Source organism: Strix uralensis, chromosome 2 (genome assembly GCF_047716275.1).
Source record: "Strix uralensis isolate ZFMK-TIS-50842 chromosome 2, bStrUra1, whole genome shotgun sequence".
In the NCBI taxonomy this organism is placed as follows: Eukaryota; Metazoa; Chordata; class Aves; order Strigiformes; family Strigidae; genus Strix; species Strix uralensis.
The window spans coordinates 49,365,111-49,509,289 of NC_133973.1; the positions used below are offsets into that span (position 1 = coordinate 49,365,111).

Here is a 144,179-nt window from a genome sequence, read left to right on the forward strand (position 1 = left end):
ATTGTTTAAGTAGACTGCTGTCCAAAGAAACTTCTAGCTCCATGGATCCTGGTCTGTGGAGCTGCCTTTTTCATTAGGTATCTCAGACTAGAGGAGGGATTTACAGTTTATGCCTACACTGCTGACATTGCAAGTAATCAAACTCTGGCCTCAGGATTAAGGGGCACAAACTGCCTTGCATCCATACTGTTTAAGGCAAGCTTCTTCGAGAGCAAACTGGCTGCATTTACACTGCACAGCCTCTGGCCTTCAGGTGAGCCTGCAGCCTTAAACTATTGGTGTTACTCCATGTGATTCATTTCAAAGTGACTGAGATCTGATCTCTGTAAGGTTTGTGCTGCAGGCCAGCTGAGCAGTGCATGAAGGCACGTGGTGGTCCCTGTAGGTGTAAAGCCTGCTGAAAGCTTGTCAAGCTGATGCTAATGTAGTCTTGTTCACACTCCCTTTGGGACAAGTCCTTGGCAGAGGCATCTGCAGTACCTTTCCCAGGCATGGTGGTAGGAGCTAGCTGAAAAGCATCACACAAGCTCAGAAGGGTTCAATGCTTAAGCTCTGGTCCTCTTCTGCGTAGGGTAAACATGTGCAGTGTAGGCATTGCTAGTGTTTTAGACACTCCCAACCATCCACTGTGATTTCTTCTCCCAGATAATTATTTCTGTCAGTGCTGGAGGGCCAACACCAGAGTGGGAATGGGATATGAGCAAACACCAGCCTGAGCCCCCTGTGCACAGCTGGGAAAGCCAGTACTCTAGAGCCTCTGTGTTAAGAGATAGTTTTGAAATACTTTTTGTGATAACAACATAACTTTATGATTTTTGTTTCTTACCCTGAATATAAGGGTTGATGTTTTTTCTTTTTTTTAGGGGAGGAGGGGGGTTAAATACTGCGGTGTACCCACTGCCTGCCCAAGCCCTGTATTGAACAAAAACTTGTGTAGGCTCACTTGAAATCCTCATTGCATTCATTGTGGAAAATTAGATTATTCTCATATCAGTGAGTTTCAGCTGCAGATTTCTATTTAGTTCATTAACTTGCCTTGAAGTTGGATGGAATCAGGAATATATTTCTCACTTTGATTGAGCAGTTAGGGTTGATACTTTCTTGCTTTCATGCTATTCCTTTTAAAAGTCTTTCAGTTGTGTTTTTGAAAATAAAGTGAGTGAATTTATCATATTTAGACATCAGCAAGCACCACATGGCAGAGACAGTTACTCTGGAATCCTAACGGGCTCTCAAGAATTATCCTCTGTGATTATCTCCACGTCTGAAGGACCATATGTCACAGGCTCTGCAAATGGCATCTGGTTATATCACACAAAGAGGTTTCTTCTATCTATTTTGAAAGCAGCTCAACCCAAACTGGTGAACAAATTCCCGAATATATTGAAAGGAGCTGGATTCCTTTGAAGTGTGTTATTGAAACTGATGTATTCTGTGAGCTGGATGCCTGTTTTCCCTAAAGACAATCTAACCCTCTTATTACTTCATGTTGTGTCAGAAAGGACACGTGATAAATCAAATGACTAGTTAAGCCAGTATACCAGAAAAATAATTATGAATGACCTTTTTCTCTGCTAGCTACAAATGTTATCCAGAAAGGGTACAACCCTTTCAGCTCCAAGATAGACCAGAGTACCTCTAATCTATCAGGGCAGAAATCTTGTAATGGGAAATGAATGCCACCTCAGCAAATAATACCATAATTACTCAAACAATTACTATATTGATCTGAAATTTCATAGGTCAAGTGAATGGCCTGTTTTTGGATGATAGGGGATGGTGATGTTTTTTTGTAAGCTCCTTCTTGACTCAGTCCAGGTGACTCCACAGACCTTCCTGAGATGCTTTGTGGCACAGAGGGCTGCATGTGTGTTCCCTGCCAGGTCTGTGCTCTGACCTATGACCCTGCCTACATGTAATCTCAGGTGAAAACTCTGGTATCTAATCACAAAACTCAAGTGAATTGAAAATCCCCTCAAACCCACATCAGGAAATACCTTATTTCATATTCTCGCTGATGAAAGCAGCACATGCAGCACTTCCTCATTTCCTATCTATATAGCTTTTCTGCAGGCTTCCAGTCATTGTAGCAGAGTTATGCCAGTAAGACCCAAGATTTTAGCCTGCACAGAAGCACGTTCACTGTTTTTCAGATGAAAGTGATCAGCAGAGTGGGTCTGACTCACCTCTCATGCTCAGGTACATTAGTAGGAACTCAGTGCAGAATCAGTGGGAGGATGCCAGTATCCTACATACGCATTTAAAGGTAGAGAGGATGCAATGTTGTAAATCTCTATCTAAAACGAATGGTTCTTCAGGAAAAGATGCCAGAAGGGCACTGAAAAGAAAACTGTCACTGTGTTAAATTTGTGGTATGGCTTCTTTCTTTGGTGGCCCTCTGAAACTGAGGTTGGGGGCCACACCCATCAGTCCTATCTTACCACACTTCTTGTTTTCTATTGTCCAGGTAAAATTGGAGATCTGGAGACTTCCAGCAGGAAACATTAGGTGCCCCGATGGCATGGACAGGCTCTGCCATGTCCTCTCCAACCCTGGTGGTTTGGCTGCTGTGCACGAGGCCACCTCTGATACTGGGTGACCATGCAGTCTGGGGTCTCACTGCTGGGAAAGCTGTGACATGGCCAGAAGAAGTTGTGGGAAGGCTCATCCCTGGGCTTGGGGGTCACATTTCAGCTCCATCCCTCATGCTGTGTCCTGCCTGAGCTATGCTGCAGCTGTACTCGTCCCTATTAATCTCTCTTGCTGATCCCACACTTACCTCCCTGACTTGGCCCTAGAGATGCCCTGTCCCCATGGTCATACCCAGCCTGGCTCTGCTGGTCACTTCTGGGTGTAGGGGGTGGGGATGCTGGAGTAGGTCCCTGCTCCAGGCTGCTCCACTGCCCTGTCGCTGCCCCCCAGCCTCACTGTGCCCTGACAACAGGTATTTAGGGGTAATTGAAGCAAGACGAAATTAGGTTGAAACAGTGAATGAAAACCCAAACAAACTGTGTAAATCCAAAGGCTGAACACTGGCTCTTAAGACCTATAGTGTCTGTGTAAGGCAACAGCTATGGGGTTTTAAATAAACTTACAGTCCCAGTAGAGAGATTTTGAAATGATGAAGATTATTGTAGCATTTAAAATGATGTATTCATAGAGATTTATATATTTCCACAGCTCTTTCCTACTAGCAATATATGTGTATATATGTACATACTGCAGGGTGGAAATGTTTATTTTCCTCATTATTGTGAACACCTCACTGGTCTTTTATCTGTCACTGTATCTAGCAGAATGCTGTATTTAACAGTAATTGTTATTTTAATTAATATTAATCTGTACGATGCCTCTTACATTTAACGTTAGGCTTCTGTGACTCACTGGTACTGCTATGTGATCTGCAGTTGCATAAATAGCCTATGTAATATATGGCCTGTCATCTCTAATACATTTTGATGCATTTTCCTGTGTTTTGCTATTTTGGGGATTATATCTGGTTTTACAGACAAATGGCCTAATTCTCAGTGCTTTGTCATTTATTTGTATTTCATGCCAATGTTTTGCACAGATCTAAATTAAAGAAAGGAAAAAATATGCCACAGAACCTCAGTGTCTCATAATAAAAGGCTGAATCCAGCCCTCATAACTCTCATTTCAATCAGTCACAAAGGGAAAGTTTCAGACTGTTCGTTTAAAAATATTTGTATTTTTCTTCCTCCTGGTAATTTTCTAGTGATTTCTTATTGTCATGAGGAAATTTCTAATGTGTGTGTATGTGCGTGTATATATATATATATACACACACACTCCAGTATACACAGACCCTTTTGTACAAGAGGTTGAAATCTATTGGTGTTTAGCAATAACTGGTCAAGCCCAGCATGTGTCCACCCTCTGAAGGGAACTTGGGAACTTCTGACCTTGCAGTATGATCACCTTTTAGTATAAGGAGCTTAAAGAGTCCATTCAGAAGTTATCTCAGAGGGGTCAGAAAATAAGATTAAACAGCTTTCAAGCTTCAGAGAAGTGCCTTGTGTGCTGGGCCTAGGCTCAGACTGGGGGGGATGTATGTAATAAATTATGTGGATAATTTTTTGAATTGAAATATTCAGAAGAGCTATGTGGAAAATAAGGAGTATTGTATGGTAATGAGAGTTTTTATTTTAGGGTTTAAACAGTTTTAGTCATACCTGGGAATTATTTTTTTGCTCCTTGTCCCCTACTAGTAATTGATTATGGATCTTGAGATTAGCTGCGTGCACGTGTGTGGGTGCATTTGCAAGAATATATAATATTTATATATGTGCATGTATGTTTGTACAAGAATTGTGATGCCATGATGGGCAGAAAGTAAGTAAGAAAGGATGGCCCTTAGGTTTATTTGGCCCCTGAGAATCATGTGGTAACTCTGCTTGATACCCTTCACATGCAAACTTTGTTCCCTCACACATTCCCCTTCACTACCATGTTGGTAACTTCCAATTCCCGACACTGCTGTGAGAAAATACCTAGTGTGAGTGTGCTGGGCTCCTGCCACTGGGCTTCGTCAGTCCCCAGTATCCCTCAGCCAGCTGCTGCTGGGCCATGGTCTGCCCTCTCTCACATCTGTGGGCCGAAAATCAGTTCCTTGAAATCTTGGCTGGGATAAAGGGTAGGATGTGTAGAGGAATGACAGCCACTGGATATCAATTTCTGACAGGTATTTGTTGTGCTGTTGTCACTGGACACTAGTTGAAAACATCAATACACCTTAAAATGTCTTCCATTTTCAAAGCTGCTTCTTGATAGAGCCGATAAAACAAAAGTCTTCAATTAAAATTCATGTTGCAACATGCCATTGAGAGATGAACACAGTACTAAAGACTCTGCAACCCATGAGTCCTTCTAGAAAGCCTTTATGGAGAGGAGAATTTAGCCCAAAAAGTATCAACTGTGAAAACCAGTTAGGATATGGCTGGGAATTCTGATGCATTCAGTATATCGGTAATGTATGGGTAACGTAGCTGATAAATTCAATGTATCAGGTAGTTACACACACACACACACACACACACACACATGCTTTGGGAAAAATAAAATTGCCAGTTCAAATGTAGACTTGAAGGCCCCTCAAATGTTGCATTACCCATTTCCTCAAGTCTGCATTCCTCCAGTAATCAGCCAACAAGTTCAGCTGGATGAAGACTGATGAAGATGATCTGCAGGGGTCATAAGTCCGGATAACAGACCCTGAGACATTCAGCCAAGCACTCCTGTAAATACAGCCTTTGAAGACGAGTTCAAGAGCTTGGCTGCCTCAGGACCAAATTGTACAAGCAGCAGAGCTTCTGTGGGCATTTGCAGCAACAACAAGGAGATTACCAATAGTGTGCTCTGTAGGATCATCGCTGTTTGCTCTGTCAAGGGCCAAGACTTGATAGCGCACACTGAGGGACTCAACACTAAATCCAGAGCACATGAGCAGAAACCTTCTGTGTCACTCCATGTACCAGCAGTCTGTTGCCATCAGCCTAATCTGATGCTTACAGCTTCGTTGGGAAGCAAAAATCCTGTGAGGTGTTGGGTGGGGCTGAGCCTATTTAAGGTCAGTCTTTTCTGTCTTCAGCTCAAATCACCTCTGCTGGGGGTCTCCCTTTCTGCTTCTTTCTTCTTTCAGAGAGGTGTACCAGTGCCAGAGTGACTCTAAGGCAGGATGGGAATGATATATTCCTGGACAATGTGGAATTTTTCCTAATTCATAACAGATCAATATTTTGATCAAGTCCAAAAAGATAGTTAAAATATATATAAAATATAAGAGGTGGCAGAGTTATGACTGGTTCTGAAGAGTTCATATTTAGAGAGATAGGAGACCAAAAATGGTTTGTTTTTGCATTAAGTGATAAATACAGCAACACTGGGAAGGGTGATTTAGTCTTATCTGTGTTCTCTGTCTTTTAAGCTGATTATGCATTATCTCTGGAGAAGACTGATGAAAACTTTCGGCTAAGAGTCTGTAATGTCAACAAAGCCATCCAGAAACAATTGTTTCAGACTAAGCTCCCCATTTTCTAGAAAGATTTCTAATTAAATAAGGATAGAAAAGTCACTTTCTCAGAAACGTCATGGGAAGGGCAAGCCAGTGAAACAGCCATTCAAGACTCCACAATATGGCATGATTGGGCAATCCAGATGTATAATTAAAAAAAATTTAGAAAAATCTGTAGTTCAGATATTAATAGTGGATGTCTCTATTTGCACTAAGCAGACCTGTTTTTAATGGCTCAGTAGGAAACAGCTATTCTTTTTTTAACTCACCCACTGCCTGGCATTTAGCTTGAAGAAATTCAGGCTGTGCATCTTGGCCTATGAATATGACATCGCTTTAAGAGGTTTATTTGTGAGTCAAGCCTCTTGTTCAGACACACTCCCAAGCTCCCTGGTAAAATCATGACTACCATCAAGCTATGGCATTAGTCATTGAAAATCTCTTGCTTGGTCATGATGGGTTGCTCTGTTTTTTCCAATATACTTTTAATCTTTAGATTTCTATGCAGTTTTTATTCAAACCTTTCTCTCTAAGAACTTCTCACTAAATTATTTCTGAGTGAAACAGACATCTCTGCAGTACATTCCTTTACTTTTCTGCCAAAGTAAATTGAGATTACCTCCACAGAATCTGGTGAAATTGCTATGTCTTTAGGAAGGAATGGAAACTCAAAATCCAGGTAGTGACTGTAGTATATGGTATATTGTTGTATGATCCATTTTCAGCTGATGTAGGAATATACACATTGGTGTGTGATGCTCATGATATGTTTTGAATGTTGCAGCTGAAATGGAATGACTTATAATTGACACTTGGGCCAGTGGTGCTAGCTTGCTTGCTTACTTGCTATTTTTGTTAACCAGTCTTTCCCTGTTTTTTCTCTTCCTAAGGAGAAGATTGATGCTTCCTTGGAAAAAAAATTGTGAACCTAGCCCAGTCTTTGTGCATTGAATTATGCATGGAGCCACCGTAATTGCACGTATCAGTCAATGCCTGCAGAAAAATGCAAGGCTAGGCAAGTAACAGCTGTAGGTAAACACACATTTAGTCATAAGATGGTTACGGTAACTGAGTGTGCATTTTGTATGCACAGTTGGATGAATGTTGTTATGACAGCTTTCACAGCTGAGTTTGGTGCAGTACTGTGTAGCACAAGAATATTGCTTTTCTTCTGGGATTGGCCAAAAAGGAAGACTGCTCTTCTATTTTGGACTAATACTTCAAGACATATTTTGTCTCAGAGAATCACAAACAACCAGAACCTTGAGAAGCTGCCCTTAGTCTGTCCCCTCCCGACATACTTACACTATTCTTGGCAATTGTTTACCCACTTCTCCAAAATCTCCAGCAAGAGAGGGTCCACAGTCTCCTGAATTACCATTGCAGTGACTTACGAGCTCTACTGTTAGAACAGTTTTCCCACTATTATCCAGTCCAAATCTTTCTTGCTGTAATTTGGGTTTATGAGACTGCCTAGGCATTATGACTCTGGAGAACAGGTGAATTCACTCTCTTCACAACAAAGTGAACTGCTAGTTAGTGTGGCAGAAGTGGTGGGAAGCTCTGAAGTCAGCAGAATCACACTCCCAACTTTAAAAGAAAAGTGTAAATATTGTTAGCTAAGATACCACTTTGTCAGGACATGGTGGTCCTTTCCAATGTCTAAGCTTTTAGGATTTTAAATTGTCACTCTAGAAGTGTAGCAGGTAAAAACATATAGATAGAGCTTCTTTCTGCAAAGTGTGTAACTACACAACTCAAGGCCTTACCAGAGGCTTCCTGGATGCTAGCATATATCCATTTTGAAAAAGTTTTCATATATATTTCATATATTTATGTCAAAGGGCAGCCAGAGAGAAGGATTGTTCCTTCACTGTAATAGCTTCTAGGGATTTCAGTTTAGCAATTCCCTTTGTGGGCACCAAATTTGGAAGCTTGATGTGTGATATCCCTGGCTATGTTTAGACTACTAATTGAGATAAGAGATGGAGGGATGTCACGCACAAACATCTCTCCACTGAGGAGTGCCACACGTGTTTAGTGCCTTTTGAAACATGCTTATTAGAAGATTGCTAAGAGGTAAGGAGTGCCTCAGCGGTGTTCCCTATGTGCCGAATGTGTCAGCACGCTGCTTGCGGATGGCACTGTCAGAAGGTTACTGGCTTGGTTCAGAGCAGTGTGGTGGCAAAAGAAGATGAACTGGAGTTTGTCTGATCTCAGGGTGGGTTGAAGGAGCCTGGCAGGAGTGGAAGAAGGGAGGTGCCACGGAGGAGAGCTTGGTTCAGACAATACTGTTGTGGGGTGAGAGAGAGATGTGCTTTGACTGGCTGCGCAACAGGAACCTGGCAGAGCAGGATCAAAATCCCTCTTAGTAAATAGCTCTAAGACTGCAATAAGGGATCACTGAATGCTTATCGAGAATGGGTAAAGGTGTACCAAGAATGGAAGGAACAGATGCAAGTCTGTGGGCAAAGAGCCAAGAAGGACAAAACGTAAGACTGCAGTCCGCAAAAATTCATGAAACGGGATATATGATTGCTCATGAACCTGTTTTCAAGGAGAAAGATTTTTAAAAATTTATTGCTGCTTGAGGCATTATGTTATGCTTTTCATAGCTAGTATGAATACAAATATCAGATGAAGGACATTTACGGTCATTCTTATTACTGAATACACTAGGAGGATGGGGGTTACCTAATTTCACACTTGTGGCCTCTGCTCATTCAGACAACTTTTGCAAATCCTACCCTCAAGTGATTTGTTGCATGCCGTATGTCAAGTCACTCACAGAGGTGGGAACAGCAGCCTTGCTCCCAGATGTGTTTCTTTAATCATTGGAGTGTATTTCTTCCCAGAGCAATGAGTTCCCACTTCGTATATTTGTTGCTATATGGAATATTAATATTGTAATCATGTCTGTCTCCTTAGGGGACTTGTATTTTATGGCAGCAATTCAATACTGTTCGCTATTTGGAGTTAAAAGAAATAGAAGAGTTGAAGATTTTTGAAGGCCTCTTCTAAAAACCAGGCAAAAAGCACACCAGAAATCACCTCCTTAGTTCAGAAAAAAACAGAAAGAAAAATATTGTTCATGACCAACAAAAATGTGAACTATTGTTCATGATCACTGCTTTTTTTTTAAACACCCAGGAAAAAGTGCCTTCTAAAATATATAAAATATGATTTTCTGATAGGGTCCTGAATAAACTGCACAACCCAAAAGGGTTTTGAGATATGTGCCCAAGGCTGGTGGGGCAGGGTGCAGCAGAGTAACCCTGCCCAAGCTCAGGGGCAGAGCTGTGTGAGAAAGGGTCTTCAGGAAACCTTGTTTGGGCAGGGATGCCTCCATGGGCTCGAGCTGCGTTTCAGCTCCAGCCCTTGCCCCTGGTCCCTGCCCAAGATATGCTGCAGCTCTGCCCACACCTGACCACATCATTTGCCAATCCTGACTCACAGCTTGGCCTCGGAGCTGCTCCATCCCCATGGCTGTGGTCACAGCCCCCAGCCTGGCTCTGCTTGCCACCTCTGGGTCGGTGGGATGGGGCCACGGGGAGAGGCCCCTGCCCCGATCTGCCTCGCTGCCTCTCTACCGCCCGCCCCGCCAACGCTGCGTACCGACTGTTCTCCCTATAGCTAAGGCACTGCTCGCATGAAGAGACATTCACAACAGCTGTATAAAAATAGCTTGCAATAATACATTTTATTCCCTTTTTCACTGTAAAAATAATTCTCAGTCAGAGAGCAAGAGAAAAAACATATTTGTAACCATTAGTTTAATCACTGGCATGGCAGCAGTTCTATGGGTCTGTGGTATGTTTAAGGCTTGATTCTGTAAATACTTACACATCTGCATATCATACAAGTGATTCAACTGCATGGATGTAAGAATATCTGTATGTGTATATATGTAAATATATGTGTGTGTGTGTGTATATATATATATGCCTATCTTTGCAGGGAGTGGACCTTGTTCCATGGAGAATATATTGCCTAAATGGTCCCAGGCTAATCTATGCAGATATTTTAAGCTCATTTTGCTTGATGGCAGATGGAGACAAACAGTCTATAACATTAATTTTCTTATTGGATCTCATCTGACAAAATCCCCAGTTACTTTAGTCTCGCATGAACGATTATTCTTTTGTAGATATGTGCCTAATAAGCTTAAATTCTGAAAATGAATATTTGCACTTACTAATATCAAAGGAGAGTTAAAATCAAACATGCTGCAGAGTCTTCTGGGAAAGTCAGCAGTAAAGCACTGTTTTCAATAATCAATAAGTCAACCAAGCAAATCTCTAGACTGTTGTTACAAGGGATCTGTCATCACGCAAAGTGAAGATTTGTCTGAGAAACCGCTAAGTAAATGCTTCTGCCACTTAGTAGTGGTTGGGGTTTTTTTGTATTGTGAGTTGCAGATTAAAGTGCAGGCACGCACAGATTTGTTTTGCATTCCAAACAGAGACAGCGTCTGGACCAAAGCACTCATACGTAGTGCTCACCAACTTCAGTCAGTTTAAGGATGAGAAGATACCCTCTATATTCCCTGTCTCAAACTCTTCTTGTACGGCTCCCTCTCCTTTTTCCTTGTGTCTTCTGCATTTCGTATCTCTCACCATTAAAATACAGGAGAAATTTACTTGATGCTTTTACAGGCTATCAAACAAATAAATGGTCTTATACCTCACTGATCTGTATCCACCTGTGACAATTAATACCTCCCAAAAGGGACTTCACTCCCCAATAAATGTCCAAATGCATAGCAAGAACGTGAGCTATCTACTTGCAACTGTATCATCATTTCCTTACAAAACGTATCAGAAAACACTTACCAGAAAATAATAAAGTCTCAATATAATATGAAACTGAGCTTCATTGCTGCAAACAAAATGCATTCTGTGCTGCACTGTTTTTAGCTCTTACAGCTGTGCTTGCTCATTTCTTAATTTTGTTTGACTATGAGCTTAAGGGTTGGGACCTAAAATCCTTAGGAGCCAGGTAACTGCCTCAAAGGGTCATGTTTGGAGGCTCAAACATGCATGTTACAGTTCCCTCCAATCCCCCTCCATTGGCATTTATGTTCCTTTCTACTGCTGCTGAGATTTGCCTCTATCTCGGAGGGAATATGAATGACTCATTGTTTATTGACAAAAAAAATCCTTTTCCATTCTGAAAATCATGTCTCTCTTTTTGGACATCCTTTCCAGAAAATGTGTCAGGCACTGTGGTGAGAGAATGGGGATGCGGACAGGCTGCTAACATGAGGGTGCCCTTTCGAGGGCTGCTTCCACTTCTTGGACACATCCTCAAAATGATCAGATGAACAGGGTGGACCCCAGCAGTAAACACATACTCTAGGATGAAAACTGTATTTTTATGTAGCTGGGTTGGACCTGTGAGTATTTGAAAACAGAACTGCTTGTAGTTGTGACAAATACTGTACATAGGGCAGTAGTATAAGCACATAGGGTCTGTGGATATTGCGGCACAAAAGCAACAGATTCAAAGATGTAGGCAGTCTCTCCCTTCCCAGGAGATACAGGGGATCCAAGTCTGGGCAGCAGCAGCCCCATCACTACCAGAGCCCATGGACATGTAGCAGTGTAACGCTTCTTGTGACAGTGATGGCCTGAAATGTTTTTGCTTGATCTTGGAGCCTATCTTTTTCCCACCTACCATCTAGACTTACCTGATGGCTTTGTACTGTTGGCATTTATCAGTATCTACTTGTTCTCCCTTTCCATTCTGCTTTATCTAATCTTTGTATGGGAGACATAAGTCCTTCTTTCCATGACCTTTGCCTTTCCCTCATCTTATACCCATTAACAGCTAACTACCCTGATCAGAAAAGGCTAATTCCTTTATATTGGCAAGGCCAGGACCTCATGAAATCAAGGGTGAAACTCCCATTGACTTCATCTGGAACAAAAGTGGCTCAGTTAAATCAAAGAATTTGAGGAGAAAAGCAAAACAGAAGGCAGGGACAGTAAGTTCAGCCTATGACAAACTCCAAAATGATCGAAAGCTTACAAAGAGCTCAAACCTTTGTAGATATTCATGCAATATTCAGGATGACATGGCTATTCTCAGGACTGAGTGTTACAGCTACTGCCCACCTCAATAAATACCGATCATCTACTTATAACACTTCCTTCAAACCTGGAGTGTGTGGGCACTGGGCTAGTTAGCCACTGGTTGTAATATTATTTTTATTTTCAGTGACTGGTATTCACTGGTTGCTGCATGAATTTCCTTCTAAAGTCATAATTTCTGAAATGTGTCACTTTTCATTAAGATGACAAATGCTGGCATTTGGTGGGATGTGGTATTGATCACATCAAGCTCTGCAACGACAGCAGGCACCAGAAGAACAACACAGAGCTGGCCATGCCCAGCTGGATCAGGCGACTTCCTTAGGGTTTGTTTTCATCCAACAGTATAGTTCTGACTTAGTGTGAATAAAGTAACTTAAGAGGTAACATGCTGATTTGCTGAACTATCTATCTAGTGAACTGTTCAAAGCAGAGATAGGGGTGAACTGACATAAATAAGAAGTGTACTGCTCTGAATGGCAGATGTAATTCTCCACCTCAGTTTTATTGCCTACTGCTGTACAAGAGGGTTCAAGTGCTGAGCAGTTTCCACTGGATGAATGAAAGAGTTTGGGGACCTTTTTGTGAGCACACGCTACAGGGAAACATCACATCTTACAGTAGCAACTTTTCTTCTTGCTAGTGAATCTGGACATTATTTTTTAATTACTCATCATTCTTTTGAACATACTATAATATCAGGCCCTGGTGAGGGATTCAAATAGCCTGTAATCCTCTGGTATACTCATCCCTGCAAAAACGTTATGTTAGAGTCCACTATTATATGGAAGAAATGAGAGATCACTTTCTATGCTCTAAGATATTTAACATCACGGAAGACATGACCAATTAGACGGCCTTCTACTCACGACTGCTAGAACAGTCAAAGAAGAGAAATAGTTGTGCTCCTCATATGAGGCCAGTAGCCAATTTGTTTCCTTGCCTAACTGTTTTTCATGCAACTTTTCCTTGCTGCTTCCTAATAAATGAGTGTGAAGTGGGTATATATATATGTGTCTGTGTGTGTGTGTATGGGCTCAAAAGGCAGGAAACACTGCTAGAAAAAAATCCATTACTGTTCTTCATTAACAAAGTTGTTATTTTTAGTAAAAGCTTTCTACAGTGCTGTAGAGATTTCAGAAAATAAGTTCTTTTAGGGGAGATGTATCACTTTCTAGATTGAGCTTCTAAATGTTATTTTTTATACTGTTGAAAATAACTGGTCTTTGTTCTCATCTAATGAGAGTGACCTCCTATACAAAGCTCTTTGAGAGCTATTTATGAAGAATGTCACATAAGAAACTGATATTGATTTTTATTTATTAACTTTCTTTATGTATTTCTGGTAGTTACATCTCTTTTATTACCTTTAGATTGAATGACTAGGCCTCTTAATATATTGCTATAGGACATGTTTTCCAAACGTCTCTTACTTTTGTTGCTCTCTTCTGATTTTTTGTAATTTTTCTTTTTTCCTTTCTTTTTCTTTTAAACCATGTAGTGCTCTGAGACTTAAAAAGGTCTTCTGTAGAATAAGGTAATGGTCTTTCCTAGAAGGAGATAAACACAAAGTTTGAGAATGAAAATTCAAGGAAAATAAAATGTGAACACCACAAAAACATTCACAACTCTGAAACTGTGGACCTGCCCTTTACCAAGCTCCTAACTAATTCTTGTCAACTGATGATTTACTTCTCTATAATTTCCACTTGTGCTGTTACTGATTAAAATAGTATCAGGAGAGCTTGTGGAGGGAAATGCTAATGCTTTAAGCATCATAAACCACATCTAAGAAAGGATGGAGAGAGGGATGTGCCTCTGTGAGAGAGCCCCTATGCTTAGTACAGTGCCCTCCCAGCATAGCCAGTAACTTTTCCCAGGAGGATTTGTTTGGCTCTTTTTCCCTTCTCTAAGTTTTGATGGCTGAGGCAGGTGGCCATGGAGGTACATGGCACTCCAGGGAGCCCAAAGCCCTGGCACCGTCCCTAGCAGGAAAGGCACTCGCAGTGGGTGGCAGAGGGGAAGAATCTCTGTGCGGTTCTGCTCTTGGTCGCAGCTGGAACCACTCTGAACTGGGGAAAGGACTAGTGAAGTGAACCAATTACAGGACAAAAAAACCCTGCCAAAACACAGTCCGTAAGCTGTGATAATACTCAGTCACTCTATGTCATTCAAGGATGAAAAAAAGAGGGGGAAAGGAGGGGAAATTTCCTTTTGAGATATGTATTTAGTGAAAAATTTCAAACCAGCAAGACTTATTTTCAAACTCTGAAATGGAAAAACTTTCAAAATATTTAATTGATCTGAGTCTTTGTTCAGCTAATTACTTATTTAGAAAACAAATCTGTGAATTCAGCAACTGGGAATACCCATATGAAAATATGGCCGTTTTGACTTTTGTGTTGCATACCGCTCAGTGAACAGGTGTTGCATAGCCATTTCTACCCCTTTCCCTTTATGTCTCCGCAGGAACAAAAGACAGTGGTAAGGAGGTACAGACCTACTTTTCAGTTGATCTAGACTGGCTTTCCAGGGCCATAAATGATGGGCCAGTGTCTGTATCCCAGTCTGGACACAGATGTGCTCTCCACACATGCCTGGGTCCCCAACCCTGTGCATTGCATTGTTGATGGAGATATTTGCATGGGCCAGCTGGTTTCAAAACATCAAATATTAACTTTTTGCCACCTCAAATGTGTGGGAAATATTAATACCAATGTTCTTTTCATCCCTGCTTAAAAGCTACACCCTAATGACAAGCCCTGTGCAGACTCTGCATGGCACACTGACCAGCCCTGTGCTGAGAGTTGTTACAGCTCTGCTCTCAAGAACCGGTTACCGTTCCTACTTTGAGCAGTGACAGACCCCTGCTTAATTTCAGGCCGATTCTGGAGACTCGGCTACCGAGCTACAGTGAGAGTCTTGTGTAAAGACAACAGTTTTCCATTGAAATAGGTCAGTTCTCCAACATGATCAGCAGCCTGCTTAATTCCCAGACATTTTGTTAATTGGATTGTCCAGATACAAGATACAACAATCTTTTGTATTCTTAGAAATAATTGTGGAATTACAACTTTCCCATATATTTAGCAGTACTCTCCACCCTCTCCCTCCATTAAAAGAATTCAATCCTATTTCAGAAGATAACCTTGAGAGAATAAGGAAGGTATATGCTTTGCCTCTATCTTAATAAAAGTCTGATAGGAAGGCTTAATTAAGAGAGAGAAAATAACCAGTAATAAGCACAGGATTTAAAGCAAAATAGACCTCATATAAGTGTAGCAAGAATCACAAATGTGATTCAAAAGGTCCCCCTGCAGAGACAGAGCAGAGTTTCTCACTGAAACTTGAGATAAGATCTGCCATAGCTGTTTTCCTTTTTCTAGCTGTGATGGCAATTCTTATAAACACTTTTCCCTTCTTTTGCCTTGGCTTATAAGACCAAAAGAAATTTTTTTGCAGTTTCTCTCTTCTTTGGACTTAGTGCATTTTCTTTCTTTTCTTGTGGTGTTGTGGTGCTAAGGTTTTGCTGTTCAGTATTTTTTGTAAGAGTTTTAAACACCTGCCATTCCACTAGTCCACCCCATAGACCTGTCGTTGAATTAGAGTAAGTGAAGGAGAAGCTGCTACATCTGCTGTATTATCCTTCTATGTTCTGCTAGGGACACAAATAATTTCTGTGAAGTGTCATACCAAAGCAAAAAGTGGAGGGAAGCTAAGAATAGAGAAACTTAAGTTTCCTGGTCTGACAATATATGTCTTCTGTGATGACTTTGGAGTGTGCTTGTTTCTTTATGCATGCATGTATTAAAACTCTCCCACCCCAATAAGTTTAACTGTACAAATCTCTAAAAAAATAAAAGTTTTAGTACGTATATTATGCCTAAGGGATTTCAGAGCCCAGAAAGCGAAATCCAGCTATCTTGTTTATTCATAGATGCATCCTTCCCTTGAGCTTCTCAGGTTTTGGCAGTAGGGCTCACTGAAGGAGTCCTAGGAAACAATTCTGCCTCACTTCATGTGGCAGGTGCGACATGGAAAATACGCTGATTTTCATGGAGATGGTCTTGAAGGTATACATATATAATTGTATGCTTAGTCAACCATTAGTTCTTCTTTCCAGAGTTTTAGATTCAGGCTTATAAAATCTCATGTTGTTAGAATACGTTTATACTTTAATTTGAGTCTAACAGCATCATAGTCACGTCTTTGTCTGTACAGCACTGAAGATAATGAGAAGCTATTATTGGGACTCCTACATGCTGCTACAGTAATGTGAATATATTGTTGGGTTTCCTAGATGTTGCTGCAATAGAAATAAATGCTAAAAAAAATATTTCAAATTTATCTTTGGCTGACAGACTAGTTTGAAAATGTGGTTGGCCACTGAAGGGGATGTTTTTTCCAAGCTAGATTTATCTGTTTTAAGGGAGAAGTTTTAAAAGCCAGAAAAATATTCTCAGGATAATTCACACACAGCTGACTGAATAATTCATCATTAATAATGTATTTAGATTTTGCCTCTCTCTTTATAAGGAGATTAGGATATTCTCAGATACATTCATTATTCAAACTAATACTGGGTTTTCTCCTTCCCTCCCATAGGCTTGATTCTGTCACCTTTACTCAAGTTGAGTAGCGTTTTCTGTGGGGAATCATGCTGATTTTAGTGGCAGTTCCTGCACAGCATGGTACGGGAGAGAGCATCTGGACGCAAGTGAATAGGTTACAAGCAGTTGTGAATATTTGATGGCTGTACTTTGAAGTTCCTCCTGTACAGGATTGCTATGCAAATCCTAGGAGGTACTTTTGTTAGCTCTTGTAATTAACCATCGCAACCCCAATTTATTAAACATACAATTCAAATTTTGATTGCAGCTGAGAGGCAAGCTAACATCTTGCTTTCCATGAGCAGTGGAGCTTAGCTTTGAACACTTTGCTGTTTACAAAAAGTGAACATAAAAGATCAAGAGTGAAGGCTAAAAGAAATGTGCTCAAGTGTGCAGTCATTCAGAATTTCTCCTGTTACCCGCGTTGTTTCTGGAGACTGCCCACGGGCATTTTTTCAGCATTGAGAAAATGCTTTAATTACCTCTGTGCCTTCCTGTTCCCTGCAACTGAAATTCTTTCTGGCAAATATTTTTAATATAGACATGGCCTTCAACTGGGCAGATGAAGCTTCCTTCTCAACTTCCATCAGCAGTGCCTAAAGGTAGAGCTACAAGTGCAGGTCGGGGTACACCTCCACTGCAGTACACCCTCCTGGATGCTCTGTGGCTACTAGTGACACCCTGCTTTGCAGAAGAAAATTCAGCCTGGTGGCTCTGTAGGCTGGTGTTTCCCTCTCCCTGGCTAGCTGTGCCCCCAGGTCACCTCCTGTTCCTCCCACCCAGCTAAGAGTTGAAAATGCTCTCAGCATCCATGTTTTGGTTGACAGTTTTGTGTTTTATAGCTAACTGTGGTGGGCTGAACTGAATATTTTGTCTTTGCAAAAGAAAAGGATGACTTTTTCCTAAAAAACATACCGTCTCTTCCAATGATTGGGTCAGAAAATCTCTCTTTCAACACTGTCAAGATTTCTCATTCTTCTTGGGTCAAAAACAAGAGCTACCTCAGAGGGTAAGATTTTGGACTAAAAATATATTCAGTATTTTTACATAAACATGTAAGATGTTTTATGTAAGAAGATTGTCCAATATTTTATACACCTATATTTTCTCTATGTGGGGAAAATGAGCTACCTGAAATGTTCTGCCAATGTGAAGTATAAACCCTGCAACAAAGCCTTTGGAGAAAAGTGCCGTGCCTCCAACATGGGGATTGCAGTCTTCTATATGAAGACAAAAGGGCACCTTATCAATACACCTATTTGCAACAGATATGCTTTCAGTGTCTGCACTAGAAAGTGGTTGCCTAGTTCTATTAAAGTTCAAGCCAGCCTGGAGTTGGCTGGTTTAGAGTACTTTGAAGCCAGTCCAACACTTAATTTGATGGACAGGGTTGGAATAGGGCAGTTTTAGTCTGTGACAGTAAAACAAATACAAATAGTCTCTTGGCTCTCTGATGGTGTTTACAAGAGCATTAAAATGATTTCCCACTAATGATACACAGTTGTAGGGATTGCAGCACTATATCATGAGGGTAATGTTGCTGCCACTGTGGTGTGCATCTAGAGAGATCCAAAACAAAATGCCAGAAGAGGAACTGGACAATGTACAAAACCAGGAATGACAATCTAGCAAAACAGAGTCAAAATGTTGCTGCTGTACTTTTAAAAAGAGAGAAGATGAATGAAGGAAGTGTGCCTTCACGCTAGCTTTGCATGATGCTTTAGTGATGTATTTGTTAGTATTTACCTGGTATAGACAGACCTGGTTTTAAATGCATCTCCTCTTTGCATGGTCTAAGGACCTTACTCCAAGTGAAGTTCCTCACTTCTTGTGTTAATTCATATCATGCTTTCTGTATAAGACATCTTACAACACTCATTTAGGTTCAGGAGGACATTACAGAGCACTTGCAGATTTACTAATTTAAGCTCGATACTATAATTTTAAAGAAAGTTTGAAGCTTGCTTTTCTGTAATCACTACATTATTTCTTAAATGAAAGGCAATAAAACAGTGTTCAGGAAGTACTTTTACATATATATATTTTGCATAAATACTGCCTCAGAAATCAGGGAGTTTTATATTTACCCTTTGCGCCTTTTCTCTGATATAATGCAGGTTCTTGCGTGACAGCAGTGCCCTTTCTCTTTTCAAACACCAGCACTCTTCTGGTTCAGTGGGAACACAGAAGCCCCGATTTCTCTTAGTTCAAGACAGAAGTTGTGTTGACCTTGCAAACGCAGTGAATGTCAAATCGGTAAACTGCTGACTTGCTTAGCATCTGTCTTTTCAGCCTATTTATGCCATAGCTGTATATTAAAGAGCACTGTAAACCACTTATGATTTGACCCATTCTGTGCAAACAAAGCAAAATCTGCAGATAACACAAACCATAATTCCAGGTGTCAGTAGGTTGCAGATCACTCCCTTAGTATTTTTAATGAAAGATGAATAATAAAGACTCTTTTATCTCATTAATAATCTACATATTATTCATATTAATAGAACTGGGCCCTGCAAACTCATAAATATCAGTAGATGTTGTGATACTGGACTTGCTGTGAGTGCTTTACGGGTTATAAATTATTTCAAATTATCATTAGACACAGGTTTCAGTGAAGCTGCACTGAAAAGCCCTCCCTCCCTCCTAGTTTTTAAAGGCATCATGAGGCTATACTGATGCTAAAAACTGGTTATCAGCTGTAAAATTGGAATTAATGTGTGACTTGGAAGTTCGGATTTTGTGATGTTTCCTCTTGTGCCTTGGCAGAAATTCACTGGTTTTCTTGTTTCAGATTTTTAATGTGATTTTAGGGGTTTACTCTTCCCTGAAGACTGAATTTTTGAGAACCTTTGCATACATGGTTGCTATGGAGGCTGTGGAGAGGAGGTATGGAGTAGGGAAGACATTTCAACTGCAGTTACGAGAGCTCTTTTGTGTACCCGATCCATACACTTCCCAAAACAGCTGATTTGATCACTGATGTCCCTATGACAAACCAGCAAGGCAAAGATTAAACTATTACACGGTTATAAAGTTAAGGCATTCATAGGGCTTAGAAGAAAATAAAAGTCAGATCGGCCAGGAATATGAGATTTCAGAGTTTAGGATTCCCTTTGTCCTTTCCTTCAGTGCTTCCGAGTTTGCAATGAGTGAGCTGAACATAACTTTACTTAGGTTCATCACCGGGGGGGAAAATGCTAACAGGCATGATTAGTCATACAGACAGTGGATTTACAGGAAATTTGGCAACCAAGCAAATAGGAAAAAAAGTAAGGTTTTAACAGATGAATTTCTCTTTGTGCTAATGTAAAGCTTATTTACAGTGATATCACCCATCAAGAGACTATTTCCCGCACTGCTTTTCTGTTAGGCAAACTGCCACGTGCCAGCACTTGGTGGCTTCACCAGGCTTTTCGTGCTGTTCTAATCATTGTCCCCTGTGGACAAGAGGAGGCAGCCAACATCCCATGATGACACCTGCTTTTTGGGGCCAGCAGCAGAAATGAGAATTAACTCTGCAACAACTTGGCTTTTCTTCTTTCAAAATCCCAGGTTTGGATGCATTAATTAAGTTTCCACCTGGAGGAAAAAAAAAAAAAGTCTGTATTATCTAGGAGTGTGATTTTGGGTTCTGTGCTTTCTCATTGCTTGTAATTGTCAGGATTAAGGACGGTTCACAGATTCCAGCTCCTCTGTCTAGTTCAGTTTGCTCCCAGGATTTACACTGCACTAGGTTGCTGCAGCCTGTATTCCCCTTGCTCTGTTTCCTCCCCATACATTAACTGATCACCAGGATTAATGCATTCCTGAAAGGTAAGGAACAGAAGCCTGTCTCCTTGACAGCAGGGGACAAATTCATAATAAATACATAAAAATAAACATAAATAGTTAGAGCCAGGAGCAGACTGTGATGGCAGTAAAGAAGGGTTTGCTTGATGTTTTATGGAAATGAAAGCTCTATCTTCTGCCTTCACTGCTGTCATTATGAGAGCCCTGTTAATCTGCTCTCTGAACATGATTATAATTTCTGTAAGCATAAAATATGCTGCTTTAACTCTAAGTCCCCTCCCTCAGCTTAGCATCATTGAAAGTAATTGCAATTAAAATAAGAGGCTGTCCAGGCAGCTACTGCAAGTGCAGATTCAGATAACAATAGAGCATAAGTTCAGCAGCTGGTATGACACAGGGAGGAATAGCGTTTCCAACAGCCTTTCTCCACATCAGTTGCTCTTCCCCTGGCTCCTGGCTGGTGAGGGAAGCTACACCACATGTGGCCATCCAGGGCAGAACATGATTTTGAATAGGTCTTGCAGGCCCTTGTATCCTAAGGGACTTGACAGAGGTGACTGATCTGAAACTGGCAGAGGCTCAGGGCAGCAGTATAACATAGTACATGAATTACTGCAATATGGATTAAGTGCTATATACAGATATAAAATGACTGACCAACTGTAATTTTTCAGCTAGGAATGAAGTAACTAGAATGCTGTGTGCTAAGTTTTATCTTACTCTCTTAAATTATACATCCACGTGTCATAGAAGCAAACCCAACATAAAGGTAATATTGTCCAATGGGCCATTCATCTCCAGGAACTTGCCGAACCTGATCACGGTAACGTCCAACTGTCTTCTGTGCTAGATAAAATTATCTTCTGATCCCAGGTAAGCTCCTGAGGGACTACTGGGAGCTTCTGACTTCTGTGAAGCAGAACATTTAGAAACTGTGAATAAAAGTTTTATGCTTGTAGACACTGCAGCTAGCCTTGCTCTTAGTTTGTAAGTGTCAGACCCAGTGCTCAGCTTTCCCATGAGCTCTTCATGCCTTTCTGACAGCAGGGAATGAGAGTAATGCTGGTGTAAACTGGCTGCATCCCAGTTTTTGCTCCATGGCAAAGTGGAATCCTGCTGACATGGGTCTGCAGGAGCAATTCTCTGTCCCCATGAAAGCAAGCTAGTCCAAGGAACATCATAGAAAGGAAGGGACTTCAATGGAATAATTTAGCTGTCCGTGCCTGCTAGGCCAGCTTCTTAACATGATAAGAAACCAGATAGCCTCTAGGATCTGACCACTTCTGGAATAAAAGCAGCTCAGAGCCTGAAGGAGGCAAAGTGAGGAATGAAATGACCTTTTCTTGACTTTTCCTACACCTTCACCTACCCTGGCAACAGCTAACAATTGACAGCAGTTTTAATTACAGATTTAGCTTTTTATTTATTTACAAACTGCTTAGCAGCTCTACAGATTGTTTCGAGTGCGGTGCTCTGTTATTTTACACCCATGGCCTGGAATAGAGCTTACGGTAGAGACTGCACTGAGTAACTGAACAGCTTTTCCCTTTTGCCATCTTAGGGGTTTGCTCCATGAACTGTGCTTTGTAGACAGATCATTTGTTTGAGAGAAGAGGCTGCAGGAGTTTACTCTTCTCTGATGGTCCAGTTTCACTGTTAAGTGGCCAAATAATTTTTAAAAAAGCCCTTGTTTATATGAAGACCAGATATTCAGACTACTTTTACCATAATTCAGGCCTGATGTTCACCCTAACTACGCTGGTACTTGAAGGACCTGCCCTCATGCTAAGCAATACAAAATATGATAGCCTGGCCTGTGACTGTCTTTAGAGAATGATGGTTAAGACAATGTCATAGGTGAACAAGGGGAAACATAAACTCACCTTCCCTTTCTCCTGTTTCAGGATGCCACATTTTTGGTCCTGCTTTTTGTTGTTGTTTCCCACCTCCCCACCCCAAAACTGGTGGAGTTGCAATAAAGAAACTTAAAGGTAAGGACACAAGTAGAAGTTTGCCTGAGTCTTTGCTAAAGCCACTAGCAGCATGAACAAGCTGGTGCAGGAGCGAACCTCCTGAGGTGGGCTGTAATAACTTTCTGCAAAGAGCAGGGAAGACTTGGTAAATACCTGGTCCTTTCTTTGCTCCAGGAATAGTGCAACTACATGCTGTCCCTTCCCTTGGGCAGATGGCGATTTGGATGATAATCTTGCAGTGAGTCCCTCCTGCTTAGCTTGTTCACACTGGAACTGGGAAGTATTTTCCATGTCCTTGTGCTGTGCTGATTTCTAAGGCTGTGGAAAGAAGGGCTGTATCAAGGTGAGCCATTCAAATTTCTTCTAAAAACTTAATAATAGCTCTGTGAAGATAAACCTGGAATAGCTCGATCTGTCTACCTTGTATTTTACTTAGCATTTCCCTTCACCCCACAGCCCAGCCCATCACTCCCATGTGGTGTTACCGTTGCCATAGCATATGTTAGTTACTGGACCAGTGCCATTGGTTTCCAGTGAAGTAGCACATAGTTTTTGCATATAGCCCTTCCGATAAAATTCTGCATGGTTTCTTTGCTGTGACTCAGTAAATTGAATCCTTCTCGTAGGAGAAAGACGAAAGAGTGCATGAGATAAATGATTAAAATATCTAAATCTTGTGATGTTCTGCAGGTATCTTGATTAAAAATACTTCAGACTTGGTGATTTTGTTGTATGTGAGCCAAAATGGCAGGTACAAATCTTTATTACTAGGTAATTTTATAAGGTCACCTGTCATCTGAATGCCAGACACAAAAAAATTAGCATCTTAAAAAAACTACCATTAATACTTTTCATACCCCTTTTAATCTTCATTTTACTCCTGGCCGTATACTGTGAGTTCATGCAAGGTGACAAACTGGGACCTTAAAAATGCACCATTTCTCTGGTGTTTCATGAACACCTCAAGTTTCATGAACTTTACAAGAGTCATGGTCAAAATTTTTTAGAAAAAATCCCCAAAGTTCCTCATGTCCTTTGTATTCTTCAGAATAAAGCTGTGTCAGGTATTTCTGCAAATAGACAGCATCTATTGCAATTTCACTGAACTAAGAGAAAACTTTAAGCTCTTTTTCCTTTTCCCCTGTGCCTTTCTTTAACCCTGTGAAGAAACAACAACTGGTAGTAAATTGCAAGAGAGAAGACAGGCAGTGTTATGTTCTGGAATGATAATCATGCCAACAGTATAAAAAGCTCCCCTCTTTAGCACAGTAACTCGAATGCTTGAAGGGGACAGGTTGCAACTGCCCCCAAGTTCAGTGAAAGACACTTCACTTTCTCAGGGGCACTTATTAAACTGAAGATTCATCTCATGCTGTATGTGAGAGAGGTGAAATAATTATGCAAAAAAGTGAGAGAAAAGGAATTACTGATAATTTGTCAGTGCACATGAAATACATAGCGTGTGTTTTTCTCATTCACAAGAGAGCTTTTAGTCCTGCTGAAACAAGGGAAAGATGTAAGAGCTTGCCTTGCAGGTCAGCATGCAGGGGGCCTGAAGATTTAATAGACTCTGAAAAATACTACCTGTGGCATATCTTGACTGCTTGCTGGAGCAAGCATGTAGCACATGTAATGAGTTCCCTATTCTTCAGCTGATGGCTTTGATGTTTTATGACAGTTTCTAATGCTGATGAGGCAAAACAACCTCAGAATGTGCAAAACCATAGCAACTGCTGCAGGAAAATATATCTGGAAACAAAATGTCCTTATGTCTTCTAATTTTACTGCATTTCTTCCCCTCCAAGCTAATGACAGTTGTCCTGCTACAAGCAGGTTTTGTGTCGGGATAGGCTCGGGCTAAACTTTCAGAAGAGGCTCGAGCCCAGTGATATGCAGGAGTGGGCAGACATGTTGAAACCCGAAGTGCTTTTGCTGGGATAGCGGAGTGCTACCCAGCATCTGTTGATTATTTATTGGATTAAAAGGTCTGTGGGGCAGAAACCGCTATTGCCCACACTCTGCTGGGTGCTCCCCAGTACTGTTGTCAGAAGGGCATAAGATAGTGATGCCTTCTCCGGGCCCCCAGCGTCAGGACAGTGGCCTATGTGGGGGCTGCGCAGGTCTCTCTCTCTTGAACAAACTCTCTGGACCCAAGCCTTAGGGGTCTCTCCAATGAAAATTCTCTGGGAAACTGGTGTGTTTCCGTGGAAACTTTCAGTTTGGCAGAGCTGGCCTTTCTGAGGGAGAAAAATATCTGCTCTGACATTTCACAGCTGCTTGAGTTGTAAGTGGTGTGAACAATGGTTTGTAAGTCATTATTGTCAGCACATCTTGATACATAGATTAAATAAGACCATACACATTTTTTGCTTACTAATACCTTCAAAATATATATGGTCATGCCTCATTTTTGCTTTTTGAAGCAGGAAATATACGAAACAACTTCAAACTTCTCCTTGGGTAGAAAAACTTAATTTCCAGTGTTTAAAAGAAAATTCATTGTAACAAATAAAATATGATCAGAAATTGTCAAATTAATTTTTATTTTTATTGTAAGTCACTATTTTAGTTTACAGCCTGATTACTACAGGATTTGAGAAGTAAAGCAGTCCCACACACATCCAGATGGAGAGATTCATCCTTTCTGCTGCAAACAAGCAGCAAACGAGAAAACTTCAAAGGCAGCCAGGACTGGCACAAGGGGATCAGTGTGAGGGCAAGAAGGTGCTGGCAAGCTCAGCTAGCCACACAGTTACTTTAACATAGATCCTTCATCAAATTCCTGGAATCGATTAGTTGATAACTCCAAGGAAAATAGTTGTGTAGCTAAAGGGAATGGAGACAACTCTTGAGTGGCAGCGTAATTTCTCCTGCGATCTTTCCCAGATGCTGGCGTGCCCTTATGCTACGATAGGAGAACTGCAGATGAACTAGTCAATACCATGCCACCGCTCACCCCTGCCTGCAAGCCTTTATTACCAAAGAAACTCCCTACAGAAGGGGAGGCCATGTTACCCATTTGTCCGGGTAAAATCTGCTCATGGTTTTTCCACCTGCTCTGCAGAGTCCTGCATAGCAGGGCCTGGATACAGCGCTCTTCCCGTGCAGTGTGGCCCGCAGGGGCTGGGAGCTCCTACCCAAATCACGATTATTCTTTTTGAAAGTCCCCAGCTTAATAAATGAGCGGGGTTTATTGTGCCCCAAACTGGGAGAAATCTGTCCAAAGCCCAACACCCCCCCCCCCCCAAAAGCTGCTTGTTAAATTTCCACCCCCCCCGCCCCGGCCCCGGGAACCGCAAGCACCGCCACCCCCACGGAGCCCTCACAGCCCTCCTCTCTGCCGCCGCCGCCCCCGGGGTCCCGCCGCGGGAGCGGAGCGGGCCGGGCTGCCGCCCGCCGCCCGCCGGGGAAGGCCGCGGCTGAGGAGACACCTGGGTTTCCCTGGCAACAGGTAGGCGCCCGCCACGGCGGCCGGGGGAGCCGGGGTTTCCCCGCCAGGCGCTCTGCCGCGCCGCTGGCGGGCCCCGCGCAGCGCCTCGCCGGCCGGGGACGGCCCGGCAGGGTCAGGCGGGTCCGGCCGCCGCCCGCGCCGCGGGGCAGCCCCCGGGCCGGGCCCGCCGCCCCCCTCGCCGGAGAAGCTGGGGGGGCCAGGCGAGGAGCGGCCCCCGCCCGTAGCGGGAAGGTAAGGGGGTCCTGCCGGTGGCGGGGGCCGGGGCGATGGAGGGGACCTGGGGCAGCGCTTGGGGTGAGGTGCAGGGGCTTACCCCGGGCCGTGGCCCGCCTCGCCTGCCCGTGGCCCGAGCACTCGCGGTTGGGGTGCTGCTCCTCAGCCCGGAGAAGGGCCCCATTTCCCCAGGGCCGGGGCTCGCAGGCTTCCCCCCTCACTGCCCCCGCCACCCTGCTCTGCCCGACCGGGGCTTCTCCCCTCCCAGCCTCCGCCATCCCGCTTGGCTTCGCCGCCAGCCTCCTCGTGCCCGGGCGGCTCTTTCCAGCAGGTGTGTGTGCCCGCCGCCGCCCACCACCGCCCCGCCGCCCGCCCCTGCCTCTGCCCTCACAGCCCGCTTCGCTTTGGCGTGGGCCTGGGCCCAGCGAGGCGGTGTCTCCCCTTCCATCCGCTTCAGTCACCAAAGGTTTGCCTGCTTCCCTCTTAATTTCCTTCTTGTTTACATTTACCCTCAGTGGAGGCAGGCAGGTCACCGGCCTCACCGGTGCCTTTTCCCCTCATCGTCAACACGGGAGCGCTCAGCACCCTGCCCGCCGGGGTGCCCGGTCCGCATGCTCCATCTTGGCGCCCGCCAGGCTTTCAGTCCAGGGCCCGTGCGTGTGGATGCCTGATGGTTAATCTCGTCTGCTTCTGCTGGGCACAGACGCATCAGGTTGGGCACGGGTTTGCTCTAACGAGGCTGTGCGGCTCCTGGACGGGAGCTGGCTCCTGCGCGGGCGGTGAGCTCATGTCTGTCTGCGCGTGCCCCCGTAGACAGACCTGCCCGCGGTCCAAAGCTCTGCTGCCTCAGCAGTCTGCGGGTCCCCTACCAGAGGGGATGCTTCTTCGGTCTCACCCCGGGATGCACGAGAGGAAACATCCTCTCAGCGCCAGGCATCCTGGTATTCACTGCTGGCTGAGGTCAGACGGAGATGGACAGCGCTGTAAGGCTTGCCATGTTGTGGCCAAGTAACTCCTCTTCCACTGCTTTATTTTCTTCTTTCCCTGAATCTCAAACCTAAAGCACAGGGAAGGGCAAAATAGAACAATGGATGTCCTGGTACAAATTCTAAAAAAAGCCTTTACAAAAACTAAAACCATAAAAAAATCTTTAAGAAAAGTTCTTTAAAAAAATTATCCCCACTTAAAATTTGCTTACTTGTTTTGTAACAGTAATGCTTTAGTAGTGCTTGCTGCTGAAGTTAAATGTCAAATAGTCTTCCCATAAAACTTACAAGAAAATGGGGCTGATTGGTGACCTCAGGCACTAATACAACAATAGCAAATAGGCCACAGCATCACAGACAAAGATACGAATTGACCTTGAATGTCAATTAACAGAAGGCTTTATCCACAGTTTTTTGTTGCGCGCAAGATCTCTGGACTCTGCTGTGTCCCTGTGTTTCCTTTGTGTTGTGTTAGCAGAAAAAGAAAAGGAGCACAAAGCTCCCTTTATTTTATTAAAACCAGAAGTTGTTTATAATTCTGTGGCCTGTGTGATATTTCCTGAAAATGTAAAAACTCAATTCAAAAAGGAAATAATATGTTGCCTTGCATTGTTCCCTGAAATAACTTAGAGGGAGATAACTTGATAAAAACATTTCTATCACACCCTCTGGTTAGTTTAGTTGTTATGTTTCCAAAAATAGATCGTCCCCGGGTGTGCCTGAAATCTGCATCATGGAGGTCAGTTCTGTGTCATGCATAGCCTTTTCTGCCACAGCCATTCTGCCTTAAAATTATCATGGACTTCTCCTCTGTCTGCTTCTTTAATTCACTCATAATTTTGCATCGTTCTACAAAGTAGATGCATGCTTGTAATCAGAGAGAGACAAGCTTGTAATCAGAAAGTAGCCATCAATAGTTGTTTGACGCCAGAAAAATAAAAAATGGTCAGAGATTTGAAATAAGGAAAATTATCACTTTTTATGGCTTCTGGCAAAACTCCATGACAAGCTTCTTTAAGAAATGTATAAACTAAATAATGAATAATGAACCAATATCTCTAAACTCTCCACAGAATCGCTTCTTTGTCTTATCTTTCAATGACTTATAATGTTTTCGCTTTCCCAGCATTATTGATATTAAATCAGGTTGCTAACTGCAGCGATGTCTTTGCAGAGAGTGGCCAGGAGTTGCACAGAGCCCAGGAGAAGCGTGCTGGGGTGGGAGCTGAGAGATTGGGGCCATTCCAGAAGGAGCAAGATGCTTTTCCTTGTATTTAGCCTCAGGCATAGACATGGCTTGCTCCTTCCCTCAGTCAAAAAAAGGAACTTCAGAAGCTTAAACATACACTCGGACGGCTGCTAATGAGACTGTTCTGTCTCTTCAAACATTTCAAAATCTACATGCCATATTTCAGTCTCGGGCCTTCTGGGTGTTTGTGTCTAATTAGGCTGGAGGGCCTCCAGTTTGAGATTACCTATGCTGCTCGGTGCCCAATTTCTTTATATGATTTTGGCAATAAAGCAGATTACTGTGGGTTTATGTACAAGCAAATTAGGGACAGATGTAAGCATTCTTGTAAACCCTATTCCTGCTTTCTTAGCATGAATTGATTCCACCATCATCTGGTTCTTTCTACATAAAATGACAAGTGTGCCAATTATAGCATATTTGTAACTACGGGTACTCTGTAAGATGTGAGGCTTTTAAATACTTCATCTCTTGCTCTCTTGCTTTTTTTTTTTTTTTTTTTTTTCCAAGGGAGAAACAATACTGCTTCAAGAAAAGCTTCCCAGTTGCACACAGAAATAATGAAAAAAAGGGACTCTGAGCAAAGCTATACATAACACAGCAACAAATGTTTCAAGTTTGTTTCTGTTTTCATAACTGCCTAGAGTAGAATGGAGAAAACACAATACATAGCACGTGAATTGATGTTTAGCACTGTGAAGTGATATTCCATTGTTTAGGACTGCTATTTACTAAAAAGTCCCTGTGCATTATAGGAGGAACATGGAAAGACTGCTATGCCTGTCTCCTGAATAAATAAACCAGACCTTAATTCTCCAGATTGTTGTCCGCTTTGTAAGTGCTAGATCCACTCTTAGGATGTTATCTCTGGTTTTGTTAAGCCAAAGTTTGAAGTGAAATCCCAATTCCAGTGAACTGAATGACAAAATTTACTGAACAGTTGTTTCATCTTGGATGTCAGAAGAGCTGGATACATATTCAAAGGCAGACACCACCTTAAATGAACCTTAAAAATATTTAGAAATATGTATTAAAATGTGATTTGTGAAATGCTAGGTAGCAGGGATGAAACCCCAATATTAAAATACTCTTCTAAATGAATAAATGAATTTTTCAGGATGATAGCAAATATCTACAAATATTCCAGTACTTGGCATCCTACAGTCTTACATAGCTGAATATAGACTTTAAGTGCCTAACTTCATACACTGGTAGGTGAATGTTTTAGATTAATAACTATAAAGATAATGCACTCCAGAAAACATCAGATTCTTTACAGTTATAATTTTGGAATCAGGAATACTGTGTTTGAAAACAAAATTCTTCATGACCTCATTAGGAAGACCTAAGAATAACTTGTCTCCTGACATCCAAACTCCTGCTTAATATAAATCTTGGGGATCTTTACCTCAGGCTCCCCTGTGACAGCTCTATGGAAATGTTGTGATGCTGAGATGGTGAGGAACAGTGCACCATGAAAAGGGAGTGTCTTGTGCCTGTCAGGCTCCCAGATTTTTGCTTGTGATTGTGCAGTTGATAGAGCCAATTTTATTTCTTTGAAGAAAAAAGATTACAGGTCAAAACCTGATACCCAGTTCTTAGATTTAAATCATATGACATTAATGAAGCAGTTCCACATTTTAGAATGCTCTAAAAAAACCAACACTTCATGTTTACAGGACTTAGAGCCACGGTAAACTCATTATTCCTAACATCGCATATATTACAAAAAAGAAAAATGGCTGCCTGAATGTCAAATAGTGACAAATGTGTACATCCAACAGAAATACCATGCAGCCACCCTTCTATAGGCAACTTTTATATTGAGGGAATTTCCTTCCTTTATGAAGTTCTGAGCCAGCTGGGACAGGCAATTACACCTGAAATGTCTCTGCTTTCATCTTTGGAACATGGAGGAGTGAGCAGCGAGGGGGCATTGCCTGGTGGCAAGAGCAGCCAGAGAGGCTTGGTCCTGAATGCTCAGAAGTGGGCACATCTGTCCTGTTGAAGGTCCCGTGCCCTGTCCCCTATCTCCCCAAACCATGATGAGGGGCAGCCTTGCAATGCCTTTGGAATCTCTGCCTGAGCTTTGTGGTGTGAGCCTCCATCTATTTAGGAATACAGTAGCGCACTTTGATGTATCGTGTGGTGAAAGCAAAATGCTCAATAATAGAAAGTGCCTTCAGAAGAAGCTGAGCTACTGTTCATGGGAAAACTAACACTTTAAACCCCTTTTTCATTCTGTAACATTCCATAGATCAGCGTAAATCTGCAAGGAAACTGACGTTCAGCCCTGAAGAAGGAAATGCGGGTGTTTTTGTGTCAGAAAGCAAACTTTGGAGATCTCAGAAACTACAAACCTGAGTCCACCTGGTCTTTGCCAATATAGTTTTATAGTGAAGGGCTTCAGAAATATTTTTAGGTATGTCAGATACTTGTTTCCCAGTGTTTCAAATGTAAAGGAGAGAATAAATGCCTTAATAGGTTAGGAAGGCAGTAGGCTCATTTATCAAAAAGATAAGAGGAACCCAGATGACAGAATTATCAATATTTTGCAGGGAAAAAAGCTTATGGTAGGATGAAGCAGTGTACTGCAGTGCGATAGTGGCTTTGCCTTTTGGTCTCAGAACACTAACCTGAACTCTGAAAAAGCATTTGGGAAAGAAATATGCTTAGAGACCCAGTCTGGACTTTGTGTGGTGGTACGAATGAAATGCAAGTGGCATTTGTTTTTATTTTTTTTGGTGTGTATAAAATTGGAGTAGGGCTCTGTGGCTTGGATAGTTCTACTTTTTTTCAGTGCTTTCTAAAGTCATTGTAGCTGCAACTTGGCTGTCATGTTCTTCCTTTAATTGGAAACTGGCCAAGGGGATGGTTGGCAAGCCTGTTTTTTGGAAGTCTGGACATTATCTTGCTGCTTTGGGGCCTCTGCAGTATTAATAAACCACGAATAAACTTCCTGGCATTTCTTTAACAACATTATGGTTAAAGAACAATCAGTTTAAGCCTTCAGAGAATAGCTATTGCAGAAGAACAGAAAACACAGTCCACTGACATCTAGCAAATGACTCTTTCCTTTGCTAAAGCAAAAAGGCTTGTTGGATTTTTGTATGGCAGAAAGAATAGTCCTGGGACATAGTATAAATGATGAGCTACCACTAATAAATATAGCCCTTCCACTGTAGAGTCTTATGCATACTGGTTAAGGATCTGTTTTCCTCACTGGATCTGCTTATGATATTGAATTTTGGGTCCTGATCTTGCATTTATGTTTTGGGATTTTATCCTGAAAATGCCATTCAAGTTGCTGTCTAGTGTGTATCTCCAGCTGGCCAGAGTCAAGAAAATATGCCTAGATTTAGTGGGGATCTACTTAACTTTCCTTGGACAGGGGGTTGCAGGCAGACTTGCTCTGCTGTATGTATGGAGGACCATTACAAAGCATGTTGTGTAGAAACCCGCCGTGCAGGGATGCTGCAGGGTGAGCCAGGAGTCCATATGGTCCGTGCTGCCACTCTTTGAGGAGCTGAGTGGTGTGGCCAGCAAGAAGCCCCCATCTGTGCCGTGTCAGCAGTGTCTTGCAGTTGAATTTTTCAACAGCAGAGAAGGGGACTCTGGAGGATGCACGTAAGGATTTTCCTTGGCGATGTAGTTCTGCATCGAGTGTTGTGGTAGCTGCAGTCAGCAATACCACAGCTTTTCCTCTCCTACAGTGTATCTCTGTGTGACAGGCAAATCACTAATGAGTAGCTAATTAGGCATAAGTGATCATGATTTTATTCTTTTTTTTGGTAATAAATACATTCAAGTCCCTATTCTCACTGGTTTATGAAAATGACCAATTTCATAGTGCTGAAAACAAGTTTCAAGACAAAAAAAAATGGTAAAACATTTTCTTTTTTCTGTCTGAGAATGTTAAACTTGATGACCAAAAAGACAAAGAAAACCCAACGAAGAAAAATTATTACTGTGGAAATCCCAAAGTGAGAAGGTAGGGATGTGAAGGTTTTATAAAAGTTAAGGGTTTCAGGAAATGGAAAAAGGCACACAAAAATCTCAAAGGCGAATAGAATTACGGATGAAATATCTTTTTCTTGCTTTTTTAAAATTTATTTTGAAGAAGCATAGTAAGAACAAGAGTAGTCTGAACAAAAGAATGGGCCATTGCTGGGTGAAAAATGTCCATTAGAATTAGAATGAAGTAGTCATTGAATTACTTCTCTTCATGCGTCAGCAAAGGACCGGCTGCTGCACCTCTGCTGATGGGGATCATGAAGTGTATAGCACCCTGCTCCACCTTTGCTGTGCTGCTGTGCTACTGTGTGAACTACTGTTGCACTGCTGTGTGAACTGTTACTATTAGGCTTATTTAAACATGTGGACCTGACAACTAATATCCAGAAGTTTTTACAGAATTCACTGGAGAGTTCTGTGGGTTCTGCAGTTTGAATTTTTCAATATGCTTTGAAACACGGAGAAATTACAGAGAACTTGGGAATTTGTCACCAATGTTTTAAAAAGGAATCTTCTAGATAATTGCAAGCCTATCAATTTGGCTCTGGTCCTGGAAGTAGCAAATGAAATTCTCCTACATTTAAACTTCCTATCATTTGTTAAGACCAGTCACCCATGATTTTTGGAAAATAGATTTTATCAACCTGACTCTTTATTCCTTTCTTTATTCTCTTATTTGAGAGATAACAAATACAGTTCCATCAATGCCATCATGTTGAAGTAATATGTAATATGCTTCTGTGAGGCATGATTTTTTGATCAAGTAACTAGACTGAAATGAAATCGATTCAATGCTTCTTAAATGGACTAAAAGCTGGCAGACAGGCTATGAAACATGACTGTAAATGGGGAATCCTCACTGAGTATGCGTCTTTCTGTTGGATCCTGTAAGAACTTGTTATTAGCAGTGACTATTTAGCACTTTATTGATGACCTAGATGGTAACAATATCAGTTTTCCACAGGGCTATGGGAAATTGAAGAAAAAGGATAGCTGTCTGATGCAAAGTGATCTGTCAGTGTTCGTAAAGTGGGTGCAAGCTGTAGTGTACCATGAGTGAGGTTTTAGTGACCTACTGACTCTTGGACGTGTGCTTGGCAGTGCTGAGTAAGGGTAGAGAAATATTTGCATATGCAAATGGTATTGATTTTAGGAAGGAGAAAAGGGATTCGATAGTGTCATGACAGTAAAGGACTCGGGAAAATTGAACCCCAAGGTCACTGTCTGCTGGATTTATCGAAGAAGGGTGGCTCAGAATCTCTTGCTCCGTTTATGTACTGATTCTGTTTCATCATATGGCAAGGCATTCTTCAGTGTAGCCAACAAAGGCATAACAAAATGCAGTGTTTGGAAAGCAAAACTGGACCCAAGCAAGGTTTGCCTTTATAACAGGGAGGTAAACTGACCATTGAAATATTAATATCAGTACGAACTTTATTTAAAGAGAAATTCTAGTTGAAAAGGGCTGTCATTCTGGGAAGACTTGTGTTTTTCAGATCTGAACTCTTAGAGGGCTCCTGTTATGTAAGAAAATATTACCTAAATTCAGTCTTTTTTCCCCTTTTTTTGAGAGGAGCATCTTTCTCCAAGGGTTTAATTGTTTAGAGAACTTCGAAGCTTTATTCAGACCTCTGAATGTGGGTGAAACTCAATTTAGTCTCTTGCTCTGCTCAGAATTTATATTAAAGAATTTGCTTTATGTTAAAGTTTTTATTGTCAAGAATGAAAGCAGAGAAAATCCCACGTGTATTTTAGAACCTAGGAGATGCCTATATGCTGCAGTCCTCTCTCCTGTTGCTCTCTTACCCTGTTACTTGAGACTTCTTAAATTGCCAGGACAAAGACACCGGGAATTTGATTTACGTATTCATTCTGTTCTCTATGCAGCTGGTTTTGGCCTGTAACTAGAGCAGCTGAAAGTAGTGCTCAACTCGGGCAACGTTTCTGAATTGGCTAAATGCAGTAAGGGGCTAAGATGAAATTTTTACTCTGGTCTGGATGAGATTCTGGACTGCTTTTAACAGCGGTTTTGCCAAAACCCTGGTAGAGAGTTTACCTGTGACTGTGTTTATATTATTGCCCTTTGAAAGAATTTTGTGGCACTCTGCAGGGCTGTGATTGCTTAAGATTATACTGAAATTTCTTAATGTTGAAATGGTGTGTGACAGAAAGCAAAAGCAGCTTCAGTATTAGACCTCATGGTTAGCCCAGGGGATCTCAGCTGTACAGAAACAGGTTCTGTTCCATGTTCTCAAGAATCAGTAAAATTTAGAAGTTTGATCTTTAGAAAGTCCATCACATTTTAAGTACAGCCCTGAGTATCTGTCCATTTTCTGCTTATGCTGTTCACTACTGACAGGGCTCTGGAAGTAAAGCATGAAAAAGTCTTGCATCTGGAACAGCTAATGTTTACCTGAATGTTTTTCACCTTTTTGCTAATTAAAACACAGCAATGAAAAATGCTATTCAATTGAATCCAGGTATTTCATATAAAATTAGTAAAATTAGTAATTACACGTACCTTTTGTCTATCACTTTTGTCCACTGGAAGAATTTATCCTTCCATCCTACTAAAATTAAAAATAATGAAGCTGGCTTGCTTTGCAGAGGACTTTGAAATGACATGCCCAGATCACCTAGAAGCAGAGCCAGGACTAGTATCTGTGAATCCCAAGCTGCTTTTGTATCCATTGGACCATGCTGATGACACCACTAAATACAGAATTTGGGAAGTACCCAAGTGCAAATTCATAACCAAATTTCAGGTCCTGCTTTAGGAATATACTAAGAATGTTTTTTAAAACTGTGATGATAAGTTCTTTTTCAAATAGAGTTTTGGTTTTTTTTTTTTTTTAATTTATAAAACTATAAACAAGAAAATGTGACCCTCCATGCTTGTTCTCAAGAACAGATTTACATTTTTTTCCAATGACCATAAAAATACTTGCATTTATTTTCGTATTCCAGTTACTGCATTGAAAGCCTACCCATTGTTCATGTTCAATTCCTGTCTTCAGTTCACCTGTGGTAGCAGCTTACAGGATGCATAGTCTATATTCTCCAGCAGTTACAGCAACACTTACATGTAGGAGGTGTTTGTAACATCAGTAGGAGTATCTATTTCTCCTCTTTCAAGTCATGCCTTAAAATGATCCTTTCTCCACAATTTTTGGCACGAATTGAATTTCTTGTAAGAGCTGATCATTTCCCAGAAGGTTTAAAAAGAACATCCAGTTGCTTTCTTTTGCGCCCCCCCCGCCCCCAGTTTGTGCTGAACTGTGCCCTCCTGTTTTACAGCTGGATTGGAGGTGCCTCTGATAAAGGGCTGTCTGTTGTTCAAATGGGACTTAGTGTAATAATCTCTTAGTCTTGTGCCCAGGTCTTTAAGTGTTACAGTCTACAAATTACCATCGTTATCTCTTTTTGTCTTCCTCTGGCTTGCTGAAAGAATGAGCATGGCTGTCTCAGTCGTAGCCAGGACTATCAGTTTCCCCACTGAGAAGACAAGAGGGTTCCTGCTGTACGTGTCTGTATTCCAGTGACCTGCCTGCTGGTAGATGTTGCAAACTCATCTGAGAGGACTTCTGTTCACCTGTCTGACATCTCTGCTCTGAAGATTCGGTTATTAAAGCATCTGTATGAAACATACTGGCTGCTGAATGACCAGCCTCAATGGAAAAGAAATACATGCCAATGGCATAGGCATACATGACCACCCATAGGTGCATGCATATTTTCTATGATGGTTAGCTATTTGTGGATGACTCCTAAATGCAAGCACTGAAAGGGTTAGCGAGATGCACAGTATGTGATAGTTTGCCCTTTCCACAAACATCAGGGACACAGCACTAAAGAACTGCAGTGAGGTCATAAAAATATTTTTTTTTGTTCCAAGCTTTAAAGATCAGCACTGTTTGTCATGGAGCAAAATGGCTTGGAAGTTGAACTTCTGTTCCCACAATTGTATTTAAGAAGTGCTCATGAATCTTGACAGACTTATGAGTGATTGTAAGCAGCTGAATGAAAACAATAGGCCTGCAATAGCCATGGGACATGGGTGGGCCCCACCGTAGTGTATCTGCACAGATGAGGTCTTGCATGGCAGGTAGGCTATGTCAGGGCAGAGCCCGGGGAGCTCAGGCAGTCACACTGTAGCACATTTGAGCTTCAGTTCCAGCTATTCCTTCAGCTGCTCAAACACTGTATCTGCAAATAGTGTTAAATAAAGTGTATTTTGCATGCTTTTTTAAAAGAGGCTTGAACTGTGTCTTCTCATGATGCAAGTTCACGTCTAAGAACGCACTGACTGTCATAGCTTTAACCCCAACCCACTCTCTTAGTTCGGGGAGACTTATGTTGCCAGCTCAAGGCTGGCTGAGAGAGAGGTAAATACAGATGGGTCCCTGGGTATGGGTGTTCATATATATGTTTATAGCTAAATGTTGTATTAACAGAATATAATTAACTGAGGAAAAGGTAATTCCTGGAGAAGTTGTCTAGGACTGAATGTCTTACATGGCCACGTGCAGAAAAGCTTACAAAGAGATGAACTTTCTTGATGCAAAGACCTTATTTCTTAAAAGATGAAGAGAAGATACAGAAAGGGAGAAGCAGGATATAAAAAAGTGGTGAGATTGTTGATTGTGGTAATTGAGGGTAGACTGATAAAGGGCAGAAGTTGCTTTTAATTTACAGCCCACTTAAAGATTTCAGAGGGAAAGAAATAGCTATTCTGCATGCCCTGATATGACAAAGACTCTTTTCTATCTGTAACTAACTAAAAATCTACTGCTGTTTTGTAATTCCACATCACTGAATCAGAATCAGTAAAACATTTTGGTTCTTTCTTTTAAATGCAATTGCCTTTGGATAGAAAATGTTTCCTAATGTCTCCTAAAGTCTTCTAAGTGGTGTTTGTGTGAGTATATGAAGATCTATTCTGCTCAAAGGAATACTGTAGTCTGAAATCTATATTTTGGTATCACATTGTCAGATAAATTTCTTTAAGACTTGACAAGCTAAATAGTTAAATGCATTGAAAAGGCTTTATGTTTAAATATTATTATCATATTAAATTACATATATATAATTTTAAAGGAAATAGCATATTGATCTGTAGAACATTAAGCAGATATTAGTTCTGTAAAAAAACATTTCTGGAAAAATATTACTTAGGGCTAAAAAGCTGTTTATATACAAAACATTTCCTATTCCATGTATATTAAATGCAGTGTACTCTGTCTATAAAGATCTTTTGTGGCTTACTGTTTGATCTGAACACCATGTAATGAAGAGTTCTGCATGTGATGAAATTGTGTAATTGAATGCCCAAATAAAGAAGATGCCTAGTAAGGAAGGAGTAAAATGCACAAGCTATAAATAAATGGACGCTCTGAAGTTAGTATATGAGGTGCTTTTTATTTCTACAACCTGGAATGCTAATTTCAAAGAATAAACTACAAAAGATTAAAAGAAATTGCAAACACTGTCGCACTCAAAAAACAGGTGAAGATCACAAAAGAAGTATTTTTGCAAGAAAAAAAGAGGCTCTTACCAGACTATAAACAAAACCAGAGTGCAGTGAAGAATTACTGGCCTTTAGAAACTAGGTACTTTAAATAGCAGAGGGAATCCCATAGTCCAACGGTACTGCACAGGTGGGAAAGACTGTATCCTATTTATTGCATTTTAATTTCTATATCAGTTGAGGTATGTCGTTTTCACAAAAAGAGGAGTGATCTGATTATCTGGTAATTTAGACAAGCCATTATGACATTTAATTTGCAAATGTTCATGTCCTAGAACATTTCACTAAGTAGCTGATAGTGTGAGGACAAGTTAAAGCTGTCGGTTCAGCCTCTTGCTGTGCAGGGAGCGTGTTGGTGGAAGTAGCTGCAAAAGAGTAAGACAGATCTGCAAGTCGAGCTCCTGCTATATCATCTTGGAATGAAATCAATATGTGGATGAGACGGGATTTTTGTCCTCCGTGTTCTTCAAGGAGATACACACATGGCAAGGATTTGATGAGTGAAATGGTTAGACTATATCTGAGCAGTACTACACAGGGACATAACACTTTGTATCCTCAAGTCTCCAGGGAGAACTACAAGACAACAGGATTAACTATCAGAGTGGATACAGATAGCTCTGTAGACAGAAACTCTTGTCTACATGTTTGGAATAGATAATTGATGCAAGAACTGATAGGGCAGACTTCTGGAGCAGATTAGTTTTGCACTTTTTCTCATTACAGTCTTTGTCATGAAAATTGATATACTTTATGCCATTTTCTGTTCTCCTTACAGTCATTACACTGGAAATGTTATCACTTTTGATTTTTCCAATTTTTCCATTCCTAAGGCCTGATATAATTATTTTCTCATAATATATTATCTGTTTCAGTGTCTTTATAAAAAAATCAGCATTGGTGGAGTTTGGTAGGAAATTATATTCTTCCCTGACAAGCTAAAGATGGCATTGTTTAAAGGAATAATTAATTATCTTAGGAAGCCATTTTCATTAAGACCTAGTTTTAATATCTGGTTAAGCATAAGAAAAAGTGGTGATGAGGACTTTCTGTAGACTCTAAGAAGAGAAGGTGCTGTATTGCTCTAATCTGACTTCCAGCTTGAAAGGAATGCAGGGATTCTTGCATTTGACTCTATATCACTAGAAAGTCATCCAGCTTTGATCTGCCAGTGGCAAATGATGGAGGATCTAATATAAGCTTTTGGAGAGCAATCCAATGACTACTTATTCCGGTGAAAAACCAATGAAATTGAAAATAACTGGAATAACTTTCAATTTGTGGGATGAATTGTCTGTCACAGGCATGGAACCTTAAAAAAATCTTTTAAAAAGTTTAAGTCTTTAGAAAGTGATACTTTGAAGCTTTGAAGAAGAATTAATTGACAGATATCCTTTGGCTTCTGCTATACTGGACTTCTTGTTTCATAAGCTCTCACTGTTCAAACCATATGCCTTATTTCTAGACTGAAACTATATCATGTTAGTTTCTAGATTTTACCATCTTTTTGTCTTTTATATTATTCAACATCAAAATAATGAGTAGGGATATCTGTTCTTGGTGTCTGCATGGTTTGTAGGAGGCACAGATTTGGTTCACTTAGGTCACTCAGCACCTTCATTTCCCACCCCAGTCAGGGTCAGAGGGATTAAAACACACACAGAATTCTTAATTGACAGTAATTGCTAAAGAATAAAGTTGTACATCAAAGATCAGCAACATTTGCTTCTCTTTTGTACTGCAGGTAGTTGATGATGTAAAATTCTAAAGAATGTGTCCTTATTGCCCTTGAAATGAAGCTAGACTGAGAAATACAGCAATATATATCTGATAGGAATGGTATTTCTTAAAATTGTGTTTTGGTACATGTATGTTGCTGGACCTTGCTGGTATCCCACTGATTAGATGTTGCTGAATTATGTAATATCTACATAAAATACATCTCCCAGTCTTATCGTAAGCTTTTCTGGACAACATGAGTTTTTACCTATGGTGACGTTACTTTCCCACATCAGTGTTCTAACAAACTGGTTTATACTTTCATTTTCGTGCCCATTAAAAAACAAGCCTTAAAATGGCTTACAATGGGCTGCCCCCTTTTGGAGACAATCAGACTTTGTTTCAATGGTTTTAAAAGCAATCCCGAGGGAGAAATACCAATAATCTAAACAGAGAATTCTGAGCAGAGCAAGCCACTGCAGTGCAGAACATAATTCATAGAAAGCATTTGACAATAGCATTTTTGATGATTCATTCTCCTGACTCAGATGACAGAGAGAACCAGGCATGGGAACAGTGTATCTTGCAATAAAAGAATGAGAGATGCAAGAGCACACTTGTTGTGATGACCCTGGAAATGATAGCAGGTTATTCTGGTGTCTGTTCTGGACCAGGTCGTAATGGGTGGAGGAGAAGGAGGGAGGGCACAATCAGTAAATGTATGATTACAATATAAGTTAGTGGGGAAAATGTCTAACTAAGTATAGCTGATGACTTATAAAAAAAGTTTGGCTTGTAAAGATAATTTCAGTTGCTGTAGGGCATGCAGTATTGTGTGACATCCTAATTTTTTTCATAAATTGTTCTGTGAGATGGGGGCAGTTCTGCATGAGATGGTTTTCATAGTATTGTGTCTTGTATTTGCATTACTCTGTGACTAACTAGTTCTTTACGCACTGCTGAGCTGCAATAAAATCTCTCTGTCCTGTGAGCACTCCAGTACCTGACATTGTGGTTGTTTTAATGGGATTATATTTTCTTGTACAGGAGCACTGATTTGGGCCTCCCTTGTCTGCCTGGCTGCATCTGTTGTGGAGCTTGTTGGATTTCGGTAGCTTGGTGACACCTGCCCCTTTTGTCAAATTTAGCTGAAACCAGCCTGCACATTTAAAAGCATGGGGACAAAAGTGCCAGTGTTCAGACAATCCTGTTTCTCAAGGAATCCAGCTTAAAATGAAGAGCACGCAATTGGTATAGGTCTTGGTAACTGGATTAAAACTACCTACCTTTGAAAGAATTGCCATGCAGTACAGTTTTCTCAGGGAGGCCCCTATTTGGGAATGTTTTGACTTGAATTGGAGTGGGAGGGAAAACCAGGTGCACTGTGCCTGCGGTTTGCAAATCTCACACCACATGTGGTCCAGCCAGATGTGCCTGACAGCCCTCGGCACACGAGAAGTACATACCTAGTGACATGCTGAGTCAGAGACTGTGAGTATCTCAGAAAGAGGAGGATCCATTTTGCATGGCAGTCATCGCCACATTTTTAATCCAGTCAGAAGTCTTTTCCCCATCTGCTGCTGAGGAGACCTTCAGTAAGAGGGTGGCTGGGTGTGGAGTGTACCAGTTGCTGTGGTAGCGGTGCTCAGGGCCTGGGCAAGAAATGGTCAGGGGTGCTGAGCGAGGCATTTTCCACTGAGCCCTGCCTTTCTCACACCCTTGGCCCTGCCATGAATGTACAGCGGCTCCTCTGTGCCTGGCTGCTGGCTGGGGCCGCTTGCAGCTTGACTGCGCTATGGCTGTTCCCAAGCTCTGGCTGAGCGGCCTGGTGACACAACGGCAGGTGTCCTGCCCTGCCACTGCAAGCAGGTGGGGGCTGGCCTGGCCCAGGAGGCTGTGGACAGACACTTCGGGTGCAGTGTGAAGTACTGATGTTTTTGCTGGCTACTGCCTCTTTGCGCTAGATTTTGGAGGATGGTTCAGGTTTATTTTTGACCAATGAAGCATAGGAGGGTCCTTGAAACCCAGGGAGAGTGTAGGGAGATGGGGCGATACAGGTTCCTCCCCATCTTTAATTTTGTTGCTTTCACTGCTGCCTCCACGCACTTATGCACACTAACTTCATAAATGCACGCAGTCTGTAAACTTTACATCGTCTTTCCTTCAAAGTTGGCTTATCCTGGCCAGGGAGTCTTCCGCAAGACTATATGAGTCACAAAAAGTAGCAATATGCTAAGTTAAATACAGTAAATGATTTATCTCCTCTCCCTCTGGTTTGTGTTTTGAAATGTACGCTGCACGGTTTGATAGCTTCCTACCACTGCTGCCAGGCCACCTGTCCCGCACCGCGTCCAAGTCTTTGTCTCCAAAAATACCACTGCAGCTCAGACAAACAGCTTGGCAGCCATGCCAGGGGAGACCTTTAAAATGATGATCTCGTATTGCCACAATGGGAGAGAAAGATACATTACACGTCTGACCCAACACTTCAGAACCACGGAGCTGGAAATACCACACCATGTCTAAAACACATATAGTGTGTTGATCAGCCTCTGGAAACAGGCATTGTCTGGCTTCAGAGTAGTTAATGTAGTACTACTGCTTTCTGTGATATAGTCTGATTTTTTTGTCTTTTTTTTTTTTTTTTAATCACTGACTCAAGCTATCAGCATTGGTAAATTAGGCTTTTATGCCTTGCCACAAACCCAGTGCTTTTTCTCTGTGTACTCTTTTTTTTTTTCCTGTTAATGAAGGTACTGTAAGTATGTAATGCCATGTGGTGGCTCTGGACAGACACTTGAAGTTTTTGAAGAGGTAGGTTAAATATAAACGGGCAATTAAGTGGATGACCCACTGAGGTTTAGGTCTCCAGAAGCAGTAGGGTTGCCTCTATGCTTTTGTTGCTGTTGGTTTGGTATAGGCTTGCCCATATGTTTCCATACCCAAGCTAGCTAGTGCCAGCCCAGAAGACATCAGGGAGCCCAGCACTGGGGGCACCCTCACTGCATGGGACTGTTAGTGCTGAGCCCTCGGCTGCCACAGCTGGACGTTGGAACCTAGGTGGTGGCCCTGACGCTGGCCTATGTGAGCTGGCACCGCAGTCGATATGACTGCAGACGGTCATCTTGTGCTGGACATCAAAGAGAGAGTGAGAGAATGGAGTTGAAGTTGCTTGGGATTTATTTGTTTTATAAATGGATGCAACTGAACTTTTTTCCGCAGAGTGGGGTGTAAAAACCCAAGCAGGATGCAGCTCCTGCAAAGCATCTTTGTCCCTGGCAGCAGCATTCTCTGGTACACAGTGGTGGGACTTCAGGAATGACACATCCTTGCTGCTGGGCTCTGCAGAAGGCTCTACTTTGCAAGCCATTACAATGGGCTAGCCACCCAATATCCTCTGGGTCAAGGCCAATATTGATTGTGAGAGAGATGTGGTGAAGTCACTTCGTAAGTGCACAGCATTCAAGGATGACGTGAGGGAGGCAACATGCCTCAAGTTTCTGCCTACGTGCAGATAGAATAAGGAAGCACGTCTGTTAAAACAAAAGGTCTGTGTTGCTTGTTTGGTTTTAAGAAACTTTCCATCCTCCCATTGAAAGAAGCCCTTGAGGTGAAAGGAGTGCAGTTGTGAGGGTTTAATATTGTTGGCATCTGTTTCTACTGAGGTTACATAATTGCTGTTTTCCTGGGAAATGAAATCATGGAACTGAAAAACTAAATCCACCAGGGCATAAGCAGGCACAACTTTGATTTCAGGCACCTGTCTGTGCCAGTATTTAATTTGGCACAGGAAATGTAGCATCAAAATGAATATAAACAAGTAGCACAGGAATAATGGCACAACTGGCATTCAGACACAGAGGTGTGAGAACAAACACATCCCTCCCCAGCATGGGAAACTTCCCAGTGTATAGTGTGTGTGTGGGACAAGGCTGATGTCAGGAGCAGGCAAGGAGAGTCCTGTGCAGCAGGAATGACAAGGAGGGTTTGGGAAATACACTTGCAGAAACCCAACAACCCACACCTTAAATGAATTGAAAGGAGAGAAGGTCAAGCTGTAACCAAAGAAGAGAAGCTGTAAGGCTGTAAGGCTTTTCCTCTGTCTCGCCTTAGTAATTATCTCTTGTTTGCAGAGCTTCCATTAATTGGAATGCATTTCCTAATGAAATTAGGCTGGCAGCCAGTATTCAAGTCTTTTTACTGCTAGGGAAAATTTGTTCTTTGAGCAACTCAGCCATTGATTTTTGTTTGTGTTTTCATTCATCATGCGACTGTTACATGCCAAAAATTCCACACTCCATCATATTGCCTTGGACAGTCTGAGTTATTTGATTTATTCCCTTGCTCCTGTGTCTTGAAAACTGAATTCTACAGCAGTACCCCATTTGTAATTACTTTGTTGTACGGTTTTCACAGCCCCCCCTTTTTTTAAAAAAATAGTTGGCCTTTCTTTTAACTACTTATCTGTTAGGACAGCATGAAATGCATGGCAATGCAAAAAGACACTAAGAATCCCAGGGAAAAAAATAATAAGGCTTCAAAAAATTGGTTGAAGTGACATTTGCATTGTGGGATTTCTAAATTTAAAAGGATTCTCAAACTTGCCTGGTTTATAGGGAGCACGGGAGCTGTACTGTATCAGTACAGAAGAGCACATTTTGAAGAGAGATCTTTGACAAAGCGAAACTAGGAACAGTTGAGCTGGAAGGGGTCAAAACCCTGTGCAGACTTCAGTCAGTCTTTGGACTGTGCTTTGCTTATCTCTTTGAAGAAAGGTGGGACTGGAGAGAGCAATTACAGCAGTATTTGGATGTGGTGTCTTCTTTGCTTCTTCAGCCAGCTCAGGACTTGGTATTGCTCATGGGTGTGCAAACAGCCTTGTCTATCTTACTCTGCAGGATACTGTTTGATATATTGGCTGTATCTACATACATACCTTATCCGTCAGGCTGAATTACTTCCAAGAATTAATCTTTCTGCTACATCCCCACTACACGATACATAGCTGTACTGACCATCCTCCATAACAAATATGAATCTTATAAAAGGCATGCAGGCATTTTACAACAGACTTTAAGTAATTGATCCGTCGGTCTCCTTTCTTATTCAGCACATAGGAAGGATAGTGAGCAAGGCTGAAGGTTAGACAAAGAGAGAATGATTTGAGTTACCTCCAGGTCAGAATGATCAAAAATATAAGACTGGCTTTAAAATTAGTTTTTGAAAAGCAGTATGTTTAAGGTTCCTCTTAGTTTCTTTGATGTTTGAGACTTAAATGAATGCACTCAATTCACCTTTACAGATTTGTCTCAACACATGCTAGCATAAACGGCTGTGAATTAAATCTTAGTCACCCACCATCTACAGCAACTGGAAGTATAGGGACAAAATCAGTATTATAGGACCTGTGACTGAAATCAGGAGAGAAAAAAGACAGTGGAATTCTCTGCTTTTTAGGACTTTACTGCAGTTTCTGGAACAGTGACATTCTTCAACTTACTAAGCTTCCCCCTAAATGTGTGTGTTAGACTATGTGTATGTGTGGAAACTCACACAATTGGTGCTACTTACTTAAAAATAATTTCCTTAGGTGTATTTTAATTATTTCTCCTTATGATTCGAGCAGGTTTATTTCCTATCCAGAAAACAAATGGTGCAGTAGTAGTCATTTTCAAGAGACAGGCTGTTACTGTGAGAAGTCACACTAAGAAATTATGCTGAGAACCCCCTAGTGCCATGAATGTTATGGATGATGTGAAGAATTTGGTGGTGCTGCCAACACATGCTTATGGTGAGAAAGAAAGTCAGCCAGCTACCCTTAGCTGCTGGACTGAGGCTGTGGGGTCTTTGTGCTTGTCCTGGTTTAGCCGGGATAGGGTTAAGTTTCCCCAGCAGTAGGGGGGGGAGCTCTAGCTGGGTTATTCAGATACCATGCGGACGTCACATCCTGGCGCCGAAGCGGACACTCGGTTACCGCGTGTACTATGGGATTTTCCTCTGTTCTCACTGCTGTATTGGTAGATATTTTGCTCTGTTCATTGCTATTACTGTTATTCTTATTGTTATTGTTGTTGTTTGCTGTGTTGCTGTTGCATTGTTGTATTAAACCTGTCCTTATCTCAGCCTCAGGGCTTTGTATTTCGCTCCCTTTGTGGGGGAGGGACAGCGGCCGCGTTGTCTCAGACCCCGGCAGGGGCTAAACCACTACAGTGCTGCTATGACAAAATTGTGTTTACAGAGGATATGTGCTTCAAGAAGGACTAATGGACTAGTTTAATGGGTTGTTCAATTGGAACAGGTCACAAAGAAAGGCAGCCCTCAGATCAAGATAAAGATGCTTCTGAGATTATTAAAATAAACAGAAGAGGCTTTAGGGATGTCTTTCACTGGAAAATTATAGGGGGAGGAAAAGGAGTGTTATAGGGGATGGTTTTGTAAAGGGAAAGAAAGAAGGGCAGGCATATTTGCATCAGGTTGTTGTAACTGTCCTCTGAAGACACATAATAGAAGTTTTCCCTCTCTAGCTGTACAGATAACTCCTGGTAATCACTTTTGAAGCAATGTGATTATCAGTTACCTAGAGTACAATATCAGAACTGCACCAGATATTACAGCAACTTGAATGGGCTTTTGGTCATACATTTACAAACAATGGGCAGCATTTTCCTCTAATGTCAGACTTGCTCAAACTCTCCATTGCAGTGCTCTTTAACAAGCCCTGTCACTTCTGTGAAATTTGCAAATAAATGTCTTAGTCAACCACTTCTTCAAGTTATTGATTACTGACCAGCAAATAGTACTCAGCACACTTCGCATCTATAATGAAGAAGATATTCTATATATTTTTTTGCATTATTCACTTCCTTCTGGTCTTGAGATGTTGTAGAAAATGTAGCAGGCTGCAGCGCATAGTTACAGTCTTTTCCTGCATGTTATAAAGCAAACAAACTGGCCACCTCCTCTTCCTAAAATTGCAGCAACAAGATCAGAAAGTGACACGAGGCTTTCATGGAATGTTTCCCTCTCAGTGTACAGCTGGTACTTGACTGTCTTTCCATTCACAATGAAATGGCTACAGAAAACAAGGTGTACAGATGCAGAAGAAAATAACTGTGGGAAGAATATGTAGTATCTTAGTGATGCTAGAAATACATTGCCACTGGGGAGTGTGATGGTTTATGGTATTGAAATGATCAACTCTCTCTTTAGGATCTGAAATTCCATGACTACTGATGTGTTTACAAGAGTGATTTCTGCTTTCTCCTGTGACTGCATTGTCCCTATCTTAAATATGTTATGCATAAATATGGAAGAAGAGAGAAATACAGATGCACACAACATGCAGGTGTCTGAGACCTCATTGTGAGACTCACCTAGTGTACAAATACAGTACCAGAATAAGATCATGTTTGACTGCAAAGCATTTATTTGCTTTTCATTATTCTTAATAAATGGAGAAAGGACATAGATTTGTGTTTTGCCTGCCTGCCTTTCTCAGGAGGTGTTTATCTTTTATAAATAAACCAACAAAATAAACAAAAAGACAAACAAAAAGACAGAGTGCCTGATTGTGAGAGCACAAAGTTGCAGCTAAGAGGACTCCTGTAGGATTTTCAACACCAGGCAGTCCTGGTGAGGAGCAGCTGCCACTTCCCTTTGCAGAGCAGGGCACAGGAATGCCCCCAGGCGTCGCAGGGAATGGCAGGGGTCCTGTGGGATCATCTACAGCAAAGGATTGGTCACGCAGGGCTTGGTGTCAAACTCAACTTTCTTTCAGGGGACTGTGTCCTGATGCCGTTATGGCAAGTGCCTCATCTCCTGATTCTCCCAGCCTGAGAGGCAGGTAGTTAATTTTTAAATAGTTGATAGTTCCCACACATCTTTCTTAATTTTTGTCTTAAATCGACTGCCTCTACTTGCGGCTCTTTTCCACTGACAGTAATTAAGCAGAGGGTGATGGTGGTGAGGTCTGTGGACCAGATGACCTCCTTTCCAATCTAAATTAGTCTACGTTTTCGGAAAGAATACTAGTACAGTCTTATCAGGGCAGTAGCAGACTTGTCTGTGCTGAGGAACAAAGTGTGACAACAGCGCTTGAAAGACAGTTCTGGGTTGAAGATGGGAACCTTGTTGAGTAGAAAATGGAAACTTGAGACCTATCCCAGGACACCTACAAAGTGTTAACACTGTCTCGGCTGTTGGTATTGATCAGTGTCACAGACAGTGGTTGCAAGGTATCTATCATTCATATGATCTCTCTAGGCTGACCGAAAAATGTGCTCTGCAACTGTGACCATGTATATCTTCACTTGTTAGCATGGTACCCAGCACAGCTGTGACTTGTACCAGGTAGCACTCTTCTAGACAGCTTGAGCGTCTTCTAGGAACCAGGAGAAAATATTTGAGAAATATATTTGTCAATAGATAGGCCGGGTCACACCTATGTTATAAACCTAAAATACTTGTTACTATGGGAATTCTTTCCACATTCTTCAGGCTGATGATGATATAATGGTGTTTTCGCTGGAGACAAGATATGATTTGCAGGAAATTTTTTTCCTTGAAGACAGTGATTGGCTCCAGACGTCTCCAAGTGGTGCTCACTGGAGAAAACAGCAGCTCTTTAGGTATTACTGAGATCTATAAGGTTGCTGCTGAACTGCTTCATGCTACAGCTCCGTGACCCCTATGAATGCTGCTTGTTTTCGTTGTGATTGCAGTCCCCCGAGCTGCAACACGTTCTCCCACATCTGTGTCTGAAACAGCCAGTGTGGCTCCCATACGGAGTGGCTTTTTGAAACTTTACTGATAGAGAAGTGGTGAAGGTTTTGAATGAACTGAAAGATGAGGCGAAGACTGAGTTGCATTTTGCACCGAGACCCTCCTTCCACTGCTGTGACCTTCGCATGCCTGGGGTTCAGGCCATCTAGACTGTGGCCCCTTTCCATTTTTTTTTTTTTGCTCCAACATTTTAAGTTGTAATAGTTTCAGAAATTTAAAGCCATGGGTTTTTATGCTTGCTCTGAGAAGGCAAAGTGTTTTGTAAGACCTCCAGAGAATATATGTATGGACTTGCAGATCTGGGCTAGACTCAAGAAGAATGCTGAGCAGCATAGAAATGTGGGAAGCCAAAAATATATTCAGACACACTTTTATGATTTGTCTGTGTGTCCCCTGTGGGACAGGATCCGAGGGTTTTCTAGGCTTACGCAGACACTGTTTTGATACTACAGCACAGAAGGGCTGGGTCTGCTGCGTGTCCTTGTGTGTGTGCATATTCTAGCTGAGCCAGGGCTTATAAGCACTGTCTTTTAAACCCTGCCATGAATAATGAAATACTCATTGAGGTTTTTCTGCAGTCCTGCAGCAGGGAATTGCTACTCCTGTAACCTTTGTTTCTCTTCCTGGAAGGAGTTGTGTGCAGCATCCAGTGTAATGCTCTGTCATCAGGATTACATGCTGATATTGCCTTGATAGCTTTCTCTTTTCTTTTTTTTTTTCCTTTTTCTTTTTTTCTTTTTAGCATATGGAAGCTTCAGCTTTTAGCAGTTGATGTATCCATATTTTCCACTGATTTACCACTTTCTCTATATCCTCCCCCCTTACCACTCAGTTTCTGCAGCATGGGAAGGTTAAGCCCTTCCAGAGTATAAGAGTCATGACAGAAGCTGTAGTCAGGCAGAAGCTTGTCCCTGGCATCTAGATGTTTTCTGCTGGTGTTTTTGAAGGTGTTTCCTCTGGGCTGCTGGGAAGGCTGGTTGCCTTGCTGGCAGGGTTTGTCCCACAGAGGGGTAAGGGGAGGTGGGGCAGGCACAGAACAGTACTGCACTGCACCTCTCTTTCCAAGCTGGGCAGCAAGGTTTTAGTACCTGTGGAGTAGTGAACAAGACAGCAGCATATAATTTTTCCTGTAATTCATTCATATGCAGGCCGCGGAGAGGTGGAGTTGTGTCTCTCAGGGATGTGCTGCGAACACGCCATGATAGGAGAGTGCAGTTTCACTGGTAATGAAGTTAATGTCAGAAGCGTCTCTGTCTTTCCCTGGGCTCAGATAAGTCATAGGGTAATAAAATTAATTCCTCTCAGTCCTTCTCCCCAGATAGCACATAGCTATGGGCAGTGATTGCTTTGTGTCCCACACCTCTCATCCTGAGTACTTTTCATCTCATACGCTTGGTCACACCTGAGCCTCTTTCTTTTTTCTTCACTTATTCTCCATGAAGTTCAAAGGTCCTGTCTTTTTCTGTAGCAGGAAGGAAAGCACTGCTGTCCCACAGACCCACTTGCTCATGGCTTTGACAAGCTGTGTGCAGAGGAGTTGGAAGGAGCTGCCCTCATTCCCTGTTCATCCTCTTCTCTCAGCTGTTGAGAAAAAGCTGCGCTCTTACTTGGGAGAATCATGCAGGGACTTGAGCAAGCTCCACAATACATACTACAGATCTCATCCTGGCATCGTGTCTGTTGCTGGCAGGAGACCTCCCTGTTCAGTGGTGTGAAATAGGAATAGGTAAATCTATCTTGAGCAATGCACAGCTAGGCATCATGGTAGCACAGTCAGTAGGTAAACTGCTTATTTGTGAATTATGTCGAGGAATGGTTAGTTGGAGGCATGACCCTGACACCAAAGTGTTTCTGTTTGGGAGTCTGGAGGAGGATGTGAGGAGTGGTTTCCTTCTGGGGAGAGATGAGCACCCTTGAGGAGAGTTGGACAATCTCTGCTGGTGCTTCTGAATTCTTGTATAATGCTAGTACACCCACTAACCGCTCTCTCATCAGTTCAAGCTGGTCATTCATTTTTTGTTAGACTAACTTAATGTTCTTGGGATCTGATTTTAGAAAATACAGAGTGCTTATGGCCATAACTACAGTGCATAAAGTTTTTGCTGTCAGCGCAATACCAGAGAGAATGCTAAGTATTGTCAAAAAATGAGGTGGGTGGTATCTCAACTAGGATATCCAGAATCAGGGTAAACTTTTGACCTTACATGTCCTGTGCTGTGTATGTAGGCTATGGTAATCCTATTCTGCCTGAAGTGTTCTTACTGCTGCAATGAGCTCTACTGGAAAGGATAAGGGCACTATTAGTATTATATTCCGGGCAACAGGATGTGGCAAATGGGAAACTGATCCCTATGTGAGATGGCAAGCATCAGGAAAGAAACTAGGAAATGCAGCATATACTTACACAGAAATTGAATTTTCACAGATGTGCTATTATTTCCTGTCATGACCTTTCACTATAATGTCTTTTACCATTACATTTTTATAAAATGTGTGTGAAAGTGTGCCTCAGAGAGAAATTTCATGTAGGGAAAAAGTAAATATTAGAAGTTAGTTTGCAGTCCCTTCCACGTCACAATAGCCTTTGGCCCTGGTCTTCCTGTTGATTAGGAGAGAGAAAAGAGAAATCTTATCTGAGAGTCTGTGGTCCCACCTGCCTTGAGCTCTTCTCAGTTTGGCTTCAGAGTGAAAGACTGAACAGGAAAAGATTGTTCACCTTCAATTGCTGCAAGAAACAAACCCATAATTGTTAAACTCATTGTGCCTTGGTTTGCAGTGCAGTCTTAAAGTGAAAACTATTGTAAATATAAAGGTATGTTTTCATACAAATAAAGGATTTTTCTTGTAATTGGTGTAACGTTAATGGCAGTTGAGATGCGTTGAAGAACAAACTGTTGAATGAGTTAGATCATAGATCATAGGATGGTTTGGGTTGGAAGGGACCTTAAAGATCATCTAGTTCCAACCCCCCTGCCATGGGCAGGGACACCTTCCACTAGATCAGGTTGCTCAAAGCCCCGTCCAACCTGGCCTTGAACAATTCCAGGGAGGGCACAGCCACAACTTCTATGGGCAACCTGTTCCAGTGCCTCACCAACCTCATGGTAAAGAATTTCTTCCTCTTATCTAATCTAAATCTACCCTCTTTCAGTTTAAAGCCATTACTCCTCATCCTATCACTACAGTCCCTGATAAAGAGTCCCTCCCCATCTTTCCTGTAGGCCCCCTTTAAGTACAGGAAGGAGACTATAAGGTCTCCCCAGAGCCTTCTTTTCTCTAGGCTGAACAACCCCAACTCTCTCAGCTTGTCCTCATAAGGGAGGTGCTCCAGCCCCCTGATCATCTTCGTGGCCTCCTCTGGAGTCACTCAAGCAGGTCCATGTGTTTCTTATACTGGGGGCCCCAGAGCTGAAGACAGTGCTCCAGGTGGGGTGTCAGGAGAGTGGAGTAAAGGGGGAGAATCATCTCCCTCGACCTGCTGGCCATACTTCTCTTGATGCAGCCCAGGATGCAGTTGGCTTTCCATCCACTACTACCCCCAAGTCCTTCGCTGCAGGGTGGCTCTTAATTCACTCATTGCCCAGCCTGTCTTTGTGCTTGGGATTGCCCTGATCCATGTGCAAGACCTTGCACTTGGCGTTGTTGAACTTCATGAGGTTTGCCACCTCTCAAGCCTGTCCCGGTCCCTCTGGATGCCATCCCTTCCCTCCAGCATGTTGACCGCACCACACAGCTTGGTGTCATTGGCAAACTTGCTGAGGGTCACTTGATCCTACTATCCATGTCTCCAACAAAGATGTTAAACAGCACCGGTCCCAACACTGAGCCCTGAGGAGCACCACTCATCACTGCTCTCTGCTTGGACTTTGAGCTGTTGGCCACAACTCTTTGAGTGTGACTATCCAGCCAATTCATTATGCTCTGAGTGGTCCATCCATCAAATCCGTGGCTCTGCAATTTAGAGGCAAAGATGTCATGTGGGACAGTGTTGAATGCTTTGCACAAGTCCACATAGATGATGTCAGGTGCTCTTCCCTTATCCACCAACGCTGTAAACCCATTAGTATGGCATGGAAATCACATGGGTTTTCCTGGAGTAGGGGAAGAACAAGGTCTTCTCAGATATGGAGTATAAAATTTGCCTTAGTACTAGTAAGAGACTGATCCCAGCAATCAGGGAAATGTCACCATGCTGGCCTTGTCTATTATGCTTTTATTGATGTATTGTCAGCTTTCTCTTCAGGTGTATTGAGCTGGTTTTAAACGACCATTTGAGATAATTGTGCCATTTCCTACAGCAGGGCTTCTTGCTGTCTGAGAACAGTGTACCTTTTCTGTACCTCCCTGCAGTCATCTCTTTGTTTCACTGGAGAGTGATGGACGTGGTCCTGGTGGACTGACTGCTGGGGACATGTGCCTCAGGGCTCTGTCATTGTGTAGGTGCAGGCAAGTGGTGGGACGTGACGATTTGACCCACCATAATGCTGTTCCTCAGTGCATGGTGCACCACTTCCTCTGCATGCTGGGTGGAGAAGACCAGCACCCCCTTGCTGCATGGCTCAGAGGGGGTCCCCAGGGACCAGCAGTTCGGGTTGCTTCCTGGGCTCCAAAAGCTGACCAGCTCTCACAGACTTCTGTAAAAGATCACAAATCTCAGCCTTTGTTCAAAACTCAGTCTAAAACAATAGCTGAATGTCTTCTAAAAGTCTTGAAACTGAGGGCAATTTGCATGAGCTCTCAGGACTGGTTTTGTAACAAACTCCTTTCTTTGTTAAGTGTAAGGGGAGGAAAAGAAAACCAAAGTTTGATTTAACTTCAGCAGTATACTAATACCTGTATTTTTTGGCTGATTGTACTGGCTGTATTTTGCACAATAGCCAAGCTGGAAACAAAATCAGCAGCACAACTGATTTCTATGTTTTTTTATGTGGATTTACAAAAGGCCCTGAAATCAAAAAAGTAAACCCGTTGCCTGAAATCTGTCTTGCTTGAATGTCTTATTGACCTGACTGTTAGTGATAATACTGAATCGTGCACAGTTTTGGTCAGAATTTGGCAAAGATTGTACTGATTAGTCTTTTCTGTTCTCCTACATATATGTCTCCGTTGTTTGGAATTGGAGGAATAGAGAATATTGTCTTCACTGAAATGAGTTTTTTCATCATTTGTCTGTGGAAAAAGTACTTTTTCTGTGAATTCCAACTTTTTACTTTCTTGGCAATAAAAATGCAATTTTCCCTTGCTGATGCTGTCTATGCAATATACTTTTACAGTTCTGCTGCCATCCTGTTCTGAATACTCTGGGGAAATTGTGACATACTTGTTCAGAAGCCTGTGGGACTTGAAAATCTGTTTTCTGTTTTGTTATGTTTTGTTTGTGTGTTTCCTCTTTTTAAATTTATGCTGAAGGTGGGTTGCAAGCCAAACTCTGTATCCAAACCAGTTACAAAGCAGGAAATTATCTTTTCTAGCCAAACCCCCTCATTCAGTGGGAATCTGAGGCTTTTGGTCAACTCTAATCCAGACACCTTTGAAGCATGGATCAAAAATCTGCATTTTGGTATTGCTACCTCCTTTGGCACATTAAAGCATAATTTTCAAGGTAGCCTAGATGTATATAATTTTTAATTTTTCACTGTCCCCTTGGCATTGCAGAACAGCCTTTTCTCTACTTCTGCTTAAAAACCAAAACATGTAATTTAATTGTATTGTCTGTTCCAGTTATACAGGTGTGTATCTATCTTCTAATTTGGTCCAAGTTGTTTGCTTTCTGGACTGTTTTCTTTTTGCTTTCCTCCCAGGGGTTTGTAGCTGCATTTCCTACAGAAGCAGAAGACTGGAAAACCCTTTAATCCAGAAAAGCTGTTTTCTTTTCTCATGTTGAAGTGGGATTTTAATGAAAGGTCTTCAATACAATGAGCTTTTGGTCCACTTTCCAACAACATGAAAAAAATTTCTACTTTGGTCTTTCATATAGTCTCCTATTTACCCTGTGGCTACTTTCCTCCCCACTTCTCCCCTGAAAAGCTGGGTTAAATTGTGTCCTAATACTTTTGAGTGAATTTCCAAGTCATGGAAGTGTATATTCTTGCTGAAAGAATCTATTTTTTAATTTTAAATCCGTGGCTTGGCATTGCCAGATTACCATATGGAACAAGTTCTAATAACCAGCCAAGATATAAATAAATTCAGTGAGAACATTAAGAGCAAAAAAACAAAGAAATCCCTAATCTTCCAAACAGCCTGTCAGGCACCACTTTCATTCCAATGGGGAAAAGAAAAGTAGCTAGGAAGAACAAATGTCTGCAGTTAAAATGACAGCTTTCAAAGTTATCTATGTGAGATGGACTCTGACAAAAGATGTTTCCCCCCCATGTGTCTGAAATTGTGTCCTGTGCTCTCTTACCTTGGCTGTCCCACTGTTCATCAGACCAGTGGGACAAGAGTTTAAGCAGCACTTTGAAAATTCAGCCTACTTGGGTGGCATTGCTTGCATTTTCAGTGCACTGGGCTGTGGTTCCTCAATTCATACATCACTGGCAAACTGCAGTGGGTCCAGAAAGCCACATCATATCATATCTAAGCATGCATGCATGTAGAGACAAATCTTCCATTGATGTTCAAAATTTTGGAAACATGGGGTTCATATGGTGATACACACAGGTGCTTGTTTATTTTTGACTATCTCTCCAGAGCAGAAGAGTGAATAATGCTTGATAATACAGTCCAGTGACTACCCTATGTTATCTGTGTGTAATATGCAAGGATTTTCTTCAAAGATAGCAGAATTAGAGCTGGAAATCCATCTTTGATTTAAAACCAAAATTCTTCAGACTTCTGCTACATCTTGACCCAATTCTAGCTCTATTGTTTGAAGGTCTGTGTGAGCTGGCTCTGTCTGTGCTACAGCAGTAACGTGGTGAAAGACACTTCTTGTGCTCCTTTGAGTGCGTGTGTGAGATTCCACAGCAGAGTTACACCATCCTAAACCACCTCTGAATCATCACTATTATGAAGCGTTTAAAAACCATTTTGTGATTAATAGTGGTAGATAAATTGCAGGGTCAGGCTTACCTGCTCTCTAGTGAGGCTGCTGCCAATGATTCTGTGGAAATGGTGAAGGCTGCCAAAAAATACCGCATGAATGAACAGTGCAGAGGCCCAGCAGTTCACAGCAAAGCATTGCTTTCTGTCCAGACCGTAGCGAGTTCAAAGTAGCTGGTTCCCATTTCCACACATCATGGCACAAGTGCCGAGGTGTTCAGGACTCTGGTGCTTCCAACAGTGTTTTTGTTAGAGTAAGTGTAATTTTCAGCATTTCTGGAAAAAATATCTGTATTGCTGGAAAGAAATCTAGCTGAAAGAAGGGCCCTGTGCTTTTTTTCCCCCCACTAGGCTCATACAAAGCTGCTGCTGCTGCATCTTCCTCTGAGTGGCCTCAGCACAACACCCTTGGAAATAAGAATGACTCGTCTTGATGGGGGTCTTCCTGTTGGGATATTGGAAATAAACACAGTTACTGCAGGGGACTTAAAGTACAGTAATTTGGATGATGAAACTTGAGGCATTGCTGGGCGAGTTGAGGCTGCAATCAGAAAGCTGTCAGAGGCAGCAGAGAAGCCCTGGGGGAAGAGACGAGCAGAGTAATAAGATATGTCCAGAATGTTTTGCCATTAACTTAAAATATTGTGGAAATAGAATATTGGCTCTCAGTTAAATCACGCAGAGACTTGGAAAAGGACTTTGAGAAACACACGGGCATTGTGCAGGATTGCTGCAACAACTATGCCAAATGCTGCAGCTTAGTGATGGTCCATCACAGCCCTACAGCACTAAGCACCCTGCATAGCTCACTCTACCCTGTGGATATGATAGCCGTATGCTTCAGGTGTGGTTGAGACCAAAGTAAATAGCAGGACTGCTCTGAACAGTCAGTCCTAACTTCTTGCATTAAAACCTCATCTCTTCCCTTCCTTTGCCCTGGCTCTGTTGAGACAGAAGTGAATCCTTAAGAACTTCCGTATGGAAATGTGTTTATATATACCAGGTAGCACATGTGAGGCAGATCTGTGGTCGTATAATGGTAATTTATTCATTATTTAGGCATTTTAATCAGTCCATTTAGAGCCGCTGCTCATATGAGCTACTGAATATTCAGGAACATTAGATGAAAGGCTGATACCAGATTTTTCTTTTTCCACACATACATTTTGCTGTTTCTTTTGTTGTTTGTTTTGTGGTGTTTTTTTTTTTTTGTGTTTTTTTTTTGTTTGTTTTTTTCCTTACACAAAGATATTGGTAGTTTGGGAAGCTATGACTTTACAAAGAAACATTTTTGACTAGAGGAGTCTGTTACATGAAGCTCTCCTCTACTCAGCTTGATGCCTTGTCCTGCTGGTTTGTCTTTCTTTCAGTTTTTGCAGCAACTCCTGTTCCCCACTTGCCTGCCTAACCCTCTCCATGGGCTCTGAGCTGCAGAACCATGCCTGGGGAGGGACAGAGCATGTGTAGACATGGCAGTAGGCTATTCTGCATCATCAGAACAAGCTCTCAAACTTGATCTTCTGGGGAAAATCTTCAAATCTTCTCAGAAGATGCAAATATTCAACTTTTTTTTTTTTTCTTCCAGGATGGGAACATAAAATGCTGTAATGTTTTCTTTACTTCTGGAGGCTGACTTCTGGATGTTGAGCCATAAAAGAAGTGGCACGATTCACACCCTGCAGTAAACCCCACAAAATTCAAGCTGAATTTCCAGTGTGCTGTACGCCAGGATGCAAGTGCTGTTTGTGCTGTTAATATATGCACAACATAATGAATATTATTACTATCATTAATCATTTTCATTATAATTAATGTAGCTACAGTGTAAGTCTATTGAAAAATAAGAGTTAAGAAAAGAATAGGGATTACACAATCATTGTATCTCAACAAAGCCCAGTGCCATGGAATTTTACCTATCTCACAGCAGAAATAACCATGTCAGCCAGCAAGTGCAATTACATGGTATATATGTATGAATACTGCTCTATGCTTAAATACTAATTGCAAAATCACAGAATGACTGAGGAAACTCAGACATCACTCATAAAAAATTTGACAACTTGACAAGTAACAGATATAAGTGATGCTTCATAGTCCCCCCAATAGTTTCTTTAGGTAAGATTTTACATCTTTTTTAACTCATGTGGATACATGTCTCACTGAAAAATCTGTTTGGTTTCTATCTAAAAATGGGATTCTAGCTCTCTTCTTTGTAAATGTTCCTGCATCACACTGCTATTAAATAAAAATGCACTCTACCACACAAGTTGGATGCTTATAATGTGGCATTATTTATGGAGTCTTGTTTCTGAAATAGTTCATAGGTGCTTCTATTTGAAATCTACCCCACCATAATTTATGGTTTAGGCATTCTGCATTATCTTACAGTGTGGAGTTCAAATTTATATTCATCAGAAATTCTGAGGAGAAAACCTTTGTAACAATGCAATTTCATATCACGTCTCTATTGATTCTGGGGATGAATTTTTTCATGGAAGAATCTTTGAGAGCTCGTATAACACAAGTTTCCTTTCTCTCTGGCATAATTAATTTTGTGGCAAGATGCGAAAGATGCATTTCATTTAGTGCACTCAGAAATACTTCACATTGAATCTTTTGCATGCTAACCTTTTCCGTTGCTGAAACTCGAAAAAGCTGCTAAGAAAAGACCCAAAAACCCACAAAAACTTCAGATTAAATATACTTCAAAATAAATGAAAATTTGGCCAATAATGTTCCATCCCAGTTCAAAGGCAAAAGTTTAGTTTAACTTCCTTAAGAGCAGTATTGAGAATTTGTTGTATTTTCAGTCACCATTTAAAGTGGGAACATCTTCACTTGTCTTCTTCAAAGAGGGGAAAAGAGAAATAGTGTTGTAGTACAGGATAAAATATTACTTCTCTCAGGTGTAGATGCTATATAGGCCATTAAGAGAAAACACCACACCTGGAAATTGAATGGATCTGAAGAACCAAAAGGAGTACAACAGCAACATTGTATCTCTGAGTCCCTTCCGACTCATTCACTTAGTGCAGCTTTAAGATCGGTAGCACATTGCCTAATTGGTATTGGCAAGTCAATGGCATTTCTTGGTCTACATCTTCCTGATTCTCTGAAACTGTTGCATTCCAGGAGGGCTAGGAGAACAACACAGGAAGAGGTTAAAATAACCAGATTTTCATATAAAATACTAATTTTTGCTATCTACAAGGAAGAAAAAAAATACAAATGAGGACTTAATTTCCTCTATTCTTATTGAAGTGGCATGTAGCAGAGGACCTGATTTGAGATCTTGTGAACTAAATCTTGAAATACCTTACCTCCAGGCACCATGGGCTCTACATGCCCAATTACTTTGTTCTCAGGATACAAATCACTGAAATGAAGAAGGGGCATGGACCCTTTGGGATCTCAGGCTGTGAGTATTAGTGTCTACAGAGAAATGAAGATCAAATTCAGTAATAGTTATTGAGTTCACGCAGTATCTAGTATGTAGTTCCCAAGGAACAGGTTGGGCATAACTATTATTGCTTGCCAAAATCAAGTGAGAAACAGGGAAGTCTCTGAAATAACTAAGGTGAAATTGGTAAGGATAATAACAAGGAATAGATGCTTGTACTGCTGTTCCTATTGAAATTGGTCACAATACTCCTGATCTATCTTTGGTAAAGGAGAAATTGGCTGCGTGGTTGGTTTATATAGTGAACAGAAATGTGTATTTGATTTAAGTCTGTTGTGCATATGTTGCCACAATGGTAAATGGTAAGTTACTTTATATACCTTGACCCTTATATAAACAAATGAAAAGAGCATTAAATATTTTTTTTTGTGTGTAAGATTTTCATGGTAACAACTGTAAGAATAATAAAAAAAATATATTTCCAACAATTTTCATATGATATCACCATCTTGAGTGCAATACCTCTGACTTACATTAGTGTCATAATGCAAACACTGAAGTGTTTACTCACATTTTTCCAGACCTATCTCTGAGTTATACAGAAAGAAGGGAGGAAACTACTAAAATATTGAAATGAGAGAAGACTGCTAGTTTTAAACAAGAAGGAAAGTTATTGGTCAAAGTGTAACTTTCCACTAGAGATTTTTAAAATAAATCCATCTAAAGTACTAAATACATGAAGGTTTGAAGTGAAGCACTACCAGTAGTCTCACACAGTACTCAGAAATGTTCATTTTGGTGAAAAAGTTTGCCAAAACTTCTTTTCAGTTTTCCTTCAAACTCTCAGTGTTTCCATACCAAGCCTGATGGAAACGGGAAGAGGAAAAAGGCAAAAACAGGTCTTCTGAAAATTTCTGCTGTGTTTTTTCGAGAGTCTCTCCTCTCTCCTCAGAGTAGGTGGGATTCATTTTGGCAAACTTTACTACAGCCTGGAGGTGCCTACCTCTGAGCTATTCTAGGTTTCCTGTGTGATCCGTGGAGAAAAGTAGCTCTTTTAAGGCATGACTCATGTAATCTATTTCAAACACCTACTCTCAGATAAGATGTCCATATAGGAGCCAAGGGTGTCTGGCTCAGATGTATATGTCTACACTTGGCCAGATGAATCTTACCCAGTATGTCTATGCTGCAGACTGCCAAGAAACAAGATAAATTTAGCTGTATAGTGCTCAGTGCTGTCACAGAGGAGTTTTTAAAAGCTAGTTCAGGTATTTCTGACTCCATGGTGTAGTTTTCCATAAGACAGTGTCCACCCGAGTGCCTTATGGTACTTATAACTCAGGTGTTTCAGGCCCTTGTTTTCTATGGCTGTCATCCCTAACTGGGCATCATGGTACATAGCTGTCACACAGTCAGGAAACTCTGAAAGCCACCCCATGTGCAGTGTGGGACTAAGGAAACCAGAGGATACCTGTATATGTATGGTGAAGAAATATTCATCAGGAGTTAAGGTATGATATGACTTCTGTACTGGTGAAACTGCTGCTGAGGTCTGAGTCCAGTTGTGGTGCTGATGTTTTAAACACCTCTGAAATCCATCCAGCACAGTCAGAAGTCTGGACATGCTACCTGTCAGTAGAAGTGAAGAAGCTCAATCTTTTTATTTTGACAAAGAGAAGGTTAGCACATTACTTTATCGTGGTTTAAGAGTTGCTACACAGCGACATTTCTGATATGGGTTGACAATTTAATCTAGTGAATGTAAGTGTGATGTTACTCAATCTCTATAGTAAAACCAGATTAATTCAGGCTACAAAAAGGAGCGTAATTTTTACAGCATGGCTAAATAACTGCTGGAATAACTTTATCTAGGAGTTTTATAGATTCCTCCTTTCCTTGAAAATTCTTTTTAATCTAGATATGATACAGCACAGTGAACTCTCACTGCTTTAATGAAGGAATGAAACAGTGAAATGTTATGGCCTGTGAAGTGAGACTCTGAAGATATCCTGGCCTAAAAAGCTGTTTAATGGGCCAAACATGGCATTGGATTGCAATGTCTCACAGTCCTGGGAAATCTGCATTTCAGAAAGGGCTGTGCAGCCTTTCACATTTCCGATACAATCACTGTCAATCATCTGAGCCTATCCTCCTCGCATTCTGTTCCTTTAATAAGGTTTTTGATCTGAAAATGTGCTCAGTGAACTAGCTTTTTGTGAGCTGGACTCACAAAATATAGAAACATAGATAAGAGAGCTGTAAAGGCAGCGCATGCTGGAGCTGAAGGTCATGACTGCAAGGTATGTAACAGGGAGGTTCTACGTCACAAGCTTGGGGGTTTGAGGTATTTTACTACTAATTATCTGCTGGATTTTTTTCGCTGTTACGTACCAGAATACCTTTGGTAGGCCAAATATAAATCTCCTATTTAATTTTGACAGAAGAAAGTGAATACCCCTCTTTAACTACAGACATTGGATATAGGTCTGTATGTTAGGAATCTGGTCTGTCTTTGCTTCTTGTAGTTGAAGAAATTTGAATTCTTGCTTTGAACCACTTTCTGGAGGATGCTCTGGTGATGGCTAAAATTACAGGATATGAATATCTGTGAAAACTTTGTTATTAAATGGTAGGTACACCTATATATCTCTCTTCTTTCTTCCCAAAGCTTACCTCTATATCTTCAGTGCCAATGCTACTGTGAATTTGTCTCTCTTTCCCTCTCTTTCTTGCTCAGACTTTATGTAGGCTGAGTAAGATCTTGGCCACACCTGAATTTCTCATCCTATCAGCTAAATATGTTTCTCCTTTGAATATTTTTGGCATAGGCAGTACTATAGTGTTTCTGTTAAAAAGCACAGACTTACAATTCTATATGGTCCACTTTGTTTTGTAGGTGTTCCCATTCAGGTTATGTTTTCCTCCCTTCTCTGGTCAAAGCATGCAGGGCACACATCTGAGGTGAACTGTGAGAGTCCTATAATGTGTTCCCCTACCTTTACTGAGAGGCTAAAAAATGGAAAACAACTTGAAAGCTGTATTGCAGCCAGAGTGCACAGCCCCTAGAGAAAGGGAAGCACTGATCATATGAACTAGCTTCTGAAACTGAAATTTATTTTAGACTGGAAACATCTTTTGTTTTTTGCACAATTGGATTTTCTACTCTGTAATTAAATAAAAGCAGTTTCACAGAAAGCAGAAGCAGCTTAAAGAAATGATGCATTTTATAGAAGAAAAAAATCTGTCATAGTTAAGATTTAAATTTTTTCACTGATCCCATCCATTTCTCTTTGACAGAATGGCAATATCAGTCAGCCACCACTGTAGCAGCACTCTGATCTGAGAGGCTTTGAAAAACAGCTCATCTAGAAATCAGACCTTTTGTGTAAAGGCTTTCAGAAGACACAGCATCTTACAGCTGTCTTCAGGAAGGACTCCTTCTGCACAGGAGTGAAGGTACCGCTCTTCCTCTTGCTCTTCCTCTTCCCTTCCAGGCCCACTCACTCTGTGTGTTCCTGTTTGTCTTGGTCTGGTCCAGTCTATCACACCTCCTGACTGCTTGAGGGCAAGCCAGCATTTCATTTCACTTCCTACCTGCTTCTACTCAGGGGCAAGGAGGCAGATACATTCTTAGCTAAGGTCCTTTTCTTATAGTTTCTGTTCCTAGGGGTCCTCTTTTTCCTTGCCAAAATGCCTTTTGATCTACCACTCCCAGCCAAAACATTCATGAAATGTGCATGACCCCTCACAATGCTCTCACTCCTTGCTGTCAGCTTTGAAAAAGACAGTGATGCTGGTAACTGAAATCTACTGTGATGTTACTGGGGTATGAATAACACTGGAGCTTGGGCTTTGGAGTGGTTTTCTAATACAGTAGGGCTTATGATTATACACTTCATAATATTGACAAAGCAACAGAATAAAATTAGATGTCATGTGTTCCTTTTATAATCACACACAGGAATTTCACAGGGGATATGTATGAAGTATGAGAATAGACTTAAGGCGTCCACTATGATAAGAGAGCAGTTGAACTTCCCAGAGTCTGTAGGTTTTAAACTCTTGAATTAAACATATACAGTAAATTTTAGACTGTACTAAAAGAAGTGTAATGGCTACACATTAGCTTTGGAGAATGATGCAAATTGCACCATTAAATACCATCTTTGCATTTAGATTTGTAACTATTTGTTGTTCTGTCAAAACATAACTGCATTTTCACTCCTGCTTGCTTTACAGAACCAGTTTGAATTTCGGAGACGAAACTTAGCTTGTCTGTTTAGCTTGCATGTTATTAACAAACATTGCTAGTAACATGGGAGTCATCTACCCTAAGTTTGATGTCTAAGCCTAAGTAAGTCCCCCTAGACTCCATTTGTAGGCAATGAAGTGAATAGACAACTCCAGAAGGTGATGCCTTTCACACTAACTCAGCTCAGATAAGGGAGATTAATTGCTCTTTACAGGTGCTTTTTTTGATTATCAGCTAGAAAAAAAGACTAGCCTAGGCTTAGATCTTTCTTTGTTTCTTTATTTGCCTTTGTTAGGCACCTCAAGTAAAGAGGATAAACCCATATTTTGTCATGGATCAATGGAACAGCTTTCAGGTCATGTTAATTTTTATAAGATAAGGTTAATTTGTATCACTGCAACTCTTTGTGGTAATATGCTTGTTTTGCAAAAGAAGTTCAGGGAAGGGAAAGAAAAGGAGCAAAACCTTGAAGTGACCTAACATAGGGCTTCCCAGTTTGTTTGGATATCCCTTACAGTAGTAGTAGCAGTCCTTCAGATACAGAAGAGGGTCCAGCAGTGGGTCATCAAGATGTTCAGGGGCCAAAGGCCCCTGAACTACAATGAGAGGCTAAGGGAATTAGTGAAAAAGTCAAAGGGCTGGTACAGTATATAGTAGTGTATACTGTAGAACAGTTACAGAGATGTAAAGAACAGTTATAAAGATGACAGATCCAAAGTCTTGGTGGAGGCAAATAATATGACAAGGGATAAATGGCCACACTGAGGCTTGGAGGGCTCAAATAGATGCTAGGAGAAGCCATGTCACTGGGAGGGTGGTGCAGCACTGGGACAGGCTTCCCAGAGTGGTGGTGAACTCTCTGCCCTTTGGAGCGTTCAAGACTGAGCTAGATAAAGCCACAGCAGAGCTGATCTGGTGCCTGCAGGACTCCTGCTTTGAGCAGAAGGCTGGTCTGGCTGACCACCAGAGGTGCCTTCCAACCAACATCCCACTGACTTTCTTCTCTTTATTCTAAGGAAATCAATCTCTTCCTATGCAGCTCTACCCTGAAAATCTGGAGTCTGACCCCAGTTTCCTGTTCCCAACCCTGCTGCACTTCTGACCCTATGAACTGCAGACAGGTGGCTGCAGCAGGTCCTGCCAAAGCATCTGCAATACTGGGGTACACTGCTGCTGTTTCCAGCTCATGGGTCACTTACAAATTGCTCCTAATATCAGTATATCATTCCATTTAGGACACTGCCCTGTGACCCTGTGTTCAAATCCCTGCTGTGCTCAATACCAATGAGGAGCCTGAAATTAGATTTCCCATATGTAATGTGGATGTGCTTTAAAGTTTGACCTGTTGTCTTTTCTGGGGAAAAGTCAGAAACAGTCCTTAAAGACCTTCTGAGGGTCTCAGTTTTCCCCAGCTGGGAAGCTGGTTTATAGGATGGGGACAGCTAATGCTTTCTGAGCTCTAGATGCAAACTGTGATTGCAGAATCTTAATTTCCTGTTGGGGTACTGGAACTAGACAGTACCCCTTTTATAAAGAAGTAAGGTGCTTTGCAAGCCTGGACATTTTGAAACAGTAACTACTTATAAACTTGGAGCATTTTTTTTGAAAATTAGTGAAAGGTGAGAAATATGGAACTGGAAAATGCTACTTTAACATTGCTCTTCAGCATGAAAGGACACCTTAAAATCTTCCATAGCTTGCATTAAGTCATCTTGATATTTTCTTCTGTCTCATTAATCCCAACCTATTTTAGGTGATATAAACAAATGCCACTTCTTCTGAATGTTATTGCTTTAATCCCTCTTCACCTTGAGTTCACTCCAGGAGTGAGTTCACTCACTTTTCCTATTGAAAAGATTGTAAAATGAGCACAGCTTTTTAATAGTAGAATCAAATTATTTATTTTTTTATATTAATGTTATTGTCTCTCTTGATTTCCAGGCTAGCCATAGCACAATGTATATTTTTAAATGCCAGTTTATTACAGCTTGAAGGATTGGACAACTTTACTGAAAGAACTCTCGAGTCTTTTTCTTCAATGGTCCATCAACCTTGTAGACTGTTCTGGTTCTTTGCCCTCAGAGAGGTTATTTTATATTTGGTCGATTTTGAACTGCATTTTTTATTTTATTGATCTATCTAGTGACTATACAACTTGCAGATCCCTAGCATTGTGCTGTGGTACTGAACATTATGCTTTGTTTCCAGCAAATAAAACCAGTAAAAATTTATGTACTTTAAAGACAAATAGGAACCTTACATTGTTTGTGTGCACAAACACAAGAATACTGAAAGTTTTTGTCTTCGATTCCTTCTTCTGAGCCTCATCAGTGCAGTCTCACAGTAATCTGTCTCTGTCACGCATACTTTCTTGTTTCACTTTGTAATGATCCCCCTTGTATGGGATCATTCAGGCTTCAAAAAGAGACAAAAAGAAACAGAGGTGGGACTTTTCCTTTTGAAATGCCTGGAACGATGTATTGGAGAATGATAAAGGGAGCCAGAGCCCTCCCTGGATGACACCAGGCTGGGGAAGTGGTTGATAGGCTGGAAGACAGGACTGTTATCCAGAGGCACTCCGGCAGGCCGGCCAAAATGGCAAAGTCCAGCATCTGAGATGGGATAACCCATATGGCAGTACAGGCCGGGGAAGCTTTTCAGAAGAGGAGTGTAGGTCCTCATGGACAGCACAGCAGTGTCCCTGGTGGCCACGGAGGCCACCTCAAACTGGAAGGTATTAGTACTACTCTCTCATGAGACTTCATTTGGAGTCCTGTGCCCATGGGTGCTCAAAACCAGCTGGAGGTGTGTTCCAGATAGCTCTATAAACTCCACGCTTTAACGCAGCAGCATGGATATGAGCGATACCTGTTATGTGTGCGGAATGGCACTTGCTGGGGCGTGCTCATAAACCACAGGAATCCTCAGTGGTCATTATAGAAGAATAACAGAGCAGGCAAGACAGCAGGCTATGAAAGTTGAGAGGGTACGTTCTACTTCTGGCATCTAAAGCAGATTTTCGTGAGCAGCCTGACTCTACAGCTCACAGATGTAAGGGGTGGTGCAGTCAGGAGACTTCTTTTAAAAGGGAAGGAAATACTGGAGATGTGAAGTGCTAGCAGGCAGTTGAGATCTGGGGTTCAGATCAGGCTGATTTTCCCCAGAGGTCTTGATTTTTCTCCATAAACTACAGATGGTGTGTAGGACAACAGCTTCTAAATGGGGTGTCACATCTATGTTTAAAAAGCTAGGCAGGATGAATCTGGGTCAGTTCTGGGCTGAGTTTTGTCAGTAATATTGCAATCAGAATTAAACCTCCAGAGAGTTTATATTTGCATTTCACTCTGTTCTCAACTGCACCCTTTTGGCACAGCCTGGATTTCAATCTGACTCACCACTACACTTTTAAATGTCAGTCCCTGACTTGTTAAATCACATCCCTAACTTTTAAGCAAGGAAACTAATTTATTTTAAATAATTAAGCTTCAAATTTAGTCTTTTTCTTCTCTTAAAACTGGAATGCAGCAGTCCGAGAAAGACTAGGTTTGTACTAGTTGATTGTGGCAAGTGCATATTCTGTATGTGCTGAAGAGGACATCAGTAGCAGTAGCAAAAGTTATTCATCAGACACACAAGATGAGGCCAGATTTGCCTGTGAAAATAAGCTGAGGATGTGAGGACAGCTACCTTAGCTATCAGCTACACCAGAGGTTCGAGATCACAGTTTCAGAGCCATAGCCTCACCTGTCTGGCACACTCTGACAGAGCTGCAGTGAGTTCCTGTCTTGCTTGTCAACTGCTGCTGCTTTTTACTTTGGGGTCATCTGTCCTGTCTCCCATGATGTGGACAGTCAGCTAGTGCCAGGGCCACATGAGTGGTGAAAGGTTATCTTTTTGAAGGGCTCACGTCTGCCAACACAGAGCTGCTGCTCTGCCAGCAGATCATGGGAGATTTGGCACCTCAGGCTCTTCTAAGTGCATTTGGGCTGCAGCTGAGCTGCCTGCTGTCCTGGACACTGTCTAGAAGGGTGTTTGGCCTGACAGATCTTACATCCTCTCAGCATGGAGGTTTTTGGTGCACTAGGAGTTGTAATCACTACTGCAGCCAGATTGTGGCCATAGGCAGAGCTAAATGAAGGCAGACCAGCACCCCAGGAGTGTCCTGACTGGCCTGTCCTGTTCCGCCCAGCCTCTGTAACAAACAGAGCTGTCCTTTCCTCCCCCACTTCTCTTTTAGTGTCAGCAGGGTTCAGATTTAAAAGAAATGCAGCAGCACCCCAAGGTGCTTGTTTTTACTGTACCCAGACTTGGGCAGACACTGTCTGGACTGCAAGTTCTCATGATCTTCACTGAAGTCTTTCAGAATTAGTTGGTCTCGTGTTTTATTACCCTCTGCAGTTCTGATGCCTGGTGTGTTGTGAGTGTCTAAGAATCCTAGCTTTCATTGAAAAATGATTAACTACTACTGAACTGTGATGAAACTCTTAAAACCATGACCCAGCTACATGTGTTACCTGCCAAACTGGAAGATAATGACAGAGTTATGTTCAACCCTGGGGGCCCTAACATAAGAAAGACATGGACCTGCTCAAGCGGGTCCAGAGGAGGCCATGAAGTTGGTCAAGGGGCTGGAGTACCTCCCCTATGAGGACAGGCTGAGAGAGTTGAGGTTTTTTTAGCCTAGGGAAGAGAAGGCTCCAGGGAGACCTTATAGTGGCCTTCCTGTACTTAAAGGGGGCCTACAGGAAAGATGGGGAGGGACTCGCTATCAGGGAGTATACTGATAGGATGAGGAGTAGTGGTTTTAAACTGTAAGAGGGTAGATTTAGATTAGATAAGAGGAAGAAATTTTTTACTGTGAGGGTGGTGAGGCACTGGAAGAGGTTGCCCAGAAATATTGTGGCTGCGCCCTCCCTGGAAGTGTTCAAGGCCAGGTTGGACGGGGCTTTGAGCAATCTGATCTAGGGGAAGGTGTCCCTGCCCATGGCAGGGGGGTTGAAACTAGATGATCGTTAATGTCCCTTCCAACCTAAACCATTCTGACTCTATAATAATTCACAAAATGTATTCTGTTTCAATATTTAAAAATAAACCACACATTGTTCTGCATTGAGCATCTGAGACAAGAAATAACTTACTAAGTGCTGAAACATGTGTTGTTATTCTCATGTCCAGATCCTCCGTCTTAAAGTGCAAAGGATTGTACTAGGCATATGTATTGAGGGAAGGGTATGCTTTTCTAGATCTGTTACAGAATCACAGAATCATCCAGGTTGGAAAGGACCTTGAAGATCATCTAGTCCAACTGTTAACCTACCACTGACAGCTCCCAACAACACCATATCCCTCAGCGCTATGTCGACCCTACTCTTAAACACCTCCAGGGATGGGGACTCCACCACCTCCCTGGGCAGCCCATTCCAACACCTAACAACCCGTTCTGTAAAGAAATGCTTCCTAATATCCAGTCTAAACCTTCCCTGGCACAACTTGAGGCCATTCCCTCTTGTCCTATCACTTATTACTTGGTTAAAGAGACTCATCCCCAGTTCTCTGCAACCTCCTTTCAGGTAGTTGTAGAGGGTGATGAGGTGTCCCCTCAGCCTCCTCCTCTCCAGACTAAACAACCCCAGTTCCCTCAGCTGCTCCTCGTACGACATGTGCTCCAGACCCTTCACCGGCTTCGTTGCCCTTCTTTGGACACACTCGAGTAATTCAATGTCCTTTTTGTAGTGAGGGGCCCAAAACTGAACACAGTCATCGAGGTGCGGCCTCACCAGTGCCGAGTACAGGGGTAAGATCACTTCCCTGTCCCTGCTGGCCACGCTATTGCTGATACAAGCCAGGATGCCATTGGCCTTCTTGGCCACCTGGGCACACTGCTGGCTCCTGTTCAGCCAGCTGTCAGTCAACACCCCCAGGTCCCTCTCTGACTGGCAGCTCTCCAGCCACTCCTCCCCAAGCCTGTAGCGCTGCTGGGGGTTGTTGTGGCCCAAGTGCAGCACCCGGCATTTGGCCTTATTGAAACTCATACAGTTGGCCTTAGCCCATTGCTCCAGCCTGTCCAGATCTCTCTGCAGAGCCTCCCTACCCTCGAGCAGATCAACACTCCCACCCAACTTGGTGTCATCTGCAAACTTACTGAGGGTGCACTCGATCCCCTCGTCTAGATCATCAATAAAGATGTTAAACAGGAGTGGCCCCAAAACCGAGCCCTGGGGGACACCACTCGTGACCGGCCACCAACTGTATTTAACTCTGTTCACCACAACTCTTTGGGTCCGGCCATCCAGCCAGTTTTTTACCCAGCAAAGCGTGTGATCATCCAAGCCTCGAGCAGCCAGTTTCACCAGAAGAATGCTGTGGGAAACAGTGTCAAAGGCCTTACTAAAGTCAAGGTAAACCACATCCACAGCCTTTCCCTCATCCAATAAGCAGGTCGCCCTGTCGTAGAAGGAGATCAGGTTTGTCAAGCAGGACCTGCCTTTCATAAACCCATGCTGACTGGGCCTGATCATCTGGTTGTCCCGCATGTGTTGTATGATGGTACTCAGGATGAGCTGCTCCATCAGCTTCCCAGGCACCGACGTCAAGCTTACAGGCTTGTAATTTCCCGGATCATCCTTCCGACCCTTTATAGATGGGCGCCACATTGTCCAGTTTCCAATCTGTCGGCACCTCCCCGGTCAGCCAGGACTGCTGGTAAATGATGGAAAGCGGCTTGGCGAGCACCCCAGCCAGCTCCTTCAGCTGTATCCCATCCGGTCCCATAGACTTGTGTGTGTCTATGTGATGCAGTAGGTCACTGACTGTCTCCTCCTGGATTGCGAGGGGGTTGTTCTCCCAGTCTCTGTCCTCTGGCTGAGGGGGCTGGATTCCCTCAATACAACTAGTCTTGTTATTAAAGATTGAGGCAAAGAAGGCATTAAGGACCTCAGCCTTCTCCTCATCACTTGTTACCATGTTTCCTCCTGCATCTAGCAGGGGATGGAGGCTCTCCTTGGTCTTTCTTTTACTGCTCACATACTTACAGAAACATTTCATGTTGTCCTTGATTGCTGAAGCCAGATTAATTTCCAGCTGGGCTTTAGACCTCCTGATTTCCTCCCTGCATAGCCTCACAGCGTCTTTGTAATCACTGTGAGTGGCTAGCCCCTTCTTCCAAAGGCTGTAAACTCTCCTTTTCTCCCTGAGTTCCAGCCAAATCTCCCTGTTCAGCCAGGGTGGTCTTCTCTGTTGCCGGCTTCTCTTACAGCACCTGGGGACTGCCTGCTCCTGAGCCATAAACACTTCCTTCTTAAAGAGCGCCCAGCCTTCCTGGACCCCTATACCCTTCAGGACCATCTCCCAAGGGATCCTGTCAAGCAGGTGCCCAAACAAGACAAAGTCAGCCCTTTGGAAGTCCAGGATGTCAGTCCTGCTTAGCCCTCTCCTGGCCTCTCTAAGAATAGAGAACACTATTATTTTGTGATCGCTGTGCCCTAGTCATCCTCCAACCGCCACATCATCCACCAGTCCTTCTCTGTTCACAAGAGAAGGGTTGTACGGGTTAGAATCAATCACACAGAAAAACATGCCACAGTGTCTCTGTGACCCCCTGCTCCTCCATGCTGAGGGCTGTGGCACATCCGATAGAAGCAGAGTTGACAGGGACAGTGGTAAAACACAGATGTGGGTGCTTGAGAGACTTGCAGTAGAGCACCCCCCATGGGAATGGGGATCTTCAGGGAGCCCAGCCTTGGGAGGGCTAGGAGTTGCATGTGTTGTCCTTGGGGCATACTGGCAAGAAAGTTTTCTGAACAGATAAGGATGGAAAGCATAGCTGTTTCCTGGTGCAGAGTGGCTTTTCTCCCTCTTTTCCCACAATATGTTTTTACTGTGAGGGTGTCCACCTGATGAAGAGGGGCAGGGAACTCTGAGGGCTGCCCAGGTTGGAAGGACTCCCTCTGGTCCCACCCAAGTGTCTCACTTGTACATTGAGATTAGTGTTGTCTGGCCAGCATTCTGGGGTTGTACATGGCATAGACAGAGGATTCAGGTGAGGTCTAAGTGAGTGTGACAGTGGGTGCTATATAGTTGGCCACACAGTGGCCGGTCCTGACTCAGTGCCTGAAGAAGGTGTGTAGTGTGGACTTGGACAAGGTGTTCCTGCCTGTGACCCTCCGCAGGGAAGCCTTTGGGTCATTCACTCCTGGCTAAGGAGCAGCATGGACTGACGTGGGGCTTGGTGTGGCATAGCGGTGGGTTTAGGCAGCTTTTGCAAGACCCAATTAAGAGTACAATTTTCTACATCCTGCAGGACTACAGCCTGGAGAACAGAAAACACCTGTCAAACTCCATTTTGTATTACATATTCATAACTTGTTAGAGCAGGTCCCGCTCTGTCACAGTAATGACCTTTGTGTGTTATACATCTATTGTTCTTTGCTGCACAAAGTCAGCACTGCCAGCTGCTATAGTCCCTAATGCAGCTGTAGCTGTAGGAGGTTTTGGTTTAGCCCCCAGAGTAAAGAAAGACCTGACTGTTAAGTATAAAAGGATGTGTGTTTATTGCCAGCCTTGCTATGTAGTCTGAGCAGCCATGGAATAGCACTGTAGGATGTGTTCTGCCAGGAAGGGTTGCCACAAAGGTTATGCTTTTCCAAGAAGTGAAAGACAGTTGAGCTCACTTCTGTTGACTGAGGAAAGCTTCTGCAAATGTCTGCCACATTTTAGCAAAATTTACAGCCTCTAAAATAGCTAGCTTTCTGGAGCCTCAGAGGCTTAGTGTGGTAAAATCATTGGAACAACTGCTAATGAGTTAATTACAGTGGATTCATTAGTTAAAATTGCTGCCAGAGACTTGAATGTTGCAGATAACTCTTTCTGCTGGCAAGTGGCTTATGCTGCTGGGCAGACCTTTGCCTCATTTATGACTCTTCCACAATCAAATGGAGTTCTTTCCTGCCTGATTATCCCAAAATTCAGTTCTGGTTTTATCTTATTTATAAAAATTAACTTTTGGTTCTGCAGAGACTTCATATGTTCTGCAGGTGCACTATGAACCACTGTCAGAAACAGTTCTTCTGTGATTCTTGTCTGAAAGGTGTTTTTCTGCGTGGCAGCTCTTCCTCTGAAATATAGACAGCTATCCATCGCCCATGAAATCTGTGGCATTGAGAGGCTTCCAAAGAAAAATGAAGCTAATTCATATCCTCTGAGGGTCATGTTGTGTGAAATAACAAGGATTTTCCCAACAGAACAAAAATTTGTTGTGTAGTTGATAGCTGTAGTTTGATAGTTGAACTCCTTCCTTGTGGGCACCTATTTGATACTTAAGATGGATATTTAGAAGTGATCTTTCTTGGCTTTATATAGAAAGTTACAGAGATTGGCCAGAAAATATAAGTGTTTACTCTGGTCCCTTTCTTATAAATAGCAAACATACAATCCTCCTAAAATCACCAAAAGCAATTCAGAGGCCAGGTTTCAACCTTACCTCATTTTTTTTTTTTCCCTGGCAAAAATTGCAGCTGAGTGTTGAGCCCTTTGGAGGCATCCTCAGGATTCCCAGACTCCTCCAGTAAAGCCTCTAGCTCTTGTGTCAGGTTTTGTTTAAATACTTTCGATTAACTTTTTGATTAAGCTCAATGAATATCTTCTTTCCACCTTGTCTCAGCAAGAATAATATTTCAATTTCTCGCCTGTCCAGATAGGTGTACCCTTGACCTGAGGGTTTAATCGTTATTCAGGATCTTACGAGCTTTTTCATTAGGAGAAGGAATTGATATGGAGTCTACTTTTTCTTCACTACATATCTGTTATTTCAAACACCTACAGAATCCTATTTCTCTTAACAGAGTGGGATTCTAGTTTTGCTCATAGTTCAACACTTCTTTCCAGCCTGCACTACATCTGTAAAAGTTTCTCTCATCTTATACTTAAGAACATACTGATTACATTTCCACCGCACACATTTTGATGGGCTTTCGTTGCCTCTCTCCCATGTGTGTGTGCACAGGCACATTGGCAGCAAGCACTACTGAGTTGCTTATAACATTCAATCCCCGAGCAAACCTGTCTGTCCCATCTTCCTTCCAGCAGCTTCAGTTAGCTGTGTCTTGGTATAAGTCTATAATTCATATGCTGAGCTGTTAAAATTCTTCTTGGCTTTGACACTTTGCTGCTGCTTAGAGAAATACTTTAGGTAATGGTGAATCAGGGAGAAGTAAATGCTTGTCTTCAGAAGACATTGAATTGTCCCAGTCCCAGTGAATCATGGTTTCCTGGTGTGTTTAGTTATGTTTCTTCTACAATAGGCATTTTATTGTGATTTCTGTAGCAGGCTTCAGAAAGCCATGTGATACTTGTTTGAAGTGCTTGAAGTGTTTCAGTCCCAAAGCTAAACTAAAACATACTTGCAAAACTGAACTAAATAGACTTGTGAAATATTTTCTCTATAAATTGCTTGTCTCTTAAATGTGCAAAAAAAAAAGGGTCAACATTTAAGAGCAATAGTCTCTGTACAGTGAGAATGGCTAGAGAATGGCTTCTACACATAGCTTCCATCTGAATAGTTTGCTTATGTAAAAGTTTGCTAGTCTTATCTGAGAATGACAAAAGATTAGGTACAGGAATAAAAGAAAACCCTCAGCATAGTGCCCCAGAATATTTGAAAAAGCTCTCGTCCCCCAGCCATTTTTCTGATGCTGCCTTCACACTCCTAGCTGGATGTTGAGTAGTTTCCTACTTCTAGAAATGCTGGCCATTAAGGAGGAAAAACTTTCTCTCTCTCCTACATACTGTGGCTTTGTACATAGATATTGTTGCGGTGAGTAGTGACCAAAAGTGATGAGATGAATCTCATCCTGAAGATAAGAAAACTGTGTGCATTGCAGTATGAAGTTTCTCCTCCAGGCTGGGTATTCATGTTGTTTCCCATATAAGAACAGTTTTTCTTACTAGATGTCTTCCTGAACTTAATCAAGTTTTCATCAAGGAACGACAAGTTTTGCATTCTCTTTTGGCACATGCGACTTGATGGACTGTGCCCATGAGTGCTGAGGGAGCTGGCTAATGTCATTGTGAGGCTGCTCTTGGTTGTCTTGAAAAGGTCATGGGAAACAGAGGAGGTTCTTGAGGGCTAGAAAAATGCAAATGCTACGCTTATTTTCACGAAAGAAGGTCAAGAACTTCAGCCTGGTCACTGTCATCTTGATAGTGGGGAAGGTGATGGAACAAATAAACCTGGAAACTCTTTCCAAACATGTTAAGGACAAGGTGATTGGGAGTAGTCAGCATGGATTTATGAGATTTACCAATTCATGGGAGATCATGCCTGACCTGAAAGACATCTAAGGTAAGATGACTGGCTTGTTGGATGAGTGGAGAGCAGTGGATATAGTTTATCTTGACTTGAGTGAGGCTTTTGACAATCTCGTGTAACATCTTCACAGACAAAACTGGTGAAATATGGACTACATAAATGGACAGTGAGGTGGAATAAAAACTGGCTGAACTGCTGGGTTTGAAGGGTTGTTATCAGTGGCATGAGGTCCTGCTGGAGGCTGATAGCTAGTGATATGACCCAAGGGTCAATATTGTTTAACATCTTCATTAATGACCTGGATGATGGGACAGAGTGCACCCTCCACAAGTTTCCAGATGATACAATATGGAGAGGAGTGGCTGATACAACAGATGGGTGTACTGCCATTTAGGAGGACCTTGACAGGCTGGAGAAATGGGCCTAAAAGAATCTCCTGAAATTCATCGAAGGTAAATGCTAAGTCCTGCACCTGAGGAAGAATAATGCCTTGCACCAGTACAGGCTGGGGCAGACCAACTGGGCTGCTGGTAAACACAAAGTTGAGCATGAGTGAGCAATGAATCCTTGCAGCAAAGAAGGCCAACAGCACCCTGGGCTGTGGGAGACAGAGTGTCAGCAGATTGAGGGAGGTGATCCTTCCCCTCCACTCAGCACTGGTGTGATACATCTGGAGTGCTGGGTCCAGTGCTGGCCTCCCTAGCACAAGAGAGACATGGACATACTGGAGAAAGTCCAGTGAAGGGCCACAAAGAAGATTAAGGGACTGGAGCATTTGTTGTATGAGGAGAGGTGGAGACATCTGGGACTGTTCAGCCTGGAGAAGAGAAGACTCAAGGGGATATTATCCATTTGCATAAATAGACAACAGAGCCAGACTCCAGTGCCCGGTGACAGGATAAGAGGCAATGGGCACAATTTGAAGTACGGGAAATTCCACTTAAACATTTACTCTAAGGCTGATCAAACACTGGCACAGGTTGCCCAGAGAGGTTGTGGAGTCTCCATCCTTGGAGATACTCAAAATGTGATTGGGCATGGCTCTGGGCAAGCTGCTCTCACTGACCCTGCCCTGAGCAGGGGGTTGGACTAGATGATCTCCTGAACTGCCTTCCTGCCTCAGCTGGTATGTGATTCTGTGATAAAATAGTAAGCGCTGCTTTGTTTTGTTTCTTTTGCAAAAATGACTCAGCAACCCAAGTGTATATACCAGTGAGGGTTCATCTGTGGTTGATAGTTTTGACATTTTGTAGTCCAGTCCAGCATCTGCAGTATCCACACTCATGTTGAACTGACGAAATTGAAAGGTATCTGCTTACTGAAAAGGTCATTTTTGGTATCTTTTAACTTGTGCCATAAAAATAAAGCCAATGGCTAGCTAGGATGTCTTAGCTTCAACTTTGTGTATATGCTTGTGGTTTTTTTCTTCCTTTCCCTGTCTGTGTGTTTTTCTGTCAAAAACCAGTTTGTGAACTCAAGAGAAAAGTATACCATTGGCTTGGCTGAACTGTTCTAGTTTATCATTTTGGAAAAACCATGGGACTGTCTGCCATTGTCCCATTACCAATGTATTAGGATGTCTTGGCAATAATAAAGCAAAATCCATTTGCACATTTGCTAATAGTTCTTCCACAGCCACTGCTTCTATTTTCTTGATAAACCCCAATAAATTAGCAGGATGGCAACTATTATGCCATTTACTTGCCGTTGATCAGTAGTGCTTTTATACAATGCTTCGGTGGAAGCAGCATAGAAGCGGCATGTTGTTTATCATAGGAACCACCATCCCTGACGTTATGTTGCCATAGCTGTGGCTGCCTCTCCACAGTCAGTGATGCACTGTTCATTGGCTTGGTTCCAGAGTTGCACTCACTGCTGATTCAACGCCACTATCATCACAAATATTATTTTTTGTGGTAATATTATGAGGCAGTGTCTGTAGCAGGGGCTATAAAAGTGTTAAGATGGGAAAGAGGAAGATGATTTACTGGCTTGAGCTCAGGGCTGTACAACAGACTGCAAAGCAAGCCTGTGCTGGTCCAGCTTGGATTCATACTGGGGCTGGCTGGATCTCTCTGTGTCAGGTTTGTAATGTAAACTTAAGCACTGGGGCTTGCTTCCCTGGATGGGATGCCAGTGGAGCACAGCTGTGGGCTACAGGCCTCCAGTGTCCAGTCTTCCCTTCCCAGAAGCCACCCTGCTGGAAGGAAAGATGGGAACGTGGCAGCCCAAGATGTCACAGTCTTCTCCAGGGCACGTTGCACACCTTCCATCCAATGCATAGCTGATACCTGGTTGGTGGCTTCATGCACCTGACACTGTAAATACAATGCACCTGAGCCCAGCAAGTGGCAGCTGCTTGGCGCAGACTGTACAGCTTTCATTGCAAGGGTGTAGCTCCGTATGTTGCACCCTACAGCAGGGAGAGGGCTTAACAGTTTCAGTTCAGTCCACTTGTCTTTGCATGACAGAACTTGAAAGCGTGCAGGCTTTTATCCTAACTGATAATTTTCAAGCATTTCAAGCCTCCCCCTGGGAAAGGCTGCATGCCTACTGCTCCCTACAGAACCTATAGGGCCAGAGGGATGCAGCACTTAACGGAAGTTGGACCACATGGGAACAGTTGGCCTTTGACTTCCATCAACCCGTTTTAGCAGATTCTGCAGTGATCACTGTGAACACAAAAGACTACCACAATGCTATATGAGAAGATTTTCAAAGGTGAAAACGCTGCCAGTGGAAATAAAGTGAACTTCAGCTATGTAGAACTGAGCCTGCAGCATGGGATTTTTCTTAGAGATAATTATTTTTTCCCGCAGTCTGATAGTCTGAAATGTTCCAGATTTCATTTCAGGGAAACATTCATTAAGCAGTCATAGCTAGATATCTGTTAGGTGGTTGGTGAAACAAAGTTCATTGGCTGATCCATATCCAGAAATATTGTTAAAATCCAAGAATTTTATGTAATATTGTATTGCTTAGATACCAGATATTGCTATGCCCAAGCGTTTTAACACAGGACAGGTCTTAAAAAATCATGGTTATTCTTTCAAGCGGAAATTGCTGTAAACATGTTCAGCAGAAGCTATGAAAATAATGTGAAAATAGATATATGTGATCCAACATCTGTCATTTCAGGAATTAGATATTTCCCCAAATGTTTTTTTACCATTTTGCATCTTCCTATTATATGATGAATTATTAGCTTGAGGATATAAGAAACTGGTAGTATCACCTGTGCTGCTGCTGGAAATCAAATGTTCAAGAGCAACAGCCAATAACCCCACTGAATGGCAGGAGGACAAGGAAATTTGCTGAAATATTGCTTTGCACCTTTTGTGACCACCAGCTCCTGTACAAAGCTGAGTACTGAATATTAGTTGACTTTGTCCTTTGTGAAAGTCACTTAAAAGAAATTGCAGGAAGTGCAGAATCAAGCATCAACATTTACAATTTAAAAACCTTCTAGCAAAGTGAATAAGAATGTATATCTTTACTGGATCAGAGCCTTGACTTGCAAATGGGTCCATTCAGCTGCTCACATGAATCCAGCAATGGATCTCGGTTTAAGAATTTCTTGTGAAGCCTCCATTAGACCTAAGAAGGGCTTTGAAAACTTATTTTTAGACAGTAAAGGACAGAAGGGATCAGCAGAACGATGGAGTCTGACCTCCCGCATAATCCTGCACCTCCTCCACAGCAGGACATGAGCTGCTTTTTGTAATGAGATGAAGTGAAGCCAAAATTTGGAGCACTGGTTGCTGCGTCTGTTTGAGTTGCCATGTTGTGCATATGCTTCCCCGGATTTGGAAAGTGACCCTAAAAAACTCAGGAGTAGCTAGACACATTAAATTTCTCTCCTAGGACAGTATAATAAACATTTCTAAGCCTGACACAGTCAGTGTGACACAGGAAAAAACCCACATTTAGATTTATTGTGGAAGTTACCACTGGGTCTCAGAACAGTTGTGGTGTCTGAGGGAGGATCTTTGGCCCTGGACTGTACAAGTGCAGCAGACACTGAGAAGCCTGTAGTCTAAAGGCAGGCAGAGGCACAATGTTGAGATACACAAACTAACTTTAGAATAGCTAGATCAGACACTGGAAGTAATAGAAATACTGCTGGAGCACTGAACTGAGCAGCTGCTATTTTATATTACTGCTAAATGTGAAAGAGCACTAAAACATTTCAGGAGTTGGTATAGAGACAAAAATCTATATATACAGCATGTTGTTAAGTAAAGGGTGAAAACAGAAAGTAAAATGATTTCCCCTTTTGCCATAGCTTAGTCACAAACCTACACTTAAGGAAGTGTCCTTAATGAGACATCAGCTTCCAGAAGGACCTGGACTGCAGCCAACTGCCAGAGAGAGAGCACGGGAGGATTTGGAGATCATTCTAGAGGGAGTGACTGGAATTTGCTGAGGAAAGGAAATCAATCCAGAGTGGCACTTATGGGGAGATGAACAAAGCTCCTGTATGGGAGCATCATTAAGGGTCCAAAACACCAGAGTGAAAGACACCAGGGGCAGGTAACTTAACATCTTTAGAAAGGAAGGTAGTTCATAAGAATTACATTTACACATATCTGGTGCAGAACAGCAGTGACAGTTTCGTAAGTGCATTGTGTTAAGAGGAGACCCCACAGCTGGGGCTATCAACAAAGGTGAACACGCCTTAAGGAGAAATTAATTGTGTCCCCTCCCGATTTCAGGGTGATGGAGGTTAGATTAGCTGCTGGCAGCAACATGTGTGAGATGGCTCAGTCCTGGAACTGGTGGACATACAAACATATTCACAGGGAGGAAAAGAGGGAGACTGCTGCTCCCTGATGCTGCCACAGATTACAGGAGTGGGCGTAGCTGCAGCAGTGGAGGCAGAGTCATGCTCGGCAGCTTCTCTCCCTTGAGGTGTCAGGGAAGAACCTGTGCTTCCAGACATGCTGAGAAAAGGAATCTACAGGAAATTGGTTAAATGCTTCTGTAGTCTATTCCTCAGCAAATTAAAAAAATTGACTTCTTGCTTCCATAGATTTTACAAGTTCATTATTTTGTAGCTTATTCATATTAATTGTATGTATTATTGTTGTAGAGTGAATAGATATAATGGGGAGAGTTTTCTTACTATCATACATTACACAGCTGTAGAAAGAAGGAAGAAAGCAACATACAAAAGAATTACAATGAACCAATTCATGCAAACTTTGTTTTTGCACTAAAACTGAAGCAAGTTCTGTATCTCAATCTGTTCTATTAAAAACAGTCTCAAAGCCTCACTGCACCTAAGCTCAAAATTGCATTTGACTCCAGATTTCTTGGGAGGCCAGTTTCCTTTGATGCTGTGGGGAAAGAAAGGATCTGCTTGACTCCTGTGCTGCTTTCACCTGTGACTGTGTTACTTTGCTTGTATTCTCCACTCTGTGATTGATTGCTTCTTCAGTGTGTCCTTCAGAGGAATCCTTTCTCCTTCCCTCTCCCCATCCATTCCCTGCTAAGTTTCCAAGAGATGTCCTGGAAGTTCCTCCTCCATTCCTTTATTTTTCCATTCTCAATGAACTAATCCCTAAGATAATAGTTCAACAATGATCCTTGCCCTGACAACTCATAAATATCTCTCTCTACTGCAGTCTTGTCTCCTTCTTTCCAAGCTATTATTTTGCCCCGAGTGTGATTCTCATCAATGTCTGTCAGGTTCAAGATGGTTCACTTGTCTCTCTACAAGCTTTTCTGCTGCTTTCTTAAATGATCACTGTGAACACCACCACCCTACCACCTGCATTAATCAAAGTGAAAAACCGATCCAGAGGCTGTTCCTATACCTCTTAAATTTGTATGCAAGACTGCCAATGAAAAACCATCATGAAGCTGACCTCCCTATATCAGATCTAAAGCTTGTTACATCTCTCTCCTTTTTTACAACTTGCATCTTAAATTCTTTCAAGGCAACAGACAAATTTGGAATGATCATAGCTTTAATAGTCAGTGTTCTTCCAAGCTGAATTTGCGGCCAGAATGAATTTATAGTACTGGAGGAGAACCTAGTAAATATTCTGTAGCAACTTTTTTTAAGATTAATGATGTCTCCATGGTTTTACACCTTTGGTATTAAAGTTGTGCTAGTAATTAAGGAATAGTGATTATTTGTGCAAATTAGTTAAGTATCCGTCAATTAGCGAACAGTTACTGAGGTTAAAATTGCTGGTTCCTGGATATAGTGTTTAATCCTGTGAGTAATCATTGTGAGTTCATTATTGCCTGTACCAGTCCCTTTGATGCACATATTTTGTCTTGAAATTAAGTGCCCTTAACTCACAAAAAGACTATTGTAAGTGATGAGAAGTGTTGAGATATTTGTATAACTTTCACTTAGGTTTTGAATTATGGCAATACATGAACAGGGAAATTTTTCATTGGCTAAACTGTCATTGAAAACACACTTGTACCATCAATGCGATGCTTAAGAAGATGTTATACTGTTGACCTGATGTCAGCTCTTGTGGGTTGAGGCATTTTTTTAATGGGAGTCTTGAGAGGATGGAACATAAATCCATTTTAAAGATGAAATTTCTCATTCAGCTATGGCCTTCAACAGTGATTTCCTGTACTTGGACTGCTTTTAAAATCTTGTTTTTCAAATAATCTAAATTGGAATTCACTTGATAGCTTTTTTAAAGACCAGCTGAAGGGCCAAATCAGAGAGGAGAGACTTAAAACAAGGAAGTCATGTCAGTCACCCAGGTTGTAAAGCATTTTCCACAGAAGCAACTGCAATGTATGGAGCAACGTTGACAGTGGGGAAGGCCTCCCTTGCCTCTGGGATGGCAGTGTCAGAGCCTGAAGTATGATCCCGCACTCTCTCAGGACTGGGGACCGCTGCACCCAAGGCTAGGTCTCTGGTCAGAGAGAGATATTTGAGAAGCCTTGGCTTGTCTTGGGGCTCTTTAAGCAAATGCTGAAAGAAGGTTCTGCAGAGGCTTCCCACTGCTGATTGGGAATGAGGTTGGTTCCCACCTGGGACGCACCACAGTAGTGTTGCAGCTGTGCTTGTGCCTGGCCACACACTAGATCCTGGCCCTGACTTGTGGACTGATTTCTTGCCCTCAGGCCTGACACCTTATTACAGACTTGCCTGGTGGTCTGGGATCTCACCTCACACAGTATGGTGAGAATGGGCTATTGCTGGCGATACCATTGTCTTTTCTGGTCTTGTCACCATGCTTTGCTCCCAACTCCCTTTTCTCCCTGGAGAAGCTCATTGTTTCTGCTTCCTGACTTGCAGGACCAGAGAGCACCATAGCACATCCAGATAGGACACAATTATGGAAACACTTCCCATGAGTGAGGCTGACAGATATCAGAATTTGCATCCTCTGAGAGCAGATCATGGATAGTGCCATTTTCAAGGCTAAAAAGCAGAGGGGGAAAATGAGAGACCCTGTCCTTTGAAAAACGTTGCAAAGATCAAACAAAAAAGTTACTTTATTTCTGGTTTGCTCAGCCAGTCCTTGATTTTTGCTTCCTGGCTTCCATTACTGGCTGGCCCTTTGGTGACTGCTTTTCAAAACTTCATTTGGAAGTCTTCGTCATGGGAAACTCTGGAAGCCAAAAATTTAAATAGCTTTAAAAGGGTTACAAAAATAGAAGGAAGATCCATAGGCCCACCTCAGGAAAACATGGATCCCCCGGTGGTAGAGGTGGGAAAGTGTAACAGGGGAAGTAATTCTGCACTTGTGTGGCTTCTTAAATGCTTTTTACCTGTTCAGCTATCATGGACCATTCATCATGGACCATCCAATGTTGGAAACAGGCTACTAATCTTTGATCTCACTGAATTAATCTGTTCTAATGCTGTTATCATGCAGTATTCTTTGATGTGGGTAATATTCTGGGATGCTAGAATAATACTCTTCTACTTGTGAATTGTGGTGGCACCAACACAGACTACAGGAGTTGTTGCCTTTGCAAGACTTCTGACTTTGTTTCTCTCTTACGTGATTTGATGCCACTTACATACTTAGCCGCTGGGACCAATGCAGAGATGATGTTGGCTCTTTCCTCACCTGAGTTTTTGCCAGAAGTCAGCAGACCCTGACAAGTTCTCCTGAGGAACAGCAGGGGATTAGGTGAGTACGTATTTACCAGAACTTATTTGCTTCTTTAGGCGTGCGGACATTATGTAAAAGGTTGCTACCTACTTGTCCATGAGATGTTTGGAAGATAGTCTGGCCCACTTCTGTTACTCACTCTCCCAGGAAACCCATAGCTTCTGGTCACAAGAGCTCTAAGTATGTATTTGTTTCCTCTGTATGGTGTGTGAGGGGGGACTGGAGAGTAGGGAGGATCAGAAAGTAAAGGTGACTCTCTTTTGCCGTTCTTTTTATAACAGTATATTAAGATGATATACTGGCAAGCAACAGCTAAATTTCAAGCATGGCACTAAAGAACCCTGAATGTCAAAAGAAAACTGAGAGTCAAGCACAAGTGAAGTAGAAATGTTATAAGGTTCAGTTATCATAGATATCATGGGTCATGTTGTGTACCCCTCAACCACACTCCTCAATTACTGCAAAAGACACTAGTACCCTCTCTTGCATTTTTAACTATTTATTTAGTTTATATTTACAAATACATTGAGTTTCATGTGAGATACTGCCATGGCTCAGTGCCTTAGACAGTGGTCATAAAAAAGGACATGCAAGGATTGAATCCCTGCTGGGAGATAGAAGTCACAATCCATCAAATTAGAAATGTGCTGGCAAAACATCTTGTTTTCTTAGTGTATGTGACAGGGCAATTGTCAGTTGCTTAGTAATAACATAAGAGCATGAAAGCAGTGCCGAAGATGTACACTGGTGTTGTTTTGGCTGTCTCATGCTTTCAGGTGTATCCTTCTCTTACTAGAGGGTTAAATATGCAACGTGTACAGCACCTTTGCTGTATAAAGTTACAAGATTTGCTTTGTGATAGAATACATTTATTGCAGCATATCCTTTTCTGGCTTGATTTTCACTGATTACTGTAAGGGTTTTGTGAAATGGTACATCAAATGGAAGCCATGTCACTTGTGCTGTCTCTCTCTGCAAGCTAATTAAAGTGATGTTGGAAAGAATCAAAGGCCTTAAACAATCAAAATGTAAATAATTGGGGCTGCTCAGAATAGTAGTTGCAGTGCATTTTAGGCACCAGGAACAGGTATTGCTATTTGAATATCTAATTGCCTTAGCAGACATTATAAGGCCATTAAAGGCACTCTATCAACCCTCTGAATGATTACTTGTTGGTCAGGGTTTTGTTTTTGCTTCGTTTTTAAATTACTGGTACTCTATCTTCTTACCATGTAATAGAACTAAAACCTATATATATAAGATTTGAAAGCTACACAGCTTAAAAACACAGGCTAAATTTTAAACTACTATTATCTAATGAGTCTTAATGAAGTGAATATAGCTATGCTCATCTACCATAGGCATAAAGCTGAGGAAGAAGCTTAGTCTTGTTTTCAATTTTTTTCTGTTTAAAAAATATGAAGATCAGAAGATTGCATTTTTTTTTCTACTTTTGTTAAATGACTTTGCAAGTTCAGACTTAATCTATTGGCTGCTAGGTTTAAAAGAACTAATACTAAAATACACGTGAAGCTGGTTATGTAAGCCAGTACTGCTTTTTTCCTACAGACATTGGTCTTGCCCATGGTTTGCTCAATTCTCTTCATAGATTTATAAAGGTCTATGGAGATCACCTCTTCACAGATGTGAGGGTATTTATGAGTGCAGTCAGCCTTATTCTTCAGGTCACAAAGGGCAAGAGTAACAGTGCAATACTGGTCTGTAGTTCTTAATCTTAAATCACAAATGGCAGTGTTGTGCTCACTGATACATACTTGGTAAAGGAATTTTGTTGACATTAAAAGTTCCCATTAAAAGTAGCCTACTTCAGTCTGCATGTGGAACCACAGGAAAAAACTTTTTCACTGTGAGGGTGACCAAGCAGTGGCACAGGTTGCCCAGGGAGGTTGTTGAGTCTCCATCCTTGGACATAATCAAAAGCTGTCTGGACAAGTACCTTGACAGATGGCTCTGGGTGGCTGTGCTTGAGCAGAGAGGGTTGGACAAGATAACCTCCAGAGGTCCCTTCCTACCTCAACCATTCTGTGATTCTGCGGTTCTGTAACCTTAAAAAAAAAGAGGCTTTGTGTTTTTTTTTTTTCCACTTCAGACTGAAATTTGGAAATATGTGAGTTTTTGTAGTGTGAAAGTTTAGTGTCAGCAACATTGTTTGCCAGGTTTTAGAAAGGAAGCCAGAGAATTTGCTCAGCCTTGTGAGATTTAGCTCCAGATTAAGAAGCCTTCATGGATATGTGAGGAAGATGTCTCAACTCTGGTCATCATGGTCAACATATAGTCAACAGGGTTGGTTGGTAGCATCTCAAGAGTTATTCAGGCCTCCCTAGAGTAGAAGTCTATGGGGCAGTGAGCTGAGTCCCTCTGTAGACTTCACTGAGTACAGTGGGAGCATAGATACCTGCCACACCTGTTTTAATCTCTAGCTGATTCCCACTCAAAGCATCTCATTAAAACTAGAGAGCATGCAGACTGGAAAACGTATCTACCCAAAGTAGAATTTAGCTAAAAAAGGAAGGGTATCAGGAAGGGTCTTCTTGTAAAACATATATTATGGTCCAGGGTCTTTGATTAGTCAAAGCACTGTATTTTCACCTTTTCAGAGAGACTGACACTTCAGCAGCAAATTGTACTCCTTGCACTACTTGGACATATATTTGCTTAAACAGATGGGTTTTCTTGCTCCAACTACTGATGTGAGTAACAAGAGAGAATGTTTCTGCTTTGGATGAGCTCTCAATCTTTTATTGCATTTTTTTGCTAAAAAAGCATAATTATTATATGTGTTGGATAACTTTCAGATATCCAGAATCCTGTACCTCCTGGTTCTGTTTATTTATCAGCCTCACTCCCTTAAATGTATCTAGCATGAAAAATGGATGTTTCCAACTGTGTGGCACTATTATGTGCAGCCATTAAAAACAGGGAGAAAACCTCCTCCATACCATATAACTCCAAGGAGTTCTACCTGATCTTAAATACTTAAAATCCAACTCACCACTGAATCATGAACTTCAGAAATATATATGACAGACTACTAGAAAATTTAACTTCTGTATACACAAAATACAGGGAGAGGATTTCTCTGTGTATTCAAGGAGAGGATTTCCATTGCTTTTGGGATGACTGAAAGTTTAGATTCAATGCCATGTACTAGTCACACTGAGGTGAGTTCTGCATATATTTATATTATTGTTTGTATGTTCTGACTGAGAGGATTGTGGGTTGCACTCCATTTTCCTATTGGAGCATGAGGTAGCGAGAACTAAACATTTATTTTGTTATCCATCATCTAACAAGTTACCAATCTGATGGTTTGCTTTTACTGAAACATACAGGTCTTACTTCTTTGTGTCTTGACTGGGTGATACCTACTCGGCTATGAAGAGATCCCTTCAGCTGCATGAGGAATAAACTTCAGTTGTTTAATATTGCAGCAGAATATAAAAATGTTAATGTTTCCCTCCACCATCAAGGAGGTGATTTCTAAATTAAAACTCTTATCTATTGCACTGTGCTAATTATATTACAGGATCTTGAATGGGTTCTCTTACTTTTTTTGTCTTCTGTTGATAAGTAATCTTTGTACTAAAAGCCATAATGTGTTCCTTCAGTGACAGCATGCTGACATCCAGCACCAGCAATGCAAACAGTTAACATCGGGCTGGGATACTGAGCCTTACACTATGTAAAGAAGCACTTTGTGAGTCAGTACATGGAGTTTTTCGCAGACTGAACACAATTACTATATGAAATAGTCTTTGTATGAAGGGAATGTATCCTGCAAGTCTGATATAATACCACACTACTGTTTTCAGATGATGTTAGATTGGACCCTAACTACCTAAATGCAATGTATGGAACGGTAAGTTTCACAGTTATGGTCCTTGAAGAAGACAGGTGTATTGTACATGTGAAGATGATGAATCAGTGAGAGTCATGTCAAGAACCCATGTATGAAAAAATACTTTCTTTCAAAGGAGAGGAAGCACATCTGTTTACTGAGCAGTCCCACAAAGATGTACAAGGAGTTGAATTTGGAACAAGCTGGTCACCTGCAGGAAGATTATAGGTTATAAAGATGTAAATCTGGGTGGAAGTACCCTGGGTTTCCCTGACTGCTTTAAGTGAGGGAAGCAAGATGTGGGATGTGCATATTTATCTCTCTGGTGAGAGATAAATATGATATGAGCAGAAAATTAACAGTAGTGATCTAAGATGGAACTGAGGAGAACTCGAGATCAGATATTAACTAAGATGAGAATTTAATATAGCACCAGAGCAAAGAGCCTCTGCTAGGCTGGTCACCAACTCACAACTGGTTTGTTGTTGCCTGTTCCAAGCATCTCAGGGAGACAGTTGTCCTCATATGGGCTGCTAGTCTTTTCTAACTCAGAGATTATTTCTGTGCGTGGTTTTTGAAAACCAAACAGACGAAGTGTATATCCCATCTGGTCAGACAAACTTCTTGATGACAAAATCATGTGCCTATCAGGGATCTGGGTTGGTGAAAATGGTCTGTTTCCCTTAGTCCTTCATTTAGGAAGTGTCTTGCATTCTTGCATTTATATATTTTTTTACAAGATCAGGAGGTGGGGAGCGGGATGGAGGCAGAAAGGAAGGAAGAAAAGGTGGCCCTAGAAAGTGCCTGAAGATTCCAGGAAATTTGTAGGCTGAACTTGTTAATGCTTGTGAAATGATTTTTGACACAGCCTTTCAAATGAAAAAATGAGATATTAGAAGGATGATAGTCTTTTATCTGCTGAGGAAGATGGATGGGTATGACTTAAGATGTCATGTATATGAATGGGTGCTATAAAGGGATCATTCTAATGACATGCTGTAAAAGACAACTGTCAGGAATAAATTATTCTTCTCTTCTGATGATACCGATGATAACGTACTCAAATTCCCCATGACACATTTCCTCACCTAAAGTTAAAAGCTTTTCCTAAAATGTTTAATGGGCACAAAGGTCTTTGTTGTGCATTTCCAACTCCATGAAAAACATCAGGTAGTGGCTTACATAAGAGCAATTTTGCCAGCAATTAGTGTGTTTGCATACAAGTACACAGGCTTTGATTAAGCAAAGGAAAGTACTTAAGTGCATGTGTAAGTACCTTTCAGCAGTGGCACAATGAAACTGAAATATGAAACAAGAAAGTAACAGAGCTGATAAGAAGAGCAGTTCTGAGCAGCTGATCAGCTCAAGGCTCTGGCAGGGATGGAGATGAGCTGTATGTAGCTATCTCCAGAGATACCTGGGCAAAAGTCACATCCTGCCTGTGCAGCCCGAGACCAGTACCGCACTTAGCTTGTTCTGAAGGAGCAGCACTGGGAACAGAGGGAAAGAAAGACAAAGAGACCAAAACCACTGTGGAGTGAGGCAGGGACCTGTCTGTAGGTACTGACTACCAGCTGCAGAGGAGCTGTCTGAAGATCCCTAAAGGTGAGGGTCCTCAAACTGAAGGGAAGCTGACCATGTTGCATTGTGCTGTTGCCAACCCCTCCTCCCTGAATTGCCAATGACACTCATATTTGAAGTGTGTGGCCGCCTGCTTGCAAGCATCTCAATGCTGTGAGGCTACAGGGGGAATGTCATGTCTACACGTGGGCACCAGTTTGCTTGGAGAAGTCAGCAAACCTGAATGCTTGAACATGTCTGAGGGATCACAGTGGTGGGTGACCCATGCTGGGGCAAGGACATACCTGAGGGATTGTGGCCATGGCTGACCCATGATGGGACAGGGACATCCCTGAGGGACTGTGGCTTGTGGGCAACACACATTGGGAAAGGGAAGCTAAGGAGCAGCATGGCAGGAAACCATTAATTGTAGAGTGTTAGAAGTTGTAATTCACACTACTTCAGCTTCCTATGCGCTCATTGTCTCACTGGAGGAATTCTGGTGCACTGAGATTTTAAAAAAAGGCAAAAATAAGGGTACTTGAGAGCAGGAAGGGGGACAGATGTTTAAGTAGGTTTTTGCACAGTGATTTCTGTCTTTTTTTTTTCCTCACTACCCAAATCAGTGATTGTAGGTTTGTGTTGGTTGGCAGTAAATTAAGTCAAGTAAAATTCCCTGACTCAATGCTGTTTTACCTTCAACAGAATGGTACAAGAAGTGATGGGCTAAATTGTAGTAAGGGAAATGTAGCCTGAGCATTTGAAGAAGTTTTCTAATGGTAAAGGAGTCTGATCACAGACTGGATTGCTGAGGGAGACTGTGGAGCTGCTGGAGGATTTAAGAGCAGATTAAATGAACTTCTGTCAAGAACAATTTAGAAGAAGCTGATCCTGCCTTTGGGACAAAGAGGCAAATTAGATGACCCTCTTGAGGTGCTGCTGAGCCCTGTTGCCTTTGATTTCTATGACACTGACATAGTCTTGTGTACCCCTGGGAGAAAAGAGGATACCAGGCTTAATTATTGGAAGGCAGTTTCAGTCAGCAGGAGGTGTTTTCTGAGGAGACGTGCCTTGAGACAGAAGGCTGAGGATGTTAAAGAGGTGAAGGGTGCAATTAAATGGGATTATATAATGCTGTATTTGTAATTAAGTTGACAGAAAAGTGAATCTTTTTAAATTTGACCTAGCACTGACTACGCATCTCAGAATAGTCTTCCTTAAATCAATGTGTATTAAAAAATTGGAGCCTCAAGTGCTGTTTAGGTCACTCTGTGGGTGGGGAGGTGCTGGCCTGGATGGTACTTAAGAATTAGGAGCCACTGAGGATGCACTCACAGGCTCCTCAGGCTGCAGCTGCTTTAGCCAGAATGATTACCAACTCCAGCTTCAGTTTGACTGTACATCCTCAGTCCCAAGCACCTTGTAGCACTCCTGTCAAGGACAAGCACGATTTCATCCTTCTGCCTACTACATTAATGCAGATAGCTATTCTGAGGTTAAGGCCATGTTGGCTTTGAACTGCAGCCAGTAATGAACACCTGGATGGAGTTCTGCTTTATTTGCAGGCAGTTGAGGTATTATTATTAATTATTAAACCATTTCTTGTAATATTTAATTATTTTTCCCCATTTTATGATGAGCAAGCATTGCCATTATTGCCTGTAACCAAATAACTATCCACATTTATCATACTAATTGTGGCTTAATGAGGAAGGACCTGGAACTGGGGGAGTTGTCTACCCTGAAAAATTTTGGAATGTAGCTTCCTATGGTAATGAATACAGGCTGTAATAATTAGGTCTGCTAGGTGCTATATTTATCATGAAGCTTAAATGCAATAAAAATTCATCATACGGCCATAGGCTTACAAAACACAATGAATTGTCATAGTAAATATAGAAATATGGAAATAGAGTATGAACAGATAGAAGATTACTTTTTCTTGCATGGTTTTGTCACACAAGGGGATAATTCCTTTTCACTCCATTGTACATGAAACTGAAAGAAAATCATGGCAAAGATTCTGTGTTGAATTTCATATGGCTTTGGGAGGAATACCGGGTTTTTCTTGCTTATGCTTCCCTCCTGGTTCCCTCCCTGGCCCAACAATATTTCATTGGATGCATTTCTGCAGAGTCCTTGGATCTGCACTGTACCCTTGGTAATCTATGGTGTTTATTAGAAGAGAGTAGAATACTGGACATGAGATCTGGCTTATGGATTAAAAGTAAAAATGTAGTCTGCTACAAACCAACTCTCTGTTTGCAGATAATTACCTTATATGTAGGTAATCATGCCCGTTTTCTCCTATTTTTGTGTATTATCATGAAATTACTTCACAAAGGTTTTAACACAATAAAGTCTGTACAACAGGGAAAAAACATCTGAGTATTCTGGAGACAATATCCACTTTAGTTTAATACAGCAGATAATCCATTCAAGGTTTTGTCTGAATAGTCAGTAACTATACATGTGACTACAGGTTATTTCTGAAGTCCTCCTCATGAGAGAACAGCGACCAATAACCTCTGCAATCAGACATAGTGAGAAGGTGAAATTTTCTTTTTTTCTTTATGCTCAGTAATTTCTACAATAGCTCTTAAAATTAACTATTCAGTATTAATCAATATTGACAGGAGTATTTCTTGGATGAATAAAATGAAAACTAATTTAGTTTTCAAAGCTGTTTTTATAGCACTTGTTTGTTTTTTAAAAGTAATATGGGCAGAGGAGCGAGAAAGAAATGTATTTTAAATATTCATAGGTAGCATGGAAGATGCAAAGGGAACATTTGGTGAGCAAAAGATCCACACTTCTCAAAAGCAGCAGTAATGTTGATAATTGCATGTTCCAATCTGGATTAACAATATAGGCACTAGTCATACATAGGTCATACATAGGTGCAGGTGAATTCATCCAGTGTTTAGGTGTTGGAACTAAAGAGAAAGAAACACCTTTGTCTAGCTTGAAAGCTGGAAGGACAATATGGGGGAATGCAAAGGGGACAGTTAAGACCATTTTTCTATTATTCCTCTCTTATAATGTTACCTTCACTGAGCTTCAGTAGGCTTTTCATCATCTTTTTCATTTGCAGATGCAGTCACCCACGAGTTGGAATAACTAACTGGAATCCCACCTATCCCTGCTGGTCTTGACTGCAGATTTACGTTTCCACCTTCTGTCTCACCTCCTTGCAGTGCTGCTGTTGCTTTGGCATGGCACTGATCCAAAACACACCCACAAGCTCTTGAACCACTCTGGCCTTGGTTTTGGTCGCAGAGGTTGTGTGTGATGTAAAACACGACGTCATTCCTGGGGACCGTGCTCTCCTTAGTGCCGGCTGACTGGGAGGAGAAGGGCACAGTTTAGTGTATGCACACCTATCTCCAGTGTGACGGGTTGCCATTCAATGCTAATTCTGGTCCAGCCTACAGGTTGGATTTTTTTTCCTTGTAATAGTTGAAATACAGCATCATTACAAGGGAAAACCACAGAAAAAAAGTGTGACAGGATTGATTCTTGTGAACAGATGACTTCAGTGTCTGTACAGAAGAAGTTTGACCTTTGTTTAGCTCAGGATTTCATGGCCAGTGTGACAAGCTCAGGATTCCCCTGAGTGCTCATGCAGGTGGCCTTGCGAAATTCCCTCAGAGACTGGAGCTGGGTAAAGAGTGGTGTGCTGTTTAGCCCTTTTCCTAATTCCAGCAGAGAAAATAACTCTTGTTTTGGGACACAAAGCCTGTTAGGTGATCCTTTTGAAGGCAAGTGAAGCCTGTTTGTTTTTGGGGAACGCTGATCAGATGGCAGAATTAGGCTCTCGGTTATGCAGGGAGACGTTTTTGTCTTCATCTCTCAGTAGATTTATCCTCCAGTGTCCTTGTTCACAGCTTGAGCCTCACTGCACTGTTTTGATAGTGCGTGGCATGTAGGTGAAGCCGCATGTGTGACATGTCCTGTTATGTGCATGACTGAGTACAATGTGAAGTTTTGAAACACTAGACTGTGATTGTGAGGATATGAAGAAAGCTCTCTTTCTCTTGTGTTGCCACAGCAGTCCGAGTCATTACTTGCTAGGAACTGGGATTGGCCCCTCATCTGAGAACATTTATTTGCCATATGATTGTGAAAGTGACTCAGAAACTTGGGGACATGAGGAACACATTTCTGTTCCTGGACCTTGGAAGAAATGGGGTGATCAGTAGTAACTCTCACCTGACTGAGAGAGTCCATGACTGTGTCCAAATGTTTTGGACATGGAGAGCTATTTTCTTGCTACCTTGAGGTTGGCAAATGTAATACTCTACTTTAATCTGGATAAAGGTCTGAGAATATTCTGGATATTGAAGCTGTGTGGTCCTATCATTTTCAAGGTGGCAATCAGATGAAAGTATGCAATATCTGCACTGCATATGCTGCTGGTTTTGGCTCTGGAACATCTTAGACTAGCCACGTCCTTCTGGCAAAATAGGCTATGTGTTTCTGTTTGCGCACTGAAAGCTATGGATACCTCTCTCTATGTAAGTATTACTTTGACATCAATTTTAGAAAAGAGATGCATATGGATCACAGTGGTGGGTACTTTGTGATGCCTGCCTACCATGATTCAGTTTTAGACTTTAGATGTGGAGCATTATCTCTCAATTTTTTGTTTGGAGTACCTTGGAGCCTTCTTCTAAAAGTTGTGTTAGCATTCTCAGTCGTTACTATTCTATCACAATCTAAAGATATGGTAATCAATCAAGGTCCTTAAAATCATACTGTATAACAACATGCTATAAGCCTGTTTCTATTGATTCAGTGAAGATACTCAGGTCATTTATTTGCTTGTTTCTTACTAGATTTTTGGTTTCTTTGACCTTTGCTGGGGAATATCATTATTTATTTGGCATCCCCTCACCTCATGTCCTGCTCATGCTGTAAAATGTGCATCTTTCATCAGTGCTGATGGGAATTCCGGTTCTTGGCCAGGATTCATAATACCAAGATCAGAGGAGGCATATTTACTGCATTTACTCTTCAGTGTGTTTTTCGTGCCCAGAGGAGTGTGTATGTGCATGTCGTCATTCTTGGAAAGTTTTTAGATAAGTGTCACACTCCTCCATGAGGGTGAAATATGGAGCTGTATATAACTGCGGTAGAGGACTAAGAGAGAGTGATCAGAAAGGTTTCAGGCTGGCAGCACAGCAGAGGCTTCTGTTTCCCAGAGGATGTGCTGCCTTGCCGTGTGCTTCAGCCCTGACTGGGAGGTCAATAGCCATGCCAATTCAATCAGGGGGATTTCCCAGGGGGCTGCACAGCTGCTGTTTGTTACTGTCCTGTCTCCTCCTGCACTAGTTGCTCTCTTCTCTTGTATTTGCTGTGGAGTTCGAGTTTCTTTGTTGCCTTTTTTTTTTTTTCTTTTCAAAACTAGTCACTGCTCTTCAAGTGCTTTTAAGAAAGGAAAGAAAATGTTTACTGATTGGAATTTTGGTAGTTGAGTTCCACTGGAAAAAATTGAAATATGTTGTGTTTTGTTTCCCTCATAAGAACATAAGTGTTGTATTATTCTTTCATTCCTTCACCCAGTCAGCAAATGCACAAATTTAAATGTCAGTACCCAGAGGCAAGAGCAAGTGCCTGGAAATGTGGTGGTGTATGTGAGCACCATTGTTGGTAAGCAGCCGCTGCTCAAATTGAACACTGCAATTTTGCAATGCAGCCAGGAGTGCTGCTGAAAGAACTGGCTGAGGAGCTCTCCAAACCACTCGAGTTCAGCAACTCTGGGAGTGTTACAGAAGATATGGGGGACACAATACAAGCTAATGTTCTGCCTGTATGTTTATAAATTGGCCGGCTGCGCTAGGTAGCTTTAAATTGGTTAGCCTTTTATCAGTTCTCAACAAATCATGAAAATAATGATAGCAATTGATGTAAGCCATAATCCCTTCATTCTAATGAATGCTATTCAACATGGTTTTATAATAAACAGTTCATTTATTTCTTTGATATCAGTTTTAATTAATTACAAATCTATTTGATAAAGGCAACACTGTTGTCATGGACTCCAGTAAAACATCTGACTTTTGGCAGAACAACATTCTGATTAGAAAAATAATTACTGCCAAGTGAAATCAATATAGCATATATTAAATGAATTAAAATGTGATAATTAAGATTTTTCAAGGAGCAAGTTCTGATGCTTAGTTTGAAGTGGCTATGCCTGTCCTTAGTGAGGGTGGGAGATGATGAAGGTGGGGTGAGGAAGCCCACATTTTTGTCTACAAACTTGTTGTTTTGTAATTTTTACCAGTGTTGAACAAAATAATTGCTGACAAAGTTTAGGAGAATGAGAAGTTAGAGTTAAGCAAAGACAGAAAAGCTATTTAGAAGTACCAGGGTCATCATGGGAGAAGCTGGGCTCCCCAAAATCACATGTGAACCACAGCCAGAGACTGGGGAGACCCACCAGCGATCAGCACTTGCGTGCCTGGCGTGGCTGGGCAGACTCGAGGGCAATTGCTCAGGGTCTCAGGAGGTGCAGTGACTGCGAGCTTGAACTGAGCTCCCATTACGGGGTGGTGCTGGTCCTAGCAAATTTTAGTGGGCTACATATTGAATGAAAATATAACAATGCCATTACTGTTTTGGCATTAATGAAAGTACTGCCAGAATACTCTATGCAATTGTGTTGTCCAAATACTTTAACAAGTATGTCGCCTAGCTGGGAAGAGTTCAGAAGGAAACTACAAGGTCTTTTTCTGCCACTTCATCATAGTCTGTCTTGCAAGGAGAGAGAAAAAAGAAATCCAGTTCACTGCAGAGGACATTTAAAAGTAGATACAGTGCCTATGTAGCAAGAAGCTGTCTCATAGAAAAAGTCTGATGAATTTAGGAGATACATTGGGAATGAAGGGTTGGAAGCTGAAGCTTGGGAATTGCAGATTGAAGTGCAAGTTTCTAGCAGTGAGGGCATCAGCTGGAGTAACAGCTTATTAGTCTTTTGAAAAAATGATGCATCTTCATAGTAAAGACTTCAGAACTTCAGCTTGAATCCTTACATTGTTTGGTTTTTTTTTCCCAAGGCTCTAAGAGTAAAGCTTGCAGTTCTTATTTTCCTTCCCATTACATTAAAACGATGTAGAAAAGTCATACGCTTTTCTTGATTTGTGATAATTTCACATGCTTTTTTGGAAATAATGCAAATTATTTATTCAGGTATCTTGTACTAGTGCATAACTCATCTGTCCAACAACAGAAGTACAGTTATATCCTTTTTCTCTGTTGATTACAAATCTAAACTTTTCTCATTTGTTTTCAATGTAGTGATTCTGTGCAGAAAATTGTAATAATTAATTTTGTGTTCACCAAAGTGATTTAATTGCCATGGTTTTCATTGTCAGTGTAATGGCCATGGCATTTCTATTTTCAAACTGCTCAGATGCACTATAATCTTCATGTTGTTTTCTTGCCTCTTTGTATTCTGCTGTGGTTTTCCAACAATGTGGTGGGGATATTCTTTTAAAGGTAGATCTTAGGGAAAAGTTCATGTATGTGCAACAGCTTCACCATGTTACTGATTAAGGGTGTATGTAGGTTCAGCATGTTGCCACCTTTTGCTGTATGAACAGGATAGGAAGCACTTCCGTGAAGGACTTGTGGGCAGCTGTTGCTGCTGGTTGGATCCACATGCTTTGAGTGAGTGATACTGTACTTGGGTAATTTACAGCTTGGGAGAAGAGGGTCTTACATTCAAGTATGCAGTGATTCATGCCCAAATGAGAACAGATTTCTCAGGGAAGAAAGTCATGCCCTCTCCCATTATTTCATGGCAGTTTTGCAACATTTTTTTACCATCTTTAAAACATTTCTGGCACAGAGCTTATCTGCCAGCAATTTTCAGTCCCTGACCCTGTTGTTTATCTCTCAGATTTACTGCAAGTTTTCTGTGATTAGTATTCCCAGCCTCTGCCTGCTAATACAACGTCCGGAGTTCCACAAACTCCAGCATTAGCATTTTTTATAAAACTGTGGGACTCTGCAATAAACTTGTCCCTTCTGTCTTATCGCAAATATTTATCCCGATTCTCTTCATAAAAATTCTGAGTCATCTCTTGTTCTGTGCTTATAAAAATTCCACTGGAAAAACACACACACAAACCAACTAAACAAAAAAAACCCAAAACCTTCCAGAGGGTTTATAGGAGAGATGTTTATTCCTAACTAAAAATCAATTCCTTTATGTATAACACGCTTATTTAATTAAATTATTAATAATGGTAATTATGTACTTGAGAGGAAAAGGCAACTGTATACCCTAACAATTTTGAAATGTGTATTGTTACTGGGCTCTGCTAGTGTCCCTATGATGTATTGGAAGGAAGCAATATATATTTGCAATCTCTGACATATGCTAATTACCCTGTTTTTTTCCAGAAAAACTGACCCAGCTTCTTGTTTGTCTAAAACAGGGAAATAACCAGGGGTTTTTCTCCTGCCTTCCTTGATTTGCAGTGCTTGGAAATCTGCAGTGAGAAGTTGTACAGATCCTGCTGATTCACTCTGGCAGATGTTAATAGTTAACTGCATCCTGTCTGCAAGGGTATGGTATGGTCTCAGCAGGATGCAAGCAAAATTAAATTAGGTATGGCCAAGCTTGGATAAAGGGACTCTTTTTTGTTTCTATTTTGAAAACCAGAAGAAGCACAACAAATGTGAAGGCTTTTTATATTGAATGTGTAAAAGGCAGGTTCAGTAGGACACACATTTGCAGGACTCTTCATAGCTAAATTTAAAAAAGTAATTATTTAAGGATATCCTGATCTCATCGAAGACAATGCTACTGCATCCATTAAAGCCAGTGTTTTAGCCTTACACTCAATAGGAGTACCCATGCAGTGTTACGCATCTTCTGGTAATGATCATCAGAAAGAACATTATCTGCTAATTCAACGACTGGTAATATCAGTGAAGTTGGCAGCAACCGCCATGGTGTTATTCAAGATTGGCTGTATAAGAAGCCAAATCAGAACATCAGATCTCTGTGTTCTTTCCCATTGGAGCTGGTGGTGGAGCTTTTAAATATTTATTATTCTTAATAGACGCAAAAGTCTGCAGATGAACTAGGTATTAGCCCAGATACCAGATCACTGCATAGCAGCCCCTGCCCAGCTTCTCTGCATCATGCTTCTGTGCTGCACAGGCAGGAATTTTTAAATGTGATGTTTGCAATTCAGCATCAAGGCTCCACCATGCTGCAAACCTGTTAAAAATTTAGTGGTAAAGAAGCAAAATTTCCTATGACTTCTTGTGAATTCTGGGGTTTAAATCACTGTACATTTACGGTGATGAACTCTGATGATGGAGTGCTTGACTTGTTGATCAACATGAAAAAAAAAAAGTGTGTCCCTCAAAATATCCTTTCCATGCACTTGAGTTTAAAATTCAGTGTGTTGTTGCCCAGTGCTGATTTCATCTTTATTGCAGGGAAACTAAGTGAAGTTGTCTTACCCAGTTTAGCTGTGGCCTTTTTTTCCCAGGTGGGTCATGAAAACAGCTCTACAGCAGCAGCCATTTGAAAATATTATCTCTTTTCCCCACCCCAAAATGTTACAGAGGATTTACTGGATAGTTTTATTTGCTTCAGCAAATACCTGCTGCACTTAAGTCATAAGACACTGAAGAAATAGTGCAGTAGAGCCCTTTTTATATCACCAATAATGTAACTGCATTGTCAATTACTCCTGAAACAGTGCTGGGGAGTTTATGGGCTCGTTGTGAATCATACTGGAATCACTGTTTTGGGATTAATTTCTCTTTTAAATCCCAACAGGGAAGGATTTTCATACACCAAAAAAGGATTAAGATGTGTTGTGCTCTTTTGTGGTACAAAGAGAAAAGAATTCATTTCCAAAGGGGATACTGCTGATTTTCTAGAGAATGTCCATGCAAGTGTTGCAAATATGTGATGTGATGCTACACAGCCAACAGTGGATTTTGGAATAGCTTTGATCCTTTTGCTATATCTCTGGGACTGTAGAGTAGGGCTTGCTAGATGATAGCACGCCTGTTCTTTGAAATAGCCTGAATTTTTGAAATAGTTCAGAATGTATTTTCTTCCCAGCATGGTTCAGAAGACAGCTGCCTGTAACTCAGTGGTTAGCACACTCGGGAGTGTTTGGTGAGATCTGTGTTCCAGTCTCTACTCTGAATCACGTCCCTGTGCGACTGGCTACTGTGAAATCTTTTTCTCTCTTGCTTTAGGTTCACAAGAAAAGAATGTATTATTTGGGGAAAAATCACTTCATTGAACATGATGTTTCCCTGTTAAAGGTGAGGCTTTTAAAGCAGTTCCCATTTTTTCATAGAAGAAATTCCAGCCCATTCTAGCTAAAACAAATTTAAGGCCAAGCAAGTTGTTTTCGTAGACCCTGATTATTTGCTCTGTCCCTTGAAAACTTGTCTTCTCAATTCATGTGAATATATATAGAAGGGCAACCACATTCTGAAGCAAAATCCTGTAATAAAGGCACATGTGGGAGGAGACGAATAATTTTCACTGATCTTTTGTCTCTTTTTATTTTGTTGTTACCCTCTCTTCTGCTATAGCAACAGTGCTGAATGTTGATATTATAGCATATTGAAGGGATGTTCTGGACATTAACTTGGTTCAATCCATCTTCATTTCCTGTAGAAAATGAATTGTTACCTGTGAATACTTTTGTAACCTACTCCCAAAGTTACATTTTATCTATATATCTTACCCATAGGTGGCATATTTATCATAATATTTTCATTCATGTGCAGCCAGCTCTTGTCTTCTGTTTTCAGATGACTCTTATTAATATTTCAGGTGCAAAAGGTCCCTTTGGTTTGGAATATGTCACACTTGACTGAGGAAAAGTGGTGTCACATCTTTCATAAAAGTCTATCAGCCATTCTTTTCTGGGATAGTCCACTTAGAGCGGTGGACCCTGCTGCTTCAATCTATAATTTCTTTTGTTTCCGTATTAAACAGCCTGTCTTTACCTAATAAATCCCAACATATCTACATTTCCATCGTGGATAATGGCCCTGATGTGGTCTATGTCACTGAAACGTGGCACAGTGAAATATCGCCCTCCCCCCAGTTTTGACTCTGTCATCAAGTTTGCATTATATCAGGTCATCCAGGAGCTACTGCAGTAATCCTTCATTCTTATTCTAGCTGTCCACTAGTGGCCTCTTATGTTTCATCAAGTGAAACATTGAAATAACAAGGTGTGCGTATTTATAGCCTCATTGTTGATTAAGTATAGTAGCTAGCTTGTGAAGTAGCTGTTGGGAAATAGGATCTTAAATCAGAGCTCATTTTCCTCCTTCAGCTAGGATGACAAAGGAAATGAGATATTCCTAGAAGTGTTGACCACAACTGGATATAATAAGGACCAGCTATTTGGCTGTATTAATTAGCTCTTCTTCAGAGCTACACATCTGTCAACTGGTAACTGCAGCAGCTTCTCAACTTTGTTACTTTAAGAAGGTATCTTTAAGTAGCATATTTTTTTTTTTGTTGCTTTCATTTTTGTACTGAGCCTTCACATGGAGTGATACATAGCAAAATGACTTATTGATCTATGAAAACGTAATTTCACACCTCTCCTCACCCCCCCCCCCCCCCAAAAAAAAAAAGAAAAATCAACAGAAAAACCCTCAGACCTTTTGCTACCAGTAAAGACAGAGTGCACTCTAAAAGGGAATTTTAGAAGGTAGCAGTCATCAGACTGGACAAGAGATCTGTTTCCTTCATTTGTAGGTATATCTATGTTGTTCACAAATTGTCCTTTGGCCTAATTTTCTCAGTTCTTTAGCCAAAAGTCCAGCTAAGATCAATGGATGCTGCAGATGCTAAAATGTCTTCATGAATCCTTTGACAGGGCCATCAGCTTACAGCTACAGAACATCATTGACATTCCTCACGACTCAGAGCCAGTGCTGATACTGTGCCCCTTCCAATATTAGGGTTTGTTGTAACTATAGGGAGGATTACCTAGTTGCTGCCTCCCAATGTGAGGATTTGGAGTGAATTGCGCAACATATTCCCTTCTCTGTGGGAAATTGGTGTGATGATGGCCCCAGGGTCCTCCTCAGAGGGTTTCCTGGACCACCTCTCAACCCCTGCTCAAGGAGAAGGTGCTCAGTTCCATCTGTTTTTTATTGCTCGCTGACATTAATATTACATTTCCTGTCTCTGATGAAAACTCTGGTTTCCCAAAAGCTGTTCTTTTTTTGTCTGAAAGCTATTTGCACCTTGCCAAGAAAAGTGTCTGACTGTGGAAGGCCATTTCCCAACAGGGGCTGCAACAGTGATCTCTGATCACTCTGCAGTCTCATTTCAGGCCTCAGTAGAGCATTAGTTGTCCTTGTTTATTCTTTTCCCAGTTAGCGTTTTCTGTGACTGCTTTATATTATCATGATGCTCGTGGTAATTACAGGCCTAAGGCAGGAGTGGGTGGCTTTTCATTTTTCATCTCTCAAGAAATGCTTGGCATTGTTGGTGGGTGATTATATACCCCTCTCCAAGGGTCTCTCTTGGTTTAGGTCTTACCTACTTCAGACAACAGTTTTCTCTCTGTATGTCTCCTCAAGAGATTTTGAGGGAAGGCGTCTGATGTGACTTTACCTCTGCATTTTCTTTCTGTTTGTGACAAGAAATAAGAAATAATTATAAGAAAACAGGAGGTTCTGATTTAATCTGTTTGGCACATATTGTTCATTTAATTATTGAATGATTGCTGTGTGACAGCAGTGTAGGAGTAATGCGGCTGCACATTGCTGTTTCAGGTTCCCTTTTTTATGGTCTCTCAGAAATAGATCACCAGCTCCCATCTCCAGCCTTCCTTTCTGCTAGCACATTCAAAACCTGCCCTGCCCCGAAACATGCATCATGGCCAGTCCACTGCAGACCTTAGAGTGCTTGCTTCAGGTCCCAGAGCTCTAGTAATAAATAGGCAGCCTCTTCATTTAATTCTCAACTTTTAACACTTTGTTTACTCCTTAGGAAACTTTATGTAATACTTTTGTTAAATACAAACTAAACCTGAGTGGTGCTTGAACCACTTTTTGAGAGTGTGGTTTTGAGTATCTATTACCTTGGCCTGCCTGACATTTCATTGCAAATGAAACATTTCTACTCTCTTACTACTCTAGCAACTTGGTGTTATGTTTGTTTTTAACACAGGGGATGTAACACCTCCTGGCATGGCAGGAGTAGTTTTCAAGGCCAGGCTTCTCTGTTGTTTGGCTTTCTGCTTCTGATCAACAAATACTATTTATCTCAGGTTGGAGCCCATCAGCCTGAAGATTCAGAAGGCTGGGATGAAGCTTGTACTTCTGAGAACTGATTAAGTATTGTAACAAATGCAAATGAAATTTCTGCTATAAAACATTGCTTAAAGTACTGTAAATCCTCATTTGATTAACTGCTGTTGCTATAGGTACATACTTTTCTGTAAGTGAACCCAAATATATTAGAATTTTTGCCTTCTGAAATGGGTTGCTTATAGGTGGTATCTGGTTTTTAATGGAACTAAAATTAGACTATTATCCCCAGTAATGAATAAGAAACACTGGGGAAAGTGCCACCATGATTGTTCCCATGTTCAGCCAGTTTGTGAAAATATTTCATAGGAAAAGAGTTGCTAGAAGGTTGTAGGAGAAACATCCTATGAATCATAAGCTCTTAAGGATATGGCATGAGAAGAACAAAAGGAGATGAGTGCAATCTGAAGGGGCAAAAGAAGGTGAGAGATTTACGTTAGCACTACAAGTTGAACCACAAGTAAATGCAAAAGGACTAAAGTGAATGCTCACATCAGCTCAAAGTGACGAAATATGAACTGAGGCTGAAAATGAAGCAATATTCCACATATTTTGGGGCCATATGTTTATTGATGGACTGAGCACAGGGTCATCTCTTCTTACAATTATGACCTGAAAGATGGTGTTTCTTGTCCCCTCTTCCCAAATAGTAATGTCCTGATACTGAGATCCTCATAGGACAGATTTTTTATTGTGTTGTCTCTCAGTAATAACAATTACTCTCCCTCTTTGTTTTCAGTATATACTCTTAGACTGACTCATGTCAATGTATGTGGGCTTTGACTTCTCTTACCTTCAGCAGAATAGTCTTGTTCAACCAAGATCAGACAATCTTTAAGGAAGAGCAAAGAAAACACACAGGAGAAAGAAGAAACACCTCTGTGTTAACAGGATATTTTAAATGGGATCTGGGGACGATCTGGGGAAGCTGCTGATATAGGAATGCAGGTTGTGGTCTCAGTACGAAGGACAAAATTACTCTGTAGTAGTGAGGTTCCTGATGTTTGTTGTTCCACTTGAATCAGTCATAAGCTGATTCACTGTGTCTAGAGCAAAAGCAGAAATAGTGAAGTAAAGGTCTATCAACAGTCCAAAATGTGACACTCAGTTGAGAAAAATGTATCTGGTTTTGGAACAACTCTTCTAATTGTCTTTTGGCTAACCATGGAAAAAAAATCTTTCCCTTTTTCTTAATTTTTAAAAGAATAAGTATGTATAGAATTTCTATTAAAATTAATTAACTGTGGTATTGCCTTTCCTTTTATCTTCTCAGTCAGGTTAATAAGATTCTGTGCGTATTGCAGAACAATAATGCTCTTGTCTGGTCAAAACCACATTTTACATCTTCTGAGAGGAAGTAACCCTTACATAAATATGCTGGTTGCACTGTTCTGTCATTGGGAGTTTCCTGGTGTACTGAAGAAGCAATGCTTCTAGCTGATTGTTTAGAAGTAATTAATGCTTCCAGAATTATTTGTCATGCATACGTTAGTGTAAGAATATTAATATACTTTAACTGCTCCCAATTCAGATTCAGTGGCAAAACTATACTGTAAAGTAGTGTTAAATATCCTTCTCTCAAAACAAAAATAATTTATGTTCGTAAGAGAGTTGCTATATGCAACTATATCCCAGGTACTACTACAGCCACAGTACTGGCCAGGTGACACATCTTTTCACAGCTTGGCTAACAAAGAAATGGCAGTTGTAGGTCATAGTAAACATAGTAGTCATTACAGTTCATTAAAAAAATACCTAATAAAGAACTTTCTGGAGCTCAGCTCCTTCCCATTGAATCTCTCTGTCCAAATGTGGGATAGTGGCTCTTGCAAAGTCTTCTGTGCAAAGGGAGGTAGTAAAGAGGAGCCAAGAAGTGGTAAAAGCTTCCAGAAATAACTCCTGTTTCAGCTTGAAACTGTCATGCTAGGAGGATCTTTTAGAACCTTAGCAGCCATTAAGGCAGAAAATGCCAACTTGTAACTACTTTATACTGTGTATACACAGTAAGCATCAGAAAAAAACTTGCAAGACTATTTAAAGGATTATGTTGGAAAGGAAAAAGAGGTGGCAGAAAGAAAGACAGCGAAAAATCCCTGGAAGAATAAAGAATTTAAAATAACAATATGTAAGTTTTTAAGATTTATACATTAAAGATCAAAGATACCATGCAGTAACTTACAAAGTAGGTGATGCTTAAACTGCATCAAAGGTTAAGAAGCTAGTAGAGTTGTTTCTTTCATTTCTTTCCTACTTCCTTTTGTGAAGAAGAGCACTAAGATCTGTGTTATTCCAGGATGAGAAGGTGATCCAGGCCATGGAGTATAAGTGGAGCATTGGTAGGAGGAGGCTTTCTTCTGCTGCTGTGATAGTTTTAGGGCAAAATCTAAGCCTAGATCTTAGTCATGTGCAGTGATTAAGATCTTGCTAACAAGTGGATTGATTATGTAGAAAATCTCAGGCTTCAAGTTTGAGCATGGTACTGAAAAGGATGGTGTGGAAGATGATAGGGAATGTGGAATTTCTCTCTTAAAGTTTTGTGTCATTGATGTGACTGAACCATCAATGGGCAAATCCACTCTGATAAAGCAAAGTTCTTCATAGCCAGAAAGGATCGAACTGAACTTACTCTGTATGCTGTTCAGTGTTCTCTGGCATCTCTATTGCTCTGAATGGGAAAGTAAGGAAGGGTAAACACAAGGGAGATGTATTGTGAGACTATTGCTATCCTGTCTTGTTGAGTTGAGGAGGAGTGAGTCAAATCTATGACAGTACCCATCTCTCATGCCTTGCTTCTGCTCTAGTCCTCACTTGCTTCTAGGTGAGTATCATGGAGAAAGAAACAGAGGGACAGAGCCTGAGTGCATGGCCCTCATCTCCCTCACTTCTACAGCCCTATGCACAGCACTCCAGCCCTGCAGCTGAAACCTGGTGCAGGTCCAGAAAGGAAGGAAGGGAAGATGTTCCACTCCCATGGGTATAGAATCCAATGAGTATAGACTAACATGTGAGGCCTTTTGAATGTGAAGACAACCATGTTACCACTTGTGGGTTTTGGTGCTTAGTGCTCTGGGGAGGACAGGGAGACTAGTCAGCTGCTGCAGGACTTTGTGTGTGATACATTGACATAGAGTTTAACAGAAACCTCAGGAGAGATATACAGTTACTTTGCTGTCAGACAAGATTCTGCAAATTGATTTCTGGCCCTGTTTGTTTGATTCTCTCTAGCTGGATATTAGTTGTTTTCACTTACTGCTGCTGACCTCATCTTTTGGTTAAAGGGTAGGAATTTAAAAGGATGTCCTGATGATAAGAAGGCATAAATTTAACTTCAAACACTCTCATGGGGAACTAGGAATACAAATCTCATTGTCTTCCATGAGAATTTATATTTTTATTTGAATCCTAGAAGCCCTTTCTCCTTCCGTCACTGCAAGGCTAGATCTGAAATTTTGTTTGAAGAAAGCTGCCTAACCAGGCGTTCAAAACCTGTGTAAAACCAGGCAAAGAAACAGCTGTTGTTCTGTAGTAGTATTGGAAGCAAAAGCCATTTTCTCATTTCATTTAACACTGTGGGTCAGCAAAGAGGGAATTAAGGGTATTCTGATTGCTATTTGATTTTACATATCCCAAGAAATTTAATTAAATTAATGTTTTCTTAAATAATATTGAATTTTTTAAAAAAAGGGATTGTTTGGGTTGATCAGCTGTTCAGGTCTGGAAATCCTGTTGAATCACCTTTGAAGTCAAACTGAAGCATTGTAGAAGCAGACCCTACACAGAAAGCTAGCAAGGCAGTTCTCCATTTTCTCAGGTGACAATTTGGTGTTGAGAAATAGCATTACGATAAAAATACAAGTAGTAAATTTGCCCGTGTAATCTCTTCAGTATCTACTTCCCTTTCTGTGATTATGGTAGATACCTATTTAGGTCTCTTTCTGAACTATGGGGAAATTATTGCTGTGTTGTACTGGTGTAGTTCAACGAAGCTGTGACTGAAGTGCATAGGGTCCCTTGCTTAATTACTTTCATACAACACATCATGGCTATAGAAATCTGACACCTGTGAATAACATTAGCATAAGGGAATGATCTATTTCAAAATGTATAGTAGAAAATGTCACATTTATAGATAAAGAGTGAACATTCCTATCTATGCAGGCAGAACTGATTTTCTTCCTCCACATAAATACTACAGTTCCTTGGGAAACTGTCTTTTATTGATGTATCCAAAAATAACATCCCTAAACCTTTCAGTCAGAATGGTCTGATGTCAGATCTGCAAAAGTTACGGTTCCTAAATTATAAGCTTGATTTACTTTTTGGATGTGTGAATTCAAGTATGTTCTTTGCAAATCCTAGCAATTTTGGTGTAATCAGAATAGATTACATGCAATTTCATTGTCACTGAAACCAACATCCACAAGCCTGCAACACACAGACAAGACAGCATTCTGTTCTGCAGGAATAATAGCCCACTGCCTGAAATAGATGTAAGATTTCTGTGCCATGTTGGGCTGTCCAGTGGTGTCTCAGGTGACATCAGTTTCATGCATGCAACTGAGGTTGAAAATCTTCCTCACTCCATTTCTTTCAATTTCTGATTTTCCTCCATTAACTGATCTCTTTCTGGTTCTGTTTTTATGCTTGCTGGGAATCCAGTCAAGGAATCAGTTCAGATCCCATTCTTCTGGGACTTTCTATAAAAGAATAACTTCAGTAGTGATGAAATATGATTAAATATTAAAAATACTTTGTTTTAATGATGTGCTTTTATAAACTTGCTTTGCAGTTACTGCATTTTGCAGAGATTCCTAGTCTTTTTTCTAGTTCAGTGTAACAGGCTTCAAAGTGCCAAAGGAGGATGACAACAGATTTTTTACCCCAAAATATTCTTGTGACCTACAAAATGCAGTTTTGAGTCTCTGATTTGCATTGGCATTCTGCATTATTTTCTTGCACATGAATCTTTGAAAGGTGATTGTGCCCTTTTTTTTTTTTTTTCGCGTGTGTATGTGATGGTATGTGCAAAAATGGCTGAAAATGATGCTGGAAATAGGTATTACAAGGGATGGTGCTGGAGTTTTTTTCCACCTGAATAGAAGCACTTATTTGGTGAGAGAAATGTAAAGATGGGAGGGTCTGATTTTGGTGTGGTAATAGGACTGAAATGTGATCCCTGTCAATTCAAATGAGCTACTAGTTGAAGAATGCAAGATAAAGTTACTTCACCTTACCCACATCTCAGACTTCCCAGTCTCCAGAAGTCTTCCAAGACCAATCTGGTAAAGCAGGTGTTTCTTTTAATGACTTCAAAGCAAGTAGTATTTGGTTTCTTTGGAGTAGTTAGCCCTTGGGTCTGGGATTCTGCCTCACTGCATCCCCCTTCATGGTGAATGCTATTTGAATACCAGTTCAGTACTTTGCTGCCTGTTCAGATGCAAAGTGTAACTTTCAGTGATAATTAATCCCCACAAACAAAAAAGGAACTTTTCCAGGACTGTCATTGCAAGTATATGCTTGTATGAAATACTGCAATGGTTATAATTGTGTGGGAAAACTGACATTACTGTCCTTGGAAATCTAAATGAACCCGTTTTCTAAAAGTTTCATACTGACATTGAATATGTGTATATTTTGCAAGACTTTTGGTGCAAATTCCCAACTTTATGCCACGTAGACTCAAAAACACTTGAAAAGTTGCTGATGCTTACTGAAGAATTGTTGTCTGCAATAATTTTAAGTTCCTTACTTTCCTTTAAAATGTTCAAAAGGTACTATCAACTGAACTCTGTTTTATCTTTATTAAATTCTGTGAGAGTATGTAAAAAGAGGAGTAATTCAGACTATTTCCAATGAGTCTCTAGTTTATGATACAACCTATAATCCTGTAATTTGAGCTTCACCCAGCGTCTAAATGCTGTGAGCAATTCCTTTCCCATATTGCAAAACCTGCTGTCAAGATTGAAGAGGCTGCAGCGAAGAACTGTATAAGTGCTTAGGACTGTGAAGATATGAGTTATGAAGACAGATTAGACAGACCTAGCTACAGGCTGTAGTATATTAGACAGCATAGATAAATTGAGGCTAAGAGGGCATCTCACAGTGGGATGAAATATACTGAAGGAATGCTGTAGACTGATACCTCTCCGTGGTTTAAGATTAGTTGCTTCAAAAATGTGAGGTCACATACCATGAAGTTGACAAGTAGACTTGGAAACTAGTAGACAGGCCATTGAAGTGGAGCATTTGTTCAACTAAGGGGAGACTATGTAGCAAACTGTACTCATCAACAATAAATAGAAATTGTTTCAAGAGGAAAATGAATTAAACAGACTGAAGAAGAGAAATAAAAACATGGTTTCAGGTGAAGAAGGGTGAAAGGACTGGGATAAAATAACCTAGATATAAACAGAACCTTTTCTTTAAGAAAATACATTTTCTTTCCCAATAATTAAGAGAGATCTCCTTTCCACCTTGCCTTGCTAACCTTGTACAGTTTCTGTTCATGGTTCAATTAATTTGGATGCACTTTCTGCTGTTAGGGTTTAGGACTTCCCCAAGGTATGTAAAGTAACTTAAAAGGATTGTGGGTTAGAAAGGTTTTTGAAGTATTTTTATTTTTAATTTAGTACTATGTAGTAGTAGCACGTAAACACATCTTAGACCTGAATTAAACTGTACCCTTTTGTCTGTTTACTAAGGTTAGCTTACATATCTGCAAGTAGAAGACTTCATCTTCCCCGTCTGGTGCTTTATAGAATTTCAAATTATAGTTATTTGTGGAAGAAGCTGCTTCTATTATATTACAATAGATTTTCTGTATCCCACTAACTTTGTTAAAACAAGCATTGAATCTTAACCTCCTGCTGTACTGATCTCTGGTTTCAAAAATCTTGTCTCATCAGTAGTACTCATGGTACAGAACTAAAAAGCAGCTGCTTCTTGATAATAAAGTGCAATTTTCTTTCTTCAGAGGTGTCCAGCTACAGGAATAGTTTATGCGGCTTACTGTTACCTTGACCTGCATTAGCAGGATAAGACATACCTGTGGTGTGATAGGATTCAAGCTGGGAGGTGGCAGCAAGAGATGTTCTTTGGTTCCTCTGCTCCAAGTGTGGTGGGTTACAATGCCTTGGCCAGCAGCCGGATGCCCACCCAGCTGCTCATTCACTCCCCCTGTTCAACAAGACAGGGGGAGAAAATTAGAAAAACTCACGGGTAAATATAAAGACAGGGAGATTGCTTACCAGTTACCGTCACTGCCAAAACAGACTTGACTTGAGGAAAATTAATTTGATTTATTGGCAATTAAAATAGGGTAGTGAGAAACAAATAAAAAAATTAAACCAACACCTGTCCCATCCTCACCCTTTTCCAGGCTCAGTTTCACTCCTTTGTACCCAGCTCCTCTCCCCACCTCCCATCCTCACCCTGAGCGGAGCAGGGGGCTGGGGAATGAGGGTTGTGGTCAGTCCATAGCCTTGGTGTCTGTAGGGCTGTTTGTCTCACTGGTTTTCCTCACTCCTCACACTGCTGTGTGACATTTAGCCCTTTCTTAAATACTTTTTCTCAGAGGCACCACCACCTTGGCTGCTGGGCTCAGCTGTGCCCTGCAGTGGATCCATTGGAACCAACTGGAACTGACTGTGTCCAGCATGGGGCAGCCCCAGCTGCTCCGCACAGAGGCCGCCCCTGCCAGCGCCTGGGCACCTCCCCCCAGTACCCTGAGATACATTAGATCTGTTAGTCTTTCCATAAGATCACTGGAGGAAGAGAATGGCCTGTCTATTCCCAGCCTGGTGTGATCCAAAGGTTCAACAGCATTTTCGTCTCCTGGATGTGCTACATGATAATGTACATGTGGCTGTGTTCCCACTGCCTTCGTTTTTATAGAGGAAGCTTCAAAAGTATTTTTGACAATTTTAGCTTTTTCTTTTATACAGTCTATTTCTGAGACATTCCTTTATTTCCTCTAGGATTCAACCATAGCTGAAATGTTGATGTAAATTAACCCAAAAGGAAATCCCTTTCTCTGTCAAAACATTCTTTTTAAAAGTTAAATGTATCTTAAAGACTTAGTTTTGAATACTCATTAAAGAAAACATTGCTACTACTTTTCTCATTTCATTGGAGAGGTGACCCTAGTCAACCTGGCTTTTTAAAAAAAAAATTAGTTGCTTAAGCACTGCCAGATATCTAATTAAGTTCCCAATTATTATAAATATTCTATCCTCAGATGGCTTCTTATATTAGTAAATAGTTCTCACAAGGTCATTGGTTCCACCTGGCATATAAAAACTCTTCTCTGTTTTTTGAAGCAATGATAGTAGGAAATCAGAATATTACACTGTGTTCTTGCACTTAGATTAAAAAAAAATCATTTAAGTATCTTGAATAAAACCATAGTGGTCACACTGCCCACATGATCATCTGAACAATACGATCACACTGGAGAATAATCCCGCTGACTATTCACCTATGACAAATTTTACACCTGGTCCAAAATCATGCCCAGAAAGGAAACTATGTTTCCCTCCTTTAAGAATGCAAACCTCGGAATACAGTAAAAACAAATTACAATTTTTCATATTGAAATTATAAAGCCAAAGTTTGCCACTGGTCTTGTAACGCAACGTTCTTATCCTATCATATCCTGTTAAAATGCTGTACCTGTGTTTTTCCCAGAAAGAAGCAATTAATTTCTTTCTTTCAGCTAAGCCTGGAGCACAAAGCACAGCAGCTGCGGGCCAAAGATAGTAGAATTATGGGTGTGTGTTTTGCAAATGTGGAAAAAGAAGTGCAACCAAAGATGTTTCTTTCCATTACTTTAGAACTTCCTACTCTAGTAATGGGAACAGCCTGCCAGTTTCTCTTCTATTTTTTTTCCTAGGGTATGTAAATACCAAACCAAATATAGAGGCTCTCTCCACATGTCCAGCATTCTCCTCATTTACATATCCTTTAATATAAGTATCAGTTCCCTTGTTCATCTCTTGGCAGAATATTAAGACTTGCATTTTCGCTTGCATTTCCAACACCTTCATGTCAATGGTCAATCACATCTGCAGAGTAGCCTTTTTCCTCCCACCAGTCTGAATGAAGAAATCTCTGCTCCAGAAGAGTAATTTTTTTCTGTTTCTACAAGTGTATTCTCTTTTTGCTTGTATATAGGATGTGATTTGAGACCAAAAAATAATATGTAAGGGACATAGAGCTAGAAACAAATCATTAAAGCATTTGAGCAAATATGGAAAATATAGCTCAGGGATACCTCTTTTGAACTATAGTCATGCTTTTTAACAGGGGGGATTTGAGAAATACTAAACGTTCGTTTAGGAAAAATACTGCAAAGACATCTTTCCAAATTCTTTTTGTGTGACTGTGACAAATGATAGGCTTTTTGCTGTAATACAATATGGAAATTTGCAACTGCATCAACATAGTATCTAGAAGAAATTACATGTACCTTCATCCATACATGTCCACAATCAGTTCCTCAGATTGGTTGATATTTAGAGTTTTAAGTGAGGTCTGAATTTTGGAAGAAGGTGTGACTCAAATATATAGGTTATGCATGAAGTAGAATTCTCAAGTTGTTGTTTGTCAAATGTCTACATTTAGTATAAAAGTCAGGGGCCAAAATTTTCCAGCTTGGCTGCCTAACAACATGCCCTGCTTTTCAAAACTGTCTGACTTCATCCCAGCTTTCTGTGGTTCCCCCTGAGACTGAAGTGCTGGCATTTCTCTTCACTGTTGCCTTTCCACCACAGTGTTTTTCAAATTGAATATATTTTGTGTGAGGGGGGAGAAAGAGAGGAATGGTAAATTCACAGGTGGCATTGCCTCCTAAGTGTAGACACTGAAATTCATTGAGAGCTGGATGCCTCTGTGGCATTCAAAGGGAGAGCTGAGCCCCATCAGGGATACTGTCATGCCAGGAGGGCTGGAGAGCGTCCCCTCCTTGGGCAACACTAGTGTGGGAGAGGATAAGGAGGATCTGTGTGAGTGCTGCATCTCAGATAACCTCCTGCTCCCTATCTGGGATGTGACGGCTCTTTCTGTTCTGTAAAACATCAGCTTGCCCCATACCAGATATTTATTTACACTCAAGCAAATCCTTACTGGGCTCTTTAGAAGACTGTCAGGAGAGAAAAGTCACTCCAGACGTCTCCAGTAACTGAGAGTGAGCGAGTCTTGTCTACGGCTTGACTAGCATTTTGAGGTGCTTAATGACCAAGAAGAGAGCTTGTGATGATGGAGCCCAAGCTAGGGGTACATTTTTTTAGCCGAGTGCAGTCTGCAGAATGAAATCAAGCCTCTGTGTGAAAACTGATGATTCTTCCCCAAAGTGAGAAACTTAGGCAGAATACATCTGAGCAATGATGAGAGCTGTGACTGATAACATTGCTCAGCACCTTAAAGTATAGGTCTTCTGTACGACAGGCTACATGCCGCATGTGTTTTCTCTTCTTCTATGAATTATGCAGTTACATGCATATCGAAGCTCTTCTTGTTTCCTCTTCTGTAATTCAGACTTCTTTTTGTTTCCAGTTGGGAGCCCAAGTCTCCTTTGAGTCAGAATAACTTGTTTAAATGGAAGAAAGGCTCCATTTGTTTTGAATATGAGCATGATTTTGATTGTTCCCTGGTAAAATGCTGTGGTTAAAAAAAACCCCAGACCAACAACAAATGAAACACAAACAGCAAAACACCCACATTATAGTTCCCTTTGCAAAGCCTAAACAGCCCCTGTCTGGAAGGCAGAATTTAAGGTCCTGGTTTATAAATTGCTGTAGCTAAGACAATAATACTTCATTCTTTGCTATCACATAGCAGAGACAAATCAGATAATGCGGCTAAAATCTCCTTTCAGCAGCTTAAAGTGAGTGAAAAGCAGAGATAAATTGGAATCCCAAAATCATTTTTAGTGGCAATACAAACTAGACAGAAACCTCCTACTAAGACAAATATAATTGCATCTTGATTTCAAAAGCTCCTAAATTTGTAATTCCTAGAAAAATGAAACAACAGGCTTCAGTTAAAGCTATTTTTAGTGTCTACAGGTGTATTTTGGTGATGGTAGCAACTGTTGTTACGTCAAAAGTAATTTTTGATGGCAAGATACTGAAGGAGAGCACCAAATTGTATATATTATCACATTTGATGATGAGCAGCTGTAAGCACAAACTAACATAAATTAAATGTGTATCACATTTTTATGCACCCTGGGGAAGTGCAGAACAAAGTCATGCAGTGATTACACTTCCACCAGCATGCCATTAACAACTCCAGATGGCAGCACTTTAACTGCAAACATTTCCAGGTGTAATGAGAAGGCTAAAAATAACTAAACAGCAAGGCATGACCTAGTGACAGTCTAATTTGCAAAAGGAGTGAAGCAACAACAGGACTGTTTAGCTGAAGGCATGTGAGAGAAGTGGCTTAAGCCATGAACAAATTCATGTAAATACAGTCTTTTCTTAAGGAAGGACATATGTGCAATCTGTCTTTTCTTTCTGTGTAATTCACAATGAAGATGAAAACTGTATGTTCATGCATGTGCTAGCTTGTATGTATATATATGTATGTATAGCATGTACTAGCTAGCATGTATAACCTTGTAGGAAAATCCTAAGTCCTTCTCAAAAAAGATGAACCTTCTTCATTCAAGACTTACTGCCAACCTGATAGGAAAGCAAAGGAATTTGTGTGTGCCTTTCAGCAGACTTGTTCTCCCGTTGGTTGGTTGGTTAGTTTATTTGTTTTAAGGCAATATACTGGAATTTCAATGTATGCATTAAGAAGCAAGGATATTTTCCTTTTTTGCTTATCGCCCACAAAGTGCCTTGGGATGTCTTGAATAATTACCATCCATTTAAGACTGAATTTTACAGGATAATACTATTTACTCTGTCACTTAGGTACTAACAATCCTTGTGTCTATGGGCATGAAGTGGATGGACTTCTATTGGTTTTAAATAAAAGTAGTGGTTGCTGTCAAATACATTTTGCATCATGTTCAGAAAAGTTACCAAACCTAGAACAGAGGTGAGGGTGCAGAGTGCTACCAGTGCAGAATTGAACGACAGATGTAAAGCTCTTTCAGTGAGAAACTGTTACAATTTATATAAAGTTCAGGTAAATCAATCAGAAGTAACTGCTTCCCAGTTTTCCTTCATCAGTGGATGTGGCTGTATGGTGAAGAGCTCCTTCTGAGAAAAAAGTAGTATCTTGAAAACAATCCTATTTTCTCTAATAGTCTGTAAGTTTCCAATCTATTTTAGCACTAACATAAACCCCTACAGACTTAGGTGGACAGATTTCTTTTTACTGCAGCTGATAAACCGTGTCTTTAAAAGTCAGTGGTGACTTTATTAGTGTATTTCAGTTCAGAACTGTTCACTGTCTACAAGGATCATACTTGTACATTATAATGGAAATGGATATCTCTGGGAACACAAACATGGAGAAAAGTTATCATTATTGCAGGAACACTGAGGGTGGTTAAACCACAGCCCAGCCTGAAACTACAGCCAGCTCCTGAACCATGTGTTGTCAGTTGCCCCCAGTATGCTGTAGCTGTGCTGCAGTCCTGTCTCTTGTGAATTTTGCTTTCATCATTTTGCTTACATTGCTTCCTGCTGTTGCTGTCATCCTTTCCTCTAACATGTGTCCCAGAAGGAAAGTCTCCCTTCTTCTCTCTCTCAGGACCAGATCTAAAAGTCACCATTTTCCTCCCCAAGCTGAAGAGATCACTTCCTTCTGTGCCCTCCCCTCTTGTGATCCCCCAAACTAGATGACAGCAAGGACAGCATGCTCATGATAAAATTACCAATCCATATGTTGACTGAGAGAAGGAAGAGAAACTTATGTCTATGAATAACCTGAGGTGTGTGAGATTAACTTTTTGAGACTATGGGGAACAATCATTGTAAAACATTCAGAAGATGAAGTTAGCAGTTCACCTTCCTTGTGCATCTCTAGATTGCAGCTTTCAAAACAGGCAGGCAGAAGAGATGTCATTCATGATACCACTGTTGCAAAAATAAAAAAAGGCTCATTAAGAATGTGATTTTCTGTCCTGAACACTGGCATGGTAGACAAGTGACTTCTGCTGATAAAAACATCTTAGATGAAATATCCAGTCTTGCAAGGCCTGTACATCCCCTGCCCAGGGCACAAGGATGCAAGGATGTCATGAACTCTCATTCATTTCTGTGTGAACTAAGAAATCAGGAAAACCTTGCTAAATTAGGCAAAGTTTCAGGCTTATATGGCTTATGGTTCAGATTCAAGAGATAAATCAGGCAAACACCAACACTTTGGCTGCTTATCTAATTAACCCTCATACCTTCTGAAATTTGTTCATGGCTCATTTTTCCAATGCAGGAAGGGGAGTTAATGAGAGACTTGCTTATATTAACCTCACTTCAGGTTTGACATATGTGAATAGCTAACATAATTTTGAAGATGCAATAGCTCAAGCACACTGTTGCAACAGGCATATATTTATATCGTTATATTAAGGAGTTTATTATTCAAATGTGTTCTACCTTTTGGGATGTAATAATTTTTTTAATATCCAAAAGCAAAATTGAAAGTGATGACTTTATAGGTTCTTTCTGTGCATGAATGTTCCAGTACCAGGAAAAATTGTTGTTTGGGATTTATTTGTCATAAAGAACTTACGTCTTTACTGATATTGAATATCTTCATCTCTGCAGAGGCATTTCTATTTGGAGTTCCAGCCATGCCTGCCTTCCTTTTCACAGCCACAAGCCTAAATATAGGAAGATGTTTCTCATTTTCCATTTAGAAATTAGTATTCCAGTCCCTCTGCAGTGCATATAAAATGCTTGTTATGCTGGAGTTTCACTAAAGTAGAAATGATTGTACCAAGGGAAAAATTTCTCTCAATCAAGTTTGAAGTGCATACCTCAGGGACAGGGGCATCATCTTCCTTTCTTGCACACAGTCACTCTTCTTATATCAACACCAATTATGAGGTAAGGTTCAAAGCTTGCCTGTGAGTTTGTTCGTATTCAAGCCTGCTGAGAACAGCCTGTCCCTTCCTCTCAACAGACTCTCTTCTCGCACTAGAACTCCCTTTCCTTTTCATATCTATGAAAAATATACAGAAACTATCTCTTTTGGCCAAGGACTTTGAAAAGACACAACTTCTGAATATGCTTTTGAGGTATTCCTCTGAAAATAACCTACTGTGTCTTTTTGATTAGGCTGTAGACTCTTTGGAGTTTGTGTACTACCATGCAAAATTTTGGATGGGGAACACTAGGTTGTTACTTAATGTACATAAGAGTTGGGAGAAGTTCTTACATGAAATAACCTCTCTCTCTTGCTAGGAAATGTGGGAGTGGATTAAAAATTTGCTGAGTATCTGAGTGAGAACTAACATCGCTGGAACTATTTTAACCTCTAATCTCCTGTCCTCTCTGATAAAAACTTTCAGGAGGATGCCTGGATTTAGGGCCTCTTTGGTTTGGATCATTTTAATTTACAAATGATAACATGCAGCGGGTTACACTGAAGAGAAATAAGGCTTGTGTTTTCTGGCTGTACGATGGTAATCTTCTGTTTCTGCAGGAAATAAAATAAGTTTGTCTCTGTTGCAGCACAAGTAGTCTCAGTCAGCAGATTTGTTTCTTGATGCCCTCAGTTAATCTCTCAGCTTTTCTGTGCTACTTCACCTTGAGTTCATCCTGTTTGGAAATTCTTGGTAACTTTCTGAAATAAAGGCAATCCCACATTAATTAACAGTTGCCTAATTTTGTGCAGGTAGTTGCAAATTTCTGTGAAGCTCTGTGTCTGGGAACCTTCCTGGGAACCTCAGAAGGCGAGTGGTCTGTAGAAGACTATCATGGTGCACCGCTATATTGTAGTTCATCAAAAGTATATAAAAAGTTGGGTACTTATCTGTGCAAAACTTTTTTTGAAATTGCAAAATTCACTCAGATCTTTAACAATCAGAAAAGGTTCTTAAAATAGCCACTTGCTTTGTTTCTAATTTGATGGCTTTAATATGAGTGTAACAAATCAAACCAAACTGAAAAAGCACTGTCCTCCTCCACTTCTGATTGCTGTATTGGTATTGATCCATATTATTCTACAGCTCTAGTGTTTAGCAGAATCACAAGGTGAGACACTTATCTGACAAAATGTGCCCCCAATTTTACAGTTTCATTTGTTTCAGGAAAAAAACCCCAACCCTGAATGCTCTGAAATTCCATCAAACTGAAAAGGAAAATATGTTAGTTACTAGAAGGTAGGGAGGGAGAGTGAATTGAATGGAGTTCAGGAGGTTTCAAAAGTTGGCTAGACTTCTTGAACTTTTAACACCAGGATAAAAAAATTCACTGAGGAATGGGAGAATATTTTCCTACTTTGAGTCGCATGTAATCTTACTGCACATGGGGAGACACTGCCTCCCTTGCTTGACACCATTACTGTATTAGATGTCATGCTTATGAACATGATTTCAAAGGACATGAGGATAGACGATATGTTCAAGACCCAGTAAGAGTCTTGCTGAAAAATGAATGCAAAATTAACATTGAAGTTCCTTAAGACATAAGTGTTTCTTTGATTTTCCTGTCTATTTTCTTCTTACTCCTTCTGTGAAAGCCCAAATTCAGTAGTTTCTTCAGAATCTACCCAGCTGGGAAATTTTCTGTCTTGTGGTGTTAATATTCTGTCTTGTCCTGTTTCTCTCTGTAGATCCACTGCTTTTGCATTGTGCTACTTACTGACGTGGACATTTTAATAATCTGTAGGAGAACTTAAGTCTGCAGCAATTCCAACACCTTCACACTTCACCAGGAAACTGAGTTAAAAAGTAAATTTTGCAGTCTTGAAGAGACCAAGCCAGAGCCAGAACTGAGTCTCTGCCAGGCAGCACCTACTACCTACAGGGACCCATCACTGGAAATCTTCAAGGCCAGGTTGGACAGGGCTTTGGGCAACCTGATCTAGTGAAAGATGTCCCAGCCCATGGCAGGGAGGTTGGACTAGATGATCTTAAAGGTCCCTTCTGACCCAAACTGTTCTGTGATTCTCTGATTCTGTGATCTTGGTTGGGGAGCAAAGAGGGAAATCCCTGGCAAGTGGGGCTTTGCTGCCATGCTGTCAGGGAAAGGATATTCCTGGAGGTCTTAGGAGTGCTGCTCCTAGGAGGACCTCCTCTGTCTTTCTGCTTACCCTTCCCCAGCAATAGCTGCTTTCCTACACGTGTCTTTGTAAAAGGAGCAAGCTTTAGAAAACTCTTTTCTCTTAGGATATTATTAATAGCAGGAATAATTAATAAATAGATATTGTTTAATAGGTTTAATTAATAGAGCACAGGTGCTCTAGGAACAATACTGATAGTTCAATGCATATGCTGCTCATTTGTCCCCTGTACAGCCCTCATCAAGGCTGGCTTAAAACCCAGTCAAGCTGAATTACTAAAAATTAATCTTAGGTATTAAGTTTTAGACATAACAAAAGATAAGAAATAAGTGATTAATTTGGGGTAAGCAATTTAGAAAGGGTAGGTAAAGAAAAGCTAGACATAGATTAAGTATATGTTAAATAGAACATTTTGAGTCTTTTTTCAGAAGTTTAAAAGTGAATTGTGATGGATGAAGATTGATTAGAAGATAAGTAACCATGATGACCGAAGACTGCATCAGTGAGCAGTGGCGTCAGAAGAGGAATCGCAATGGAACGATAACTAGCCGAAACTGTGGAATATAATGGACTTTTGAAATTGATGATGAATTAAGAACTGAAAGTTCCTGGGAAATCACCAAAGACTCTTTGTATTGCATGTTATGAAGAATCATATATATAGAAGGCGCTTTTTGTTAGTTGTTGTCACTCACTGAGGTGATGGCCCAACTCTGAGTTGTTAATAAAGCAAGCCTAGAGATACCCGCAGTCTGGTGAAATCCTTTAACAGTCTTCCTCAGACTCAACAGCCAGCCTACGAGGCCATGTGTTTTGCTGGCTGTAGCAATCTGCTGCCTCAGATACATTAGACATCTAGAAACACTGTTCTCATGCCTAGAGCCGGCCCTGTCATCAGCACAGTAGTTAGAAAGGAAGTCTGAGCAAAAAAAGAAAACATTAAATCAGCCTTACTCAGTACCAACACTCTTCAAAACAGCCCAAATGTTCACCAACAAATCTTATTTGGAGATACTGCTTCATGTCGATTAGCATCAAAGCAAGCGCTCAACTGTGGAGAAAGCCAGTTTATGCTTTACTATCTAATCCTTGGCCTAAAGCTACATAAATAATCTGCCATGCTGTCAGGTCCTGAGGGCAGCACCAGGCTTGCCCGTCCCTGCCCAGCCCCCTCAGGGCTCCCCCTCCCCTGCCCACGGCCCAGGACCCCACATCAGCCCCCTGGGGACATCATCCCCTGCCCCAGCAACGCCACAGCAGGGCTGGTCTCCAGCTCCCCACAGCGCTGACTGGTCATGGGCTCCGCCGAGCCAGGCCCACCTGTGGATCCACATCCCAGCCCAGCATCAGCCCATTCCTGTCCCATCCCCAGAGAGGTGCCTGATGCCCTCCGGCTGCCCTGCTCCTGGCTGGGATGGGCCCTGTCTGCCAGGCCCTGCCCTGCTGCCCCTAACATGGGGAGCCCCCGATGGTCCTGGCCTACTGGGAGCCCTTGGTGCCCATGGTGCCCTGACATATGCAATTGACAGAGCTCTCCCACAAGCAAATTGAGATACCATGAATTTTTTTGCCATGTTCCTTAAAGAAACAAAGGTAAATGCCTTGGGCCTACTTGTGTTAGAGGGAGGGAAATTAAATTCTTCAAGTGGGATGAACTCAGAGGTTGGCCAAAGGCTTGCTTAGAAAACCAAGACAACCAAACAAAAAAGGCAAAGCTTCTTTCCCCACCACCAAAAGGTCATCCTCCAATATTTGGTAAGCTTTGGGTAAGAGGTATTGAGGGGTGTCTCTGAATAAGATGGAGACTCTGCAGCTTTCCTGGCTGAGGCATGCTCAGAAAGCTTGTGGTGCTTCTGACCTGCAGGTTTCCGCTGCTGGGCCTGGATGGTGCCCATGCCATCTTCTCTTGAAAGTGCTGAGACTCATTTTCCAGTGCAAATGAAAGCAATATAGAAACTAAGGCCAGTGTTTTTCCTCCATATGGCCAGTGGTTGCTCTTTCACTACCTACCTATTCACTTCCACTGGGTTTTGGTTTCAACCTGATGTTTTCCCCTTTAAATTGCTGTATTTTCCAAGTATCTCGATATCAGTTTATCATTATTTTGCCTGAACAAATCCACCCAAGAGCCACCACCTGTCAGGACGTCTCCAAGGCAGGACATCTCTCTTTCTAGGGTGGTCAGTGAAGACTCCAGAGATTTTTCTCTCTCTGTCAGGCTCTGCCTTCCATTTCTGGTGATCTGGCCATTGAGAAATGTCAAAACAGGGACTCGCCCTTCTTTGTGGGTTTTCTTATCAGACTGTGGCATGATGTCTGCTGAGCACTCCATCTGCCTGGTGATATGTTACCTAGGGATGTGTTGGGTGTGTCACAGTTTGTGTCTTCATGGAGTGATGGCACAACTGGATGGTGTTTAGAGATAACTGGACTGGATTGGACTTGCTGAACTATCAAAAGCAGTACAATGATATGAGCAGATTAAATTGACCTGAGAGAGGCTCTGTGCTGCTGATGCAATGCCAGTTTCAGTTTCCAAGATAGCCTAAATGTAGGCACATGGTGCTTCAGTGTGGCATGTATGCTTGGTCATAGACACTTCCAGCAGGAGCGGTCTTTGAACGTGGAGACCCACAGCCCTGCAGGGAGGTGATCAATGGGCAGTGGGTCTTTAAGGGTCTGCAGTACCTGCAGCATCAGATCTCTTGAAAGTGCATGAGGTTGCTTTGAAACTATAACTGGTCATATTCCCTATTCCGAATACTTTGTGTGCAGAATTTTGTCATTTTCTTCTAATACTTTATCTCCAAATTATTGTTTTTTCATCATTCAAGAAGGACCATCTTCATGACTGGTGCAGAATTATTATGATTATAAACAATAGATTTATGATTTAATGTTCCTCTGGCTTTAGAAAGAGCTGGTTGATTAAACGTGTACAGAAAAGTTCACATTTGCTCTGAAGCATAATTTCACTGATATATTTAAGGTCCTTGTTTGGTCACTTGCATTATTTCCTCCATTGTGTGTGAGAATCTGTGTGTGCACATGCCTTGAAATCACCTTGAATAATTCAAATTGTGACAGAGAACAGCCCCTGCATAAAGAGTAATGTGCAGCTTTTCCAAGCTCTTAAGAACTGCAGGGCTATAGATAAGTAAATTCAATAAAATGAAACTCTCATCCTTGCCTTCTCCAAGTATTGGAATCACCACTCAACTTCCCAAGTTTGACACTTCTAGTTTTTCAAGACTTTGGTGAATTATTCCCAGTGAATTAGTGAATTCTGCAACAAGATCTCATAGGAAAGAACCTGTCTCCCCTGACCACTTCCAGACCCCAAGGGAATGTACGTCAGGCCTGACGAGTGCCAGGCATCAGGAAGACTCTAAGGAATATTTTAGGAAGAATAGGAACTGAGAAGCAGTAACAATGCCAAAAGAAGGTCCTGTAAAATGCAGATTTGAATGCATAAATGTAGTTGAGCTTATCTTTGGTTGCCTACCCTCATTCCTGTACAATAAAAAAATGGCCTAGATGACAAAATAATTTTGAAATCACAATTGTGAGTAGGAAGGAGAGGAGGTGAAGTATGTGAGTGAGAAAGAAAGGGGCAGTGTCCAGTGGATAGACTGAAATGTAGATTCTAAGTATTATAAAATTTTCTTTAAAATATATATAGAAAAAATTTTTTAAAAACTGTTGCCACTGATTGATTTACTCCTGAGACTTTTTGGTTTTACTTTCTGATCACTCCCCTACTGCTTACACAGTCTGAAGGTTTGCTTTTGGTATTTTACCTGGTGGTCATGTTTAGAAGCTGCTCCATCAAAACAAGATTTTATTATTTTCAGAAGTTTATGAAGCAAAGAATTGGAATAGTTTGAAACATACAAAATATTCTAATGTTACTCAGTAGTTCACTTATAAACCTGAAATATGTAAAGTAATAATAGGACATTGACATTTACCACTTGAAAAAGTAGCTACTATGCAGATCAGGTTTTCTACAGAAGAGAAAAGTTTAAAACCAAATAAAATTACCTCCTGGGACCTCCCCAGGAAAAATTCAAATAGTCTCTGAGAACATTATTGTAGGTGAAGCCACTGAACACCAATCAATAGAGGATAATCACTGGCAATCTTAAAAATGTTTCATTTACAGCAAGCAATTGAGGAAATGTCAGCATATAACTTTTCTATTTCATTCTCATATGTGTATAACTAAATGTATTGCTACTGTTTATTTGCTGTTGCTTTTGAAAGAATTCTTGCAGCCAAATATCAATGTATTTGCTGTTGGAGTTTAAGAGAATCCCAAATGGGAGCAATTTATGTCCAGCTAAAGTCAAATTTATATTTTCTCAATGGTATAAATATTGATCAACTAGAAATGAATTTGGATGATTCTTAATATGCTTATTGATCTGGAGGTATCTTCCTTAGAGAGAAGCCTCATATGCACAATCATATAATTTTATATATATCTATATGTTTGTATATAGTATTTTAAGTATATAACATTCATACTTGTTTAGTGTTTTGTCCTAGTTTAGTGAGATGTGATCTTAAATTTAGTTTTGACTCTGGTGTAATATAACTGTAATAATGCATGGCTGAATACAGCAGGATGGGGACATCTGCATAGCTTGAGTGCTGATGGCATCAAGTTTGCTAGTGGGTGGAGGGACAGGATGCTTCTTGCCCTTCAATTTTTTTTTTAAGGGGTGAATCCCTCACCGCAGCTGAATTGCAGCCCATGGCATGGTGCCCTCTGGCTTAGCCCCCAGGAGATTACAGGGGAGTCATTGAGCTCCAGTGCCATGCGAAGTCTGCAACTGTTTTGCTCTTTGCCTCCTTGCAGCACTTTAGAGTCTAACTGCAAGTCCCTTGAACTCCTCCACACAAGTATTGATGGTTCGTCATATGTGTTGATTTTGCTGGGAGCCAAACTGAGACTGGCTTCCAGATTTAACAGTTTTGGATGACTCACCCTTTCAGAGAAGCAGCTGCAGGGTATTCAGGAATACGCAAAAATGGCAAGCCAATGACAACCATCTTCGTGGCAGCGACAGCAGTTGCTAAATGTGGTACAGCACCTGACAGGTGAATAGAGGTGCTGAGCCGATAACATTAAAATACTTGGGCATCTTTCTGCAACTCCTAGTATTCCTGGCAAAAAAGATCTGACCCTAGAACTTTATAGATAAATAATTACCCTATTGCATTTGGAACATAAGTCTAAATATGTATGCTGTTGTCATTACCTAAAGTATTTCAATCTTTAATTTTGAGCTTGGGATCAGTTGTATCCTTAAAGGTGAAGTACACTTTTGGAATGGCACTCTGGAATGAAGTAGAAATGTGCCAGCCACTGAAGTGGCCTTTCAGTGCATAAATTGCAGAAAGAAAAGGCCTTTGCTATTTCTTTAGGATGTGAACTAGTGTGACCAACCTATGTGCATGCCACCCTGCCACTTCTGTCATCTCGACTGTGCTGTTGTTATTCAGAGGAATGGGACTAAAAGACAGGCATTGGACTTCCCCAGCCAGATTTACAGAAGAACAATGAAACTCAGAAGCTTTATTTTCCTCATTGTTAAGGTTCTGCTGTCTTAGGAGACCACCTTCTTAGGGGTTGATGGTATCTGTGGTGTACTGAGATTTCCCTGGGAAGATTTCTGGCTTGGTACATGAGAAGACACTACACCTTCCACTCAGCCAGTGACACCAGGTTATGCAGGCTCCCCTGGAATAATTTTGAGACTTGTAGCCTGTTTGCCACATTTAGTGAGTAGCCCCAAACTCCCAGTGGAGTATCTTTCCCCAGTAATCTCTAGTTTGTTGTTGATTTATTTTTTCTTGCCATACCTATATTTCAGATATGCACAGTCACCCCTTCCTGAGAGATAAGGGTCTTGTTTTGGGGATGATGTATTGCAATGGAGGCTCCAACTGGGAGCCAGTCTGTTTTACACAGACTTTAAATAACACAATGTTGTTGTATAAGATTTGGTATCCAGGTAAGTATTCACAGAGGAGTGGACAAATTTTCCAATATGATCAGAAAGCCTCTGTGATATGAAGCCCCTTGAGACAGTGATTTCATCTCCTTCAATCCTGTCCTCCCTATTCTCCTTCCTCCCATAGCTGCTTCTCACGAGTCTAGAGCTAGGGCATACTCAGTGAAAGCTGTTTAAAATAAACTACACCAAGCGTTCATCCATAAATTGAAGCTTGAGCTTGTCACTGCACAAAATATAACTGGGTTAAACAGCAGTTAAAGAGATTTATGGGAAGAACGTGTCTGACAACATATTAAACATGATGATATTGATGTAACCTCCTAGTTTGGTGGCCCCCAAACTGCCAGAAGTGAGGAGGGCATATGAGAGGGAAGCATGATTGTGTGCCTCCTCTGTCCTTACACTCCCACCCAGTATCTGCTAATGGCTGTCGTCAGAAATGAGACATTGGTTTGGAAGGTCCTATTGATGCGACCCAGTATGTGTAAGCTTTTTGGCAGTCTTAAGCAGAGGGCTGAGTGCAAGCAGCACTGAAAGTAAACAGTCTTTTCTCCCTTAGAAACTGTGTCTGTCTTTGGGGTTTGTGGAAAAAATGTTGGCTTTCCTTTGCTGTACTATTCCTCTTTTGTAGATAGTATCTTACCTCTCAGGTACCAGCCCAGACCCTTTCCTGGACACAGATGGAATTTTTCTTTGATATAGTGCCCATTGCATGACACAAAGGACTGCAGTTAATCTAAAGCAGGTAGCAAGAATATCTATTCAAGATTCCTGTATTTCAGGACTTAGTATTTAAGACAGAGTGATAATGACGTATGGATTGACACTTATTGGTAAAGAGAGAATAATTTGGTGTAAACCTGTTTGGAAAGAAAGAATTACATTGATATTTTCATCTAATATGAACATAAACCTCAATGATCTACTGAACTATATACCTAAATATTTCTAAAATTTTCTAAGACAGAACCTTATACAGACTGTGTGAATTTCTATTACTATAACTGTGTTGAATCACTTGGTTTTAGACTCTTTGCCTTGGTTCTTATTGCATAGCACCATCTCTTGAAATGGTGGCTTAAACAAAAGGCAGACTTTAAAGCAATGAGGGCTTTTCCCCCATACCTACACTAATATCTAAAAATACTCTTAAAATTATTCAGGAATGAAGCTTTTTATGGTGAAGTTCCTCAGATACATTGTATTTTGCTTTTAGAGGAGTGAGTCAGTTTTTCATACGCTGTAACATTCAGTTTGTGAACGTTGCTTTCATTTTTTGCATTTGTAGAGCATTACAAAAAGCTCCCTGCTTGTGATTTGATCAATATAACTTGGCTTTAATGTTATAATTTGGGGAGGGGATATGTTTGATCATAAGAGCTGAAAGGCATACCCTATAGAATACATGAAAAATAAAAAAATATAATAGTTAAGTTCCTACTAATTAAGTAGGTCATAACTGACCAAGAATCAACCATGGTAATCTGTAATGGTACCATGAAAAATACATTGTAATTAGGTACCACAGCTTGAATACGAATCATCAATATTCAACAGATGTATGTCTGTTTGTTGGTTCCAAGTATCAAACAGATTTTCACTGAACTGAAATCAAGTAATACCCAAAAAAAAAAAAAAGGGGGAAAGAAATTGATACAGTGCTCCAATATTTCATTATTTAAGAAAGAAATATTTTTATTTATTATTCATTCCAACCTTCTTTAAGAAAGACTAAAATACTGTTCCAAGAAATATACTTAATTTTAGGAAAGAATGGTTAACACTGGGGGATTCTTCCTGCAAAGCTGCCTGTCTTTTTGTCTCTTCTGTATAGGAGAGTCTGTAGAAATATCTGGATGTATATGAAAGTAAATCACCTCCAACCCACATCCCTCCTGAAGCTGTAACCTTTGTCATGATGCTGCAGAAAACATGACAAGAATTACATATCTAGTATGCAGGGACTAGTGCTTATGATAATGATCAGGAGAATTTAATGGGTACAGTATGTTCATATAGTCTGTCTATATGTCCCATTGTTACTTTTATATTCCTTGTCCATGTTACATAGCTGTAAAGTTGTTCTGAAGCGTGATAATGGAAATTCTGTGAACACCCATTTGTTCAGATGTTCACTTCAGTTAAAGCAATTCCTATCTCAAAGGTTTGTTTTCCCAACTTACCAATAATGATGTACAGGTTGGCACTAGTAGTGTATGTACAGTGCGCACCGTTGTATGTCTAAATTAGGAGGTGGAGATCATCCTGCTGACATAAGCAGAGAATGCAGGAGACCCAACATCCACACTAACACCTTCTTGGAGATACATTTCCGTCCCATGGAATGAATACCCGTGAGCAGGTGGAACATGCTCAGTGCACCCCAGTTTATTTTCATCCCAAATGAAATCAGTCTGTGTGCTCTGAGTTTGCCCTGCAGTGAAAAGCAAAATGAAGTAAAGGGGAATGCTCAGGAGAGTCTCTTCAAAAGTACACTCCTGATCCCAGCTAAAATACTAGGAGAGATGCGTCTGTTGAAGCTGGGGTTTTCAAACTGAGGTAAAGAGAATTAGTCACCCTAAGGGCTGTATTCAGGCACCCGGAAAACAGTATTTCTCAACAGTGATAGACTGCTGCATCATTCATTTGCCTGAGCTGGAACAGAAGGTGTGTATTTTGAATTCGACAGTAGAGTCCAAGGTTTTGGTTAAATTGCTTTTAGGTCTTAATATACCACTGAAGGGTAAGACCCAGTGAAGTTCCATTAAACAAAATCTCTTCAGCTTCAGCTTCTAGCCCTATCCTGCCATTTTTAATAGGAAAGCTAACTATCCTGCAGTAAAGGCTTGAAGCCCTGGAGATAATGCTGCCCAAAGCTAGATTAAGTATGTTTTCTGCACGTTGTTCCAGTCCAGGCATGGTGCTGGGAGAGGGCTTGCATCTCTCTTACTATATAACTTTGTATAGGGCCAGGTAGGTTATATGCACTGCCTGCTGGCTTTCACTGGGAGTTAGAAAACCCGCTTCCCTCATGTCTCTCAAGTTGAAAAGCTCATTTTTATTTCATTACTATAGCTTTCTAGCCTCCTGCTGACTCAAGCCTTTCCTCCTGCAGTAAGAAATGTTGCGTGGACACAGACATTTTATACATATCCTTGTTCAGACTTTATTATAATTTATTATTAGCTGTATTAAGTCTGTCATACGTTAGTTTTGAGCATACTTACCAATCAGTATGGTGTCAGAGTGAGCAGCTTGAAAAGTATGTCAGTAATTTCTTTATCTCATCTGATTAATATCAAATATTAAAATTATTGTAATTCATTCATGGCACCCACATTTTTTCATTAGCAACATACCTTTCACACCTCTTTCCTTGGTGAAATATTCTTGCTACCTACTTTAATCAGATAAATGAGTAGCTAATCACTTATCTGCGCGTTGTAGTAGAAATGAGTAAAATGATCAGAGTTCAGGAACTGCTGTTACACATGCATGTGAGTGATGCATAACATAATTATACTGATAGAAATAAGACATTTCCAGTCAAAAAAATAATTTGTGGTTACTCTGAATAAACTAAAAGACAGTTATCATGTCACAATTGTGTCATAAACTTACTTTTTATTGTATGAGTATTCTATTTTTTAAGCCCTAAATCTTACATAAGTGGCACAATTATAAACACAGGCTCGATTTTAAAAAGAATTTTAGATTTGGATTTCCTTTAATATTGTGGATTTTTGTGCATGCATTTTTATTTTAAAATAGATTATTGCTCAAAGGGGATCCCAGCTTCACAGCACTGCAGGCTGAAATCTTTTCTACGTGGAATACCTAATTGGGTCTAAACTGAGTTCAGCAATCATGAAAGTTCATAGAAGGTCAATCTGCAAAACAGTACAATTTTGACTTCAGTAGAACTTAGTTGTGTGTCTTTTATCTTGAGCATTATTTTGAGGATGGTGGGTCTTCTGAACAGGTTCTTCATTTGTCTATATGCAATACCTGCATGTACCATATAAAAGGCAGTCTACAGGGCCTTCCTGTTTTTCAGCAAGGTTATCTCTCAGCAAGTTATAAGCAAAAAGCTTCAGAGTCTTCCAGGTGCCCTACCTCTTAGGTGAGGTATTTCACTTCTTTCACCTCTATAGTGCACCCAGGGACAGAGCCTGTCTTGAACTGGTTCAGTGGTTTGCAGCCTTAAGGTTTATGCACATCTGCTCCACAGTTGGAAAGCAGCTCCTGGAGGAAACTTCTTGCCTCCTGGCAGTGTGATCAGTCCTCATTACATGCTTCAAGACAGCCCTTTTTTCAGAACCTGGTGTATTTGCTATCACTCCCCAAACTATACAGCTAAAACAGCTGTACCAATGAAAGCCTATCCATCTAAGTCTTATTTGTATTTTAGCTTTTCCTTGCAAGTCTTGGCTAGTTTCAAAATTGCTTCTGGTTGTGGGTAAGAGGGAAAGGGCAAAGAGCCCTGCTGTAGATTTTCTTTCCCTGGGTTATGTAACATTTTCCTCCTTTCTCTCTTAGTGATCACTTACCCCTGAATGCAACAGCTGTAAATGGTGGCTTTAATGCACACCCCATAGATCTGGAAAAAATAAGCCAGTAACGTGTCTGAAACCAGGGAGACAGGTATTTCCCAGATGTTTACACAGAGATTCTTCACATGAAGGTCGTTTTCCAGGTCATTCCTTAATTTCTGTTTGTTTTTCAGCAGAGCCAAATAAAAATAAGATGACTCTACCTACATCTTCCATCATGACTGTCTGTCAGCTGTCTTGGAAGGTAGACTATATGTGAATAATTGCATTATTGATACCTCCCAAATAATTTGTTTGGTAAAAATACTGAATATGCTACAGAGATTCCGCTGAAGAGATATAAATATGTTTAGAGGCTGTCCACAACAAAGGTGAAAATTCTAAGTACAGTATAGTAACCTAACCACTTGCATCACTTGCAATTAACTTTTCTATACTGTTCTGTGAGTGGGTGTGAATAATGAAGGCTGCAAATATTTGCATTTGTTTCTTTCTACATGGTTTTCAAAAAGTAGCCTGGGAAGCACACATGTAACTTTGTTTCAGATAGTTATGGAGAGGAACCTCCTCTGGACTTTGAATAAAAATATCCCTATGGAAAGTGAGGAGGGAGCAGTCAGGTGGGCCTCAGGGACATGAACACCCAGTTCCCATCATAACAGCACGTGGTCTGGGCATCTCACTGAAGTCCCTTTGAAAGACTAAACTGTGGCATTAGATCAGAAGAAACTTTACTTGATGCTATAATTCACTTCCCTGCCATGCAAGAGAGAAAACCCAATGGTATATCTCAATGAGCATTAGCTGTGTGGCAGCAGGATCAGAGTCCCAGTCATGAGCCAGGCAGTAGCATCCCCTTGTACTAGATTTTGGACAGGGATAAATGAAGAAGCTGATGGCTCTTCCACAGTTCATGACTTACTTGGCAATAGATCTCTTTCCTGCTTTGCTTTGCTTTTCTCAGGGAAGCACTACATCATGTATTATGGAAACATCAAGGATACTGTCTTGCCTGTGCTGTTTAGTAAATGGCATAGTGCTTCTTGGTAGAATATAGATATCAACATGAATATTGAAAATGTCCAAGGGTGTCATGAGTCCTTGCATGCAGGGGAGAAATGACACGCTATTAATGATCCTTTCTTCCACAAGCAAATTCCAGTCATGTTATATAAAGCTGGGACAGAAATAAAAATAGCCCTTCATTAAAAGCAGCCTTGTCTGCTGTACCTATGGCATATTAGACTTATTTAAATAACGTTATGAATTCTTGGGGAAAAAAGAACCTGGAGATGCAGCTGTTATTTCTGCTGTAGTGTGGCAAGGGCTTTGCTGCTGTGAATAATAACAGCCATGTTGATGGGTAGACCTAAATTAAAAGTGAAAGAGGTTATTCATTCATTGCAACAATCCAGCTTAATATGAAGATGAGGGAATTTGGGGAGTTTTTTACTTCTGTTTTTGCTTTTAGGCCTACTATATACTATTCAGAGCCTTTTTAAAGGTGGAAAACTGTTGATAATAATATCACAGATCAGCAAAGTTTTAAATGGTTTCTTTGAGGTTTTTTTTTTAATTCTCCTCTTCTACTAGGTGATTACAAACTCAGTGGGGGATATATCTGATGCCTAAAAGAAAGTGGTGACTTTTTTCTTTTTTTGCATATATTGGTCAACATTCATCAAAGCATTCCCTTGCTGTAACATCTGAGGTCCTTATGTATTTGGAATTAGGAAATATCCTTGGTGTTTGGGATACCAGAATGTTAACCAGTGACAAGTGTCAACTGATACAGGGACTTAAGGGAGTATAAGCAGCATATCTGAATGGGCAGGGCTCGGTAGTGAGTGTTGGTCAGTGGAACAAAGTGGTGTCCTGAGCTATTCTGTTTGCTTTGGATGGTTTCATGGCTTCAGGGACTACTCTGATACTGCTGCTCAGTGCACTTCTTGTGACCCACATATGGTTCACTGAAGTGCTGCTTCTTTAGAATTCCCCCCTGCCCACAGCCACAGGAGTGGGCCATGCTTAAAAAAGTGTTTTTCAGTTTGCTACTGTCAGGAGGTTTAAAAGCCCCCCTGCTGCCATGTAGCCCCCACTTGGAAAGATGAACCTGTGTACTGAGCAACTTTGGCAGCTGTTCAACGAGGAACATAGCTGAGATGAAGGTATATTTATTAAACTCAGATTTTTCCTTCCTGCCTTTTCAACGAAGATGGAATTCCCATGACAGATCAAGAGAAAGATGGCTGGGGGACTAGCTTGTGGTTTGGGTGGCTTCGGTTTCTGTCCTGGCTCAGGGGGCTTCCTAGATGGCAAAGGACTCAAGGCATGGGTAAGTGAACAGCCTCCGGAGTCCTGTAGCCACTGAAGCATGCACTGTGCTTGAGGTAGCTGTCTACCTAAATACCTTGATTATTTAAATCAAACACCCTGGTGCATGAGCAAGTGTAGAAAAAGTTTTCCACTCTACCTTCCAAAATGTAATAGTATGACTGACTGTATGTGTAAAGAGGGAGTGATTTACCTCTGCTGCAAGGTGTGAGTAAGGAGAAAAGAATTTGCTTCCATCTTGAATTATGTAGAAAGTAATTAAAGGAAGCCAACTTGCAGAATTGGCTGTTTTGCGTGCCTGAAGATACTATTCCAAACACAAATAATGGAGAATGGATCCTGGAATATCCTTAAAATTAGGCTCTATAAAAAGGCCTTTATTTATATTTTTTTAATAAAAAGTAATTTTGTTCTCTTTTCCATATGTAAATGCATACACATGTGTTCAGTTGTCCTGATAGATTTACTTCATTTTCATTGGTGTCATTTCCTGTGGAAGAGAATATGAATTTTGAACCTGTTTTGAACTTTGTGTGCTGGGAATTTACTCAAGAAGCTGAACCATTAAAAAGCTTTCATCTTAGTGCTGGCTGGGATAGAGTTAGTTTTCTGGTAGTTCATTATACAGTGGGTCCTCTTCAGCACATGTCACCTCCTCCCCTGACAATATTCCAAAATCTTTTGTGTTCTGGCCAGTCCATGATCACTTCAAAGATTCCTGGGTGACTGAGGTTTCCTATTCAAGTCTGTTGTGTGATCAGTGTGACCCACTTACTCCATGTGGCATCAGTTGCATGGTGTGTGGAGGGGACCCTCCCTGTGAACACCCAGCTCAGCACCAGCAGTTGGGGTGCCAGGAGGAGCTGTGCTTCAGTACCAATCACTTCCAAAGCAGCTCAAACCCCTTCATAAGCTATCAATATTTCTTTTTCAGTTGGAGTGTAGCGGTCCTCAGCTCCTCTGTATCCCTGACTCCAAAACCCTAAGGGTCAACCTCAAGTGTCTCCTGATGCTTTCTGCCACAGGCTCCAGGTAGAGCCATTCTCCCCATCTGTGGTGCCATTTTTTTACATCTTGTCCTGCTCAGACAGGTCCAAGGGCTATTGCATAAACTATTTCCTGTTTAATTTGTTCAAAAGCTTGTCATTGCTTAGGGCCCCATTTGAAATTGTTCTTCTTCTGGATCACTTGACAGAAAGGGCTTACAGTCAAGCTAATTTTGAATATACATTCTCCAAAACCCCACAACGCCTAAGAAAGCTTGTGTTTCATTTTTGCTAGTTGATGGAGACATATCTGTTATTTTGTTGATCACATCCATTGGGATCTGACAACATCCATTTTGTTGTTTTATTCCTAAAAACTGAGTCTCCTGTACAGGTTCCTTGACCTTACTTTGTTTTATGGCAAAACCGGCTTTCAGGAGGATATGAACTCTTCTCAAAAACTTCTGCTGCGCTGCCCCACACGATGATGTCATCAGTGCATTTCAGGTGTTCCAGAGCTTCACCCTGTTCCAGTGTGGACTGAATCAGTCCATGGCAAATGGTGGGGTTGTGTTTCCACCCCTGGGGCAGTTGATTCCAGGTGTACTGGATGTCCCTCCAAGTGAAAGCAAACTGTGACCTGCACTCTGTTGCCAAAGGGATTGAGAAGAACATGTTAGCAATATCAATCCTGGCGTACCACTTGGCTGCCTTTGACTCCAGTTCATATTGAAGCTCTAGCATGTCGGGTATGACAGCACTTAGTGGTGGTGTGACTTCTTTCAGGCCACAATAATCCACTGTTAGTCTCCACTCTCCATTAGACTTTTGCACTGGCCATATGGGGCTGTTAAAGGGTGAGCGATCACTCCCACAGAGTGCCTGTTGTGGTTTAACCCCAGCTGGCAACTAAGCACCACAGAGCCGCTCACTCACTCCCCCCCCAGTGGGATGGTGGAGAGAATCAGAAGAGTAAAAGTGGTAAGATTGTGCATCCGCATTCAATTAAAAAGAAGCTGAAACTTAATAAATGTAATCCTAACACATCAAGAACAAATAATCTGGGTTAGTTGTAGCTGGGTTCAGGAGTAAGATCTAAACTTTGAACTAGAAGGTCAGTTGTCAATACCAAGCACATGTAAATACAATCACATTTTTCTCTTAAGAAAAATTACCCAGTGCCTTATGGTTGAAGTACATGTATTTAGTCTTCCCACTTGACTATTTTGGGTAGAACCAGGCCAGTATTTCTAATGGATGTAATAATTTCTAGGCACTCTTGGGAGTTTTATGATCACATTTTTATTCCTTACAGAAGAAGGTAAGTGAAACATACAGTTTCCCTATACCAGGCAGTGATTCTGAAGGGGAGAGGTTAGGAAACAGTGCAGGAAGCTTCAGGTGGCTGTGTGACAGGAAAAGCATTAAATATTTTCTGTAAATTCAAGTTAAAAAGTTGGTGCATAGTGATGTGGACAGGTTGTGACAGAATGGAGTGCATGCTTGGTTGAAAGTCAGGGATGCAGTGAGGGACTGCCAAGTTATGTTAATCAGGTAGAACAGTGGTTCTCAACCTGTGGTCTACAGACCCTTGGAGGGGTCGCGATGTCATCACAGTGGGTCTGTGAAGGCTTAAAGCAGGGGTGGGGAACATCCAGCCCAGAAACATTTGGTCTGGCCTGCGGCAAGCACTGCACCTCCTTTTCTCATTAACAGATTATTTCCCCTTCTCTCCAAATTTGAAGACCCTTCATGAGAAAATTGAAATAAATATTTGATGCAGTCTAGTGCTTTAAATCTTGAATTAAGTCTTGGTGGCTCGTGGCCACAAAAGGTATTTAAAGGGGGTCCGTGGTGAAGGAAAGGTTGAGAACCCCTGAGGTAGAACATATATTACTGAATGTATTTTATCCTTCCTTTTCTTCATCCTAGCCCAATGTTTCTTAGAGGCCTCTGGTGCCTGAAAGTTGGTCTATGATGTGCAAAATCACAGAAGGACAAAGTAGATTTAAAGTTCTTCAGTAGCAAAAAGTTTCTGGACTGCAATGAGAAATCTAGGGTGCTGTGATATTTTGCTGAGTTCAGACCTAGTGCAGCACCTTCAGGCTAGAGTCTTGTGAAACACAAAGACAGTTGAACCCGAGTGTGTTGGGGGAAATCTGTAAGCAAGATTGCAGCAATATGTACGTGTCACGGAACACAACTGCGAGTAAAAAGAATATCTCTTTGTAATTTTGCTATGTGTTGTGAATATCTCTTACGGCCCTACATACTTCCCTTCTCTCTACATTTGCGCACAAGTTCAGGACTAGCTAGCTGCCCAGACTGACAGGGTATTTTTTTTATTGAGTCACAGACATGCTAACAGCAGATCTGAGATCTGAGGACAAACCTTGGCTGCTGCTTGGTAATACTAACAGAAGAAAAGTTTTGGTTTTTTTCTGGATCAAATGAATTTCCAACAAGTTGATATGAACCCATCTGCACCTACCTTATGCATATGCATTTCACCATTTGTATTTTTGAAATATTGACAGTGAATTTTTGCTAGTGAATGATCTGTGAATGTACTTTGACATTCCATGAATGTGTCATAACTATTATTCAATAAGAGGCTTGTATTTAAGCCTGGTAATTGCTTGAACGCTAAAGGCCACAATTAATTTCTTCCATAATTCTGGACTGATTGACCAGATAAATCATGTGGTACTGTTTCTACTCCAGGATTAGGTGTCTTCCTGATCCACAGAGAGTTTTATCAATTAGTGCATCAACATTTCTGCCATGAATAGTCAAAAAAGTGATGGCAGGGATATGCAAAATATTTTTTTTTCTCATAGCCATTCCTGGAATAAAATATTGTTTGCAAATAAAACTGCAGAGTTGTTTGGGAGTTTTAATTTACAGGCAAGCAGCTCCAGTAACTTTAAAAAGGCTGGAAGGGATAAAAAACTGCATGATTGCCTCACCTTTAAGTGATTACATAGAAACACATGTTTCTATAGCTAAAGGTGATTATTTCTGTGGTATGTGAACTTTAGCTGACAAATGGGGTGCATGCATGTCAATGCCTACACAGCCATCAATTGTGACACCATTGCAGAGACAAAATAATCCAGTGACAGCTAGGTATCTGGAAACAAGAGTCTCAAAGATGAGGCTTTGATACCAATGACAGAAGGATGTCAATGGATTCTAAGTGGTCCCACAAGACTTGTCAGACATGCCACATTAAAATTAAAATTTAGTGAATGAAGATAAAGCTTTGATGTAGCTTCAATGCCCTGACCTAGATAAAGTTGTTAATTTTTGATTTATAACTGGGTACATAATTTTAATCTGCATTAAAAAGATAAATTTTTCAATTTCTGTGAAAATAAGGGTTTTCTTTAAATACTGAGAATCTTAGAGAAAACTCTTGTAACATGACATAGTAGCACCAAATCTATTCCACTTCAGCCCTGAGTTCAAGATTTGATGTATCCTCTAGACTCTGCTCTTGCAAAGCTTGGTTGTTTGCTCTCTCTGAACAAAACTGATTGTGAATATATGAGGTTTCAGATGTCTACCAACCACTATGTTTTTGGTCTTAAATGAAATTCTTGCTTGCTTATATGGAAACTCATTTTTTCCTCAAGCTCTTGCTTCTCTTCTGCTATTGCCTATTTTCCCCTACAGTATCACCTTGCCAGAAGGTTCCATTATATACAGATGTCCCCTGACCTAGTTAACAGTCTTCCAATTACACACCTAACATTACACGTTTTGCAAAATTCTGCATCCCTCTGTTTAATTAAATGGATTATTTTCAAGCAGTGTCTTACCCTAGATTGAGAAGGAGGTTGGTCTCATTTACACTGCAAAGTAGAGCCTCATCCCGTTTGCACACAATGAGCAAAACCACAGGCACCATGTCCAAAGGTGAGTGTTGCTGGTTCATATCCTACGCTGCTGGCAGGGGTGAGGTACTGCCCAATGCAGCTGGAGCACGCCTGGGAGTGTGAGGCTCATGGAGAACAGAGGCTAGACAGGCTGCAAGAGGAAGAAGGTGGCAGGAATGGAACAGCTACAGTGTTGCATTGCCCTCTAGTGACAGGCTGCCTAATGCCGTTGTTTCTCACTACACCTTTTCAGGTTGTGCCAAAGGTTGCCTCAATTGGATTTCTAGACATCCAGGCAGGGGTAGCACAGCATTGCAAAGTAACGACGTGGCTCTGAAAATGGACTCCGGGAGTCCCTGAACTGAGGTTTGGCTGTGTAGATCCACTGAAAAAACTCAGGCTCATCATAAGTTTCACGTTGGTTGTTTCCAGACCAAAGAAATGTCCATTTTCTGTGTGCCAACATCACAAATTCAGTCTGCCAGGAAGTAGGGGATTTGCCTCCTCTCTGCCCATCCCACCATTAATACAAAAACAAAAGTGAGCTTCCAGTTAAAGCCTCTCCAACAGCAGTTGCAACTCTGTTCTCACCTACAGAATAGTAGTTAATGAAAATACCAGATTTTGGTGGTATGGCCAATAACAATGTTTTTTTCTTTTTGCTAATTAAAAGTGAAAAAGTTGGATCTGACATCACAAATGATTCACAAACATCTAGTAGCAAGAAGAGATTTATAGTTCCACATATGGAAGAAAACAGCAATTTAAAGTGGTCATCAAGCCAAGGTTTTTACAAAATCAGTCAGGTTACATTGTTGTGGTTTGAGCCCAGAGGGCAACTGAGCGCCACGCAGCCACTCACTCACCCCTTCGCCTTCAGTAATGGGAAGGAGAAAAATAAAGCAAAAGGCTCAGGAATTGAGATAAGGACAGAGAGGGATGACTCACTCATTACCATCATGGGCAAAAGACAGACTCCTTAGGGAAAGAAAAAGAACATCAGTTTTAATTCAAACACTAACAACAACACCACTTAACAGAGTAGAACAGTGAGAAGCATTACCACCACCTCTTAAAACACGTCCCCCCATCCCTCCCTTCTTCCCGGGCTCAGTTTTCTTCCGATTTCTCTACCTCCTCCCCCACAACAACGCAGTGGGAAGGGAATGGGGGTGCGGTCAGTCTCTCTGCTGCTTCCTCCTCAGGGGGAGGACTCCTCGCATTCTTCCCCTGCTCCAGCATGAGGTCCCTCTCACAGGAGACAGTCTTCCATGAACTTCTCTGGTCTGAGTCCTCCCCACGGGATGCATTCTTCCCAAGGTGCTCCAGCGTGGGTCCCCCTGACATGTTGCAGTCCTCCCAGTGCCGAACTACAACAGTGGGGGCTTCTTCCCACAGAGTCCCGGCCTCCTTTGGGTGCAGCCACCTGCTCTGGTGTGGGGTCCTCCACAGGTTGCGGGTCGACATCTGCTCTACCATGGACCTCCATGGGTGACAGGGGAGGGTGGCCCTGCCGTCTCACCACGGGCTGCAGGAGAATCTCTGCTCTGGTGCACTTCCCCCACTTCCTCCTCCTTTCTTCCACTGACCTTGGTATTTGCATAGGTGTCCTTCTCATAACTCTTCCTCACAAGTCCCCTTAACCCCCTCCCAGGTTCCCCTTAAATACAGTATTACAGAGGTGCAGCCACCGTCGCTAATTGGCTCGGCCTTGGCCAGAGGCAGGTCCAATTTGGAGCCGGGTGAACTTTGAGAATCTTCTCATAGGGGGCCAGTGCTGTAGCCCCCTCCACTGCTACTGAAAACCCCTGCCACACACACAAACCCAGCACATACATTTAAAAAAAATTACCTTAGTTCTTTGCTTACTTTCATAATGTCTTTGAATTTTGGACATTTCTTGACAGCTTCTTAAGCTATATAATATAATTTCAAACAATAAGAGAGCTGGTCAAAGGAAAAAGATTGATTTTATTATGATTTTTTGAAGGTTATACATCTACTTTTGTTCCATACTGGGACAAAGTCACAACCTTATAATTCTGTTATGTGAAAATGTTTGAATCAAATGTCAGTTTTCAAATTGAGAAAGGAAGTGTTTTGATTCCTTTTTCTCTTCCTTGTTTTCTTTCTGAAATTGGCATGGACCCTCTTTAAAATGTCATTGAAATGAATGCTTCCCTGCAAAGCATTTTAGACTTACCAAAAAATAGTCTGACCTACTTTAATCTACATGGCTATTTCTCTGTTCAAAAATCCTGCTAAAGAAAAGTCTCATTTTATAATCACTGTTTACATTTTCTGAATTGTGACTAGCTTTTTTCTCTCACTCTTTCCAGATTTGTGCCTGAAGTTTCAAAAACTGAGTCCTCCACACTTGGGGAGTAACACAAACACACAATGAAATCATAGTCCCATTGCAGTCAGTGGCAAATCCATGCTTCATTGGATCAGAAATTTCAGCAGTAATGCTATTGCAAAAGGCATTAAATCTTTGTTCCTGTATTTGATTGATGCTGTCCTGAACTCATCCTGCAGATTATTTTACCTTACCTTCTCTTATAGCTCAATAAGACCTTGTTTCTTTCTTAGTAATGAACTACTTCCCAGTGTGCCAAGCTGAAACTTCTTGCTTTCAAACTACCTAGGGGAAAACCTTCTACATAAGAGTTAAAATTTTGATTTATCCATCCTTGTAGTATCATTACTGGAAAAGGGTCTTTTTCAGGAACTCTGCTTATAACTGAGATAGAAAGCATGTCAGGACCCTTAAGTAACAAATAAGAGAACTCAGGATCTGGAGAAATTCAGTTGCACAAAAAAGCAAGAAAAGACTAATACCCATATGCCAGCTCTACCTTTCACCTCTCGCTTATCCTGTCCTTTCTAGTTCTACTGATTGCAGAAAGCACTCCTCTAAGCATGTGGAGGTGATACTCAATTGTTTCAAACTGAAGTTATGGGAAACCTTTTGGTTTTGGTTTAATTATGAAAACACATGTAATATTAAAGCTGTTTCTATTGCTTATATATTTCTGCTTGGTCATTTTTTTCCTAGCTTCAAAATAATACATTTCATTGGATGCAATCATTACACTGGCCAGATGTGCATGTGATATATTTTTGTGTCTGTGGTACTCTAAAGATAAATAGAAAAGTACCCTAGCTCTACTACTTTCCGTAGGCTTCAGTTCTTCCTTAGAAGACTGTTGGGACACTGAGAGCACTTTGTATATATTCATATTTAGCTTCATCTGAAGTACTGTTTTAAAGGACTGGCATTGTCTTTCCAATAATTTCTTCACTCTGTTGCTCTTTACCTGCAGACTATGGCCCTTCATTGGCAGTACTGAAAAATAATCAGTATCTTTTCTTAATATCTAGCTCAAAAGAGAAACTACTGCTTAACTTGTTTTGTGGTTAAATTCTTCTTTTAACATGCAAAGATTAAGCCTTTTAAAGTCAAAATCAGAAAGAGGACCAGTTGCCATGTGTATGGTGGCTGTGGGTATTGTCAAGTCACTAATGGGCACATTCAATGCATTTGAATCAGACTACCCCCTTTTGCAACACCCTTTTTCACCCAGTGTCTGGAAACCAGGATGTCCATCCAGGAGTACCACAGTTCATAAAGTGTACCCACTGTGCAGTGATGGGTAGTTAACGTGCTATGCTGACTTGCTTTTCATTATGAGCAGCAGCAGGTAGTTTAAAGCTACTTCAGATTTGCTCATGATGCAGCCAAAAACCTAGTGACTGAAAAGTAGCCATACCCCTAGTGGGATTCTGGTCAGAAAGGTGTAAAAAATGTGTGAGGAGCTGCAGTCTTAATGCCTATACAATATAGGTTAACACCTATCCTACAAAAGTTGTTAGTGCCTGTACCTGTACTAACTTCTGTGGGGAGCAAATTGTCAAGTCCTTATTCTATTTTCATTTGGTCCTTACTGGAGCCTTTAAAGTTTTGCTTGACTCTAAGGGTGGGGTAAGGGCAGTCTCAGCTCTCCCTGTTTCCAACCAAGCACTTCTTTTTTTCTTCATCAGTGCAAAAACTCAACTTATTAGGAAGGTCTCTCTTACAGCAGTGACTGAATGTACAAATTTGCTCACAATCACAGCTGGAGTGGCTTACAGTGGAGACAGGTCATGCTGGGATCTTTCACTTTGGCACCAATTAAATTCTTCTATGAAAGCAGAGGCGGAAATACGAGTTTGCAGTTTAAAGTCAATAGAAGCTGCAGAGCACAGAGCAACTTGTCTTTTTGTATGCTGTTCTTTGTAGATACAATATTGTTAAGAAGTCAAACTCATGCCTAGCCCTAGGGCTTAGTTGCCTATCTGTACTGTCAATTATGTCCAACTAAGAGAAAAATCAACTCAAAATAAGGCTCAAGAATATTTTGAAGAAAGTGGTATTAGGGTAAGCCATGGCAAGTCTTTGTAATGGTCAAAACCTCTTAATATCTGACGTTTTAAAACAATAAAATGAGATGTACCTTATGGGCTTTCTAAACCTTGCTGCTTAAAGTAATTCAGAGAACATACTGGACCTCATTGAGCCTTGGCATAATGACTCTTGCAGCTTCGAAAAAATGTTAGAAATACTAATGAAATGGTGGTGAACTTGCTCAAGAATTTGGCTACTCAGGACATATGCTTTCTTAGGGCTTTTGTAGCATGTCCTGAAACTAATTATAAAACATGGCATTGCAATCAGCATGGATTCAGAACAGCTAATCTGTTAAATTTTTTACTCAGTGTTAATAGATGCTGAAGCCTGGTTTATCATTTCCCTTACTTTTGCCCACAAGCACAGGTAAAATTTGCCTGCTTTGACTGTGGTTTTGCTTTGAATTATTAGACTCATTCTAAACCTCAAGAAAAGCTGAAAATTTAGTTGAAGCTCAAGACAAGAACCCCATCAAGTCATATCTAAAATAAAAGCTTAAAGTTTTTTGCATGATTGACAATTTGTGATATTGTACTAGATCATGCTGGTTACCACTTAATTTTCTTCAGAATTTTCTTCAGTGACATGGAAAACTGTGATTCTTTAAATAGCTTTGTTACCAAATTAGTGACTAGTTTCAGATCAAGAGAAGGAATCTGACTATTCATCTAAATGTTTCACAGAAATTGGCCTTGTTTGCTTTTTACTGTTAACAAATGTTGCTTCAAGAGAAAGTAAGGCGGTGCCATACATAGTCGAGTGGCATTTTGGCTGGATTAGATTTTGGTTAGTTCAGACTTTTTCTGCCACGGAGTATGAATGTGAAGCATGAGCTCACATGTGTGATATTTACACCACCTGAAGTTAGAATTAGTGGATATTTGCTCTAGAAGTATTTTCCAGTGGAGAATTGACAGAGCAACGTATGACTCATTTGATCAATCACAACTAAAGTAATAAATATTGACCACTTCATAGAATAGCTCATGATGCATCTGGAGATAATCTCCTTCCTAGATAACTGTTTGGATAATTGTGTTGTATAATTGTTTTGGATAATTATCTGAGTAATGAACGTATTTAGAGAAACTGTGGTCTTCTCTTACTGTATAATGAACATAAAAGTTACCAATTAATATGATAATCTATTGGTTTTGGTCAGTGAGTCATTTATTTTAAATTGCAGTGGACGAAAAGAATGCTAATTCTCTTTTTGAGTTAAACAGCTGTAGCAAATTCAGTGCACAAGCACTTACATTTGAACTGCTCCTGTCCTGTTTTCCGTTTTCTTTACCTTTAATTTTCCATGGAAGAGTTCAAGGCAAATGGGCAGTCGTGCTTTATGGTTAAATGGCAGTGCGATCTCTGCAGTAATGTCAGAGTCATGTGCTCAGCAGAGGTCCAGACTTTGTGCTTCGTCTCTCCTTTGTGTGAGGATTTTGATTTTTCTCTAATTGTTTTGGAATTAGATTGTGCTGTGGACTGAGTCATCTCCACAGACCATAGACCATAGGCATCTTTGCAGTTTCTTTTCTCAAATAATAGCCTCACTGTTTGCTTTTTTTAGCTTGTACTGATCATTGCTGTGATGCAAGAAGTAAAGTAGCTGTATGGTGCTGCTGTCAGTTACCCTGGAGGAGCAGAGGAGGAGGGAAAGCTGGAAGCCCCTGTTCTGAGACATATACCAAGGTCCCCCCAAAGTCAATGGAAGCTCAGATGAGTGAAAATAAACATGGGAAAAAGCCATAGGGTTGACTTTGAAAAAGTCTTCAGATTTTAGTCTAAAATCTCTCTGCCATGTATAAAAATGAATGTGCAAGAAGTATGAAGGAAAGTAACTGAGCAACTGTCCTGTATTTGCACAGCTTAAAAGACATGGTGTCTGTCTAATTCTCCAGTTTACTAGCAGTGGTGATACTCCTCTGCAGTGGTTCAGCTGAAGCGGATTCATTTTCTGGCGTTACAAAGCCTGCTGATGCATGGTTTGTGTGGTCCACACTAGACAACACCACTTGGTTCATTTGAAATAAAGAAGCACTCGTCATCAGTCACCAAGAGTACAGTCCAAATCACTTGTATACAGGAAACTTTTCTGTGGCTCTTCAAGGTATGTGCTTGTACAGGGGGCAGGTGGGCAGCAAGGATGTGAGTGAGTGAGAGAGAGGGAGATGCTCACTCAGCAGCTACAGGTGTATGGCCAGCCAGGCTGGAGTTGTGTCTGCTCCCCTGCACCTTCATGGTCTCTCCTCACCTCTGTGCAACACTGAATGGAAAACCTTGCCTGACTTTCACAAGCTGCCTAGGGCTGACATCCATTCACTGTGCATTGCCCTCCATCAGCAGAAGCTCCTAGTGCTGTGACAGCTGGCGGCTCATGGAAATCTCCATCTTGGAGTGCAAGGAGCAGGATACATCCTGCCTTGGCTCAGGAGGGTGGGAGATGGGAGCACATCTGCTGCCTTGCCCCTTGCTCTGTGCCAGGGATGGTAACTGCCTGGCACAAAAGTGACTGATGCTGAAAGAAGGTAGCACCCTGTGACTGCTACCTCCTGCATGAAACATGCAATGCTGCAGTTTCATGAGCACAGTGCTGGGTTTTGACACCTAACAGTGTCACTGAGGTCCCCTATTGCTGTGCAGCACAGTGGTACACCACCTTTCCCTACAAAGTCACAACATGAATTAGCTGGGTATACATGTACCTAGAGATTTGGCGTGTTTGGATGGTAAGTGTTTCCTGATTTAGTTCAAAAAATAAGAAAAGGCAATCTTACGGCACTCTGTATGCTGAAGCATTAAATACAACCATTTTGCCAGTCATATGAATAACTAAATTACAGAATCACAGAATCACAGAATCATCTAGGTTGGAAAGGACCTTGAAGAACATCTAGTCCAACTGTTAACCTACCACTGACAGATCCCAACTACACCATATCCCTCAATGCTATGTCAACCCACCTCTTGAACACCTCCAGGGATGGGGACTCCATCACCTCCCTGGGCAGCCCATTCCAACGCCTAACGAAAACAATTACTGTTGTCACATATTTATTTACTGTTCTTTATGCCCTCTGAACAGCTAAGGTTTTCCAGAAGGAAAGGTTTTAACAGAGAAGGTAATCTAAGCACTGTGAGAAATAATTATACTCTTCTGTGTTACTGCTAAGCTAAGCAGGTTTTAATTGTGTTTGGTTTTTTAAAATTTGAAATGTATTGAGAGTATTGATTCCCTCTTTTTGTGGGTATATATTTGTATGTGAGTATTGTTATACCCACCCAGTAGAAGCTTAGTTGCTAAACAAACTGAAATCAACCTGTGAATTCATGGAAGTTTAATACATTTACAGTTTAATTCAGTTAATATTCAGTCAGAGTCCCTTGTGCTTTGATTCCTGCTGGCATCATCCATTTCTAATAGCAGGGCAGTTGACTGAGCTATTGATGAATGATGGGCACAGTGGGATATCTGAGGATTTATATATAAAAATCCCTACTCTAGTTGCTGGCTCAGTTCTTCACAGGGTTGTTACACATCTCAGAAACTGAATACAATTTTGAACCAATGGAGGCCTGTAAATGCTTGAGCCTCAGAAAAGAGTTGAGGAAACACAACTACCACAATGGAAATCAAGGGAGTAAAATACCAAAAAGCTTTCTACTGCATATTTTAGAGGAAAATGTGAGTATCCAGTGTTGTGAAGGAGGAATGCTGAGTGAAAGGAGACTTGTCCATATAACAGCTATTTAAAATTATGTATCATTCACATAATGCAACTGTGGAACTATAACTGAAGTACACTACCCTCTGTAATACTGCTTTGGTCATTGCTCCAAGGTACTGGGGAAAACATGGAAAATTATTGGATGGAAGGACTAGGGAACAGTGTTCTGGTCTTTCCCCTTAAAGTGGAGGGCTGCCCATGAGCAACAACACCTCCACACCCAGGTATCTCACTTCTGAGAGGGCTTCAGAGTCCAACTGAAGGAGGAAGCCAGGTGGGCTTTTTCAGAACTTCTTCCAAGGAGACCTCAGAGAAGATTTGCTGTTACGTGAGGCGGAAGCTACACTAACTTGTTTGAATTTCAGCTCCATGTTGTGGATACTGAGGGGTAGCCTATATGGCTGTGTGTCCACTCAATAGTGATTTCAGGGGGAACCAGTGCCTCTGGAAATGCTACAGTGATTGCTAAAAGCTGGTGGAAACTGAAACGGCTGAGAGGCTTTGACAAAAGTGGCTTTCTTCAAGTTTCAGAGGACTGGTACTGAATTCCCAAAGATGACAGCTCCCTTCTTCTTCCCCTGAGGAAGGCAAATCATGTACTTGACCCTTACCCTCCTTGCAAAAAGTACACAGAAAAATAATTGGATTGACAGTGTGGTATTCCTTCTTTCCTGTGCTGATAGGATAATACGAAACCCTCAGAAGCATTCTGATAACATTCACTGAAGCTAATTTAATAGT

General features: G+C 41.2%; 2 long non-coding RNA genes across 4 annotated transcripts; one reads left to right on the forward strand and one right to left on the reverse strand.

Moving 5' to 3' along the window:
- Positions 1 to 25,024: 25,024 nt before the first annotated feature.
- LOC141939262 (uncharacterized) lies at positions 25,025 to 27,365 on the reverse strand. Its single transcript, XR_012627533.1, has 2 exons — positions 26,672 to 27,365; positions 25,025 to 25,324 (listed from the first exon to the last, which is right to left on the reverse strand). It is a non-coding gene; the product is annotated as an uncharacterized LOC141939262 (long non-coding RNA).
- LOC141939261 (uncharacterized) lies at positions 25,894 to 118,227 on the forward strand. Of its 3 annotated transcripts, none has more exons than XR_012627531.1 (6): positions 25,894 to 25,949; positions 62,180 to 62,338; positions 82,458 to 82,562; positions 85,163 to 85,255; positions 117,034 to 117,257; positions 117,912 to 118,227. It is a non-coding gene; the product is annotated as an uncharacterized LOC141939261 (long non-coding RNA). The 3 variants fall into 3 exon arrangements; XR_012627530.1 differs by lacking the exon at positions 25,894 to 25,949 and adding an exon at positions 26,038 to 26,180; XR_012627532.1 differs by lacking the exon at positions 25,894 to 25,949 and adding an exon at positions 57,072 to 57,597.
- Positions 118,228 to 144,179: the final 25,952 nt, after the last annotated feature.